A 144,179-nucleotide genomic window follows, 5' to 3' on the forward strand; every position below is an offset into this window, starting at 1 on the left:
GGGGAAGTAGCCCAGGGAGGTGTAGCTGTCACACAGCTGTTCCAGGAGGCACTCTAGACAGCTGCATTCCACAGGGCCCTGGGCTGGAACCTGGAGTAGAGGGCAGGCCTGGGTTCCCCCCAAATTCTCCCAACTCCTGGTCAGATGCAGGAGTCGTCGACCTGGACTGTGGGTTCAGAAAAATGGCCAAGCTGAGGGCTGCTGTGAAGTTCCAAGGCGAGCAAATCCGCCAATAAGCGCAACACCCACCAAGGTAGAACAGGAACTTTGTCCACCCCCCCCCCCCTGGCCTTTAGCACTATGGGATCTGCATCTAGCTAGGTCCTTAATACAGTCTGGCTGAATATTCAATTTGTCTGTCATTGGTGATCTTGCAGCATCACCAAAGCTTTTAGCGCCCACGTGATTGCTGACATCTATTCCTTGGTCAATACACTTTGTAATTCATTGGGTTTCCATCCTAATAATGTGCCCATAACAAGAAAGCTGCCAAAGCCATGACACTGCTGATGGAGGCGGCTGGGGGGTTTGTTATGAATATATCTACATTGCTGATCTAGTCCTGCTGCTTAACATGGAACAGCTGAAGAGGTACATTCCCATTGTGAGGGTATTTCTACAGAACCCAACGACTGGCAACAATCTGATCTGTTGCTCTTGAAGCTGGAATGGTTTGTCTCTGCCACTGAGGTGAAAATGACTGATGGAACTTTGGTGAAAAGGCTATCCCAGTAGCCCTCACATTGGCAGCAGATGTGAAATATACCTATATTTTTATATAAGGGAAGGAAAGATTTGGCATGTAAGAAACATCTACCATAACTTTTTTTATCATTCTTAACATAGCCTGGGGGAAGAGGGATGGGGTGGATGAAGTAGCCATTGCTCGCCACAGGGCTCAAATGGCTTATTAGTCATTAGACAGGCTGCTTTCTGGATAGCCTTGTTGTATGATCCTATCACAGACTCCCCATCCAGATACCATAGATAGGTCTCTAAACTGCATGAGTCCCCATCTCTCAAGAAGCCACTATAGCTGTGTATTATAATTAATCAGTTATATTGCAGTAGTGCCTAGAGACTTCTACCAGTGTGTTTGGCTTAAAAGCAGCAAGTCTGTTTTTCAGATTTCACACTAGAATTATTGTTCATCTTAGAAAATATTGCCAAGTGCGACAGATGTAGAGGGTCTTGTATGCCGACAAGAAATATCAATGGAAGGGGACAAAAAGTCTCAAAACATTGTACTTCATAGATATGTTTTTGACTCTTGCAAAGTGCCCTTACAGGAAATTTGTAGAATGGCCTATTCTAGTAGATAGGATGGACCAAAGCTAGTTAATAATAAACACACACTTTTTATTAGACAAGCATTATTATTTGCACAAACATTATATTAGCACCCAGAGGGTCCCATCAGAACTGAGACCTCCATTGTGTAAGGTGCTGTAGAAACACTTCATTAGAGACCTTGCTGCCCCAAGAGCTCACTGTTTAGTTTAAGAACCAGTGCAGCCTGTTGGTGTAAAACAATTGGAAGAAAAATGGGAGTGGGCAATGAGGGGACCAGTGGTAGAAAAGACCTGGATACATAGATTAGCCATGTGTACAGAGCTAGACAGCTTCAAATAAATTAATAAAAGAACTACGTATGCATATAATTTAGATCAGTGTCAGAACTCTCTACTATGTACTAATTGGTTACTGATCCTTCATGAGTCAATTGCTACCAGCAGCCAGATGTGTAATAGCTGGTTTTTGGAAAAGGTGAGAGCCCCCAGTATTAGTGGTATGGAAAAGTAAAGTGTGGAAAAAATGACAGACAGACTTATACCAGGATCAAGTACCTTTTATAATGTATGGTTTCCATTTTTGGAATTTGAACAAAATTAATACACAAATAATATGTCTAAATCTCGCAAACTCTTTCTGCAGAACATCTCTAAGATATGGCATTTCCTGTTTATTCATACAGCTAAAACTCTCCTTCAGACTCTCATCATCTCAGTTACTGCATCATCATGGGTGGTGGGTGAAAATTCCCCTGGGGGGAGGCAAGCTCCTTGTCGCGCCTCTTCCACCACATTCCCACCAACACTCCACCCCTGCTCCGCCCCAGGCCCCACCTCTGCCCACTGCTGACTTGCTGCTCACCTCTTCACCCCCGCCATGAGGTCCTCCCTCTGCTCATTTCCTCCCCTGCCCACCTGCTGCTTGCCCATTTGCTGTTCACCTCCTCACCCCTCTGCCCACCACAAGACCCCCTGTCACACCTGCTGTGCAGCTGGCTCGCCACTCACCTCCTCACCCTGCTGCAGCCCCACCCATGAGACCCGTCCCCCTTTTAACCTTAAAGCACTAATAACATTCCCCAAGGGAACTGAACAAGTATAGCTCAATAGCCAGATGGATTCTCTGTGTGGCAGGGAGTTGGGTGTATACTGTATCTAGAGAGACGAAAAGCCAGGCTACCTGCACCAACCTGAAGCCTAATCTCTCCTTTTGAAAAAGTGTTTGTCATTGACAGCCTGCATTCGGGCAGTAGTTTAATAACCTTTCTTACATAGAATTCCCTGCCAGACTCGTTTACTGAAGCTGGGTTTGAATAAAAATACTAGATCAAGAAATAAACTCACTGGCTATGTCAGCTCCTTCTTGAGCGAGCTTAGTAAAAAATACTTCTGCTTGGTACAGAAAATAACTGATGGGTCTCTTAGAAACTGTTTTTAACCCCATAACACATTTTCCTACAATATAAAAGCCAGCTGAATGTGGCCAAAGTCTTCCTGGGCATTGGCAAATGCCTGTTAAATGGCTTTATTACTACTTAAATGGCCCTTTAACTGTTTCAGTGATCTGTTACTAGGTCTCTGGTTTGGAAGGCTTTTTCACTTTGTAAAGTAACTCAGGAATCCCCTCCTCTCCTCACTCCCCCACCTGCCGCTCCCATCCTCACACACTGCGCTTCCTAAGCGGGAGGAAGGTGGAGTGAAGGAGAGGAAGAACACTCACCAGGCAGCAGCAGCAGCAGGCCGTGGGAGCCTCCGGGAAGGGTCAGAGCAGGGAGGGGACGAGGCAGGAGGGGGCGGGGCCCCATGGCCCAGGTGTCGGGCGGCAGAGATGGCTGTGGTAGGGGAGGCACCGCCTCCTCTTGCCTACTATACCCGCTGCCCGTGCGCATCATCCTTTTCTCTGGCCTTGACAAGTGCCGCCCTGCTCCAAGCCTAGATGGATTACCTCTGACCGATCTTTTTTTTAAAAATCTGAATACAGTATTTCCCAGGATGGCTCAATCAAGGTTTGGATGGTGTTTTGTAGATACATGGACCAGTACAATATAAATGCTAAATATAGCATGAAAAAATTTCACATTTTTATACATTTGGATTGTGTTGCTCAGACTGAAGCAATTCACTTTAAATTATAACTCTTATGTAAATTGCAGTAAATGTGGTTGAGTAACAGAATACATTAATAATGAACCATTTTATATCAGATTTACATTATACCTTGCTGCCAATTCCTTTCATCTAATTTACGATAACTGGTGATGCAATAGGGGGATTAAATAGAAGCGTCTTTGTTGCAGTTTTCACAGAACTACAAGTCACTTCCCTTCTCCACCCCACTGCGCCTAAAGGCTATTGAGTGAGATTTAAGGCTGGAAATCTTTTTCCCTGCTGAGCATGAAGATCAATAGAAACTGATTTCTTAGACTGAGAGGGAGGAAGCAAGCCTTGTGGATGATTCAGATGCTGCTTTACCATGAGTCTCACCGACCTTTACAAACATCCCCTTCGTCCTACCTAGCTGTCATTGGTAGAGTGAGGGGGCAGTTCCTTTATGACTTTTGGATTAGCTCATGTTTCAGAGGGTTTGGTCACTCAGCTCCTACCCAGTCATAGATAGCCTTTGTGTTAGCAAAGCCAATGTCTACACTACAGCATGGATCGACGCGCTGAGATCGATCCACCAGCGGTCGATTTAGCGGGTCTAGTGAAGACCCGCCAAATTGACAGCAGATTGCTCTCCAGTTGACCTCTGTACTCTACCCCCAATGAGAAGAGTAAGGTAAGTTGATGGGAGAGTTTCAACCCACCGCGGTAACTCGACCTAAGGTAGATCAACTCCAGCTACGTTATTCACATGGCTGGAGTTGCATAGTGTGGGTCGACTTACCATGGTAGTGTAGACATAGCCTAAGTTACACCTGAGCTTTGAAGACAAAACGCAGCCTTGGTGAGGATGGCCTGGCAGGGGGAGGGAGGGAGAAAGGGAGTCTGTATGTCTACCCCTACACTACACACCAGTGCTGGCAGTGTGTAGTGATTGTGGAGATACATGCGGCCATGAAAAGCAAGCTGCATCCACACTGTTGTGTGTACCTCCACATGTTGTCCGTGAAAGACTCCAGCAGTGGGGAAAGACTTCAGTAGCTCCCCACTGCTGGAACCTTTCATTGTGCAGAAGAAAGGCTTGAAGGGGGAGGAAGTGGGGAAACCAACTGCCAGACCCTTTCCCTGTGGAAGGGGAAGTCTCAGGCAGTGGGACAAAACACTGCTAAAAATAGCAGTGTAGAGAGGGAGGCACTGCTTGGGTGAGTGAAGAGACATGAAGGGTATCTACCCAGGTACATACCCACATCCTGCAGGTGTGCCTTTGCTTCCCTAAGCTGTGTCTTGCTGGCTATATTGCTATTTATTCCCATACTGGGGGCAGGGAGTAGTATGCTATATGCTGCCAGAAAAAGGATGAAGTGTAGACATAGTGTGTATTTCAAAAACAGCACATGTTTTCTCTAGAGATTGTATTTTTTTCTTTATATTGTTCTGGGAGGAGGCAACTGTTTACTCCTGGGGGAATTCTGCGCCATTGTGCAATGCAGAATTTCTTGTTTTCCCCCTGCAGAATTGAGGCTGCAGAGCTGCTGGCAGCCATTAGGGGTTGACAAGTAATTTGAAGTAAATTACCAAAATATTTGAAACTGGTGTGATAGTGTGTTATTTTAACAAATGAGATATGCAGAATTTTGCAGAATTGTAAACTATTGTGTGCAGAATTTTTAATTTTTTAGCATAGCATTCTCCCAGGAGTAGCAACTCCAGAGCACCCTTCTTTTGGTGTTGTGTAGTGCACATACATGTGTAATCCCCCTAGCACGGGTAATAAAGAGCAGTGTAGAAATTGAGGCCTGGCTTAGGCAAATACAGACACACCTAAAGGATGTGGGGATGTGCCTGGGTAGGTACCCTACATGGCTCTCTATTCACGCAAGCTGTGTCTCTCTGTCTACACTGCTATGTTTAAGCGTATAGTGTCCTGCTGCTCTCACTGCTGGAGCCCTTCCCTGCTATAGGGAAAGACAGTGGGAAATGTCTATGGTAGAGGGGAAAAGCTCTAGAGGGCGGTTGTGATGGGTTCCCCCCAGAGTGCCACCTGGAACTGGGGTACCTCTGAGCCCAATTGACCCACGGACTTGGGCTCCTTTTACACTGTAGTGCTGTGAAGGCCCTCAAGTCCCCTCCAGCACACATACAGTTAGGGACACACCCAGCTGCAGTTACATACAGACACTGAGATCAGCTCTGCATGGGAAGGCTTCAGGTAAGGAACTGCCCAGGTACTCAAGTGCACATCCCGCTCTGGGGTGTAAACCCAAAATTATACTGTCTTGAGCTGCACGGAGATCTGTACAACGTAAGCTCATGAAATTCGCCCCCTCTCTCAATGTGGAGAGAGAATATACAACAGCTTTTTGTCCCAAGTTATAACTTCCACACACTGGTTTGTGATAAAGCAAAAGCAAATTTGTTAACTACAAAAGATAGATTTTAAGTGATTATAAGGAACAGCAAACAGATCCAAACAGGTTACCTAGAAAATAAACAAAAACACAATCTAAGCTTAATATACTAAAGAGATTGGATATAAGTAGCAAATTATCATCCAAAATGATGATTTAAGATGGCTTCAGGCTCTTAAGGGGCAAGCTGCATTTGCCGCTTAAAAACCCCAAGTCTACCTTTCACAGGCTAGAAATCCCTCTACTCTGGGTCCAGCACTTCTCCCAGTACAGTCTTTGTTCCTCAGGTGTTTCCAAGAATCTCCTCTGGGCAGGGAGTCAGTGAAGAGCCACTATGATATCACTCTCCTGCCTTATATAGCTTTTGCATAGGGCAGGAACCCTTTGTCTCCAAGCTTGGAGCCCATGCCCCGTCAGTGGAAAAACACTAGTATTCCAAGATGGAGTCCAGTACCAGGTGATCTGGTCACATGCACCTGTAATGTCATAGCAGCCTTGACTCAGAAGCTGTTTAGTGTCCTTAGGAAGGCCTCCTAGTAGGAGATTAGCCTCTTCCAAGACCTATTGTTTTCTCTAATGGCCCTTCCCAGCCAGCCATCTAGACTGAGTGTATTCTGCCTAGTGGGTGCTCTCCATGAGTAAACATATTTGTAATACAGATACACAGTCAATATTCCTACAAAATGATAAATACATACAAATAGGATAATCAGGTTCAGTAAATCATAACCTTTTCAGTGATATCACACATGACCTATCTTATATAAAATACATCATAATTATCCCATAATCAATCATAATAATATTACTGTGAAGAATATGGGGTGTAATGTCACAGGGGTTTCCCTGCTGTCTCTCACCATCCAGAGCCTTTCCTCCCTACAGTGAACAGCTCTAGCACTAGAGAGCTGCTGAAGCTTCTTGTGATGGGTAGTGTAGATATAGAAATAAAGAATTGAAACTTTTTTTTTAATTCCAAGGCTCAAAGAAAAATGAATTCTAGAAATAATCCTCCTGCATATTTTCAACCACCAGAAAATCTCAAACACATAAAAAGGTCTCCAATGAAATGATTTACATGGCAAGAATGTATAAGTTGTAAACGTTTTAAGATGTGATATATAAAGATTTTATTTCCTGTGCTTAATGTTACATTAATTTGATTTGCTAAAGCATCAGAGGCCATTGGTTATTTAAAGACATTTGAATGTGGACTTGCAAATATTCAAAAATACAGGAGTCCACTTGACCGCTAGAGCCGGTAGAGAAGGAAGCATTGAGTGTGTCCTCTTCCACTGTTATCTATAATACTGGGAGTAAAAAAGAATGAAAAAGTCACCAGAGCACTGTTAGCCAAATACTCAGCAACCCTTATGATACTGAGGTAATGCTGTTAGCAATGTGTTCAGTTATTCCTAGCCTCTGTTTGCCAGAAGCTGGGAATAGGTGACAGGGGATGGATCACTTGATTACCTGTTCTGTTCATTCCCTCTGGGGCACCTGGCATCGGCCGCTGTCAGAAGACAGGACACTGGGCTTAATGGACCTTTGATCTGACCAGTATGGCCATTCTTATCCACATAATAATATAACAATTCCAGGGCAAGAGTAAGTTGCTAAAAGATAATGGCAACACACACCAAGATCCTGCATTCCTTTGTATGCAGAACTTCTCCTAAACAGGAGTTCTGAGTCTGCAAGTGACGGTAAGACACCAGCCTGAACAGCTGGAGCATTTCAGATAGAAGCAGCTACTCCATCACTGAAAACAAATTCTTCAGCACCACATCTGCCTCTGTAGAAAATGCCACTGATTGAATTGTCTGAGAAGGCACCACTCTGCAGTCTAACATGAAACGGACAGGAAGGATAGTCTTGGGGTTAAGGGATTGCCATGGCACTTAGAGTATATGGGTTCAATTCCTGGCACTTCCATAGATTTCCTTGGTAACCTTGAGCAAGTCATATAAGGCAGGATCCAAAGCCAATTGATGAAAGTGACTTGAGTGCACTTTGGATCAGGCCTTTAATCTCTCTCTGCCACAGTTCCTGCCAAATGGGTTAATACTAATTCCCTGTCACTAACGTTTGTGAAGCACAGACATGCTGTGGTGGGAGGCCAGATAAATGGATAAAACAGATTTATTGCTGTGGTTTTTCAAATAAAGTAACTGAGTTTGTTCTTTACTTTAGATTCGGCAAAGGGAAGTTTGATAGTTGGTGCCTATAAAGCACATGGCTTGGAAATATAACAAATGAGAACATAAAGTATGAAGTGTTCCATAGGATGACCCAGACACTAACTACTATTAGAAGTTGAAGGGAGCTTTGTAAATCCCTGAACAAACAACAACTTTTATAGCCCCTTTTTGTGCCAGAGCTTTACAATCACTAAGGGCATGTCTACACTTGCCATTTAAAGAGCAAAAAAAAAAAACCCCAAAAAACCTGGTTACTCACTTCTCGTAACTCTTGTTTTTTGAAATGTGTTGTTCATGTCCATTCCAATCAGGTGCGTGCTCACACATGTGCATGATGGCTGGAAGATTTTTCCCTTAGCATCTGTCAGGCCGGCCTGGGCACCCCCTGGAGTGGCGCCTTCATGGCGCTCAATATAGAGCCTGCCAACCCGCTACCCCTTCAGTTCCTTCTTGCTGGCTACTCCAACAGAGGGGTAGGAGGGTGGGTATTAGAATGGACATAAACAACACATCTCGAAGAACCACCGTTACAAGAAGTGAGTAATGTTTTTTTTTCTTTGAATACTTGTTCATGTCCATTCCAATCAGGTGACTCCCAAGCCAAGTTCAGGAGGTGGGATTGGAGCTGTCCACTGACTGGAGTACTTCTCTTCCAAAGATCACATCATCTCTGGCGTGCTGGGTAGTCACATAATGCATGGTGAAAGTGTGTATGGAGGACCACGTCACGGCTCTGCAAATTTCCTGGGTGGGAACCTGAGCCAGGAACGCTGTTGATGAAGCCCGCACCCTGGTAGAGTGCGCAGTGATGGGTGGTGTGGGAACATCTGCCAGGTCATAGCACTCACGGATACAGGACACGATCCATGATGAGATGCATTGGGACAAAACAGGCTGACCTTTCATCCTGTCCGCCACTGCCACGACTTTCTGAATGGTTTCTTTCTCTCGATGTAAAAGGCCAGCACCCTGCAGACATCCAGAGAGTGGAGTCTCTGCTCCCTGCTGCTGGAATGAGGTTTAGGGTAGAAAACCAGGAGGAAGATGTTCTGGTTGATGTGAAACTGCGAGATGACCTTTGGGAGGAAAGCAGGGTGAGGCCTGAGCTGAACCTTGTCCTTATAGAACACGGTGTAGGGAAAGTCTGATGTCAAGGCCCTGAGCTCAGACACCCTCCTGACTGAGGTTATTGCTACCAGGAACACGACCTTGTAAGAGAGGTAGAGCAGGGAGCATGTTGCTAAAGGCTCGAAAGGGGGCCCCAGGAGCCTTGAAAGGACCAAGCTGAGGTCCCAGGCAGGGACCGGCTGACGGACGTGAGGGTATAACCTGTCGAGCCCCTTCAGGAATTGGTGGACCACGGAGTTAGCAAATACCGAGTGGCCCTGCACGCCTGCATGGAAGGCCGAGATGGCCGCTAGGTGCACCCATAGAGAAGACAACGAGAGATCCTCCTGCTTCAGATGGAGGAGGTAGTCCAGAATGTGTGGCACTGACACCAGCGTTGGGGGCGAGTGGTGCTGCTCCGACCAGATTGAGAATCTCTTTCACTTGGCAAGGTACATGGCTCTCCTAGAGGGATTCCTACTGCCAGGGAGGACCTGTCAGACCTGGTCTGAACAGGAAAACTCGAATGGATTTAACCATGGAACTTCCACACCATAAGATGGAGCGACTGGAGGCTGGGGTGTTGGAGATGTCTGTGATCTTGTGTGAGAAGGTCTGGGGAGAGCAGCAAGGTAATCGGGGCTCCCACAGACATGTCTAGGAGGGAAGTATACCAGTGCTGATGGGGCCAGGCCGGAGCTATCAGTATGACCCATGCTTGATCTCTGCGGATCTTGAGCAGCACCTTGTGAATGAGCGATATGGGCGGAAAGGCATATAGGAGAGAACCTCCACAATGGAGGAGGAACGCATCCGCACTGGAGCTGTGATTCTGGAAGGAGCAGAACTGTTGGCACTTCCTGTTGCATCGCATGGCAAAGAGGTCTATCAGGGGAAACCCCCACCTCTGGAAGACTGAAATTGTGACATCCAGGCAAAGGGACCACTCGTGGCTGTGGAACAACCTGCTGAGGTGGTCCACCAGCTTGTTCTGAACCCTGGGGAGGTATGACAGCTGCAGGTGAATTGAATGTTCTACACAGAAATCCCACAGCATGAGGGCTTCTTGGCACAGGGGAGAGGAGCATGCACCCCCATTTGTTGAGATAGAACATTGCTGTCATATTGTCCGTCATGACTGATACACATTGTCCAATTAGGTAAGGACAGAATATTTGACATGCTATGCGCACCGCTTTCAGCTCTCGGGCACTGAGGTGGAGACCCAGATCTGCTTACGATAGAGGCCTTTAGTTCCGCGGTCTCCCAAATGAGCTCCCCAGCCCAAGTCCCACAGTTCCAAAAGTGACCACTCTGGCCAGCGCCTCTGCTGCTCTGACGCCAGGTAAATGGACGTCCGCCCTGCCCCCTGTAAAGCCCCGGGATGTTTGAAACGCCCTTTCCTGTTGCAAGTGCTCATCTGCCCGGGTGACCATGGCTGCTCCACGTAGCAAACGATCCCCTGCTTGGAGCAATACCGAGCTACTGGATCTGATCAGAGTCTGGGGAGAGGAGGCTGGGCAGTGCCAGCTGCATTCCAGCCACAGGAATTTCAATACCTACGAGCAGATTGCACGCAGCTTGCAGAAGAAGGGGCATAACAGGGACATCATGCAGTGCAGAGCGAAGGTGAAGGAGCTGAGGAACGCCTACCACAAGGTGAGGGAGGCAAACTCCCTCAATGGCTCCATGTCTAGTTGGCAGCCGGTATCAAGTGGAGTGCCCCAGGGGTCAGTCCTGGGGCCGGTTTTGTTCAATATCTTTATAAATAATCTGGAGGATGGTGTGGATTGCACTCTCAGCAAATTTGCAGATGATACTAAACTGGGAGGAGTGGTAGATACGCTGGAGGGCAGGGATAGGATACAGAGGGACCTAGACAAATTGGAGGATTGGGCCAAAAGAAATCTGATGAGGTTCAATAAGGATAAGTGCAGGGTCCTGCACTTAGGACGGAAGAACCCAATGCACAGCTACAGACTAGGGACCGAATGGCTAGGCAGCAGTTCTGCGGAAAAGGACCTAGGGGTGACAGTGGACGAGAAGCTGGATATATGAGTCAGCAGTGTGCCCTTGTTGCCAAGAAGGCCAATGGCATTTTGGGATGTATAAGTAGGGGCATAGCGAGCAGATCGAGGGACGTGATCGTCCCCCTCTATTCGACATTGGTGAGGCCTCATCTGGAGTACTGTGTCCAGTTTTGGGCCCCACACTACAAGAAGGATGTGGAAAAATTGGAAAGAGTCCAGCGAAGGGCAACAAAAATGATTAGGGGTCTGGAACACTACTTATGAGGAGAGGCTGAGGGAACTGGGATTGTTTAGTCTGCGGAAGAGAAGAATGAGGTGGGATTTGATAGCTGCTTTCAACTACCTGAGAGGTGGTTCCAGAGAGGATGGTTCTAGACTATTCTCAGTGGTGGAAGAGGACAGGACAAGGAGTAATGGTCTCAAGTTGCAGTGTGGGAGGTTTAGGTTGGATATTAGGAAAAACTTTTTCACTAGGAGGGTGGTGAAACACTGGAATGCGTTGCCTAGGGAGGTGGTGGAATCTCCTTCCTTAGAAGTTTTTAAGGTCAGGCTTGACAAAGCCCTGGCTGGGATGATTTAATTGGGGATGGGTCCTGCTTTTGAGCAGGGGGTTGGACTAGATGACCTCCTGAGGTCCCTTCCAACCCTGATATTCTATGATTCTATGAACTGTCAGTCTGGTGCTGCGCCCCAAAGCTGCCGTTTTTACAGTGAGTTGAATGCAATCCTAAGTGCTGACCCCACCTCCATTGCAAAGAGCCCAGTGGTACTTCTGCATGTCTGGAGGGAGTGAAAAGTGGCCCCAGCCAGCAGGAGGAGTGATAGATGAAGAGGAGGTGGCTGAGGAAGCTGTGGAGCCCGTTGCTGCGTGCGCTCAGGACCTCTTCTCCTCCCTGGAGGTGTCCAGCCAGTGTGAGCAGCCACTGGCTGCTGAGGCAGAGGCAGGAGAGCAGAGCTCTGATAAGTTGCTTTGCTCTGACAATGCATAAAGCAGGTTATGAGCAAAGAAGAGTACTAAGGTGGCTGTGTTTGTGTGCTGGGTGCCCTCCCTTCACGCTTGCCCTTTTCAGAATGGGTGTATGCAATAAACCCTCTAACCCTGCATTCCCTCACCATTGCTGGGTTCTTGTGCACCATGGGTGCTTGACTTCTGTCACCAAAACAGTGATTTCTTACCAGTGGTGTATTGCGAGGTACACAGTGATTCCTGTATGCATGTTTCACAGCAATGTGTTGCTTTTGTCTCCCCAGACATGACTGTGGAAGACCACCCCCCACTGTAGCAGACTGTCTGCGCCGCATCAGAAAGCAGCCAAGAAGCACTAAGGCAGACAAGTTTCATAAGGTGATTCTGCACTCCCAAGTGGAGACACATGATAAAAATAAATGGAGAGAAACCATGACACAGTGGAAAGAGGGAGAGAACAGAGACTGAAAAGAGAATAATGCTCTCCATAGGGAAGCCACGGAGAGGCTAATCAGCGTTCTGGCGCATCAGACAGATACATTGCATTCTCTCATTATACCGCAGAGTGACCTGATTCATGCCCACCCCCCATTGCAGCAAATGGGAAAGAATTCTGTATGCACTCCCCAAACTCCCACTGCACATTCTCATAGGCTTGCTTTAAATTTTTCCATTCCTCAACAATCCACACCCCCAGACAGCTTGTCCAGTGACAGCTGGAGTTATACACTGCTGTGAGGTATACGGGCACCCATTCTGTTCCCCACCATCACTCAGGATTGATATAAGTGCATGGGGTGTTTTCTCTGTTTTTAAAATAAAAGCACACTTTTTTCAAAAAGAAGCGAGCTTTATTTGCGTGTTCACATTTCTGTACACGTCATCACAGCTACAAGTCATCTAGCACTTCAACGTCACTGAGATCGCAGACAGAACCGCCAGGCAGCACAGCACGTGCTGTTGACACTTCCTTTCCCAAGCACAGCAGCAAAGTTTAATGATTTTCATTTTCAAAAACTTTCCCCTCAAGGCATCCCGGATCCTAACTGCCACATGTTGTGCCCTCTAATAGCCCAAGTATCTGGCTGCTGAAACTCAGCAGCCAGGCGTTCGGCCGCCAGACTCCACGTATGAGTACACCTTTCGCCCTTCCCCTCACAAACGTTACGTAAAGTACAGCACGCCGCAATAACCGTGGGAATATTTTCCTCACTCATTTCTAGTCTACAATACAAATATCTCCAGCGCGCTTTCAAACAGCCAAATTCACGTTCAACAGCCATTTTGCACCTATTCAGCCTGTTGTTGAAACATTCCTTACTGACATTTAGTTTCCTGTGTATGGCTTCATGAGCCATGGCATCAGTGGGTAAGCTGGGTCTCCCAGGATCACAATGGGCAATTCCACTTCCCCAACAGTGAGCCGTTGGTCTGGAAAGAAAGTCCCCACTTGCAGCTTTCTGAACAGGCCAGTGTTTTTAAAGATACGTGTGTCATACATCCTTTCTGGACCACCCAGCATTAATATCAGTGAAACACTCATGATGATCCACTAGTGCCTGAAAAACCATGGAGAAGTACCCCCTTACAATTTATGTACTCTGTGCCAAGGTGGGCCGGGGCAACAATAGGGATGTGCGTTCCATCTATCTCTCCACCACAGTTAGGGAAGCAAATTTCTGCAAAGCCATCCAAAATGTCACACACGTTTCCAAGAGTCACGGTCTTGTGCAGTAGGATGTGATTAATGGCCTTGCACACTTGAGTTACCATGGCACCAACGGTCTATCTTCCCATTCCAAGCCGCTTTGCAACCACGCGATAGCTGTCTGGAGTCGCCAGCTTCCACAGTGTGATTGCCACAAGCTTCTCGACAGTGAGTGCAGTTCTCAGTCTGGTGTCCTTGCGACACAGGTCTAAGAAAAGCTCAGTACACAGTTCCATGAAGTTGGCTCTCCGCATCCGAAAGTTTTGAAGCCACTGGTCGTCATCCCAGACATGCATAATGATACAATCCCACCACTCTGAGCTAGTTTCCCTAGCCCAAAAACACCGGGTCCACAGTGCTCAGCTCCTCAGCTAATGCCAAAAGCAATCGAATGTTACTTATTTCCATTTCAGGCAGCTCATCGGGCATCTCTGACTGCAGTTCTCTTTGCAAGTTTAAGAACAGCTGCACTGCCATGTGCGATGTGCAAGTGACAGCTATCAGAATAGCAGACAGCAGTGCAGGATCCATTCCTGATTGTAGATGTGGCAGGGAAAGAAGCCAGACAGCAGGGGGTTTTAAAAAATGTCGTGAAAGAAACAAGAAAGTAATAGGGCTGCTGGGACATGAACCAGTGCATCAAAGGGCACTGAGCAGGGACCCAGAATGCCTTTTGCTCAAACTTCCCCCTCCCCCCCCAAGACCTATCGAGAGCGCTGCACTGTGGGATAGCTGCCCTAGAGCACTGCTCTCATCGGTGATGCAAGTGCTGCTAAGGCAAACGCTCTCTGAAGCCTGAAGAATTAAGTGAGTACACAAACCAGCGCTTTACTTTCCCTGGTTCCCTATTACCGGTGAAACTTACAGTGCAAAAACTCTGCAAGTGTAGACATACCCTAAGTTATAGGTCTGAGTTATTTGTTACTTCCAGGCCATCAGAGCTGATGGAAATAATACTGTGTATCCATATTTAATCACAGGGAAATAAGGGGCATTCCTAATCTATTTATATGAGGGTTTTTCCTGGTGATCTAAGCACTAATGTCAACAAGCAAATAATCAAACGTTCTGTATCTACCATATTTCTTCTGCTTTGGCTTCCTGTACAATTGTGACATCAACACAGTTTTGAGAGAAGTGCATGAAAGCTTTGGGTATATTGCTTGAGTTTCAAATACAGTAGCAGTTTCATATGACCTTTTGTTCTATCTTGTGTTGGCAAGGGCATGGACTAGGTAGTCTGGTAGGTCTTTACCATCTCTAGCTTCTGGGATCCCATGCAGCTTCTCTTTTGTTCACTTACCATGTCATAGAGGTACCGTGCATTTCCTACTGCTGTACACACTGCTGCGGTCCAGCACTGGCAAGTAGGTTGCAACCACTATGCAGTAGCTGACTTCAGGTTTCAAACCTTCTATTTTAACAATTTTGTCTGTTCCTTCATACACCAGTATTTTGTTTTTCTACATATAGGGGGAAGGGGAAAATCACAATCAGTATGCTTCTGTAATAAGTATTTCTATGGCATGGCTTCGTTAAGGACAGCAGCACTGCACAGCCACGTTTAGGATGTGCGTGAGCCAACAACAGTATGTAAATAAAATAATTTATTAGCTTGTAGCATCCAAAAAGACCCTCCGCAAAGAGCTTATTTAGGAATGATAAAGGAGAGCTGAAACACACTAACAAAGGGATAGGATAAAGGTTGGTGACACAATAATAAAGTCATGAATTATTTTCTAAAACCTCTACATTCATTTAGCTATGCACAAGCAAATCTGGAGGGTTAATTCAATTGTAAACAGAGGCTGTGCTAGCCCAGTGAGGGCCCTAAGCAGAAATATTTTTTGCCCTCTCCCGCCTGCCCACATACTAATAAACTTGTTATATAGTCCACGTTAAATGAGAAAGTGAATAAGGGGTCCCCTTGAGCTGGTCGGGGCCCTAAGCAATTGCCCTTCTTATGTCTAGCACCAGCTCTATTAAAACAGGAGGGGTTTGCACAGGCTTACGTAATTAAATTTTTAGAAGTACAATGTGTATATGAACGTGCACTTACTTCATCTAGCATGTTGCTGATTAGAAACACTCGATAGGATAGATCATAATAGTTTGTCATTGGTATCTTGCTGCCTCTTCTCCTTGTATAAGGTGAATTTGGAGCCTGGAGCTTTAATTTTATGGATTTGTTTCTAGGAGTCACATTTACTGATGGAGGTCCTATTTTTGCTACAGTAATAAACAAAAATATGAAAATAATTATAACTGATTAATGCTTACCTCACAGTCCTGAATTGTAGGCAATTGGGGGAAAAATAGACCATCAATTAATTTAATTTGTAATGTTACTATCTTTGTATAGTGGCATCATGCTTGTAAAGCGGTACTTACAGCTGATGGGTTGCTTTTAAGGTTTTTTTTTAAAATAGTGCAAAGTTTTAATTTACAACCATGAGAAATATCAGCTCAAAAGATGAAAACTTGTGAAAGTTTGGTAAAATTCCATGTTGCTGTTCACAAGGTATATTTGTTGTAAGCAAAAGGGAATTTTCATGAGCTAGGACTTTCAGAATTATCTGTGTGTTTGGATTACTCAAAATGGCTACCTTAAAAACAACTGTCTTGCCATGGACATAGTCCTCAGTGAGGACAGGAGCTTTTGACATATTTGAAAAACATTTGGGTTTTTAAATAGCTACGGGTTAAATCTTGTGCCATTCCCAATGACATGGTAAGGCAGAATCAACCCAATGTTATTTCTTTTTTGGGAGGGTGGGTGGAGTCGGAGGGGGAAGGTGATGGAAGGAGGGTGCTGTAGCATCCCCTGGCTTGAAGTGGCTTCCATTATACACAGGGTTTACAGCTTGGTTCAATGGCTCTCAGCACCCCCACTCTAAAAGTTGTTTCACCACCCATGAAAGTGAAACAGGTGAACATGTTTCATCACCCAAGCTACTGTCATAAAATACTAGTCTCTGGGACAAAGCTTAGTCTCAGTCACAAGCAAATGATTAAGGAAAACCTCAGTCCCTTAAATTGTAATGAGGATTGTTCAGTCTGACTGTTAGGATATAGATATTCGGGCCTACCTGTAAAGGCCTATATGCTAAGAATTTAGGTGTATTATTATCACTTGGCTAGTTATAGAGATATAAAAGAAAGAATCAAAATCACTGGCTGCCGGTGTAAGGGCCTTCTCTTACTGTGATAGTCTGAGGCCCTGTTCTTAGGCCAAGGCCTTTGGCTAAGCAGCAGAGGCAGCCATTAGCTGGGAAGCGACCGGTCACATCCTCACATTCCAAACTAGTCACATTGAAAGAAGGTGCTATTGGGCTGTTAGGAATACAATCCTGTCCTGATAGTGCCTATCGCCTCCAGAGAAAGGGAAGTGCCTAGAAGATGTAAAAGGAAACTTAGTTTGATAGCATCCTGTCTGGCAAGAACTCACTTATCAATAGCTGGGATGTGAAATCCTCACTTCTGTATTCTTTTGTCATTATAGTTCCCACTTTGCTATTGTCTGTCTGGATAATCTCTGTCTGGTTCTGTGATTGTTTCTGTCTGCTGTATAATTAATTTTGCTGGGTGTAAACTAATTAAGGTGGTGGGATATAATTGGTTACATAATCATGTTACAATATGTTAGGATTGGTTAGTTAAATTTCAGGAAAATGATTGGTTAAGGTATAGCTAAGCAGAACTCAAGTTTTACTATATAGTCTGCAGTCAGTCAGGAAGAAAAGGGGGGAATGAGAACAGGGAATGGAGATAAGGAAATTGGAATCATGTTTAGCTAAGGGCAAGAATGGGAACAGGTACACAGGTTTAAGGCTCTGTGGTGTCAGAGCTGGGAAGGGGGACACTAAGGAAGGAAACTGGAATCATGCTTGCTGGAAGTTCACCCCAATAAACATTGAATTGTTTGAACCCTTGGACTTCGGGTATTGTTGCTCTCTGTTCATGCGAGAAGGACCAGGGAAGTAAGTGGGTGAAGGAATAAGCCCCCTAACACTGACTCTTACAGATCCATGAGATCAACTGTACCAAACAAAAGTGAGCTAGAAAAGCATGCTATCACCTTTTCTGTTGCTGCTTCTCTGTATATCATCACTAGGATATATACCGTCAAAAGAAAAAGTTACACATTTACCAACTTCTAAATACTGTAAAGCTGTAAACCTACTGTGCCAAAACAAAGGTTCATCTGCTATGAACTTCCCTTCAGACTTGTTCCCCTGGCCCCAGGTGGAAGGAAATGCATTAGCAAGAAAGTTAAGCATGCAATTAGGAAACAACACATAGAAGAGATTGCAGTGCAGTAAAGGATGATGATCCAGCTATACAACAAGCTTTACAAACTGTTCCTTCATTGAAAGATATACTGTGTTCTTGAAGGCACTGAACTTGCACTTGACAGGTGCTGGTGTAGACTACTGGCAGGATGTTCCAGTGTAGCCAATAACTTTTGACTTTCTGCTCCTTTTTTCCATACCTTAAGGAGGACACATTTCCCCCCTTACTCTCAGGTTTCTCGATCCTTTGTCCAGACGTGGCCGTGGTGTTGAATGCTAATGAGAGTGCTTGTTCCAGCTCCATGCCTTTTAGTTATCTTGGAGATACCCGTTTCTTAAGTTAAAGAGCATCAGCCTCTGGTTTCTCAGTTATGTATAGGCAACTAATTAATACTCGTGTGTACTCAAGCTAAGTGGAATTTTGTATAAAGTATTTGTTTTGTAATAGCAGTTTTTTGAGAATGGCGGATTCCTGAGACCTAGATGTCTGATTATTAATGCTCTGTTTCTGAATAAGGTTCTGACACCTGATGTCTGGATAACACATGCTTCGCCCTTGGACTTGTACATCTTTTTGCTGCTCCTCTGCCACACCCTGATTTAGCGAACATATCATCTGCCCACCACCTGGTGCAGATTGCATGGGTGTACTGTACAGCAATACTACACAGCTGTTTTACCCTGCACGGAGAGTCTTACTTGCTAAAGCAACTGAATTTTACTGACCTTCATAGCTCAGAGCCACCTAGGAATCTTTCCTCCCCCCTCCCAAGCAGTTCAACAGTTTCACTATTTCCTCGGCAGCATACTCTAAACAGAAGCATTGAATGTGAGTCGGCTCGGACTGGTGGTAGTTATATATAGTCCAGTCTCTAGGGAAGTGGGCATCTTCCACAAGCACAAAGTGTACCCACTGCCAGCTAGCTCACAGCTCAGTTTTGCTAAATTCACTCTTTCGGCAGAAAAAGGAACTTCCCCATCCTTCTCATGGAATTAACATACTCTGAGATCAATAAGCCAGCAACGTGGAGGAGAACAAATTTGACATAACGTGTTCTTTCTTACTATAGAAACCTTTACATGTTGCTGTAGAAGGCTAAAGACAACAAGCATTTAGCACTGTAGAGGGTATCTTCAGTGAGGCCTCTAATTTTGCACCAGCACTTTTGTGTTTGCTGTCAACTATGAGTACAGTACCAAGGCTGCAAACAATCGCAGTCACAAGCAATAGAGCTTAGACTTCCAGCAACCTATTTTGTGGGTACAAATGTGCATTCAGAACAAAAAAGATCATAGCGTGAAACAAAAGGTATACGCTAAGATTTAAGAATCACAATGTTAACTTGGTCTGCAATGTAATAATAATTTTTCTTTTGTTAAACTTTTAGTTATGAAGTGACTATTCAGAATTACAAGTTGTGGGGAAAAAACAGACATCCCTGGAAGAGGGAGCCCATATTTCTGGATACAGAACGGCTAAACACTTTCAGACTTACTTTCCCTCCACGGAGTAAATCTGCTACTGGTGATCCAATCTGAATGGACTCCAGCTGAAAGAGATTTCACTCTGCCATAATAAGGTTCTCCGATATCAGATGTCTCATGTGTTAGGTCACAAAAAACTTCATGAATACCCCAACATTCTTCTTTATTTTTCCACAGGCTTTGCCCATATCTGTGGAGGGGGAGGAAGGAGGAGAGGGAGAGAAGGTGTAGACTTTGGTAATTTTTGACCATTGGTTTAAAGTTGTGGAGGTTCTGACATTATAGTTCCATATCCAGTTGCTGAGCTGCACCCAAACACCAGATCCTCAGATCTGCCCATGGCAAATAGCTTTTTCATCCAAGTTGATTGCAGGAAAAGTTGATGTCATAGGTGCTTTCTGAAGCGTATTACTGCATTTTTCTAAAGGAGACATAAAACTGAAGTGCTGACCGCTTCTTGTTATTAAAAACCTATCGCACTTTTTTCCCCCTCTAGATAAAGGGTGCTAGCTGCAGCCTACTAGATATTTTTCCAAGTCAGCAAAATCTCAAATTGCCCATCTAAGGCTTCCTGCGGTTCCAATCAGCAAATGAAGTCTTGTTTCTCACTTCCTATTGCTGGGCACTGTGGCTTAAATTTTCAAAAGTGACTAGTGATCTAAGGTGCCTCCATGTGGGATGACCTACATGATATAGATTCATAGATATTTAGGTCAGAAGGGACCATTTTGATCATCTAGTCTGACCTCCTGCACAATGCAGGCCACAGAATTTCACCCAGAGGGAAGGAGCTCAGTATATCTAATAACCAACCCCTTTTAAGGTGTCTCAAAAATTGGACAACTAAAGACTGAGGCACGCAAGCGAACTAGTTGCTTTTGAAAATGTAGGCCAGTGAGATAGCACATTCCACCCCAGAGACAATGAGTGATGAAGATGCTCAGCACATTGCAGGGAGTGACTTGACATCACCCTTTGTTAGGTTCTAAAAAGTCATCTTTTGTGCTCTTTGTAGCAATTGACTAAATCACCTCTTTTGAGGTAACAGAGCACGGCAATTCCCCAAACATAGGAAGGAAGAGAAGAGTGAAGTTTTTCAGTGAAAAATGCAGACTCAGCAGCAGTGAACCCTTTTGCGAATTCTTGTCAATTTCATTGAATGGTTGTGGAGGGGGAAAACACCACATTCTTTGAAGTCAGAATGTTTCATTTGAACATTTTTGCATTCAAAAAGACTGTTTCAAAATTGCACACTACTTTACTAATAAATAATCATAAAACCATTTGAAAAGCTCAAAATTGAAACAAAACCACTTTGACCCAAAACGAATTTTTCTTTGACTTTTCAGTTTGCCCAATATTTTGCAAAGCATTTTCTTTGGGTCAACCCAGAACAATTTTGTTCTTGACTTTTTGGAACTGCCAGTGAACTGAAAAAAAATAAGTTCTTGCTCAGTTTCACTCTCAGCCCAGCTACCACAGGCATAAAGACAAGCAGGAGCTGGGAGTTCCTCACTGTACTTACACTTTGTACTGCACAAAGTAGATGATGTCACCTGTGGAAGCCCTCCCAGGATGCCAATGCAAAGTATTGTTGAAGTTTAATGAGTGAAATTCGACCTTTTGTGGTTTAATTAATTCGTGCAATTCTCGATTTCCTGAAACTAAAGTAATAAAGGATAGAAAGCATTTGTTTTAGACACATACAGAACTAAAGTAGATTAAATTGTAATTTGTGGTATTATTTTCTTTTACAGAATAGTGAATTTAGTGCCAGTAAGAGGGGCCACATTGACATCCTAGAAAATTGAAGCATTTTAAGTCAATTCACAGGCACAGCTACATCAGCAGTTTCTAGTTTCCCCAGTGCCATCCCACCCACGTCTCAACCATAAACTATAGGGATTATTATTGTTAATATTTATTATTTATGCAGTGCCCATATACATGCTAAGGAGTGAGAGGCTCTGTATGCCCATTGAAAATATTAACATCTTAATGGTCAGTCAAGGTTCCATTTGTTGTGCTGGTTTGTGAGGTCAACTCCTGTCCAGTAAAAAGCGATCTGAAATTTACTAGTTTATGCCACATAAGAAACTGAACATTTGTCAGATGGCAACAACAGGGTGGATTTGAGTTAAATCAAATTGATATTGATATTGACACGTTCTTCACAACTCAGAGATGGATGTAGGTTTCATTTTTAGAAGGTACACACTATACATTTTTAAACAGTGATTTATTTTGAAAAAACTTTACAGCTATATCAGAAAATGAATGCTTGTTTGGTTATTTCATTTACTAAAGGTAATCGAAGCAGATATTTATGAAGTCATTGGGAGGTGAATTATCTCCAATTCAACAGGTTAATCATTAATATTTGGAGGATTTTCTTGCCATGCTGTATTAGGAGAACATCACCAGACAGACATTTAAATTGATTTATTTAACTAAAACAAATAACATAATGCATCCGATGAAGTGAGCTGTAGCTCATGAAAGCTTATGCTCAAATAAATTGCTTAGTCTCTAAGGTGCCACAAGTACTCCTTTTCTTTTTGCGAATACAGACTAACATGGCTGCTACTCTGAAACCTGTCATTAAGTGTTCTGGATTTTTTTCTTCAACAACAAACATATAATATTTTAATAAAACAAGCATATGTCCCTCGCTTCTCACATTTATCTCTAGACTTCTTTTCCTTGTCCAAATCTATTCTGCCCCCAACAATCTTCTATTCATTGAACTTTTTGAAACTTTGCACTTTTAGAGAGAGGTAAGGGATTGGCTCTGTGTACACAAATTTGCAGAGGGACAATAGATTTGAGGTCTGTTAATTCTCATCTCTCTATATTATTTATTTTAAAACATTTTTGCTGTTAACAAGCATGTTACCTCTGGAGACACACATCCACATTTCTGAGAACTGCAAAACTAAGCATCTCTGATGGTATCTTCTAGACTGAGCACAGAGTCCCATTGGGTAGATAGAGAGATTAACCTAAATAATCTATACAAAAGCCTATGGAACCCCATAAGATTGGGTCCTTAATTCGTGAACTATTGAAACTCATTTACAAAACTTTTCTTAGACATTACATGAATATATTGTCTCATGCTATAGAATTAGAATTTATAATCCCTATTCCATGATGACAGGTTTCAGAGTAGCCGTGTTAGTCTGTATTCACAAAAAGAAAAGGAGGACTTGTGGCACCTTAGAGATGAACCAATTTATTTGAGCATAAGCTTTCATGAGCTACAGCTCACTTCATCGGATGCATTCAGTGGACATTGATGCATTCCATGATGAGATATCTTTGAGCTATAATGTATCTTAAGTAAAACTATCTTTAGATAGGTTTTTCCCTCAAAAAGCATTTTATCAAAAAAATTCGATTTAAATAAAAAAATTGATTTTTTTTATTAAAAAAATAATAATTGATGTTTATCCACCCTGGGCAACAATTTTCATGCTAATCTGAACCAGTTAACAAGCCTCAGAAGCATCCGATTTCCCTCTTTCAGTGATACAGCCAGACTACCTATTCTAGCATTCTAACAGAATGAACTAAAACACATTGAAGTGAGCTGTAGCTCACAAAAGCTTATGCTCAAATCAATTGGTTAGTCTCTAAGGTACCACAAGTACTCCTTTTCTTTTTACATTAGTTAAAGTGACTGATGATATAGCTATAAAATTATTTTTAATGGGAAACATTTGTCTTAGCTTCTAATTCAGAACCTTGAAAGACAATAAAACCAACCAACATTTGGAAATGACAAAACTTTATACATTTGTGAAAACACCTAGAGATCCTGACTGAGTCATTTGTCCAGATTCATTAAGAAAACCCAACATTGCCTCCACATCAAAAGAATTAGAAGAGTTTACTTACCAGTTACACCAGTCCAAAGCAAATGTATCAATAAGTACAGGGGGTAGCGTTTAATCAGCACAGTTAGAAGAGCAGCTGCATGGATGGAGAGCATCTCTGTAGCTCTTGGTCATATATAACCAAATGTATCACTACTTTAAAAAGGAAGTGTGTGTCGTTCATAAGTATCATTGTTCCATATTTAGTTCCCCTTTCGTTGGAGACCCACACGCCCATTAGCAAGGGTAGGTTTGGTCCCTGGGTGGGGGCAGGAGTTGACGAGACTCTGGGAGGTGGAGGAGCCAAGGTGACATGGCCCGAATTGGGTGTCCCTGCCGCAGGCTCCTTGGGCTTGGACGGGGAAGAGCGATCCCTCTCCGGACTCTTCTTTTTCTGGGGCACCAGGGACTGAGACCAGTGCCTCACAGAAGATAGTCTCTGGGTGGAGCCATGGCGGTGCTGTGACTTCTTGGGATCCTTCCTCAGCACTGGCTCGCGCACCGTCGGCACCAGAGAGGAGGTGCTGGGCGTGGGTTCTCCTGACCCTGGTTGGATTGGGGCTGGAGTGCTGCCTCCATTAAGAAGGCCCTTGAGCCTTTGGATCCTGGTCTTTTAAGATCCTAGGGTGGAACCCTTTGCAAATTCTGCACCTCTCCATCTGGTGGCTCTCCCTGAGATACCATGGACGGGAAGAGTGCGGGTCACTCTGAGGCATAAACTTTCCACAGTCCTCGCAGAGCTTGAACCCTGGGGACTGGGGCATACCCCAGTACTGGGGGAGTGTTGGTGGGGGGGAACCCCCGAAAGGAAACTTAAGAACTACTATTACTGCCACCACCTAACACACACTAGTAACTACGACAAACTATAAACACGAAGAGGGGACACTGCCCAAACCGCTTGCAAAGCAAGTGTTCCAGCTAGCCACCACCGGCAGTTAAAAGGAACGGAAGGGGTGGCAGGTCAGCAGGGCCCTATATTGGGAGCCATGAAGGCTCAACTTCATGGGGGCACCCAAGCCGACCCTATGGACACTGCTAAGGGAAAAATCTTCCGGCTGTTGTGGATGCGGTGCGCGCACACCTGATTGGAATGGACGTGAACCACTCATCTCAAAGAACAACAGTTACGAGGTGAGTAACCATTTTTTTGGGCCTTACATAAAAGTAACTTTTGATCTAACCAAGTCAATATCTTCATTGTTCCAAATTAAACAGACAGCCACTTGTTCTTGACTTGGCAGCTGTGTCACTTCTAGGCTTGGAATAAAGCTTTATAATAAGCAGGCCTGGATTTTTGGGCACTGTGCACTATGGAAATTGGGGCTCCCCACCTCCCATCAGCTAGACAGCAAGGTGACCCTGCCTCATACTAACCTCAGCATGCCCCTCCCACCTCACATATACCCCAACACAACTCTCCACCAGCCCTCATTTATCCTCATGCCCCCCGCCCCCTCCACCGCAGCAGCTCTGAAATACATGCCTCTCTCTGCAGCTCAACACCTTAGCATCACAAGCCACAGCCCCCAACACTCCCCACTCACCCCATAGCCCACCAATAACTCATCCCCAGCCTCTCATACACTGCCTCCAGGATCTTCCCGGCTACTTAGCAGTGCCTCCCAGGCTAGGGCAGCTCCCTGCTGATGATCCCTGCTACCCAGCTTCACTCACTCCACAGTCTCACGTCCCCACACTACTCAGGTTTGGCCCAGATGCCCTTCTGTTGTAATGGAGGGGCAGCCAACCCCAACTTCAGTGAGTGGCGTAGGGACCCAGCACCCAGGGGCGCAATGCTGCTCAGGTTTGGCCTGGCTGCCCCTCCATCATAACTAGGCTAAAATTAAAAAATCAAAAAACCTGGGTGCCTAAAGTTAGCATCTTAAGACCATATGTAGGCACCTAAATAAATGAGCTGATGGTCAGAAGTGCTGCGTATCTAGCAGCTCCCAAAAACACCACAATGTTTTATGTCCATTCTGAGGCCACCAAAAATGCCACACTTGTCTGTTTTTGGCTATCACTTGCTCAGCTGTGAAGAGGCTTTTGCTTCTTATTCTGCTTCGCTGTTCGCCCATCCAAAAATCAAAGAACACGACAAAACTGCTCTTCATAACGTACAGCACTTTGCTATTAAAGGTAATCTGGCTTGAAAGCCTTGGTTTTGGGTCCAGAATGCTTTTAGTTTCCAAGTCTATTTAACACATTCATTTTGAAATGTACTTTTGGAGAGATGTGAGTGAAAATACAATTGCTTTATGCCTTTAAATAGCAGAAAGGTGCAAAGCACCCAAAACTCCCACTAACGTCTATACAAACTGCAGGTGTAAGAACATTTAGGAGAAAAAAAAGCAGTTAAAAAAAAAAGCCATTATGACTTAAGTGCCATGCTTTACAGGAGCCTCGGAGTTCAGTCTCCGACATGCTTTACTGTGCTATCCAACTTGTTGTACCAACTGCTGTGTTTATGAACTTATTTAAATGCACTTAATACATTGTTGCCCCATCTTCTGACACCCTGGTGCCATTCAAACACCAGAATCACTCTGCAGAGAGGTAGTAGATATCGGGGCTTTGCAGTGGACTTCCCAGTGAAGGAGGAATCAGTGATACGGAGTCTGGGTATATTCTAAGCATAACATATTTTATTTATGGATCTACCCCGGTCCTGAAATGAGATGGTCAAACAACATGCAGCCAATCCTTTCTTCCCGGAATATTAGCCCAACCCCAATGTCCTGTTCCTAAGGCCCAAGCATGCCTCAGGAACAGACTCTAATCAGAGACCAAGCTCTGCAGCTTCTTGCACAAGTGCTCTCTCTCCTGAAGCTGCCTATACACAAAACTTTACAAAATTAAAAACAAGATAGCATGTCTTTCCAAGAGGCCCCATTTGCTCACTCTAACCTCCCTCTCCCTGTCAAAACTATTAACCAGTGTCACCTGGTGACGCCTCTCAAAGAGATATAACTAATGCACACATAGTACATAGGTGCAGAAACATTAGCCCGGATGCAGTCTGTTCCGCAAGGACAAAGTCCTGGTCCAACTGAAATCAACAGCAAAATACTCATGAACTTCAATGAGTGCACCATCTGGCTGCAAATAATGGTTTTAATGAAAACTAAATGAATTAAAGAGTGTCTTATGTGAAGTTGTGACCATACTTTAATACACTAGTAATCTGGAAAAAAGCCACTGGCAGCTGTTTCCACAAATGGGGCCCAATTCAGCTCCAGTGTAAGTGGGGACATGTTCTACTTCCTTAGTGAAATTGTACCAATATACATCAGGGCTGAATTTGCACTAAAGACTGTTAAAAATTGAGGTTTCTCTCTCTGACTAATTAGTCAATCAGCCCATGTGGTGGGCCAGGAATGATAGGAATATGAGGAATGAAATCCAGAAAGAAAAGAAGAAAAATCGGCAAGAGTAGAACATAATCCCAGATAGTACATGTGCCGCTGACTGGGAAATTGTTCTTATCTCTTGATTTCCCCGACACACCTCTCAAACAACGATGACCTTCAAGCAGTTCCCCTCCCTAGAAATAACTGGTATTTATTTTAATGTTTTATGAGCTCAGATTCAGGAATAAGGAACTTTTACATAGTCCAGTAACAAGACTGATGTCATCACTGAATTTTACAGCCGTGCTTCCTTCAACACAGAATGTGCTTGTAGACTTTGATCTGTATGAACAAAACTTACAGCATGATGTTTTCTACTTAGCTGTGGAGTGATCTGTTTTAAAACCCTGTGGCTTTTCAATGACCATTCTTATTCTTCAGTTCCTCCCACCAGTAGAAAATAATTCAAAACCAGTATTTCAGACCCCCTCAACCCACTCAACCCACTGCTGGTCTGGGGTTCTGGCTGCTGGCCTCTTGCCAGACGGGGTCCCAGCCACAGGCCCCGCTCAGCCTGCTGCCGGCCTAGGTGAACGGAACCCCAGACCAGCAGCGGGCTGAGCAGGCCAGCAGCATAAGATCAACATTTTAATTTAATTTTAAATGAAGCTTCTTAAACATTTTGAAAACCTTGTTTATTTTACAATACAACAATAGTTTAGTTATATAATACATAGACTTATAGAGAGAGAGACCTTCTAAAAAACATTACAATGTATTACCGGCACGTGAACCCTTAAATTAAAGCGAATAAATGAAGACTTGGCACACCACTTCTGAAAGGTTGCCGACCCCTGTACTAGAGAAAAGTTCCTATCCCAATGCACAGTTCATGGTGTTCGGATTAGTGCTATGGTTCAGGACAAGTTCTAGTTTACACTGAAATTTATTTGTAAAATGATTAGCAGATATTATGTTGACCTGTTTAAGTATTTCAGTTTATTGAAATATCTTATTAAAATGTGCATGTGAAGTATTTATATTCCACTACCACCCAGAGACTCCAATTTCCAGGGCTCGTGCCCCACTGTACTCACTGCTCTACAATAAGCTACATTCCCAAAAGATTACTATCTACCTATAACCTGTATGAAATGTAAGACCTATATGTTGCATGAAATGTACACCCATTTGTCAAAAAAGTAACAGGATGGTATTTAAGGAGTATGGCAATACTGTATATTTTAAACGAGAATTTATAAATAGGAGAACCAACCTTTTAAGAAAAAGGTAAGAACTGTGAAGTGTCACTGAAAGCTGGAAATATTAAAGTTCCCTGCAGGCTTTTACAGAAATTGTTTTAAAATATACTCATGTTAATTTAAAAGGAAGCATTTGTTGGGCTTAAGATCCTACTCCTCCCATTTTATTTCAAAGCACTTGACAAATTGGCTTAAGCAGCAGTAGTTTGATAAATGTGCAGGTACAGTAAAAAGACACCCTTATTTACTTAATATGAGTGCACACGTGGAGTACTGGGCCTTAGAAGTACTTTTATTTGAGGCTAAATATAGCCATCAATGCTGGCATTATAGCATAACCCCTTTGTAAGACTTGGATGGAAACCAGGTCACACTCACGTAAGCAGCTGATTGGAGTTCCCCTTATGCATTAAACCTTTGACACTACCAAAACAGACTTGCTGTAGAATGAAATCCATTTCCCAGTTGTAAGAGGAATTATTCAGTACAGGTGAAATTCACCTCTGCAGAGGATCCGTACCCACACTCTGCATTATTTAATTCCCCACTGCAGCCCTACTTTGAAACCTAAGACACACAAGCCTGAAATTGACCCATTGGGCATGGTTCAATTTAACTTTTGCTATGTACACAGATTTGAAGGAAGTGGTGGCAGGGCAGAACTGGAAATCAGATAACCTAGTTTACAGTGAACATTTCTCGCAACCAGCCCAGCTTTCCTGCAGAGGCCACACAAGTATGAGACCAGCTCCTTACCAAATAAATATTAAGATAAACAGTTTGATAGTATGTGGGTTATATGCCTTGGTACAGAACCTATGGAATGCTGTTGAGAGAAGCAGTGGTGTCATCAATTGTTCTGCTCAATACAGTGGAGAAAGTTTAACATTTAGTATGTGAATGAATCCACTTTGTTTTCTTATTTTTCAAGCAACAGGGACTTTTTGCTTCTATCATTCTTTTACCACGCCCCAGGGACCAAGGTAGGAGAGTACACTAGCTGTTTCAGGAAGAGATATTGCACAACAAGATTTATTGCAGGCAAGTTTCAAGGAAAGCAAGTAGTGAGCTGCTTTGTAGAGTGAGCAAATCCACAGCTTCTCAGTCAGCAGTGTGGGCCTTAACTTTTGACACAAAAAAACCTGGGATCAAGCTTGTAAATTACAGCTCTAACTCCCAAAGGCTATAGAGTATGGGTGCTTGAAAAAGGTGGGGAGATTGGAGCTGTGAAGGATGATATGTTAGAGGTTTATTATATATTAAATAAGTTATTTTCATTTAAAATAAGTATTTAGCATCATGTGAAACCTTGAATTATGCCAAAATACTATAAGTGGTGCTCTGTATGTTGAGACACATGGATACTGTCAAGCAACAAAAAAAATCTGAATTATTTCATGTGAGATACCAAATTTATTTCAGGACGGAATTAACTTCCTTCTGCTTTTTAAAAAGTGCCAGTGATATCATGCTGGAGAATAGAGACCTCCATTTAGGCCTGGATAGGTACAACACAAGGAGTGGCCACGCAAGCTTCCTGATACTGCTGCACCAAGGTACCTCAAAGCTAAGGGGAGGGGGGATTCCATGCCTATTCTGTACTTCACGCACAGACTACTATGAAGAATGGCAGGGGATGGGGGGGGGAAATGGATCATATTTTACCATCACTACAAACATGGCAGACCATCCATTGGGCATTTAACATAGGCCACTCGCACAACCATATGACAGTGACGACTCTTGATCAACTTAGCTATATTCAACAAGGGTTCCATATCCCTTAGCCACTAACAAGTTGTAAATTTGCTAAATCCCCCCTTCCCAATAAAATGGCCTTTTTGTCTCACTGTGCAGCCTGAAAGTCAGAAGTTTATTAATTTATAGTATTGTCAAACTGAATAATTGTTTAACTGCCCGAAATCTAGGAGTCATTTGGTTCAAACTAAGGATGGCTTTGTAGAAGGAAGAATACTATACCGCTGCCTGACAGAAGCAGAGACTTATTTGAAGGCCAGACTCTCCCTAGGTCAGGTAGGAGGTCAGTACATTTTCTTTTCTGGGACCTGTTTTCTCCCCAAAGTTTGTGGGGACAAGAATAAGGAACTGGCTTCATCAATGAACTCCATTCCCTTCCTCCTGAAAAGCCCCTAGCAGCACATTCACAGCTCCTGCATAGTGCTTGGTCTGCCCCCCCCCCCCGGTCTCATCCTCTTTGCTGCCACCCTCTCCCGTTTAAGTTATCTTCACAGCAGCACCTTCCTCCCCTCCCATTGGGAAGAGGCCTTCAGAAGCCCTCGGTCTTCTCCCACGTGTCCAAGCCTGGGTAGAGGGTTCTTCCTCGTTCTTCTTCTTGTGAGCACAGCTGATAGAAAGGAAGCTGGATGGATTCTTCCATCTGGCTCGCCCTGTGGCCCACATCTGGCATTGTGCCTGCTTTTCTGCTGTTGAGCGGAGCTTTTGTACCCTTTCATCAACTGTTAAAAGGCCACCCTATGGGAGTGCTGAGTCTGCTACACACAGCACTTTTGCGGTTGGGACTGGCTTTTTCTCTAGGCAGTCATGTAAGTGGGCAGTGTATATAACCTGGTACAATTCTGCAGTATCAGACCAGTTACAAACAAAACATTTCACAGAGCCTTGCAGCAAAACTTCCGCTCAGTAATGAGAGAGCAAACAAACATCTACTTGAAGATGAAGCACATATGAAAGAGCTTGCAAGCTAAGTAAATGCAGCTCTACTTAAATTGTAAGCTCCTGAGGACAGGGACCATCTTTTTGTTCTGCATTTGTACAATGACTAGCACAATGGGGTCCAGGTCCATGACTGGGCTTCTAGGTGCTTAATACAAATAATTAAGTCAACCACTATTTGCACACCTGCAAGTTAAATCACTGTAAGAGGTCCTTACAATTGTCCAGCGGAAAGGGGCAGGGGTTGTGACTTGGCTTAAAGTCCTTGTAGGCTGCAACTTGGGCTCAGTTGGAGTTTTTTATGTATGTACACTCCTCCCCCCCACCCCCCAATGCACAAACTGTATGCTTAGATCCTGGAACAACTCAGTATTACACATAGTATGCAGCTTGATTTTTAATCTTTATTTAAGCAGACTACTGTGCTAATCTGAACAGTATGAACCAGCAAAAACGTCTCCTCAGTCATCCTAAACTATTTCTAATTTAACTACCGTTACTCAATTTGCTTTACATTTTAATACAACTGTAAAATTGTTTAGTTTTGAGTTGGAGAATGGAAAGGGTAAATATTTAACTACAAACAGCTACAAGGAAGATCTGTGCTTGTACATACTATTTACTGAATTTAAGTTGCCCAACCTCTGAAACTCACATAAGCACCACTCTCCTGTAAGAATTCAAAACCTTAAGGCAATTGTATTACTCATCTTACTGGAAGTGTGTTCACAGATAGCTCATTCCATATTACCAGAAAAAGTGGCTTTGAAAGCAGAAGTTTTAAACTAGATGTGTTAATCATGAGTAGACTATATCTTCGTGGGAGGTGCAATTTAAGAGCTTTACATAACAGGTTTGGTTTTACACTAGATATTGGATGGCCCCAATATCAAAATTCTATTACCAGCTTCCAAGTTCTTCTGCCTAATAACCATCTAGAATTTGGAGTAGCAAAAAGGAAGAGCTTTGTGTAAGCTCAAAAGCTTGTCTTGTTCACCAACCTCACCCACCTTGTCTCGTTAAAAATACAGTAGAACCTCACAGTTACGAACTGACCAGTCAACCATACACCTCATTTGGAACTGGAAATACACAATCAGGTAGCAGCAGAGACCAAAACAAAAACAAACAACCCCCCCCCAAATACAATACAGTATGGTGTTAAAAGTAAACTAATAAAAAATAAAGGGAAAGAAGCGTTTTTCTTCTGTATAGTAAAATTTCGACGCTGCATTAAGTCACTGTTCAGTTGTAAACTTTTGAAAGAACAGCCATAATGTTTTGAGTTACGAACATTTCAGAGTTATGAACAACCTCCATTCCTGAGGTGTTCATAACTCTGAGGTTCTACTGTACAGTAATTCTCCAAGCCAATGCAAGTTCCATATTGCAATATACATGTCCCTAGGAAAAAGCATCTGTGCTTTAAACTGGTAGTTTATTATTTATGTAATTTAAATCTTCAAAACACTCGACTTTACTGACAACTTAAACTACTTTGTTTAAAGCTCATCCATAATAGGTAACTGGAACAGGTTGGCAGTTTCAAAGCAGCCCAGCATTCTTTGTACTGCAACAACTAATCCAGGGCTGGCCAACCTGAGCCAGAATTTACCAATGGACATTGCCAAAGAGCCACAGTAATATGTCAGCAGCTCCCCCTATGCTCCTACCCCCGACTCCCAGTGCCTCCCGGCCAGCCTTGCTGATCAGCGCCTCCCTCTCCCTCTGATCAGCTGTTTCGTGGCGTGCAGGAGGCTCTGGGGACGAGGGGGGAGGAGCGACGGCATGGCAGGCTCAGCAGAGGGAGCGGAAAAGGGTGGAGTGGGGGCAGGGCCTGTGACAGAGCCAGGGGATGAGTAGTGAGCACTCCTCTGCACATTGGAAAGTTGGCACCTGTAGCTTCAGCCCCGGAGTCGATACCTATACAAGGAGCCGCATATTAACTTCTGAAGAGCCACATGTGACTCCGGAGCCACAAGTTGGCCACCCCTTTACTAATCCATTCACTGCAATGGGGCTGCATAAGCATCTTCATAATTTTCAAGAGAGAGGAGTGGTTAAGGCACTAGCCTAGAACTTGGGAAACCTGGGTTCAGTTCCTTGCTCTGCCAGATTTCCATTGGTTTGCACTGTAGAAGCTTGCTTCCACAGAGATGGGCCAAAACCAGGATCTCAGACCTGACCCCTGTCATTTTTTGGGGGTGGTGGGAGGGAAGAGGACCAAGGGCAGGCTGGACCTATGAAGGGTGCATTTCAAATATGAATCTGCCTTTAGTCTTCACCTGTTTATTTAACCTAAAGGGTTGTTTCTGGAAGAAACCTTGTGAGAAGCTTTAAAATCCATCAGGAAAAAAGGTAGCAGTGTTACATAGTATCACCTGAAGAGGTTTGTCACAGGGTCTGCACAGGCTTCCACCTCCTCGTGCCTGTGCCCTGTGTTGGCTGGCCAAATAAAGAGTTCCAACACCTTCTTCGGTGCTTCACCCTTGTGTCTTTATTTACAGTGCTACCGTGTAGTCCCTTTTATCCCCCCCCCCCAACAGCTTTCCCCGGGTCTCCTAGCCCATGAGACTCCTTGCCTTTGGTGAGGAGACAGAGCTGTAAGCCTCCTACCCCATCCCAGAATAGCCCCTTTCTGACTGAGCTTTCTCCAGGGCTTTTATAGCCCTTCCCTTCCTCAGCCCAGCTGCCGCCACTTAGCTCAAGTCATTGCTGTGAGTTAGCCCTCATTAGGGCCTGCAGCTGGGCTCTCTGCTGGCTGCCTCAGCCCCTGCACCTAGCTTCCCTTAGCCAACATTTTGGCAGGGCATTCAAGGGGTTTTACCCCTGCCCTGCCACACATCTCCCCCCTACAAGAAGCTGCCAGGCTCCACCTGTCCCTGCCCCTCCTCGGCCAGACAAATTCGCCTCTCGGTGGGAGCTCCTGCACCCCCGCTGTGGGTTCTGGCGGACCCTCTCTGGGGTTACCAGCCCCCCTACCCCACACCCGTGGAAGGGACAGGCCTCCCCTCTATGCCCCTTGGCTCAACAGAGTCCTCATTCTTCCTCTACCCATGCCTGGTGGCCTAGGTACCCCACCTTGGGGCTCTGTTGCTTGGCCCCCAGGTCCTGGTCTTCCTCGGATCCCCGAGGGCTATAATCCTGGCACTCCTCCCCCAAGGGGTCCTTTGTTGCCGCATAACCAGCATTCTTTATGCTCTGGGCTTTGTTGTCTAGGAGATTTCTTGCTAGCCTCCCCCCTTGTTCCCCTGTCTCCGGGGGAGGGATTCTTTCACCTTTGGGGATTCGGGCTTCCCTTTACCCCTTCCCTTGGGTATTCTGTGGCCATCGTCTCAGGCTCCACACCCCGACTCTTGGCTTTGCCCGCCTTGAGGCCCCGGTCAGCACCCAATAGGACTGGGTCAGCTAAGTTCCGCATTACGCCCACCCAATGCAACCGGAAGCGCCCTTGGACCTCTATAGGCACCTGGGCCACCAGTTAGCTCCGGGTGTCCCCATGGATGCATCTCAGGTCTACCCTTGCCCCTGGGATCACCCAGTGTGGCTTCGCCAAACCCCTCCGCGCCAGTGAGCGGGAGAAGGAGGAATCTACTACCCCCTTCCGGGGCTTCCCCCCACAGCAGCACCGGTATAGTAGTCAGGGGGTAGTCTCCACTCCCTTCTGGCCCCCAGTCCACCCAAAAAAGTCAGCCAGCCCATATTCCATCTGTGGGCAGTCCTGCTTCTTATGGCCCGGGCATCCGCACTGCCAGCAGGTCAGTTCTCGGCTGCAGGTGGGCCCTGGGTCCAGCCCCCTCTTAGGCATAGCATCCAGCGGGCTTTTTCCCGGACCCATTCCCTTGCCGGGCTTTATTACCCGCTGGGGCCCCTCCACTTCCACATACTCCTCCATTAACTGGACTGCATCTGCCACATAGGCCGGCTGATGCCTTCGGACCCACACGCGTACTAGGTCTGGGAGTCCCCTGAGGAACTGTTCTAAGACCACCTGGTCCATGACCTCCTCGATTGTCAGGGCTGCGGGCCTCAACCACCGAGTGACCCAGTCCATCAGTCTTTGGGTGAATGCCCTGGGCCACAGGCCCTCCATCCAGCGGGCCACCTGGAACCGCTGGTGATCTCTCTCCCCCGAGAGTCCCACGCGGTCCAGTATAGTGGCCTTTACCACGTCGTAGTCCCTGGCCTGGGTGTCACCCAAAGCCATAAACACGGCCTAAGCTTCTTCTCCCAGGTACGGGGCTAACTGCAGGGCCCAGGTCTCCCGCTCCCAGCTGGCCGCCATAGCCGCCTGTTCAGAAGTCCCTATAAATGCATCGGAGTAATCTGCAGGGCCCATCTTGCAGACCCCCACCCTGGCATCCTGGTGCCATCCCCTGCTGGCAGACTCACCATTCTCTGGAGGATCTGCTGCTGGGCCGTCGACTGCTCCCAGATGAACTCCTGGAGTGCCCTCTGTTGGTCTGCCAGCCCCGTCATCAGGGCCTGCCGTTCCATCTGTTGGCAGCCATAAACAGCAATGGCTAGGGCTGTCCCAGACAAGCCCCTAATGTCACAGGGTCTGCACAGGCTTCCACGTCCTTGTGCCTGTGCCCTGTGTTGGCCAGCCAAATAAAGAGTCCCAACGCCTTCTTTGGTGCTTCACCCTTGTGTCTTTATTTACACTGCTACCGTGTAGTCCCTTTTATTCCCCCAAGAGCTATCCCCATTCAGACCCTTCCCAGGGTCTCCTGGCCTGTGAGGCTCCTTGCCTTTGGTGAGGAAACAAGAGCTGTAAGCCTCCTGCCCCCTTCTGACTGAGCTTTCTCCAGGGCTTTTATAGCCCTTTCCTTCTTCAGCCCAGCTGCTGCTACATAGCTCAAGTCATTGCTGTGAGCCAGCCCCCATTAGGGCCTGCAGCTGGGCTCTCTGCTGGCTGCCTGGGCCCCTGCACCTGGCTTCCCTACCAGAAAGCAGGGCTTAGCCAGCATTTTGGCAGGGCATTCAAGGGGTTTTACCCCTGCCATGACACAAGGTTAAAGAAAACCCAATAATCTTTAAACATACGTATTCTGCTTTTGAACTCAAACATTATTTATGATGGAGCTTTTACAAGGGAAGATTTATCCCCATGGCAAGGAAACAAGCCTTTGAACTGAAACATTAGTTTAATATTACTTTTTTAAAGTATTAAAACATATGGCATAGAGAGTACACTTATACAGTTTGCAGACAGTACCAAGCTGGAAGGGGTTGCAAGTGCTTTGGAGGATAGGATTAAAATTCAAAATGATCTGGACAAACTGGAGAAATGGTCAGAAGTAAACAGGATGAAATTCAATAAGGACAAAAGCAAAGTACTCCACTTAGGAAGGAACAATCAGTTGCACTTCTACAAAATGGGATATGACTGCCTAGGAAGGAGTACTGCAGAAAAGGATCTGGGGGTCATAGTGGATTACAAGCTAAATATGAGTCAACAGTGTAACACTCTTGCAAAAAAAACGCAAACATCATTCTGGGATGTATTAGCAGCAGTGTTGCAAGACAGACATAAGAAGTAATTCTTCCGCTCTACTCTGTGCTGATTAGGTCTCAACTGTAGTATTGTGTCCAGTTCTGGGCACCACATATCAAGAACGATGTGGACAAAATTGAGAAAGTCCAGAGAACAACAACAAAAATGACTGAAGGTCAAAAATTAAATGATTAAAGGCCTGAAGAGTGATGGGTCAGGAAGTGGGAGGAGGGGGCAGTGTATGGGGAGCTGCTCCCCCTGTCTGCCCAACCCCCGTGCTTCTGGATCCCCTTCCCACCTCTCCAAACCCAATGGTGCAGAGCTTCCTGCAGCTGGGAGAGGTTTCTGGAGGTTGATCTGACCCAGCCCCGGATACTCTGGACAGGGGAGGGGGAACTCTGTCTCTGCCCGTCTGCTCCTGTCCCTGCTCATCTGGGACTAATGTCCCTGGGCAGCCAGAACATCCCCAGATCCCCCTTCCCCAGCAGTGACTTACCTCTCACCTGGCTGCTCCCAATGCCCGAACAGACATGCCCGCGCTGCCAGGGAGATGACTTAGCGAGCACTGGTGAAGTTTCTCTTTGCTCCCCCACAGAAATCATTTTTCTGTGGGGAAGCAAAGAGAATCTGTGGGGGTTTCTGTGCATGTGCAGTGGGGGAGAATTCCCCCAAGCATAGTAGTTGCAGGGCCTGACTGCTAAGAACAGAAATGGCTATACAACCCATATTCATTTCATTCAAGACAAAGATTTTGTTCTGCAACAAGCTGAACATTTACAAACATGTTTCTTTTCCATCCAGTTGATAAGAAGACAGGCCCATGCAAAAGGAAAGTGCTAAGTAGTTTAGGAGAAAGTTAAAGTACAGATACTAAAACAATGGTTTGGAATGCAATTGGCATGGGATTTCTTATAAAGAATGAACAATCTTTGTTCTCTTACTTCTAAGGCCTGGTCTACACTACGAGTTTATGTCGGATTTGGCAGCGTTAAATCCGAATTAACCCTGCACCTGTCCACACAACGAAGCCATTTTTTTTATGTAAAGGGCTCTTAAAACCAATTTCTGTACTCCTTCCCAATGAGGGGATTAGCGCTGAAACTGACATCACCGTTTCGAATTAGGGTTAGTGTGGACGCAATTTGAAGGTATTGGCCTCCGGGAGCTATCCCACAGTGCACCATTGTCACCGCTCTGGACAGCACTCTGAACTCGGATGCACTGGCCAGGTGTACAGGAAAAGCCCTGGGAACTTTTGAATCTCATTTCCTGTTTGCCCAAGCGAGCTCATCAGCACAGGTGACCATACAGTCCCGGAATCGAAAAAGAGCTCCAGCATGGACCAAATGGGAGGTACTGGATCTGATCGCTGTATGGGGAGAGGAATCCGTGCTATCAGAACTACGTTTCAAAAGACGAAATGCCAAAACATTTCAAAAAATCTCAGAGGCCATGAGGGACAGAGGCTACATCGGGGACGCAACACAGTGCCGCGTGAAACTTAAGGAGCTCAGACAAGCGTACCAGAAAACCAAAGAATCAAACGAACGCTCCGGGACAGAGCCCCAGACATGCCGCTTCTACGCTGAGCTGCATGCAATTCTAGGGGGGACCGCCACCACTACCCAACCCCTGTCCGTGGACTCCGAGGATGGGATACTCTCCGCCTTTCTGAGGATTTTGCAGATGGGGAAGATGAGGAGGAGGAGAAAGCTTGGGAAGAGCACACAGCACACTGTTCTCCCCGACAGCCAGGATCTTTTTATCACCCTGACTGAAATACCCTCCCAACCCAACAAGGACAGAAAAGGGAACTCTGGTGAGTGTACCTTTTTAAATATAATACATGTTATAAAAGCAAGCGTTTTTTGATGATTAAGTAGCCCTGAGGATTTGGGATGCATTCGTGGCCAGTACTGCTACTGGAAAAGTCTGTTAATGTGTCTGGGGATGGAGCGGAAATCCTCCAGGGACATCTCCATGAAGCTCTCCTAGAGATATTCTAAAAGCCTTTGCAGAAGGTTTCTGGGGAGAGCAGCCTTATTCCGTCCTCCATGGTAGGACACTTTACCACACCATGCTAGTAGCAAGTAATCTGGTATCATTGCATGCCAAAGCCTAGCAGCGTATGGTCCCAGTGTTTGCTGGCATTCAAGCAACATCCATTCTTTCTCTCTCTGTGTTACCCTCAGGAGAGTGATATCGTTCATGGTAACCTGGTTGAAATAGGGGAATTTGATTAAGGGGACATTCAGAGGTGGCCGTTCCTACTGGGCTGTTTGCCTGTGGCTGAAAAGAAATCCTCCTCGCAGTTAGCCATGCAGTGGTGGTGGTGGGGCGGAGGGGCCATTGGCGCTGAGCTGTTCGTGTTTGGCTAGTAGGGATCTTCCCTAATACCAGCCAAGCGGTGGGGGGAGGGGAAGTGATCATCCCAGAGAATTGGATGGGGGAGGGGGTTGTTTGGTTTCTGCTGCTGCACGTTAACAGGAAAACTGAAGCAGTAAATGGCCAACTCAACGGGCTTTGCTTGGTATGGGAAAGGAGGGGGCTGCTGTTATGAAAGTTGCAGAAGCCGAAAGACTATGGCTTACCATGGCCGCCTGCAAGCTGAATTCTGTTGCCCGGCCCTGCGTGTGTGATCTCTGACACCAAAGCCGCGGGCACTCAATATAAGATGCAAAATGCGACCTTGTACCAAAATCACATGTGCTATGTAATGTGAACAGCGTTGCTTACCATAAAAGAGTATAGCCATTGTTCTGTAAAATGTATCTTTTAAAATACTTCACTCCCTTTTTTTCCTCCAGCAGCTGCAAATGTTTCAAGCCTCCCTCCTCCGTCCCAGAGACTATCTCAGATAAGGCGGTGGAAAAAACACACATGCGATGAAATGTTCGCTGAGCTCATGCAGTCGTCTGGCACTGACAAGAGCTGTGTGGAGAGACACAATAGCAGAGTACAGGACGGTGGCCGATGAATGTAAGGAGAGGTGGCGGCAGGAAGACCAGAGGAGGCATGAGGAAACGCTAGGGATGCTGCAGGATCAAACGGACATGCTCTGGCATCTGGTGGAGGTTCAGGAACGGCAGCAGGATCACAGACTGCTGCTGCAGCTCCTGCTTAACTGCCCTCCCTCCTCCCCAACTTCCATAGGCTCCTCATCTGGGCACCCAACCACTCCACCCCAGTGGACAGCCCAAGCAACAGAAAGCTGGCATTCAACAAGTTTTAAAGTGGCCTTTTCCTTCCATCCTACCCTCCTCCCACACCCCACCCAGGCTACCTTGTGAGTTATCTCCCTATTTTTATAAACAATTAATAAAGAATACGTTTTTTAAACTATAGTGACTTTATTTCCTTTGCAAGCAAGCTGTGATTGAAGGCGGGAGGCTTACAGGGAATTAGAGTCAACCAAGAGGGCGGGTTTTCATCAAGGAGAAACAAACAGAAGTGTCACACAGTACCCTGCCAGTCATGAAACTGGTTTTCAAAGCTTCTCTGATGTGCACCGCTTCCTGCTGTGCTCTTCTAACTGCCCTGGTGTCTGGCTGCACGTATTCAGCGGCCAGGCGATTTGCATCAACCTCCCACCCCGCCATAAACATCTCCCTCTTACTCTCACAGAGATTGTGGAGCACACAACAAGCAGCAATAACAATGGGAATATTAGTTTCACTGAAGTCTGAGCGAGTCAGTAAACTGCGCCAGTGACCCTTTAAACGTCCAAATGCACATTCTACCACCATTCTGCACTTGCTCAGCCTATAGTTGTACAGCTCCTGACTACTGTCCAGGGTGCTTGTGTATGGCTTCATGAGTCAGGGCATTAAGGGGTAGGCTGGGTCCCCAAGGATAACTATAGGCATTTCAACATCCCCAACAGTTATTTTCTGGTCTGCGAAGTAAATCCCTTCCTGTAGCCATTTAAACAGACCAGAGCTCCTGAAGACGCAAGCGTCATGAAACTTTCCCGGCCATCTCACATTGATGTTGGTGAAACGTCCCTTGTGATCCACCAGTGCTTGCAGCACTATTGAAAAGTACCCCTTGCGGTTTATGTACTGGAGGCCCTGGTGGTCCGGTCCCAAGATGTGTTCCGTCTATAGCCCCACCACAGTTAGGGAATTCCATTGCAGCAAAGCCATCTAGTATGACCTGCACATTTCCCAGAGTCACTACCTTTTATAGCAGCAGCTCAGTGATTGCATTGGCTATTTGCATCACAGCAGCCCCCACAGTAGATTTGCCCACTCCAAATTGATTCCCGACTGACCGGTAGCTGTCTGGCATTGCAAGCTTCCACAGGGCTATTGCCACTTGCTTGTGAACTGTGAGGGCTGCTCTCATCTTGGTATTCTTGTGCTTCAGGGCAGGGGAAAGCAAGTCACTAAGTTCCATGAAAGTGCCCTTACACATGCGAAAGTTTCTGAGCCACTGGGAATCATCCCAGACCTGCAACACTATGCGGTCCCACCACTCTCTGCTTGTTTCCTGGGCCCAGAATCAGCATTCCACGCCATGAGCCTGCCCCATTAACATCATGATCTCCAAATTGCAGGGGAATGCGGTTTTAGAGAAAAAAGTGTGTTCATGTCCTCATCACCGCACTGCTGTTGCCTCCTAGCCTGGTTTTTCAGGTGCTGGTTCTGCATATACTGGATGATAATGCGCGAGGTGTTTACAATGGTCATAACTGCTGTGGTGAGCTGAACGGGCTCCATGCTTGCTGTGCTATGGCGTCTGCTCCTGCTTGGGCAATCCGGGGAAAAGGGCGCAAAATGATTGTTTGCCGTAGCTCTGGCAGAGGGAGGGGCAACTGACAACATGGCTTACAGGGTTTTCTTACAGGGAATTAAAATCAACAAAGGGGGAGGCTTTGCGAGAAACAGAATGGCCCCCTCAAGGATAGAACTCAAAACCTCAAACACAGAACTCAAAACTGGGTTTAGCAGGCCGTTGATTTCACAGAGGGAGGGAGGAGAAAATGAATACAAAACAAATCTGGTCTATTTCTTGTTTTGAACCACTTCATCTATCTTTATACATCTTGCTGGCAGCAGACTGGGCAGTATGACCACTAGTCGTCATCATCTCCTGGGTGCTTGGCAGAATGCAGTATGCAGACGGTGCAGTATGACGGCTGGCCATCATCTTCTGCTGGCTGCAGATTAAAAGACAGTGCACTGCCGGTAGGACTGAATCGCCATGAGACAAAAACTTAAAAGGGAAATAAACTGGCTGAGTCACTCTCATGTTTGCCCAGGTGCCCCTGACCTCATCAAGGTTGGTTAAAAGAGCACCCTGGACTACGTTGACGACAGCTACCAGTCATACTGCACTGTCTGCTGCCAAAAGGCAATAAACTGTTGCTGTGTAGCAATGCAGTACCGCGTCTGCCAGCACCCAGGAGACATACGGTGACGGTTAGCTGAGCGGGCTCCATGCTTGCCGTGATATGGCATCTGCACAGGTAACTCAAGAAAAAAGGCGCAAAACGATTGTCTGCCCTTGCTTTCACGGAGGGAGGGAAGGAAGGGAGGCCTGACCATATGTACCCAGAATCACCCGCAACGATGTTTTAGCCCCATCTGGCACTGGGATTTCTACCCAGAATTCAAATGGGTGGCAGAGACTGCGGGAACTGTGGGATAGCTACCCACAGTGCAATGCTCCAGAAGTTGACAGTTGCCTTGGTACTGTGGACACACTCCGCCGACTCCATGCACTTAGAGCATTTGTGTGGGGACACACACAATTCACTATATAAAAACGCTTTCTACAAAACTGACTTCTATAAATTTGACCTAATTTCGTAGTGTAGACAAGGCCTAAGATACCTTTGGGGGTCAGAGAGGAATATGAAGCAGCCATTAATTACCTTATAGAGAGTAAAAATTTCCTGAACCAAAACTGAATGTGGAAACTCCAATTCATATGGCACCAAGAAGCTAATATCTTGCATGCCTGTAGAAGGTATTTACACTAGAGTCAGAGTTTAAGCACAGAAGGGACCACTAGATCTAGTCTGACCTTGTGTATACCACAAGCCAACACCAACACCCAGCACTCACACACTAAACTTAACTGAAATTAGCCCCAAGTGTTGCAGCCTACAAGAGGCTAGACTAAAATATAGACTAGACATTCAAATATAGAAGTGTTCTTACTCTGCTGATGGTAAAGGGAAAACATCAGCATGAACATTTTAAGGCTAGATTTCAAAACTTTAAGACTGTTATTGATACTATGGTGAAGGGTGACACAGAAGAACCTATAGATTCCTAACCAAACTGCTTTCTTACAACAAAAATGTTAAGGCTTACATTTAAATGTTAAAAGAAATTTCACCAGTGAGATTCTAAATGTAACTGAATGCTTCCAAAGTACGTGGCAGTTAGTGGTAGTACAGAATTGTGACAATACTATAGTTAGAATATCAACTAAATCTCATTTTTAGTTAAAACTCAAAAATGACTGTTCAGACTAAAATTTTTCATACTGAGTGCAGCCCAAAAGGGGAGGAGGAAAATGCAGTCTAAGCCAGTTTCTAATAGTTTATAAGTCTCTGCCACAACTGCCAAAGAGGCAATGAAACACCATTTCTCTGGCAAAGAGGTGGCAGAGTCCAAGTCAAGAAAGCTTTTCAGAATGTAAATCACTTAGGGTATGTCACATTTCAATAAGAGACCTGTAGCCCAGCCATGGCTGCCCCAGGTCAGATGCCTTGGGCTCACTAGGCTACACAATTGCAGTGTAATGTTGAGGTTTACTAAGGGTTTGTCTACACTGCGATCAAAAACTTGTGGCACCAATTCTCAGAGCCCAGGGTCCAGCCGGAGCCAGAATGTCTACACTGCAATTTTTAGCCCTGCAGCCTGAGCCCCACAAGCTTGAGTCTGCTGACATAAGCTCAGCCTTAGTGCCATGAGTTTTTTTAATTGCAGTGTAGACATGTTTGTAAACCCACATTACTTCCACACAACCCCAGAAGGCAGCAAGTCTTGTTGCCAAGGGATTATCTTATTTCCAAGAGAAATCAGAAATCAGAATGTCATCCACTGAAACTATAACCCCAAACACTCCCTTTTCAAGAATTTGGCCCATTCACATAAAGCAGGAGTTGGGAACCTACAGCCCGGATCCAGCCCGCTGCTTAATTTCATCCGGCCCGCGGCAAATCTCTGCACTGTGGGCCGGAAGCTAGGGTTGCCAGGCCGTTAAAAGTCTGGTCAGCTGCACACGGTCCCAGAAGCAGCTGGCATGTTGTGATAGATTTCTGTTACCAATCTGCCTGAAGCGCCAGGTGATCAATCAGGCTGAAGCCGCAGGATTGTTTGGGGAGGAGATGACGAAACACACCAAGCGTCTGAATTTTAAAGCTTTATTGATAAAATAATAAAGTAACAGTGGAGAGTGATGGGTGCTCCCCACATCACTCAGAGGAAGGAAGAAAGCGTTAGTGCCCCAAGTCCTAACCCGCTTTCATACTCACACACGCTCTACCCGAGGCTGGCCAAGCCTGGGTGTAACGTAAGAAGAAGAGGGGGAGGGATGGATGGGAGTTCTTGTCCCGTGCACGGGTTGTCCAGGGTCCGCTGCCAATCTCTGATATGCCTCAGCTCCTGGGAGGGTTTTAAGTCCTGCGGTCTCTTGGGGGCATCTCCTTCAGAGACCTTTGTTTCCCCTGCTCTGTGTACCAGCCCAAACCAGCCTTCTGTGTCTTCTTCGGTTTTCCCAAAACATCCTGGCTTTAGGGATGGTATATCAGTTGTTTTCCCCCTCGTCAGCCTTCAGTGTCTTGCTCCTTTTCGTGGCCCCTGCATTCGTTCAACAATTCTCCTTTCTCACAGCTGGTCGGGGGCGGGGTGTGTGTGTGGTGGACTTCCCCCGCTTGTGTCTTGGCAGGTAGCAGCGGGCCTTCGGCTAAAGTCAGCTTCTATCTTCGGGTTTAACTGGAACATCAAGTTAACCCGTTCCTTTCTTTTTTTCCCTCCCCCTTCCCGGCCTTTTGCAACCTGCAACGAAACCTTTTAGTCTGCATTCATACCTTTAACCCTTCCCTACATTGTTTTCATTACCTACAAAAGCATTAGCAGCATATAAGGCTAGCGTTTACTCAGCCCCCGCATATTGTGACAGTGTCCTGTGGCCCCTAGGCACAGGGGCAATCAGGGAAGTTCCATGTGAGGTCCCCGACCCCAGCGCCAGCTCCGCAGTTCCCATTGGCTGGGAACCACGCACCACATAGAGCCACCTAGCTGCACCTCTATCTAGGGGCCGGACATGCCAGCCGCTTTTGAGAGCAGTATGGAGCCAGAGTAGGCAGGGAGCTGGACTTACTCTCGCTGCGCTGCTGACCAAGAGCTGCCTAAGTTAAATGCCATCTGGCCAGAGCCTGCACCCCGAACCCCCTGCCCCAGGTTGGAACCCCCTCCCGCACCCTAACTCATTCCCAGACACCACACCCCCACCCCAACTTCCTGCCCCAGCCCTGAGCCCCTCCTGCACCCCACACACTTCATCCCTTCTTGTTGCCAAGAAGGCCAATGGCATTTTGGGATGTATACGTAAGGGCATTGCCAGCAGATCGAGAGACGTGATCGTTCCCCTCTATTCGACATTGGTGAGGCCTCATCTGGAGTACTGTGTCCAGTTTTGGGCACCACACTACAAGAAGGATGTGGAAAAATTGGAAAGAGTCCAACGGAGGGCAACAAAAATGATTAGGAGACTGGAACACATGACTTATGAGGAGAGGCTGAGGGAACTGGGATTGTTTAGTCTGCGGAAGAGAAGAATGAGGGGGGATTTGATAGCTGCTTTCAACTACCTGAAAGGGGGTTCCAAAGAGGATGAATCTAGACTGTTCTCAGTGGTAGCTGATGACAGAACAAGGAATAATGGTCTCAAGTTGCAGTGGGGGAGGTTTAGGTTGGATATTAGGAAAAACTTTTTCACTAGGAGGGTGGTGAAACACTGGAATGTGTTACCTAGGGAGGTGGTGGAATCTCCTTCCTTAGATATTTTTAAGGTCAGGCTTGACAAAGCCCTGGCTGGGATGATTTAGTTGGGGATTGGTCCTGCTTTGAACAGGGGGTTGGACTAGATGACCTCCTGAGGTCCCTTCCAACCCTGATATTCTATGATTCTATCCTCAGCCCCATCCCAGAACCCATACCCCCAGCCGGAGCCCTCACCCCCTCCCATATCCCAACCCCCTCCCCCAGCCCAGAGCCCCCTCCTGCACCCTGAACCCCTCATTTCTGGCCCCACCCCAGAGCCTCAGGGAAGCCCCAAGCCTCTGTGCCCCACCATGGGGCTGTGTGTAGCCCACTACCAATTTTTTTCTGTGGGTCAATTTAAGCACTTTGTCTTCAACTCCTGCCCATTTCTATCTGAAATTGTCAAGGAGATTGCTCCCCAACCTGTCAGTCTCAGACTTAACTAAGTGATCTAAACATTTATGAAATCCAGGCTTGAGGATAACAATTCATATTTAGGTATAACCAGAACCCCCTCCAAAATGTCATCTGGTACAAAATGCAGCAGTCCAAATGCTTAGCAACACAGACTGCCATTGTGCTTCACTGTGTTCCACTACATTCACTGGCTTCCTACTGAAGACAGTCCAATTCAAAATTTCTGTCCTGATAACCAAAGCCCTCCATAGCAGTAGCACAAGAAACTTGAGAATGCCTCTCCCTCTAAAACCAGCTCCCCTATCTTCTACTGCAACTTGAGGGATGCACCGAATAGAATTTTCTTGGGGCTAGACCTAGAATATGGAATTCACTCTTGCAAGAGCTGAAAGTGACCAGAAATCTCATTTCATTTAGAATTAAGAGCCAGATCCAAAAGCCAGGCATGCAAATGGAAATCTTTCCATTGATTTAACTGGTCTCTGGATTAGTCGTAATTGCAAAATTCACATCTGACTTAGCTTTTCCTCAGATTTTACACATACACACAAATGAACTAATCAGCTGTTTTTCCTGTAGGCTGAGAAGGGGAAAAAGAGCAAGATACAGATGCTATGGCAGTTGAGACCAGATAAATACAGTAACTCCTCACTTAATGTCCTCCCGCTTAACGTTGTTTCAAAGTTACATCGCTGCTTAATTAGGGAACATGCTCGTTTAAAGTTGTGCAATGCTCCCTTATAACGTTGTTGGCTGCCTGCTCTGTCCACTGCATGTAAGATTTTGTGGAAGAGCAGCGACTTTACAAGGTAGCAGTGCACAAGTTCCTTTTCTCCGCCTCCTCCCCATCTCTCCCAGCGCTTCTCCAGGCGCTTAGGACTTTCTGGGAGGGAGGGGGAAGAGCGGGGAAGCACCACGTCTCCACTCCTCCCTCTCAGAAAGTCCGAAGCCCACCAAACAACTGTTTGGTGGCGCTTAGGACTTTCTGGGGGTGGGGAAGGAGCAGGGATGCGGCGTGCTCTGGAGAGGAGGAGGAGGAGTGGGGGTGGAAAGAGGTGGGTCTGGAGTAGAGCGGGGATGGAAAGAGGCGGGCCTGGAGCATCCCCCGGCAAAGTCAGCGCCTGTTCTCCTCTGGGTAAGCTGCCACTGCTGCTGCGAAGATGCTTCCTAGCATCCTTGCCTGCAGCGAGCTGTGCCTGTGTGGGATAAGCCAGGGGCACTTCCCAACCACAGTACAGTACAGTATAGAATGCCTTTTGTCTACCCCCCTGCCCAAATTTCCTTGGAACCTAACCCCCCGCATTTACATTAAAATGTATGGGAAAATTGGATTGGTTTAACATCATTTCACTTAAAGTTGCATTTTTCAGGGACATAAGTACAACGTTAAGTGAGGAGTTACTGTACCCTTTTTCCCTTGGGGAGACTGGGCCAGGAGCTTGTTAATCCAGTGATTGCTGTGGAAATTAACTCTGGATTTCCTTGCTTGTGAGTGTTCATGTCAGTGAAAGATCTGTCTTTACATTTATTGTTCCTTGGTGAAGTTCACTAATGGTTCCCCATTAAAACATTCAGTTTGCGCCAAAGTGCAAATATTTTGGCAAGAATTAAGCATTTTCAAAACACACAAAATACCTCTACACAATGCACCCATTCAATAAAGATGAATGTTACTATGAATATAGTATATACCTGCAAAATTATGTATCTCCAGCCTTTTTCCTGTATTGTTTCCTAGCTTCATTTGGATCCATTTCAAAACACTTCTGGCAACACAGTAAGATCGTGTCTACAGGAGGAACTATATTTAGAGTGCAAGCATCTAGCCTTAGAGGCCTTTAAATAGTAATAAAGAATTGAAATATAAAATTCAAACTTTCTATCTTCAGTTTGATAGCTTCATGCTTCAGAGTTCCATCAAGGGATCTAATTAACTACATCAAATTACCAAAAAATATTCCATTGTCTCAAGAAGATGAAAAAATGCTATTAAATGGGCATTTTTAATTTGATAAGAAAACAGTTATTATTTCCACAAAGTTCAATGGAATTATTAGCAAACCACATATTTCTTTTAAGAATTAGGATAAAAATGCTTTAGAGGAAAAGTGCTAAACATTTTTAATAACTGCCTTAACCGTATTGCTTCTTCAAGAAATAGTGCAGATAAGAGTTCAAAAATAGTCTTTTTCAATGAGGGTCAGGTAGCATGCTAACATACAGATTTCTCAGAGCATAAGACATGATTGCACAATATGGTTTCTGTATACAAAACATGGATAAAGCTATAAGCACAAGAGATAGCTATTTCAATAAGTGCAAATGTAGAATGTGGGCATTCTGAAGGGGTGGCATACTGTCTTGCAATTAGTGCAGATGTACAAATTTATGACCCACCATGCAGAAGCACTTCTAGTTACAAAACAGGCTCCAATATAATCTGTTCTTGGCCATGGAGTTGGGAATTCCCATACTGATATGGTATATAGACGATTCTTCAATACACTTTATTTAGAAGATACTGCAGAATCTTTCCTTTGTATAAAGATAGTTCTTTAATAGCCTAAAGGAAAATCTCAAAGGCAAAACCACCAAGTAGCTTAACGTGAGACATAGAGCCACTTCCCCTTTTTCTGCACTATCGTCAGACACAACACTAGTTGCAGTTTCCATTTGAGTCCCCTTCAATTTTAAGAGTCTGCTCTAAGAAGTCACATTGATAATCCCATTAGGACTAAGATGTTCATAAACTTCTAAATCTCTATGTTGTGGACACCAAAAGGGACTCCCTGTAGTCTTCAATGATTCTCTTCATGACTCACGCACTTCATCAGTATGCCTATATGCAATCACGGACTCCTCTTCCCCAACATCTATCAGGAGATCCACTGGTACATGAGGTTTGTCATAACCAGAAAACTTGTTGCAGCTCTTTAGGACAAGGGACTCTTGCACCTCAGTGTCGGAAGGCTCTGGGTTTGAAGGAATACTATTTAACTCCGTTTGGCTACTATTAGAATGAAAATAATTCTCTTTCACTCTCGGGCTTTGTTCATCATCAGGGGTCATTTCAGCAATGCTTTCTTGGATAGCCATCTCTTCTGTTTTGTTTGATATCTCCTGGGAGCTGATAGTATCTGATTCTTCACTGCAGTCTTCAGAATTAGGGGTCTCTATTTCTTTAACTTGGTCTACTTGTTCTATCACGTTTATCTCGTCACTCACCAAAAACACTGGCTTGGATGATGATGAGGTTATGACTGAGATATATTTTGCTTCTGGTTTCGTTTCTAAAACGTTGCGCGAGTTCAAATTTCGTACCACAGTGACCTTAAAAGTAAAGAGGAGGTACTTTAGTTATACATAAATTACGTGTTCTGATGATAATCTAGTTTACTCTATAAATTAAAGTTTAGAGGCAAGACAAAATAATGCTTTAAAAGGGATACATGTGATAATTTAACTACATTTTCCTTTCAGGAAATCTGAATTCAAACAGGAGTTAAGTGGAAATCAGCAACTGACATCAGTGTATGGCTTTGATACCAACAGACCTGCTGGACTTTTTAGGTGAGATGTCACAAATTTCACAACCATCTAGCAGGGACCTAAAAGAAGTTTCATCACCCATTAGACTAGAAGAAGTAGTGGTATGTAAACGAGAAGGAAGGAGGAGGAAAAAGCAGGGAATATTCCTCTTACTCCTGTTATTTAAGCAATCTTACAAGCTTCAGCTACAAAGGAAGTCAAATCCAGAAACTAGCCATTTTTTTCACCAACTTCCAGTCCAGCTACTTCACTTGCAGAAAGCTGGGCTTTTTAGGTTATTTAGGCTTTGTCTACACCACCACTTTTGTCAGTAAAACTTTTATCGGTTGGGGTGTGAAAAAAACATCCCCCTGACCAACGTAAGCTTCACTGGCAAAAGTGCTGGTGTGGACAGCTATGCCTCTCCCGTTGATAACAACGCTCTTTGGGGTGGTTTAATTATGCCAACAGGAGAGCTCTCTTCTGCAGGCAAAGAGTGGCTACATGGTAGACCTCACAGTGGTACAGCTGTGCTGCTGTAAGGTCCGTAATGTAGACATAATCTCAGTCTTACAACAACATTAGAGCCCTAAAACATCCCTTTTATAATCTTTAGGTTTGTTAAAAGTGATATTTCTCCTTGAAAATTAATCCACAAGAAGAGCACCTGATATGCTTTGGCTGATTTTAACTTGCCTTAACTGATTTTAACTCTCTAAATATGTGTCACTTCTTTCTGTTACAATGGAGACAAGTATTCAAGGTCTAAAGCTGCTAAAGAACAGTCACAGAAAATATAGGGAGAGAGACCAGGGGTCAGGAGTATTCATGTACCTCAAAGTAGTTATGAACTGCTGTAGTTAATCCCTAACTTTTTGTACTGGGGTGGGGAAGAGAATCTTACATTGCTACTTCTAAGAGGACACAAAATAGTTAAAAGTCCAACATGTTAAAAGTATCCTGGTCCTGGAGTGAACACAAGGCTCAAGTCTCTACATTCTGAACCAAATCAGAATTAACTCCCTCTCAGGTACTAAGAAACTGGATGTTAAGATCTAGATATACACTAGATAGAAATAGGAATTGAGATCTGTGTAAACACAAAGCTCTTCCCTTCACTCTTAAAATAATGTTATGCTCTGAAATTCATTTAGTTCCTTGGAGCAGCTACAAATCCAACTCCAATATCTCTTATAATTGGAGAGTAAAGAGAGAGAATTCCACATTTAAGCCTGAATATGAACCACGGGAATTAAACTGAAATGAAATTCTGTAAAAGCTATTAGCAACAAGAGAACAAAACGTGCATCTGCGATAATGGGTAAAACATCTGCATGATGGCTATATTACAGCTTCCAACATTTTAGCACCAGCGTCGAAGATCTCTAAATTTTTTCTAACAGTAGACTATGCCTATGAGTGAGGAAGGGAGCCTTAATCTTGATGTTGTTCTTAACAGATGTTCAGAAGGGACCATTATCATCATCTAGTCTTGACTTCCTTTGAGTTTGCAGTGTTGTGTTATAATATAGCTCTTTATACTGCCTCTACATTACACAGTCATGTTAGCAATGGATACTATGGTGACAGAGGCTCTCTTTATAAATGCTGAGAGGTACTTGCAGCTAAGGCTTTTGTAACGGACAGTAGAATAAACTTCTCTGCAGTTAGTTTTTGAACAAAGCAAGCCCTGGTACACACATGGTATGTCTATACTGCAATCAGATACCGGTGGCTGGCCAGGTAACTTGGACTCGTGGGGCTTGGGGTGCAGACCGAGCTCTAGGACTCTCCCCCACTCACATGGTGCTAGAGCCCAGGCTCCTCCCTGAACTTGAATATCTACACCACAGTTAAACAGCCCCTTAACCCAGGTCACCTGGCATGGGCCAACCACAGGTGTCTAATTGCAGCGTAGACATACCCATAGACATACCTATTTCTCTTGCCATAAAACAAGGCGGTAATTAGAAGGGGAAAAAACCTCCCCTAAGCAGATGTTTCCTATCACCCGATAGATTTACTGAAGCTAGGTCTAAAGGTTCCTTATAAGATATGATTCTGACTTCAAAAGAATTTAGCAATTCAAGGAGTCCAGCTCCCATGACATACTTAAGCACCACTCCTCCCATCACAAATGCAGTTCCAGTAACATAAGAATAAGTGCAATTAAGATATAAGTTAATGTTTTAAGAATGGATACTAAGGGCTTGCCTACACTCGCAAGTTAGAGCTTATTAAAGCAGCCCCAGGCGCCCTAACTTCCAACCCGTCCACACCGGCAAGGCACTTAGAGCGCCTTGACTCTGCAGCTGAAGCGCTCCTGGTAATCCACCTCCACGAGAAGCATAACGCTTGTTGCACCTCGGCTGAAACGCCCCAGTGTCAGTGTGAATGAGGTGTTGCATTACTGCGCTTTGATCGGCCTCCGGAAAAGTCCCATAATCCCCTTAAGTCAAGTGGCCACTCTTGTCATTGTTTTGGAATCGGCTGTAGGAATGCGGATATGCCCTTTCAAAGCTCCGTTTGTTTCTGACAGCCGGCATGCTTATCTGCTCCGGGACAAAGCAAGCCATTAGTGTGGAATATTGCTTGCTGTAAGTGTGTGAGCGAGAGGCGGCAGCAGGGGGGGAGGTGTGAAGGTCTGCACTTACAAGACATCATGCTGACACACTCAGCACCCCAAAACCCCACTCTCACCCCCTCCACATACACACAACACACACTCTGTCACACTCCACTCCACCCCACTCCCACCCCCTCATTTGAAAAGCACACTGCAGTCAATTGCATGCTGGGATAGCTACCACAATGAACTGCTCTTTGTGGCATTGCAAGAGCTGCTAATGTGGCCACGCCAGTGCGCCTCCAGCTAAGTGTGTAAACACTCGGCAGCGTTTTCCCTGCTGCGGTCTCCGAAGGCGGGTTTAACTCCCAGCGCTCTTCAGCTGCAAGTGTAGCCATGCCCTGAGTACTTAAACCTGGTCTACTGGAGTAAACTCATTAGTAAGGAGAAAGTCTAGTATTAAAGGAAATACAAAGCATCTAGTTGGAGTAAAAAGCTTACTGGTGTATAAATTCAGAGCACATATAACATCATGGTGGAAGGATAAGACAAGTGCAAAGAATTTAATTTAAGAACCCATACAGATATTGTGACAAATAAAGGCTATTTAGTTAGTTAATATTGTGGCTATACAGTATGCAGTTTTGTTTACTGATGTTTGTTTTCTCCTACATGTTGCCCACTAGTTATTTCAATACAAATATCAGCTATAAGACTAAGCTTGTTAGATATTAAAATGTGCTACACAATAACAGACTGACACCAAATGTGCTACTGAACAGTACTGTAAACTTACCAAAGACTTGGGTAGTTCAATTTTTCTCTTCTTTAGTTGCTTGCAAAGACAATACACTGCAAAAATCAGTCCAACGCCAAAGACAACGGTAACACCAATAATAATACTTTTTAAGTCTAGAAATTTAAAGCAAAATATAGTGAGAGGTTTGGAAAACAGGACGTTGCTCTTTCACAAAAATCATAAAATAGAAATGGCACACGACCTTTAGCGCAACTAAATCCACAAATTAGGGTTTTCACAATTGAGTGTATATTTTGGAATTAAATGTATGATTTGGTCCAAGAGAATTCTTTAAAAAACAGCTTTAGGGTTTCTTTTTATTGATGTTTTCTTTAATTATGAAAAGGACAAGGAATGCATGAGCAAATTGTAGCTTTTTCTGCTCTTTAGAGAGATTCAATGTGGATAAATAACTTGATATTTTTAAAAAACAAAGTGCTCCAAAACACAAGAATTGTAGAACTACTGATTACAGACATAGGGGTAATAGTGGAGTTGGTCTCTTAAACAGAATTGGGCTCAGCTCTCCTGTGTGCCCAAGTTTGCTGTAAGGAGGAGGATGGGGCTGTCCCAGGAGTTATGAATGAGAGAATCCCAAAGGCAGGAGAATTCAAAACCCAGTGTTGAGAAAACACATAGTAAGGAAGATTAGCCATCCTCACTCATTTTTAAGTTGTGGGGGAGGGGGGAGACACTTGCTTTATATTTGTATCACAAGCTTATGGTTACCTTAAACCCAGGAAAGCCTACACATTTTAACTGGTTATAAATTTCCAACTGAATGTCACTTGTGCAATTCCAAAGTCTGTCTTCCAAAAACTAATTTAATGATCCATTTTTTATTCAATAAATTACACAACTGTCTGGCTGCAACTGAAACAAATTATGGTACAAACCAAGTAGAAAATGACAGCCATACAACTGCTGGACAACGTTAATACAATACCAGTTACAAGTCTTCAGAAATATGGATCAGATTTTTATAAATTATTTTACCTAGTGGCTGTTTTGAAGGAACATGAATGCAACTTTCATTTGATTTGGAAAATCCTCGATCTGAAACAATCGATGAACGTCCTCGAGCTGAAACACAGTAGGTGGAACCGGTAGAAAACACTGGAATGTATATGCTACATGTATGCTTCTTACATTCCTCTGCTTCAAGCTCTTGGGGCTGAAAGAAAAGTAAAGTTAGATTCAGACCCTTAATCACTTTGAACTTACAATATTGACTCAATATGTAAAGACAGTATTGTCACCTTAGAGTGTGATAACTTTTAAAGTGCTGAGTATCAGACCTGTGGCTCCTGCATCTTTGTGCACTGCAAAAGCTGTACATCTCAACTAACAGCTATTTGCAAGGCAACAGCTCTAACTTCTAGCATTATTAAGAACTCATATTAGACCACTGTGCCCATGAGTAAAATTTTCAAGAGCATCTAAATGACTTAGGCTCTTAAATCCCATTGATGTTCAAACATTTCCATTCTGAGGCTCTTTCAGTTGCTTATAACTGAGAAACTTTCCCGTCAGACTGAACTGGTTTCCACCTAAAGACAGTTTTTTTCTTTTTTTAAATGGAAGTTTGAGCATAAATGGCTTAACATTTTTTGAGAGCAAAGCTCTCATTTACTGTTAAAAAAAGTGTTGCAAGCTTTTTTGTATTGCTTTAGTGGCTTAGTTGATAGGGATATAAATTTTAAATCTTCCACAGAGGTGGTCCCTAGACTGGATATGTGCCTTTAAACCGTCTGGTGAAAATCTGCATTGATTTCAAAATCAAGGATGTAGATGTGTACACAGAGTACAGTAATTTTTAGATCACTTAAAAAACCCCAATCTCCCAATTTTGCATTGGCACCAATTTTTGGATCATACTAAAACATTTCCCCTGAGGGCCGCTGCTTCATTCAGCGTGCAGAGCAGACTGGGTGGTGTTCAGTGAATGAGGTAGCTCAACGCACTGAAGAAAATTTGAGTCTTGCCTCATATGGAGTCAAATTCTGTGTGTCATTATCATGCAGTAAATTCATACAAGTTAATGGAGATACTCTGAATCCACAGTGGTGACTGATTATTTGGACAGGATAAGTGAACGAGTTAGTGGACAAACACATTTATCTATGAAGATAAAAGCAAATACTGAACAGCTCCCTCCATTCAATATAAGGTTCTCAATCATCACAATGAGGGACATGAAAGAAAAACCTAAATGGATTAGGTGTCCAAAAGGCACCCTTAATAAAGCAGGGGTCCAACAGAAATAATGGCATGTGACCACATGATTAAAGATTACTGCAGTGGATACTCAAAGGACAGGGCTATGGTTAAGGTTCCACATTCAACATTTCAGGGATTCACTTTTGCATCATTAGTAGTTTTAAAATTGTTTAAAGAAATTTCTCTTGGCTGTGTGTGTAATTTAAGGTAATAAAAACCTTTTATTTATTAATATATGCCTTTTCTAAAACTATGTATCTTTGTAAAAAAGGCCAAAATACAATCTGAAACTTTCAATTTAAAACATACCAGTTCTCCACTGGACCAAAAAAACACCTTGTACGTGAAGTCCTTATATTTTCTAACAGCAGATGGAAGTTTCCGATATGGGTGGCGAATCTCAACCCTGATTTGGTCTCTCTCAATTGAGACATTTAGAGTAGGTGGTCCTATTTTTCCTGAAACAAAGGTTCACTATTAGGTTGAAGGATTTGATACAGAATTCAAAGACAAATGTAGGGCTAACAGATATGGCATTTATCATTCATTTTCAAGAGGAAAAAATTGTTTCCAAAGACATGCCAGAATATTGAGAGTGATTACACACCTCGATGGGAGGGATGCTGAGGAGTTGAGTCCTTGTTAAGGGAATATATGCTTTTGGATGGGCACAAATCTAGCATGAATGGGCAGTACCAGTGAGGACACTGGGCAGAAATGTCTCCCAGATGACTTATAAAACTTAACATAGAAAAATGTAAACATATGGATGAGGTTTTAAAAAAAGTGTCAAATGGTCTAAATGGGCAAAGGTTAAGGCACTGAACAAGAAAAAGGATATGGCAACTGGACAGATGCGATGCTTGTTTACAAGTGCTTACACATCGTTATTTTGGTTAAAGGGTGGCTCGCCCCCCACACCCCACAGTGTAGCTACATTAACTAGGAACAGATGTAAGCTAAACTGTAACAAGCCACTTTTAAACCAAACCAAATAAACAAAAATTCTTCACACAAGAGTTTTCACTGGTACAAAAATGACTGGGATGGGTAATTTGAATGTAGCCAGGGGCCACAAAATCCACAAACTCTTTTAAAAAAAATTAAAATGACCTGTCAAAGAGGCTTCAGGATATAGCAGAAGATAAAGCTGTTGTGGTCGAGGAAGAAGCAGTCCTTGCTGTCCTGGGGCAGCTCGCCTGGCTGCTGCTCTGAGAACATGTGCCAGAGCAGCAAATCCTCCACTGATACTGCCATGCTGGGCTATGTGAAATACATCTGCCTGCCCACATACAGCTCCATGATCTCCAGGAAGGCAGCAAGACTACTAAAACTGGAAACCTGCTGCCTCCACTAGGTGCCAGGGAACAACCTCCTCCAGGCAGTGGAAAGAGCCTCGCCCCTTTGGCCATCCTCTTGCTCCATGCTGGCAGAGCCTCTTGCCCCTTTCCTCACTCTGGACACTGGAAGAGCTGCCTCCTCAGGCTCAGATTTAGGTGGGCCTGGGTACTAACACAGCTGACCCTGGCCTTCCCATGGTTACGCCCCTGGTTAGCAGGCCAAATAAAAATGAATCAGAGGGCCAGATGTGGCCCAGGGCTGCCAGTTGCCCATCCCTGATTTTAATTAAACCAGTGTAACTTTCCACACATATAAGGACTTAAAATTCAGCTCTTTGACAGCAATTAGAAAAGCAAAACAAGTCATGTATACATGAGACTAAAGCACAAAATAAGGTACTATTGACTGATGAGATTTCACGCAAGTACATGCAGAATCTAAGACCACGACATTAAAACAAAGATTATTAAATATGAAAAACAATCTCAGGAATTATCAGGACAACAGGCTAGAAAGTTGCTCATAAAAAGGTAGCATCGATTTATGTAAGATTAGGCATTGGAAATGGATGTGATGAGACTACCCTAATCGGCAACAGCTTTAAGAACTCAAGACACCTAAGTTTAAGGCAAGGACTGGGCACTTAAAGGATTTAGGGAAAGGTTTATAGAAAAGTTTAAAATTTATATAAGCCAAGGGCCTTGCATGTGGCACCCTTTTTTTTTTTTTTTTTTGGTGTAAATCTAAATGAAATGCTATTGATTCTGAACACGCCCAAAACAGTTTTCAATTATAAAATATATATGCAGTACAGTCTTAGTTATCCAACTACAAAAAGTACATTAAATGTATCTGGATAATCCAAAAAGAGATTGTTATATGCATAAGGTCTGCAATGCATAACTTTCAACACAGGATATTATGCTCTGCAGTCATACGACAGGGGACTTCCGCTTCAAGGTAACAGTTTTGGTTGATCAGAAGATGGATAACTGAAGCCACATTGAATAGGGATCATTTCACCCAGCATTGTAATACAGCAACGTCTGGGATGTGTAAGAAGGCAGTACTTTCCAAGCACAACAGTGGTCTCCCTACCCCATATTGGGGCATTGGGACAGTAGCAAAATAAGGAAAGCATGCCGCTGAGTGCATCACCAGCACCACTTCTCTTTTTAAAATATTTGGAAAGGTGCTCAGACATTAGTGAGGGGACCATACAAGTAACTACCTATAAAGAGTGCTCCTAAGCAACTGTTATGCTCGTTTTTCATCCTAAACCCCAAGTTACTGCTATGATATTCCTAACCAAACGTACAATATTGCACCAGAAATATATTTATATTAATCTTTAAATTTAATAGAAGTACTATTAATTCATCTGAAGTGATCTCAAATCACTTTTCTAGATGTAAAGTTTATGTTTACATTTAAACTTACCATCCCGTCGCAGAACAAATTCTTTGGTCTCAACATACTCAGACTCTTCTAACTCAATGAAAGCTTTAACTTTTGCCCAGTAAGATTGACTCAGTTCTTCTATTTCATTAGAGAGATCACAATAATGTTTTGTTGTGTTCATGCAGGTGCTGACTGGCTTATATTTCCCTAGCCTGTAAAATAGATTAAAGAGTAATTAATGTAATTTTTACAGTCAATGTATTACACAATACAGGTGTTAGAATGGAGACAAATTCCGTCTTCATTTACACTCATACTGAATTTCATAGGGACTGCATGATTTCACTGTGTAGAAATAAAACTTTCCTGGAGATATGGCAAAATCAAAGGAATCACTACATGAATACCTTTTAAAGAAAATAAGGTTAAGATATAATGCAAGACAGACACTTACTCATAAGGTTTGATTTCCACAGTAAAGCGAGGGGTTGTAGGCATTCTCATGTAATCCCAGTGCAATACAGTATGGAAGTTCAAGGATTCTATTTCAACCTTTGTTGGCAGAGGCACTAAAAAAAGAAATCAAACAGAACAATCAGTACCTTGACGGAATAGCTTTGTGTGATGTACGAGAACAGCCATCAATATTCCTGAAGTATTCAGAAGACAATGCATTTACTGGAAGTTACTTCAGAAGTCATTAGAGATAAGACTCTGCTTGTTGCCTACACGAATAGGGCAGAGTCTGTCAGATTGATTTGCTGTTCTTCTTACAAGAAAAGGCAGTTAATCCTTTTTGTCCAAGATTGCACTGAATGCCTCAGAGTTTCTCTTTCTTCTCTCTCTTTTCCTATATTACATTCTCCCACCTCCAGTATATATTCTGTCTCTTCTTCCACTGCCTCCACTCAAGGGGCGGTCTCTCTCTCGCTCTCCTTACAGGATTTCATTAACCGGACACCACACACAAACTCTGCTGCCAATCATCCCACTCACACAGAGGGTTTGGAAATATCAAGCTCCTGAATCCCAAGAAGAATTAAGCCTAATAACTAAAGGCAAATATGAAAGATGAAGCCCCATCCCTCACTGGCTGGGGTAATGGCCCTGGGGATACACTATCTCTTATTCCTCCAGCTGCTGGGTAAGGGGATGATGCTGTTATGGGACCCACCTTCAAAGGCTGCCTGTGGGACGTGAAGAGGAGCATTTACTGTTTCTTTCTCTAATCATAGATGTCAGCTCCTGTGATGGTTGTCGAATCCCCACTATTCTACTCCTTTCAGCCTCTTGGCTGCTGCAAGGGGTTTGTGTCCTCACTATTCTATCTTCTGGTCTCCATTTTTGGGTCCCCAGTTAAGTGAATGGCTTCAGTTTCTAGCTCTGAGCTCGTAATTCCTAAAAGCAGTGAAACTAACACGATTCTTTTCAATGCTACTACTGTCTACAGGGTTCTGAACAGTAGCAGTGAAAAAACTGACAAGACTTTTGTTGTTAGTCTGCTATAGCTTTTAACAGCTTTGAGCAGCAGCAACACTGGAGTCCTAAGCAGACTAGGTCTTGTTTACACCCAGAAGTTACACCAATTTAACAGAGTTTTAAAATAATTCAGTACAACTGTTTGTACAAAGCCCAATATTAGCAAGTTTAAATTGACTTAACTTGCCCCTGTAAATATGCTAAGAAGTTATCAGTAGAAGACAGATTTAAAATTGATTTAAGTATCCACACAAAGTTGCACTGGTTTAACTACATCAGCATTTAAAACAAACAAAACCAAAAACAAACAAAAAAAAAACCCAAACACCAGACTATTAGTTAAAACAGTGCAAGGCCTGCTTAGACCAGGCATAAATGGGTTAAAAAAAAATAAATCCATAAAAATCACACCTTAATTTAAATAGCGCAACTTTCCTCACATAGACAAGCCTACAGAAAGGTTACACTGCATTGTTTTCCACAGAGTTCATGTTTGAGAGGTTACCTTTTTTAAAGGAAAAAAAACCCAAACCACAAAACTTAAATTTTGCATAAGCTGATGACACCTGTTTAGGAAAACTTCCTACTTGCCCAGGGAAATGGATTTTCAGGCTCTGTCCATGCTTAGACACTTAAACGATTACAAGATAGAGGATGTAAAGAGTTTCTCTTAGAAGTATCGCTGTTCACCTGAAACAGATAGCCAGAACATAAGCAAAGAAAGAAAGGCACTGACCTGTCCAAAAGCATATTGGCCCCAAGTGATCAAAAAATTATATGCTTTTTGATGTCCTCCTCCCTTACCTTTAAAGAGGGACACCAACTTGGGGGGGGGGGGGGGAATCACATCTATTTGAAGTGTTTATAGCCTCTGTTGGTTGAGAAGTAACATCTATCATTACTACAACTCAAAAACTGTTAAAGAGTGCCTCTCCTTCAGTTTGTTTACATTAAGCATGAAAATCTACCCAGCTTCAGCAGAGTTATAAGTCTTTGAAAAATGCTATTTGCACATACTCAGTGGAGCTTGTTAGAGGTTTACTTACTCCTAAAATCTCCAAAGTTTAATCTCCAACATAGTCCAGCCTATAGGGATCCCTACATCACAGCAAAAGCATTGGACATGCTCCCTGAATGGGGTGATAAATCCTAAATTAAGGGAGCCTTGCTTTTCACACATTTTATTATTAAAGGTATTAAAGGCAGAACTAGGACCAGAATGCGTGTCTCATAGCATTTCCACTTAGTCACACTGCTTTTCAGAATATGCAAACTATGTAGCTGGCTGTGCTGTCTATCATCACAAGCCTATATTCCCCCCCTCCCCCTGAGTTAAGAGTACAACCCAGGATTTCTCATTTCCAACGTATTTCTGCAGTCTGGCAAGTAGTCATGTAAGCTCTGACAAACTATGTGTACCATCACCCTCTAGTAGCTGGTTCATATAAGATGACAGCATACTACTGATACCACGTGTCGCTTTAGCTCAAGAGGTAGGTGTCTATGCTAGATACCTAGAAGGCCTGGAAAGCGTTCAGCAAGTGAATCAGGCTTGTGTAGTGAATGCAGCTGTCTGTAGGACATCTGATTCATCCACTGTAGAACTACAAGGTGTTGAGAGAGTGAGGAGGAGTTAGGGGACTGCAGAAAGAGAAAGGACTGCCTTCAAAGGCAACTGAATGCCACCCAGGAGAACTGGGTTCCATTCATATATCTGCTATAGACTGCATATGTGATGGTGGGTAAGTCACTTAAATGAAGATTTTCACATTGTATTCCTCATTTTCTGGGTACCCAACTTGAGACATGAGACCTTGTTTTCAGAGTTGCTGAGCACTCAACTACAAGTAAAGTCAATGGGAACTGCAGCTGCTAAGCACCTCTAGGAGCAAGATGTGGAGTTGGGAAGTCCTGGGCTTCAATTCTGGTTATACCATTGACTCACTCTGTGGCTTTGCACGAGTCATTATCTGTTTTAGTCTCCTTGTGTTTAAAAATGGGTATAATATTTACCCATCTATTTCACAGGGGTGTTGGCAGCAGTTGGTTAGTGTCTGTACATTGCTTTGAACATATACGATTATTAAAAATGCAGAATACTCTAAAAATGGATCCTTAGTTCTCAAGTTAGGTATCCAAACATGGAAGCAACCATAATTAGTGAACACTTCAAATTATAGCCTAGGTTCCTTATCTGTAAAATGAGGAGAACTCATTTATTTCTGGACTTTAGCAAAGCTTTTGATACGGTCTCCCACAGTATTCTTGCCAGCGAGTTAAAGAAGTATGGGCTGGATGAATGGACTATAGGTGGATAGAAAGCTGGCTAAACCATCAGGCTCAATGGGTAGTGATCAATGGTTCCATGTCTAGTTGGAAGCTGGTATCAAGCAGAGTGCTCCAAGGGTCAGTCCTGGGGCCAGGTTTGTTCAATATCTTCATTAACGATCTGGAGGATGGTGTGGATCACACCCTCAGAAGTTTGCAGATGACACTAAACTGGGAGGAGTGGTAGATATGCTGGAAAGTAGGAACAGGATACAGAGGGACCTAGACAAATTAGAGGATTGGGCCAAAAGAAATCTGATGAGGTTCAACAAGGACAAGTGCAGAGTGCTGCACTTAGGACGGAAGAATCCCATGCACCGCTACAGACTAGGGACCAAGTGGCTAGGCAACAGTTATGCAGAAAAGGACCTAGGGGTTACAGTGAACGAGAAGCTGGATATGAGTCAACAGTGTGCCCTTGTTGCCATGAAGGCTAACGGCATTTTGAGCTGTATAAGTAGGAGCATTGCCAGCAGACCAAGGGACGTGATCATTCCCCTCTATTCAGCATTGGTGAGGCTTCATCTGGAGTACTGTGTCCAGTTTTGGGCCCCACAATACAAGGATATGGAAAAATTGGAAAGAGTCCAGCGAAGGGCAACAAAAATGATTAGGGGGCTGGAGCACATGACTTATGAGGAGAGGCTGAGGGAACTGGGATTATTTAGTCTGCAGAAGAGAAGAATGAGGGGGGATTTGATAGCTGCTTTCAACTACCAGAAAGGAGGTTTCAAAGAGGATGGATTTCGACTGTTCTCAGTAGTACCAGATGACAGAACGAGGAGTAATGGTCTCAAGTTGAAGTGGGGGAGGTTTAGGTTGGATATTAGGAAAAACTTTTTCACTAGGAGGGTGGTGAAGCACTGGAATGGGTTACCTAGGGAGGTGGTGGAATCTCCTTCCTTAGAGGTTTTTAAGGTCAGGCTTGACAAAGCCCTGGTTGGGATGATTTAGTTGGGGATTGGTCCTGCTTTAAGCAGAGGGTTGGACTAGATGACCTCCTGAGGTCCCTTCCAACCCTGATATTCTATGATTCTTATCTTAGAAGAGTTGTGAAGATACTTTCATAAGACCTTCCTACTATTATCATTAATACCATAGAAAGCTAATTAATAATTAGGCATTGGAAATTAATAATTCTGTATCCAGCATAGCACTTGGATGCTTTTCAATAAATAGAGCATGAGGCCAAACCTTAAGCCTAAGAAGAACACTGGATAGTTTCCTCTAACTAACCACCACCCATCCTGTGCACTGATTAAGGCAAGGGTCACGTGGTAAAAAAACTGTTTGTGATCATGTAGTTAGAGATCATCATAATACATGTACACAAGGGCGCCAAATTAAGTTTGAATAGGAAATTTTACTTCTGGCATTTCCTACCTTTTAAATGTTTGAATTTGCAATCTTATTTTAATGTAGGTAATAGATCATAACTCAAACCTGACCTTTGCCAGATTATATTTTTGTTTACAGAACATAGCAGATAGACTTGAGGCTGTACATTAAGAGAGCCTAGACTTTGCTTTGTATTATACTAATAAGGGAAAGTAAAAAAACATTTCCCTCATCTTAAGAATGAGACCACAAAGATTTAATATGTGCAATATGCAAGGTTTGAAAGTGGTTTAGACATTCTCTAACACATGCAATGTGACATTTCAGTTATTGGAAAGAGCAGCAGATTCTCAACCACAAGAAAAAAAAGTGTCAAAGTATTTATCTATTCTAAAATGTCTAACACTAAATACAATACTTGGTGCAATAAGCCATGCAGAATATAAATGCACATTAACATACTATTACACAAATAAAACTACATACAAATATTAAGGTTGCAAAATCAAGCACTGAAAAGTTAGGCAATGCCAGAATTATGGCTGCCTGTGGAACCTTAATTCAGCCCCCTTGCACATGTATAGTCTTTAATTACATGATCATATACTATTTTTTCCACAACCCCCCTGCCTCACTAAGTGCACAGGAGGGATTGTGCTCACTTAATGAGCAACTATTCAATGTGTTGTTTTCTCCATATTCATCAATGTGTTCCCCCCCTTGTTCACATCCATTGTTTGAACTCTGTTCTGAACGCAGAATTTTTAGTTCCCTCATAGGCTTTCTATGGTGCTTGTCACTATGGTATCTGGTTGTTTCATAAACATTCATGAATTAATTTAGACACCCCTGTGAAATGAAGAGGTGTTATTCCTATTTTGCAGATAGGGAATTGAGACACGGAAAGATTAAGATCAAAAGTATCCATTAATTTTAGGCGTCCAAGTTAAGACACCTAGAAACAGATTTTCTGAATGCTTAGGATTATATAGCATTTTATATGTTCACAGCACTACTCAGATTAGCTACAACTGCAGCTACTGAATGCTCCGCACATTAGACCCCAGGGCCTAATGTCAGGCATCCAGAAAATGAGGTACACACAATTAATGACCGCCTGTGCAAAGTTTGGTTTAGGTGACTTGCCCAGCATCATACAAGAATTCTGAGGCAGGGATAGAATCCAATTCTTCAGGGTAGCATTCAATTGGCTTAACCATGAGCCCATCCTTTCTCTACCTGCAGTTCCCTACCTCATTAACTACACACCACCTTCCAACTTCTGAAACAAATGAAGAAGGGGTCCTACAGTCACTTTCACTAAAGAACACGTTCACTCCAGAGTGTGTCTATCTTGTGCATTGAACGAGGCAGGGATCTTGTGGGAAAAAATGAGTCTTCAATTATATCATCACATATTATTATATGCACAAGGGAGGGTGAATTAAGATTGTGCAAGTAATCTTAATTCTGGCATTTCCTAACATTGGAGTGCAGACTTTACATTGACACCTGCAAGGGAGACATCAGCATGGGTAGAACATATAGGTCCATTGTAGAGACTTCTGCCACTTGAACTAATGGAGTACCTAATAGCAGTACTAGGCTGTCCTCTTCTATGGGGACCAGCACTAGAAGGGAATGAGACACTTTACTATCTGTGAAACCTGCTATTTGCTGACAACTGCAGAGGAATAGTGAGACTCAGGGATCATGGATTCCATTCCAGGCTCTCAAGGAGAGTGTATTGTAGTGGGCATAGACCAGAGGTGGACAAACTTCGGCCCAGGGGCCACATCCGGTCCTTCAGACATTTTAATCTGGCTTCGAGCTCCCACCAGGGCGTGGAGTCCAGGGTTTGGCCCCCCTTCATTGCTCCAGCCGTGGAGTGGGGTGCGGGGCTTGCCCCCCTCTGTGCGTGCTGTGACTCCGCGCAGCTCCTGGAAGCAACAGCATGTCCCCCGTCTGGCTCCTATGCTTAAGGGCAGCAAGGGGCCTCTGCACGCTGCCCCCGCCCCAAGTGCGGCCCACGCAGCTCCCATTGGCCGGGAACTGTGGTCAATAGGAGCTGCAGGTACAATGCCTGCGGACGGGGCAGTGTATGAGCTGCCTGGCCACGTTGCCACGTAGGAGCCGGAGGGGGGACATGCCGCAGCTTCCGGGAACTGCTTGAGATAAGCGCCACCAGGAGCCTGCCTCCCCCCGCCATGCCCCAACCCCCTACCCCAGCCCAGATCCCCCTCCCGCCCTCCAAACCCCTTGGTCCCAGCCCAGAGAACCCTCCTGCACCCCAACCCCTCATCCCCATCCCCACTCCAGAGCCCACACCCCCAGCCTGGAGCTCTCACTCCCCCACACATCCCAACCCCCCTGCCACAGCCCAGAGCCCCCTCCCGCACCCTGAACTCCTCATTTCTGGCCCCACTCCACAGCCCACATCCCCAGCCGCAGCCCACACCCCAACCCCCAATTTCATGAGTATTCATGGCCCGCCATACAATTTCCATACCCAAATGTAGCTCTTGGGCCAAGAAGTTTGCCCATCCCGACAGACTCATCTGTGAATTTCCCTCAACTTTGACCCCTCCTGCCTCGTCCCCTCCAACTTGCATAGTCGTGCATCTTCCTCACCCCTAGTTCTTTATCCCAGTCCCATTTTCCTCACTTGACCCATCCCAGTCTATTCATTCAGCTCATTATCCCAGCCTGTCTCCTTGCCCAGCCAGGTCCAGTTCACCAGCTCAACTCCTCATTGATTCTGTCTCTCCTCCCATCTCCAGCCACCCCTCGCACCCACATTATCCATCTCATCTGAAGGTAACACTTCAAGATGATATTTGGGATCCCCCCAGCCCAACAAAGACTACAAAACCAAAGGGACTATAACAAAGGCCTTCTCAATTAGAACATATACAATCTTAACAGTAAGTTTCACCATGCATGCCAGCTATCATGATACTTAAAAAGTAGCAGTTTCCAAATGATCATTAGTCACACTCTTCAAGAATATTATTGCTACACATTACAGAGAACATATCATGGTCTTGAACTAGTACATTGGGGGTATATAAACACAAACAAAATACATAATTAAACATCTCTCCATTCTACAATATCCCATCCTGCTCTGCTGGTCTAGCCACAATTCTGGGACACCAATCAATATTGGTTACAGACACAGTGGTTACTCAAAACATAAGTCTCCAATTAATACCTTAAATCTAAATAAAATGCACACAAAGTACAACAACATTTGTGATGCAAAATCATATTTAACCGTGAGAAGTCAAGCATAAAGAAGTCAGGAAATTCAGCAGTAAACTGGGGCGTACGACATACCCCGTGTAAATATACATGATCCAATTTACCATGGAATTTCTTGACTTCTCAGAACTATTTTCTTAGCCTTAACGTTAACAATTCAAATGCTTACAAATAGGCACTTCCACAGCTCTAAAATCCTCTCTCATTCCTGTCCAATTCTCTCCTCCTTCCAGACTCCCATCTTTTACAATGTTAAGTACAAGTAAAACTAAAACTTATCTAACTGAAGGACAGGTGTCCGTACTACAGGGTGGATAAAAATCAATTTTTAATTTTTTAAAAATTTTTAATTTAAATAGGATTTTTTGATAAAATGCTTTTTGAGGGGAAAAAACCTATCTAAAGATAGCTACAATGTATTTTAATTAAAACTCAAAGATATCTCATTATGGAATAGGGATTATAAATTCTAATTCTATACTATGAGACAATATATTCATGTAATGTTTAAGAAAAGTTTTCTAAATGAGTTCCAATAGTTCACTGGTCCCCAACCTTTCTGTGGGAATAGCATATTCCTACTCCCAGAAGACTGTGGTGGGTGCCAGACCCTCTGCCGCCGAAATGCGGAAGCGACAAGAAGCGCTCCTGCTGAAATGCCGCTGAAAAATGGCAACGCTTTTCGATGGCATTTCGGCGGGCGGTTCTACGGTGTCCGCACTTGGCAGCGGCGTTTCAGTGGTGCGGTGTCCTGCGGGCGCACACAACTACCCCAGCAGGCACAACTGTGTCCGCGGGCACCGCTTTGGGGACCCCTGCAATAGTTCATGGATTAGGGACCCAATCTTCTGGGGTTCAAGGGGCTTCTGTATAGAAAGATTAATCTAAATAATCTATCTACCCAATGGGACTCAGTGATCAGTCTAGAAGATACCATCAGAGATGCTTAGTTTTGCAGTTCTCAAAAATGTGGAGGTGTGTCTCCAAAGATAACATACTTGTTAACAGCAAAAATGTTTTAAAATAAATAATATACAGAGGTGAGAAATAACAGACCTCAACCCTATTGTCCCTCTGCAAATTTGTGTACACAGAGTCAATCCTTACCTCTCTCTGAAAGTGCAAAGTTTCAGAAAGTTCAATGAATAGAAGATTGTTGGGGGCGGAATAGATCTGGACAAGGAAAAGAAGTCTGGAAATAAATGTGAGAAGGGAGGGACAGGCAACAGAAACAAAAGTGAAACTGTTCATATTCCAGAAGTCTTGAGGTCTTTCTGAGTGTAGCCTTCATTGATTTGAGATCTACCATACCATTCTTCCACTAGAAGGGAAAACCTATAATGGCAGCAGGCAGTAAGAGAGACCCAGTTTGGGAATATTTTAATGAAGTTCCTCTACCTATGGGTAAGACAGGCATGCATGCAAAATGCAAACAGTGCAACAAAGAAATGCAAGGGCTACTTGCCCGAATGAAACATCAGGAGAAGTGTTCCTTCTCAGGAGAAAGCTGCGTTGAAGACCATGAAAGGAACATGTCTGAACATGCAGGATCTTCAGGTTGGTAAACTTTTTTTTATTTCATACTTCTTTCTTAAGGACTGCCTGTCTTCCTTCTGGACTATACTTGAATTCTCATATTTAAGCAAAAAATATAGCTGTTACTCTATGGTACTATCGTTTTAGATGCAGTTGTGATAAAAAAAATAAATAGCTGAAATAGGCAGATCTTCCTTTTACAATTTCACCTTTAACGTAGTACTGAGTATCAGTGAATGCAATGAGTAATACTAAATGAGCAGTATGATAATAATAATTAAATAACTGCACTGACTTATTTTGTTTAGGAGAATCCATCCTCAACATACAGGATTCTGAAGACTATCCACCTTCAAGATCACCATCATTTTCTATAGTTTCAGTTATCTGCCAATGATAGTGTTTCAGTCACATCATGTATGTCACCATAGCCACAGTATATCACCTGTAGCAAAAAGAAAAAAAAAAAACTCCATCATCCAGAAACAACCACAGATAAATTTGTGATAAGAACCAGCAGATTACAAAAAAAGGTAATTGATGAAAAAATTGCCCGGTTTGCTTATGCAACAAACTCTCTTTTCCATATGATTGAGAACCCACATTTCATTAACATGGTTCAGTCATTAAAACCAGGATACAGTCCCCCCAACAGAGCAGATGTTGCAGGTAAATTGCTGGATAAAGTGTATGAAAGAGAAATTGAGCAGTGTGCAAGAGGTCTAGAGGGTGAAATTGTTAAGTCTGAGTCTTGATGGGTGGAGCAATGTAAAATAATCCTGTTGTATGTGCTTATGTGACAACAGAAGAAGGGAGTGTCTTCCTTACAGAAACAATTGATATATCCGAAATGCACACACAGCAGAATACTTACAAGAAGTAGCTATAAGTAAGAGCTATAACATACTGAAAAAAAATTCAAATGTCTAGTATGCAGCTTAGTCACAGACAATGCTGCAAATGTATCCAAGATGAGAAGAAATTATTTAGAAGAAACTGGAAAGTCCCAAGCTAACATACGGTTGAAGTGCTCATTTGATGCACCTCCTAGCCAAAGACTTCAGTGTTCCAGAAATAAAGGCTAATGTTGTTGAAATTGCAAAATACTTCTGTAACCACTTTGCAGCAGCTGCTCTGAAAAAGGTGGGAGGAACCAAGCTAACTCTTCCACAAGACGTGCAATAGAACTCAGTAATGGACTGTTTTAAGCACTGTGTCAAGAACTGGCTTAATTGGATGACAGTTTGTGAACAAAATCATAAAAAAATAGATGGCACTGTCACAGCCAAAGTTCTCAACACTGGGCTTAAGAGAAATGTTGAAGACATGCTGAGTACCCTGAAGCCTATTTCTGTAGCCTTGAACAAAATGCTGGGAAATAGCTGTTTTATTGCTGACGCTGTTGAAATTTGGAAGGAACTGAGTGAGATCTTAAAAAGAGAAATATGCAACAACACAGTTAAATTACAAGCATTAATAAAACAAATGGGACAAGCACTATCTCCAGCTCATTTTCTTGCAAATATTCTCAATACTTGGTACCAGTGTCAAACTTTAACTGCTGAAGAAGAGGAGTCGGCTATGACATGGACCTCCAGCAATCACCACTCCATAATGCCAACTATAATAAATTGCAGAGCTAAGGGTGAGCCATTCAAGAAATATATGTTTGCTGATGATGTTTTAAAGAAAGTCACACCAGTGAACTGGTGGAAGTCACTTAAGCACTTGGATTCAGAGGCGAAGTGATCATCTCACTTTTAACAGCAGTAGTTTCTTCTGCTTGTGTAGAAAGAATATTCTCTTCCTTTGGACTAATTCATTCCAAGTTGAGAAATAGTTTGAGACCTGAAAAAGCAGGAAAGCATGTTTTTTTTTTCCAGATTATGAACAAACAGGAAAATGAAGGTGAAGACGACTGAGTTAACTGCAGAAGCCAATATTTTAAGTTTCTCATATTGATCTGGCTGAGATAGTCAATTTAATTTTTTTTTAAAAAAATTCATTTAACTATTTTAGTTAAAAACAAAACAAAAACAAACCTGATTTTAAAGAACTTGAACGTTTTACTAAATTCAAAAATTCACATGCCTGTTTTGTTAAAATATTATGTGTTTGCTGTTGAAGAAAAAAATCTAGAATACATAACGTTGTTGTTTTAGTTAAATAAAACAATTTAAATGTCTGTCTGGTGATGGTCTCCTCCTAATACAGCATGGCAAGAAAATCCTCCAAATATTAATGATTAACTTGTTGAATTGCAGATAGTTCACCTCCCAATGACTTCATAAATATCTGCTTCAATTACCTTTGGTAAATGAAATAACCAAACAATCATTCATTTTCTGATATAGCTGTAAAACTAATCTGAAAAGGTTTCAAAATAAATCACTTAAAAAACGTATAATGTGTACCTTCTAAAAACGAAACCTACATCTATCTGTGAGTTGTGAAAAAATACGTATTACGGTCATAACAACCAACAAGAATGCACTTTTATGTAGCAATCCATGATTAAATAGAGTCTACCTGACTAGTGATTTAAATCAATTTGATTTAACTCAAATCCACCCTGCTGTACTAGTCTAATTAAGGCACATATGAATTAGGCCACAGAAGTTAACAGCAAGGCAGACCTACTCAGATTCCCTGAAAGTAGACAAAACAGCATTTGTCCCAATAAAAAAAGAAAAAATATGTGGCGTGACGAGCAGACAAATCTATTAAGTTTCCATGACTCCAGAGACAAGAAACAAAGGCTATTTAACTGTGTAGCAAGCAACCTAAATTCTGTAGCAAAATCCCTGGTTTATGTCACTGGAAATTCTGTGGCAGTTTCAAGTAATTAAAAAATGATAGGGAAGATATTTTAATACAAAAATGAATGCAATCAATACACTGTTCTGTATTGACATTAAAACTTTAGTACAGCATAAAATGAATTGGATCTAATGTATAACCTTCTGGAGACTTTTATATTGACAACATATAACTGCATTGTAAAAGTTGTCAGGAGGAAACTGGAGATTATGGCAGCTAGGTAGGGAACTTTTGGGACTAGGGAAAGTATGGGAGATAGTTTGGGACTTTGGCCTCAGGTAGGTGTTTAAGGGGTGAGGGAACAGGGAGGCGATGCATTTCTTCCCGCCCTATATTGGTGGGATTAGAGGCAATGAACTGGGGTCCTGAAGTTGGTTTAAAAGCCTGTCCCAGTGGAGTCAAAGGAAGTTTTGCCATTGTCTTTAATGGAGCCATGATTTCACCCTTCAGACTCCAACCTCAGCAACTGTTAAAAGTCACCTGTTCTTCAATCCAATAGTCATAACTACATCTAGTAAATGATGGATAAACTGGATATTTCTGCTTAGATTACTAGCAGTGAAGTAGTTAATTTTGGCATTCAGGTTCTCATGAAATTTCAGAGCTGATGCCCCAATGATATAGGTTGAAGTTATAAAACCTAGAAATGTACTTTTTTTTTTTAAATAGTAACTTAGAATCTGTTGATTATCTCTCATGCAAATTCTGTGGCAAGTTTACATGAGGCCCTGGTCTAATACCCAAAAGCTGTATCTGCAGAAGCCCAAGTATCAGTATAGTTTTGATAACACTTGAAGCAAACCCCAGATGAGGGCTCTGCATAGATCCTTTGCTAAGAAGTCTCCCTTTTAGCCCCAAATGCTGAGACTGAAAAAGTGGAACGAATGGGCAACCAATTGTCCTCTCTCTCCTAGCTGATATGACTGCATCTAGGAATGGTACCTTTTAAGATGAGAACAGTTTAAAAAAAGAGGCTAACATGGGACATGCAGACAGCTGCAGCGGCACAGGAGCCAGCAAACGGAGCTGTAAACAGGGAGTTTGAAACAGGAGTTTGTATTGCGGCGTTTGTTTGGGGTTTGTTTTTGCTGTGGGTGCTGGTGTTTTGGTGTGGTTTGTGTTTCCCAGATTAACAGGATTTAGGTGGGAAGGCTATGACAGATACAGAGGCAGCAGTGGGAGTGACCCATGTAGCGGAAGACACAATGAAGATGACTGGATGTGGAAGCTGCAGTATGTACATGATCCTGGAGGGGGGTACCTGGAAAGAGTTTCGTTTGCATGACGTGCCGTCTGATAGAGCTGATGGAAGAAAAGATCCGAGGATTGGAGATGGAAAGTCTGGTTGAGTTTAGAAGGGGGTTCGAGCGGATTATGGAGCAAACACATGAGGCGGCTGAAGGGAAAAGCTCAGACTTGCAGAAGGAAGCAGGACTGAAGAACTCTGAGGGGAGACTGCTGGGTGAAGAAAATGGACAGTGGAAGCATGTGACTAAGAGAACCAAGCAGAGAAAAAGATGGGCTAGTGAAGGAGAAATAGAGCTCAAGAACAGGTTTGCAGAGTTGGAAAATGAAGGAGGGACTCAGCAGGTGGTCACTGAAGGTGGAAGGGCAAGGAAGAAGAGAAGAGTGGCTAGTCCTATAGGAAACAGGGAAGAGTCAATGGACACTACACCAAATATGAACCCCAGGAGGATACAGGATGGGTTGAAGAGGACAACAAGGGAGAATAGGAACGGAAAGAACTTGCAGCCAGAGGGAACAGGGGATAGACCAGAGAATCGCATCGTCACCAGGAAAAGGCAAGTCTACGTGATGGGGGACTCCTTACTGATAAGGAGGGACAGGCCTGTAACCAGAGCTGATCCAGAGGATAGAAGGGTGTGCTGTCTTCCAGGTGCTAAGATATAGGATGTGGAGCTGAGGTTGAAGAGGATCTAAAGGGAGCAGGAAAGAATCCACTGATCATCCTTCATGTGGGAATAAACGATATTGGTAGATTCTCATTGGAACGTATCAAGGGAGACTATGCCAGGCTGGGGAAGACACTTAAGGAAATCAAGGCTCAAGTGATCTTCAGTGGGATTCTGCCTGTTCTGAGAGAAGGGCAACAAAGGTGTGACAAGATTATGACTATCAACAGATGGCTCAGGTAGTGGTGCTATAAGGAGGGCTTTGGGATGTATGGCCACTGAGAGGCATTCATGGACAGAGGACTGTTCTCTCGGGATGGACTTCATCTGAGTAGGGAAGGAAATAGACTTCTACGATGGAGGCTGGCACAACTGATTAAGAGAGCTTTAAACTAGGAATTTGGGGGAAATGTCCAGGTAATCTCCATGCCAGACTTTAGCACTGAGAGGGAAGAAAACAAAGTAAGAAAGGATACAGCCGTGGGTAGGAGAATGGACATAAGGAGGAAGGGCAGTGTGGATACCAGTCTAATAAGTCATACTGGCTGTAGAATGTCCATTCCTAATCGGGTAAAGAATGTGAGCGAGGCAAACAGCAAAAATTAAGATGTTTGTACACCAGTGTGAGAAGCCTAGGTAACAAAATGGAGGAACTAGAGCTACTGGTGCAGGAAGTGAAACCTGGTGTTACAGGGATAACAGAAACATGGTGGAATAGTAGTCATGACTGGACTACAGGTATTGAAGGGTAAGTGCTGTTTAGGAAAGACAGAAATAAAGGCAAAGGTGGTGGAGTAGCATTGTATCTCAATGATGAGGTAGAATGTAAAGAAATAAGAAGCGATGGAATGGATAAGACAGAGTCCGTCTGGGCAAAAATCATATTGGGGAAGAAAACTACTAGAGCCTCCCCTGTGACAGTGCTTGGGGTGTGCTATAGACCGCCGGGGTCTGATATGGATAGAGCCCTCTTTAATATTTTTAATGAAGTAAATACTAATGGAAACTGTGTGATCACGGGAGACTAACTTCCCAGATATAGACTGGAGGACAAGTGCTAGTAATAATAATAGGGCTCAGATTTTCCTAGATGTGATAGCTGATGGATTCCTTCACAAAGTAGTTGCTGAACTGACAAGAGGGGATGTCATTTTAGATTTGCTTTTGGTGAATAGTGAGGACCTCATAGAAGAAATGGTTGTAGGGGACAACCTTGATTCAAGTGATCATGAGCTAATTCAGTTCAAACTGAACAGAAGGATAAACAAAAATAAATCTGTGACTAGGGTTTTTGATTTCAAAAGGGCTGAGTTTCAAAAATTAAGGAAATTAGTTAGAAGTGGATTGGACTGAAGAACTTATGGATCTAAAGGCAGAGGAGGCCTGGGATTACTTCAAGTCAAAGCTGCAGAAGCTTTTGGAAGCCTGCATCCCTAGAAAGGGGAAAAAATTCATAGGCAGGAGTTGTAGACCAAGCTGGATGAGCAAGCATCTCAGAGAGGTGATTAAGAAAAAGCAGAAAGCACACAGGGAGTGGAAGATGGGAGGGATCAGCAAGGAAAGCTACCTTATTGAGGTCAGAACATGTAGGGATAAAGTGAGAGAGGCTAAAAGTCAAGTAGAGTTGGACCTTGCAAATTAAAACCAATAGTAAAAGGTTCTATAGCCATATAAATAAGAAGAAAACAAAGAAACTCGAACAGCTTAATGAGACTAAATCGGGGGGCCCAGATAATCTTCATCCACGAATATTAAAGGAATTGGCACACGAAATTGCACGCCCATTAGCAAGAATTTTTAATGAACCTGTAAACTCAGGGGTTGTACCGTATGACTGGAAAATTGCTAACATAGTTCCTATTTTTAAGAAAGGGAAAAAAAGTGATCCGGGTAATTACAGGCCTGTTAGTTTGACATCTGTAGTATACAAGGTCTTGGAAAAAATTTTGAAGGAGAAAGTCGTTAAGGACATTGAGGTCAATGGTAAATGGGAGAAAATACCTCATGGTTTTACAAAAGGCAGATCATGCCAAACCAACCTGATCTCCTTCTTTGAGAAAGTAACAGATTTTTTTAGACAAAGGAAACGTAGTGGATCTAATTTACCTAGATTTCAGTAAGGCGTTTGATACGGTGCCACCTGGGGAATTATTAGTTAAATTGGAAAAGATGGGGATCAATATGAAAATTGAAAGGTGGATAAGGAATTGGTTAAAGGGGAGACTACAGCGGCGAACTGTCAGGCTGGAGGGAGGTTACCAATGGAGTTCCTCAGGGATCGGTTTTGGGACCAATTTTATTTAATCTTTTTATTACTGACCTTGGCATAAAAAGTGGGAGTGTGCTAATAAAGTTTGCGGATGATACAAAGCTGGGAGGTATTGCCAATTTAGAGAAGGACCAGGATACCATACAGGAGGATCTGGATGACCTTGTAAACTGGAGTAATAGTAATAGGCTGAAATTTAATAGTGAGAAGTGTAAGGTCATGCATTTAGGGATTAATAACAAGAATTTTAGTTATAAGCTGGGGACACATCAATTAGAAGTAACAGAGGAGGAGAAGGACCTTGGAGTATTGGTTGACCACAGGATGACTATGAGCCACCAAATGTGATGTGGCCGTGAAAAAAACTAATGTGGTCTTGGGATGCATCAGGCGAGGTATTTCCAGTAGAGATAAGGAGGTCTTAGTACCGTTATACAAGGCACTGGTGAGACCTCACCTCGAATACTGTATGCAGTTCTGGTCTCCCATGTTTAAGAAGGATGAATTCAAACTGGAACAGGTACAGAGAAGGGCTACTAGGGATGATCCGAGGAATGGAAATCCTGTCTTATGAAAGGCAACTCAAGGAGCTTGGCTTGTTTAGCCTAAGCAAAAGAAGGCTGAGGGGAGATATGATTGCGCTCTATAAATATATTAGAAGGACAAATACCAGAGAGGGAGAGGAATTATTTAAGCTCAGTACCAATGTGGACACAAGAACAAATGGATATAAACTGGCCATCAGGAAGTTTAGACTTGAAATTAGACGAAGGTTTCTAACCATCAGAGGTGTGAAGTTCTGGAATAGCCTTCCAAGGGAAGCAGTGGGGGCAAAAGACCTATCTGGCTTCAAGATTAAACTTGATAAGTTTATGGAGGAGATGGTATGATGGGATAACATGATTTTAGCAATTAATTGATCTCTAACTATTCATGGTAAATAGGCCCAATGGCCTGTGATGGGATGTTAGATGGGGTGGGATCTGAGTTACTACAGAGAATTCTTTCCTGGGTATCTGGCTGGTGAATCTTGCCCACATGCTCAGGGTTCAGCTGATCGCCATATTTGGGGTCGGGGACGAATTTTCCTCCAGGGCAGATTGGAAGAAGCCCTGGGAGTTTTTCACCTTCCTCTGTAGCATGGGGCACAGGTCACTTGCTGGAGGATTCTCTGCACCTTGAAGTCTTTAAACCATGATTTGAGGACTTCAATAGCTCAGACATAGGTGAGAGGTTTATTGCAGGAGTGGATGGGTGAGATTCTGTGGCCTGCATTGTGCAGGAGGTCAGACTAGATGATCACGATGGTCCCTTCTGACCTTAATATCTATTAGTCTATGAGACATTCAAAACCAGACTGAAATATGGGCGAGGGCGGTCTTTGATGAATGAAGGAAAGGAGAAGCTAGGGGATCTGTCCCTTATCTCTAACACTGTTAAGAGAGAAAATGTTTTGAAGGATACGTCAAAAACATCCAAAGCTAGGAATTCAAGTTTTCTGTCCTAGACATCCTTAGAGGCAAAGCAACAGCTAAAATTGTCTGCCTGTAACAAGCCCCTATGATCTTTTTGGATGCCACCATAATTTTAAGAATTTTGTTCGAAGACAAAGTGGAATAAGACACCAGTAGCAAGAGGATGAAACTAACTTAGTTTAAACACAGTTCAGTTAAGTGTTCAAATCTACATAATGAATACTCAATTGTGTTTAAAAAACACTAAGTTAGCGTAGTCCCCGTGCTACTAGGTGTCTTGTTTCTTCAGCCTGTACATCTGATGGGTGAATGGAAGAGATTTGTTCTCTCTCATTCTTCTTATCCTATCAAAACAGGTAGAGCAGTGTTTTTCAACCTGTGGGTCGGGGCCCAAAATTGGGTCGCCAGAATGCTTCAAAGGGTTATGTGGCAGCTCCTGTGGCTACTGTCCAATAGGGCTCACCTCTCTGCTCTAGGCACTGCAACTTCTGGAGTCCCAATGCCACTCCAGTTTGGCCCAGCCATCATCATGACAGGAGTCTGGGTAGGCCAAATTTGAGTGAATGGCACGGCAACCCTATGAGCCAGGTCAGAACTCCACTCACAAATTTAATCCAGGCAAAGGGACGGGGCCAAAGCTGAGCCGTGCTGCAACCCCGGAGGTTCCAACGCCAGGAGCAGTAGCGTAGCTAGGCGTGGAGCGGGGCAGCAGCCGCTCCCCCACCGAGCAGAAGTGGCGCCTTTTAAATTCTTTGGCACCTTTTTAATTTTTACTCACCCGGCGGCGCTCCGGGTCTTCGGTGGTGGATCAGGCGGCGCTCCGGGTCTTCAGCAGAACTTTGGCATCGGGTCCTTCACTCACTCCGGTCTTCAACGGCACTGAAGGACACCCCCACACCACTGCAATGCTGCCAAAGACCGTAGCGAGTGAAGGACCCAACGCCGAAGTGCTGCTGAAGTCCCGGAGTACCACCTGACTCACTGCCGAAGACCCGGAGCGCCGCCGGGTGAGTACTAGTGGGTGGCGCCTTTTTTTATCTCTGCTCCCACTGTTTTCTCCAGCTGGCTATACCACTGGCCAGGAGAGCCAAGCCCAGCCTGTCCCACAGCACAGGAGCTGCAATTGTGGGGTCAGTGCTGGGCAGGACCCAACCCCCCCCCAGAGGACAGGATTCAACCAAACCCACCCCAAGGTGTCCACCCCCATACCCTTTACTGGGTCACGACAGGCCATAAACATTTACAAATGGGGTTGGGGTGCAGAAGGGGGTCAGTGGCACTGGCTCTGGGTGGGGGTTCAGGGGGCTGTCTCCAGGAGGGGGCTCATGGCTGGGGTGCAGGAGGGGTGCAGGCTCCCACTGGGCAGTGTTTACCTTGGGTGGCTCCCAGGCAATGGCGCAGTGGGGTTAAGGCAGGCTCCCTGCCTGCCTCAGCCCTGCGCATAGGCACCGACTCTGTGGGTGCTCCGGGGCTGGAGCATCCACAGGGAAAAATTAGTGGGTGCTCTGCACCCACCGGCAGCCAAGCTCCCCGCCCCGCCCATGGCCCAGCGCTGCTCCCAGAAGCTGCCAGCAAGGACTTCCTGTGGCCCCTGAGGGTGAGTGCCTCACATGGCTCCTTGCGCTGTCCCTCCCTGCAGGCACCGCCCCCACAGCTCCCACTGGCCACAGTTCCCCATTCCCGGCCAATGGGAACTACAGGGGCAGTGCCTGCAGGCAGGAGTGGCATGCAGAGACTCTCTTCCCCACCCCACACCGGGACGTGCCAGCTGCTTCTGGGAGCGATGCAGGGCCAGGGCAGGCTGAGCCGCCGGACTTTTAGCGGATGGAGATTGCGATCGACTGGCAGAGGCTCCGCGATCGACCAGCTGATTGTGATCTACAGGTAGGTGACCACTGTTGTACAAGTACTGTATTTGTCATACTGGCTAGTGATAGTCCTGGGGCTAGTAGTCAGGTACATTTTCAATCCCCATAAATATACATGTAAGATACAAACAGAATAAAAGCTATAGTATAAAAATTTTATCTGCATTCGTCTGTATGTCACATTAAACATGCCTTTTAAGAAGCTCAGAAGTTTGGAATGTTAGAAGCAGTTTAGGAAACAGATTAGCAGGCTGAGGGCAGGTGAAGTATGTGACAGTTAAATGCAATTGATTAAATGCTTCTATCACTTGGAATTATATAAATCCCATCTTGCCTTTCTGAACCAGCCTTGAAAAAGCTGCCATTTAGCATACATACGTACCCATTAAGATGTTATTAAATCATCTTAAATAATACGTTTAATTGAAGTATTAATATTGAGAAGACTGGAAGAACCTGTTTTTACACACACAAACATTTACAAGCAGAAAGGAACAAAATGAAAATAAGCAGGAATATTTCAGGGGTAAAACCTGGATGCCACTCTGAAACTATTTCAGAGTAACAGCCGTGTTAGTCTGTATTCGCAAAAAGAAAAGGAGTACTTGTGGCACCTTAGAGACTAACCAATTTATTTGAGCATGAGCTTTCGTGAGCTACAGCTCACTTCATCAGATACATACCGTATGTATCTGATGAAGTGAGCTGTAGCTCACGAAAGCTCATGCTCAAATAAATTGGTTAGTCTCTAAGGTGCCACAAGTACTCCTTTTCTTTCTGAAACTATTGTTTCATTACTGTCATTTGTTCTTTGGCTTTATTTACATAGTAGTAGATCATAGAATCATAGAATATCAGGGTTGGAAGGGACCTCAGGAGGTCATCTAGTCCAACCCCCTGCTCAAAGCAGGACCAATCCCCAATTAAATCATCCCAGCCAGGGCTTTGTCAAGCCTGACCTTAGAAACTTCTAAGGAAGGAGATTCTACCACCTCCCTAGGTAACACATTCCAGTGTTTCACCACCCTCCTAGTGAAAAAGTTTTTCCTAATATCCAACCTAAACCTCCCCCACTGCAACTTGAGACCATTGCTCCTTGTCCTGTCCTCTTCTACCACTGAGAATAGTCTAGAACCATCCTCTCTGGAACCACCTCTCAGGTAGTTGAAAGCAGCTATCAAATCCCCCCTCATTCTTCTCTTCTGCAGACTAAACAATCCCAGTTCCCTCAGCCTCTCCTCATAAGTCATGTGTTCCAGACCCCTAATCATTTTTATTGCCCTTCGCTGGACTCTCTCCAATTTATCCACATCCTTCTTGTAGTGTGGGGCCTAAAACTGGACACAGTACTTCAGATGAGGCCTCACCAATGTCGAATAGAGGGGAACAATCATGTCCCTCGATCTGCTCGCTATGCCCCTACTTATATATCCCAAAATGCCATTGGCCTTCTTGGCAACAAGGGCACACTGCTGACTCATATCCAGCTTCTCGTCCACTGTCACCCCTAGGTCCTTTTCCGCAGAACTGCTGCCTAGCCATTCGGTCCCTAGTCTGTAGCTGTGCATTGGGTTCTTCCGTCCTAAGTGCAGGACCCTGCATTTATCCTTATTGAACCTCATCAGATTTCTTTTGGCCCAATCCTCCAATTTGTCTAGGTCCCTCTGTATCCTATCCCTGCCCTCCAGGGATGTATAGGTTGCTCCAATGAAGTTTGTGTCTGAACTGCAACCATGTATGAAAGACTGGGGGGAGGAAGAAAGACAGCTCCCCGCACTGATTCTGTGGCTGCGTAAGCAGTGCATCTCTGTTTCAAAGAATTCTTTTCCATGTATGTTAAGGACAAATGAAAATTAGATTTGACTATGTGACATGTTCTCAAATACTACAGAACTTTATCCTTCAATCTTAAAAGTGTACAGAAAGATATTCCTATTCCAAATGGAGCTGGGTTTTATTGCTTACAGTGTACTTTATATACACAGAATACTGTACAGGTAAGGTTACTTTGCTCTGCTTTTGACCAATTTTTGAGTGGAAAGGATAATGAATGAAGTCAATGAAGTGTGTTCTTGGAGTACTCAGAAGTAACCTAGTATACCTTAATATTCCATATATATTCCAAATATAGTGCTTCCCCAACACATGCTGTAACCAATAGCAATGAGTCTAAATCAAACTTTCCAAATGATGCTGAAAATCCAATGGAATTTTAAATGTCACCTTTCCCTCTTTCAGCAAAACCATGAAAAAGTACACTTTTTCTACTCACTACCCTTTCTAAATCCAATGCAAATATTTAACTAAGTGCAGCTGAGAGTATTTAATTAATGCTCTCCAGATCTGAGTGATCAAGAGCTCAGCAAAATAAGTGTTGATGCACTGATCCAAAATGAGACATTTAAGAAAATTAGTGCAGGAACCTTAAAAAGGATGATTAACTTCTTTATTTTTAAAATATGGTTTAACTTTCATAGTAAACATCAGAAATAAAAGGAAATTAAGATAATGTAGTGCATGTCCTTTTATAGGATTATAGTGTATGCTCAAAAAGAAAAGGAGTACTTGTGGCACCTTAGAGACTAACAAATTTATTTGAGCGTAAGCTTTCATGAACTACAGCTCACTTCATTGGATGCATGAAATGTATGCTCAATATTTTCTAGAATTTCACCTTCTCAATTCAGCATTTTTATTGTATGTACGGCATAAGTCACATTAAGGGGATTCTAAATTGATTGACAACTGAGAAACACTAATTTGGCATTGAGGGCACACAAAAATAGTAACTAGATTACATTTTGGAATCATTTGTTTTGGAAGGCAATTCTAGTGGGTCACCTACTCCAGTCCAGCATCATAGCAAGTTTGATTTATATGTCCCTAAACTTCTTGCAACTGAAGCCCATTACAACTCATTCTGTGCTAACTGGAAATTAGTTTGGTTGTTGGCACTGATAACTTAGGTCTTTGATGTCATACCTATGCACAGCTGATATGTTATTGCAAAAATATATTGAGATCAGCAGAGTCAGTGTATGTTTTCAGACCACGCTTTGGGGAAGCGGAACCCAGAGAGCATGTGTGATCAACATCTACACAATCGACTATTAATAGTGTGTCAGGTAGGTGGGCAGAGTCTGGAAGAGTATCACTACCTTTCCCCCCTCCAAATATGCCACAATGTTTAGACCCTTTCATGGGAAGGATAATATACAAGGCCTGATCTAACTATTCTTTAATACTAGGTGCAACTGCAATGATTTAAACATAATTTAAGCAGTTAAAACTAGACAGGTTTCAAAACCACACATCTGAACCACACTTACATGAATCATTTTTAAAGAAAAGTGTTTTCTGATCTCTACTAGCACATAATAATTATTCTTAAAACCTGTTAAAATGTTAATTATACAATGTTCTCAAGTAGACAAGTCTCAACCAGGACATTTTTTTTTTTTGGCTTCTGGCAACACTCACAGTTAGGGCCGTCTGCAGGGGAATGTGAGGCCTGGGACAACCCCCCCTCCCCCCCCGGCCCTGGCCCCCCTTTCCCCCCAAGCCTCTGCCCTGCCTCTTTCTGGCTTCCGCCCCCTCCCCGAGCGATGCCAGGAGCCAGCGCGGCAGAGCGGGTCCAGGTTGCTCGCTGCTGCCGGCACCAGACCCCCGCTAACCTCCCAGGCCACCCTGGACCCCGCATCCTGAAGCGCGGGGCCTGGGGCGCTTGCCCTCGTCTGGCCTATGGACGGGACGGCTCTGCCCACAGTTGCTGCTGTTCCCGATCGTACTGCAGCCAGATATTGTTCCTAAAAAGGAAGCCATCTGGAGACAAGTTATTTTAAAAAAAATCCTAAAGCTTAGTGCTATGATGCTATCCAAGGCATTCTTTGTAGGCAGGAAATGTAAACAAAACCAAAACAATCACGTGGGAGATGAGGAATAGGGATAAAGAGGTTGGAACAAAAGCAGGAAATAAACATGCTATACCCTCCACATCCTCAAACTCAGACATACACACACACACACACACACCCCAACACACCTTCTGCGACCTAACAAACCCAACAGGGCCAAAACCTTGTCTTCATTACATCTGCAATACAGAGCCTCTCATCCTGTCCTAAAACCCACCATGACCACTCAGAGACCCCTCTCTTACCCCAGATTCCACCTCAACCTCAGCCCCCATCCCATCACTCCGCAACCCTATTGCCAAAAAATATCCCTCTCCGGCCCAACCACCTCCCCCAGCATAGCAGCCTTCCACTATTTCCTTGCTACTATTTCCCCTTTCACCCCAGCCCGCTCCTCATGTCAACAACCCTCCCTCACACCAGGGCACTGCGATTGTTTAAAGCCCCAGACTCCGGAGTCCAGGGATTACATGAGAATCCCATTACCCCTTTACAGAGCAAAGGGTGCATTTCTAGCTGCTTGTGGCTAGGGAAAAAGATTGAAATCAGAGCCCAGTGCCCTCTTCAGGCTCCGAATCCGGGGAGCAGGGGCAGAATTTTTTAAATACCATGGTCTCCTACCCATCTTACTGGGGGAAGGGGAGAAGAAAAGAGTCTGATGTGATATTTGAACTCTCAGGGCCGGCGAGTTACTGCCGCCCCTCCCCGCCCCGTCGGTACCTGTTTCCGGGAGCTCCCCGGAGCTGGCCCCGCTCCGGGGCAGCAGCATGGGGAGCAGGAAGAGAAGCGGGGCCGCCGGCCGCATCCTGGTTCGGGGCGCGCGGGCCGCACCGGCCGAAGGCGCGAGCGGGAGACGGGCTCGAGCGCAGCTCAGGCGCCAGCCTCCGAGTCGCGAGGAAGGGGGCGCCCGCCGCGCCCGGTTCTAGTCACGTGACTGGACGGGGGGCGGGGTGGGCGGCCGGACTGACTCTGCGCTGCCGGGCCCGTCTCCGCGCGCCGCGTTGTCGCAGTGCGGGGAGGGCTCTGCGCCGGCCCGGCCCGGCCCCCCAGCACACGCTGGAAAACAACACCCCGCCCTCCCGCCCGGTTAACCCTCAGCTGCCCGCAGCCCAGCGCGTGTCACGGGTGCTCTCCTTCGACGCAAACAGCCCGGCAGCCCCGGACGTGCAACATGCGTGCGTCTGTCTCACCCACCCAGCCACAGAACCAGAGCAGGGGAGGGTTGGCAGAGACCCCGGCTGCTGCTAACACGTCTCTGCGTGCCGGGGGGAGGGGGGGTGCAGCTTCAGGTGCTGCCCTCACCCTCAGCACCGTCTTCACAGCTCCCACTGGCCAGTTTCCGGGGCGGTGCTTGCAGGCATAGGCAGCGCACGGAGATCCGATGCGCCCCCCGGGACACACAAGAGACTTGCCAGCCACAGCTGCTTCCGGGAGTGGCATGGGGCCATGGCATGCAGGCAGCCTGCCTGAGCGCTGCTGCGCCGCCCGCTGGGAGCCACCTGTGATAAGCACCTCCCAGCCAGAGCCTGCACCTCACACCCCCTTCCCAACACCCTGCCCCAGCTCAGACCCCATTCCTGCACCCAAACTCCCTCCCAGACCCCACACCCCGCTCCTGCACCCCAATCCTCGGACTCAGCCTGGAGCTCCCTCCGGCACCAAACTCCCTCCCAGGCCCTGCACCCTTTCCATTAATATAGTAGAAATGTGTGGCCTGTGACGACTTACCAAAGTTTGTGGAGTGGCCACCCTTGCGAAAATTATTGCCCACCCCAATCTAGTCCAGCCCCCCTGCTCAACTCCAACTAAATCATCCCAGCCAGGGCTTTGTAACCTTTTCAGTTACCAGGTGTATAACCTCAGAGCTTTGTAACATTCCATCACATGATCAGGGAGCCTGTGAACAAGGGAGTGTGTGTGGCAGATAAGGCAGTGAGAACAAGGGAGTGTTTGCGGGACTGGGCAGAGAGGAACTTCAAGGCGAAAAGAACCCAAAGGGAGGAGCCAGTTGTGCCTGATGTAATCTGCCCTGAGAAGGCAATCACAGGGAGCTGTAAAGAAAAGAAGAACCTGGTATGCATGAAAAGAACGAGGTCTGGGAATGCTTCTCAGTAACAGACACAGAAGGAAAACTCAGTGTACGTGACAGGAGCCTCTCAATTCCAGTAAAAAAAAGAAGGCACACACACAAGCCCCCTGCTTCTTGACCTGCTCGCCAGCCCAGATCCGTGACTGCAGGCGGACACACCAGATCTACTATGCTTTGGCTTCTCGGCTTCCTCTGCTGTCTCCAGTAACTCTCTGCCTGCGTGAATTTGTGGGTGCATGAGGGTATGAATGTGTGACTGCATGAATAAGCTCCATCCCTTTTCTGTTTGATCCGATAGCAGCATTTAATAAAACCAATATAAGTGTAACCCTGGGTTGGTTTCTAGGGAAATTGAGATAACACTCAAACTTCATTGCACTGTGACCCCATTCTGATAACAAAAATTAGTACATGACCCCAGGAGGGGGGACTGAAGCCTGAGCCCGCCTGAGCCCTGCTGCCTTGGGTGGGGGGGCGGGGGGAGAGCTAAATCCAAAGGCCAAGGGCTTCAGCCCCAGGCAGGGGTCCTTCAACCTGAGCCCTGCCACTCAGGGCTGAAGCCCTCAAACTTTGGCTCCAGGCATTGGGGCTCGGGCTTTGGCTTTGACCCTGGGCCCCAGCAAGTGTAACACCAGTGCTGGTGACCCCATTAAAACAGGGTCCCGACCCACAGTTTGAGAACCATAATATAAGGGGTAAAATCCTGGCCCTATTGAAGTCAATGGACTTCAACAGGGCCAGAATTTCACCTGAAGTGTTCAGTAAAATGTTTCAGAGGTTGTCATATTGCATTTATATTCTCTCCTTACTCGTAATTGGCAAAGTGGAAATTAAAAATAGCAGTCATACAGTTTGGGGAGAATAAATATATATAATTTTACTTACAAGTCTAACAAATGTATGGGCTAAATGTTGTTGACATTTAAAGAAGTAAAAATGAATCAGGCTTTCAAAAAGAATTACTGGCATATGACAAAGGAACAACACTTTAAAAATAAGTATACAGGAGAAGTAAGACAATCAGTATAATCCAACACACTTATTTCTATAACTAGAATCCTGAATCTTATCACACTTCTTTCTCCAAGCCCTTGTATTCAACAGCTCTTGTAGTCTACCAGAGTGAGCCCGGAAAACAATGAACCAAATGTTCAATATATCAAATATTAGGCCTAACTGGTGAACAAACTAATGGATCCATCACTCCATTTTGGGGTCCTTAAGAAAGACTTTGGGGAGAAAAATTGGCTACTGAAGCAAGCTTCACTGCTATGGCTGTCACCCCCACTGTCTCCTAGAACTCCAGGCCTTTATCATCCTGGTCCTGAGAAATATTCCGATCATATTGGGGCCAGAGAGAAACACAGATAACATCACCACTTTTACCTGTTCTGGCTGAATCCCAAATACCACCTGAGATGAGAGTGTGTCAGACTTCCCTCCCCCCCCTTGTGTGTTCCTTTCCCATCTTATTTCTCCTCTTTCCTCACTCATTTTTCCTTCCCAGTCATCCTTTCATATCCCACTTCATATTCCCTCTCCCTTCCAGTTGACATGCCCCCCCCAGTCAAGCTCATGGCACTGCAGGAGTTTAAAAGACACAACACATTGTAATACAGGGATGTTTATCGAAATATTTAATACAGAAGAAAAGGCAATATAAAAAGTACTTTGCTTCACAGTTTGAGCAATGGCCTGAGCTTTCAGCTACCTCACTAATTCATGAGGTATATTTTAAAAAGTATAGTTATTTTAAGGCACTCCGCTAGTTTTAATAGACTGTCAGCACTGTTTTTTTTTTCAGAAGAATTACTGCAAAAAGTTATTATTTTGCAGTATATTTTGTGCATAGCTGCAGGTGATATAAAACAGAATTTAAAGCAAAAATAATACTCTATTTTGGCATAGAATATGCAGTGTCCTCTCAGGGCTGCTTATATAAGTAGCATTACCCTTCCAGTCCTGCAGCAGCTGGGGGGCAGGGAACATTCTGGTGAATAGCATATCTTGCTGTTCTGCCCGTTGCCTTTTTGAACAAGGCCCTTCTCTGCCTTTTGGTGGGTGACAAGTATCAGGGTAACGTTCTCCAACATAAGGACTGCATACAGAAGTGCACAATAACTAACCTATACTTTGCAGCTCCCACCTTCCAGCCCATGCAAACCGCTAACCCACCTGCCTATGCAGACCCCCCACATTACCAGCACACATAATTACTAACCTGACCACTGCTGCCCACCCATCCATCCAGTACACCACCATTCTGGGACTCGAACAGGCTTTCTATGCAAAGGAAAAGTAAGGTGGAAAGCATATTGCCATTTTCAAGCTCACCCCACTAATTACCAGATATCAGCACTCTGAGAGTCCAGAACTCATTTAATTCCTAAAGAAAGAGAAACAGGAAATAGAACAGAAAACTGCTGCAGCATAAACAAATAAAGCAAAGGAAAAAAAGACAAGAATCTCTGATATTCCATTCATATCACATTCACTCAGTCATATACCACACGCCACGTAAGAGTTGTGTCAACATCAGAAACTTCTTCAAGGTAAGGTAAAAAATACTCCTCTAACTTATTCAACCCCATGAAATCCTAGATCCTGTCACTAAATGACAGGTTTCAGAGTAGCAGCCGTGTTAGTCTGTATTTGCAAAAAGAAAAGGAGTACTTGTGGCACCTTAGAGACTAACGAATTTATCTGAGCATAAGCTTTCGTGAGCTACAGCTCACTTCATCGGATGCATTCAGTGGAAAATACAGTGGGGAGATTTATATACATAGAGAACATGAAACAATGGGTGTTACCATACACACTGTAACCAGAGTGATCACTTAAGGTGAGCTCTTACCAGCAGGAGAGCGGCGGGGGTGGGGGTTAGGGGGGAACTTTTGTAGTGATAATCAAGGTGGGCCATTTCCAGCAGTTGACAAGAACATCTGAGGAACAGTGTGTGTGTGTGTGGGGGGGAATAAACATAGGGAAATAGTTTTACTTTGTGTAATGACCTATCCACTCCCGTCTCCAAAATTGAGGGGAAAAAACATTTATCATTGTTGTCATGGAGACTGGAATTAGTACAAAAACTACTTGTTCTTTTTCTCAGTTCCCCCAGCTCCTACACATGATGTGCTGCAATCCCCACAGACCTGAATGTTATCAATCTTAGCATACCTGCTAAATCTCCAGGTCAAGAAAAGGAAGACAAGAGATGAAATATCTCAGGAACTTGTGAATGCAGCCAAAAATAGGGATAAGAAGACAGAGGATTGGAGGCAAGATCTCCTTGCAGAGAGGATCAAGGACAGAGAATTGATGAATGATAGCATTGAGAAAGACAGAGATATGCAGAAACAGCTTATGGAGTTGATACAGACGCAGACAGTCTTGCTGGAGAACATTTTGAGGCAAAGTTCCCACATAGCACCACAGCCCTAACCCAGCCATCCTTCAGCCCATGGAGAACAATGCACAGTGGGAGTAGCAGTAACCTTCTCCAAGTGCCAGCCACAGGCACTTCCTTCACCTTTCCAGAACCCAAGACAATAAGAAGAGTGAATACTGGAACCACAGCTTGACTCCTGCAGCCACAGTTGATGGTTTCTTTCCTCTCCATTCTACATGCCATGCTAAGGACAACATGCAGCAATGTTTGTGACCAGTACAGCACAAACATACACATGCCTAAAAGTTCTGAGTGTATATCATATCTGAACTATTGTGTTCCATAAAGTTTGCACTATTTTATGAAGCTCCCTGGAAGTGCGGGGACCACCAGAGCCTGGACCATGGCTATGCCTCCCTGCTCTGCCTCAAGGCCCGTTCCCACTTACCTGAGGCCCCCCAACCATACTCCTGCCTCTCTGTTCCCTCCCCCCAAGGGTCCCACCCACTGCTCATACCTGTCTGCCCCCTCCCCTGAGACTCCCCCACCCATTGCTTGTGTCTCTCCACCCCCAGTGGGCAAGAGGCCCTCAGGGGAGGGGCTGGAGAGGCCTGAACAGGAGTGCCTCTAGAGAAGATACAAAGTGGGGACAGGAACAGGTGGAGTGAGGGCAGGGCCTCTAGAGAAAAGGCAGAGCAGGGGCAAGAAGAGGAGCAGCACGGGCAGGGCCATGGTCGGAGAGGATGAGTGGGATCAAGGCCTCTGGCTGAAGCTCAGGTAGGGCCATAGCTCTAATGTAGTAGCACTCTAAAGGCAGCAGAGCAACACACCTCCAAATAGAGGGGGTACCATATCCTGTTTAGGAACGCTTAGCCTTCCCTGGCCTCTTATACCTGCTGCCAGTGCTGGCCTGGCTGTCTAAGTAGCCCCACCCTCTGCACCTGAGAAAGGGGTGGATCTTAATTAATTATAAAAAAGGGTAGCAGGCAGTTAAGGGGACCTGAGGTGGTCCTCTTAATAGATTGTTAGTGGTGTTACTGCTGAGATCATCCATGCTGAGAGGAACTGTTCTAGAAAGCCAAATAGATAAGAGGAGAGACTGTGTGAGAGCTCTTTCTTGTTGAGGTTGTTAGGTAAGAGCCAGGAAATCTTGAGGTTGTTTTTGAAGAGAGAGATTGACTTGGGGATACAATTACTGTGCTTCTTCAGACTTTGAGGTAAGAGTTTGTAAGGTCTTCTCTTGTTAAGAAGGCTCAACTAAAAGGAAAATGCCATACCTGAAAGTGGCTTGGTTGGATTCCCTGAGCTACACTGGGCAATTATAGCACTAGCAAGAGTGGCGTTTAAAACCATGTTAGTTGACTGTAGTTAAGGTGTAACTGCATTATTATTTATTTAGTATTATGTCTAGTGACATGGTCCTAGTGTTCCACAGAGAGCTCACTCAAAATGCAGTGTTGACAACTTGGGATTTTACCGTGAGTTTCACAATATTTGGTGATTTGCTTAAACCCAAGATTCACTTCCTGGATTCAAGTGATTGCAAGAATTTCAGGTTTTAATTAAAACAAACAACCAAAAAACTTTCTAGCCCTTGTGGCTACACAGAAAAGCTTTAAAAAGGACAACCTGAAAAGCTAAAACCCAGAAAACAAATAGCAAGAACCTAACATTCATTATTTTTTTTCAAAGTTTATGATTTCTGTCTAAGCTAACTCATGATTTTTGGATGTTTGAGTCTAGCAACACTGCTGGTGTGTACTCTTGAATATGGAGGTCTTCAGCCTGGATCAGTGGCACATGTTTTCCTATCTTAACATAACCTAGAGATTGAATTGCACTGCCTGTTTCCTACTTGATTCAGTTGTGTGTGCTTCAGAGTACCATTTGGAGAATTCCAAACCATGTCATATACTGCATTGTGTGCTACAGCATACACATTTGAATGAGAAAGGAAAATAAGCTGCATAGCTCAGGGACTTTAGATCCTAAATTATGTAGAGGTGGCAAGGGTCTGTGAGATGAAGTTGGTAGCTCTGTTGGTAGACTCATTAAAACCAGAATAATACCCTGGTTCCAATAGAGTCATTCCACTGAGCTGGGAAAATATTTCACCCAACTGTGTGCTAAATCACAAAAGAGGAAGGGTATAGAAGAGAGTGAAAAATGTTTAAGGCTATTCAGAACCAGCTCTAGGCACCAGCGAAGCAAGCACGTGCTTGGGGTGGCACATTTCCAGGGGTGGCATTCTGGCCCCCCCTTTTTTGGGGGGGTGTAGTTGCGCTCTCAGAGCTGCACCACTTAGATGGGGTGAGGGTGCCGTGCCCCCGGCCACTGCGGGAAGGGGAAGCCCCAGCCCTGGGATGCTGAGCTGCTAGGGCCCAGCCGCTACCTGGGGAGGAGAGGGCGAGTCCTGCCGGGGAGCTGGGGCTGCACCACCTCATCTGCGCACTGGCTGCTGCGCTGCCTTGTGCCATCCCTTATATCGGGGCTTCTCTGTGTGGCCGGGCGGGGGGAAAGCCCCTGCAGGCGCTGGGAGAAGGTGATGTCACTCCCTCCGCTTCCAGCGCCACCTGCGAGCCCCAGCCCCACCTGAGCTTGGGGCGGCAAATTTTTTGCTTGGGGTGGCAAAAAAACCCTAGAGCCGGCCCTGAGGCTATTGCTTAAAGGTATCTGTTCTGCAAGTCTGGTAAAACATAACTTGATTACTAATAAGATAAAAGGCTTTTTTTTAAAGTAACTTCCTGCTAAGAATATTTTCTTTGGAAGTATTTTTCTTTGCAGAGCAAATCATCATCAATAACCCTTCATCTGTTTTTGAGTTATAGTAAGGTGAAGAAAAATACATTTTCCCCTAAGTGAAAAATTCTGCCTACGCTATCTTTAAGTTAGGCTATTGATCAGTGTCTGACATTTGACACTTGGTACGAATATAGTTGTGTATTTACTTGATTGGGTAAAAACAAGAATTAACAAATGAGACCAATTTTATAGTGAGCACACACAACAGAAAACTTCCTAAATGTACAGACATGCACAGAGGGCCTAATCCAGGTTTCATTGACAAAGGGTGTCATTAACACTGGGCTTCGGTTGAGGCCCTTATACATGCATGAAGTTAAGAAAGTGCCCAGGTATACTATGTGGACTAACTGGCTCAAGGACCTGACACAACATGATTGAACAACTCCAACCTAGGAAAAACTTAGTCCTATGCCCAATTCTCTTTGGCTAGGTGCTAAAAGTAGCAGTATTGATATTGCAGCTCAGGCTCTCACGCCTAAGGGATTGGGGGTGGGCTTCAGAGCCCCAGCTGCAGTCCAAACTTCAACATCCACACAGCTATTTTTAGCATGCTAGCTTGAGCCCAGCAAGTGTGAATCTGTCTATCTGGGCTGGGAGGCTGCCTGCTCCCAGCTGCAGTGTAGACATAAGCATGAGATAAGCTTAGCATGCTAGTGCATGACTCTCACTCCCAATGAATGTGACTTGACATATCTGTGGGCTGGCTGGGCCCTCTCAGAGTAAATACACAACAAAACTCTTCCCCATGCCAACCCAGGCTGTAAGGGCCTAGAGGCCGTTTACTTTCCACCTCAGTCTGTGGCCAGTCAGAGGAGCCAACCTCCCTCCTGCGGCTCTCCCTTGGCTGAAAGTTCAGCCCTTTAGGGAACACCTGACCCCTTCTATGTCTGATAAGCGAACAGAGTTGGCTGGCCCCAGGCCCTTAAAGGGGTAGACTGCATACTCTTACACTGGACTTCTTGGTTACCCGTGCTGTTACACTCCTCCTCCCAGAACCGTCCACAGCCACAGGGCTGCAGGATCTGTGCACATATGTGCTCCAGCTCCCCTTCAAGCTCACAGACCATCAAGAGTAGGCAGCACCTCTCCTTCAGTGTTTGCTGATGCTCTTCTACCACTTGTTCCCAGGTATACTGATGTGTCCCCAAAATATTCCATTTCCCTTGAGACAACATCTGGGTTCCCACCATACACTGATCAGTCTCAGATCTGAACTTCTGTTCCTTAGCACTCATATCTGCGGGCGGAAGAGCCAATTCTGCTCCTGCAAGTATTTTGCAATACCAGTCTATAGGTTGCAAGGTTGGATTACAACCTCTACTCTGGTCTTGTCAGCCCTGCACTCAACCTACCTGGGTGTACTGGTCTTTGAGTCCAGTCCCTCTCCTTGGGCCAGAATGAAACCCTTCTTCCCTCCTCTCTAACTTCAAAGGGCACCCCTTTACTATGTGTCCCACCATCCCACATCCAAAGCAAACTTCAGAGTAGTCCTTCGTCCATGGTTAGCTGATACACCACTCATACTGTTTGTGGGATTAACTCGTAGGAGGGGATCCTAGTCTTTCCCCCTTGGCTAAAATAGTTTCCCATGTAGCTGCACTCAGTTAATGGGCATTATCTTGATGTGACCAGGTTTTTTGCATTGGTAACCTACTACCAGGACTTTCCGGCTATTCCCTAGGGGAAATTCCCCTAGGTTTGGGGACTGGTAGTTCTTCTGAAACACTCCATCTAGGGCTTCCCAGGATTCTGTCCCCTTGAGTCTTTCCCCCAATTTCCCCAGGTCAGGGCATCTTCTCCTCTTGCCTTTCCAAGTAGGACACTCTTGGTCTGGCATACTGTTCAATTCCCTTGACCTCCAAGTAGACCTCCATTCTCTCTTGCACCTCGTACACGGAAGATGGCTGAAAATGCCTTCCCCAGCTTTGGGCTCCCAGAGGCAGGATCTACAGTAATTGTTTCAGAGCCACCAGGCCCATGACTCAGTTACCCTGCAACAACTGGCCCAGCTTATACACACCGGAATGCTCTGAGTGGAAATGGCTCGACCCAGAATCAGTGACAATATGCCTCTAGAGTCCGTCCTATTTGGCTAAGTGGCAGCTTTTACTTCAGGATATGAGCCAGGCTGCTCATTGCTCAAGGCTTGGTGTGCTCCTGGGCCTCTTCCATCAGACATGGTGCCACACCAGGATCAGCTGGCAGCACTGGGCACTCAGGGCTTATCTACACTACGCAGCTTTTAGCGACAAGGCTATGTTGACACAGCCTTATCGCTAAAAGTCAGTGTGTGTGAATGCTCTTGATCGGTATTTATACTTCCAGCCCTGTGAGCGGCAGTAGCTTTTTGAGCAGGAGAGTGCTCCTGCCGCTAAAGCCGCATTCACACTGCCACTTGCGTCGGCAAAACTTTTGTCTTTCGTGGGGGGGCTTTAAGTACCCATGAAAGACACAAGTTTTGTTGACAACGTCGCAGTGTAGACAATCCCTCGGAAGTGTGGAGGAAAGCTCTAACTTCACCAACCCCGGCCAGGCCTTCCTGAACTATCCTCCCCAGGACCAGCAAGACTCCCTATAGCAAGTTACTTCAGGAACAGCTCCTGTTGCTGATGTTGGGCCTCCTGTCACTGCTGTTGCACAGCAAACCCCTTCTCCTGTTGCTGGCTTTGGCTCTCCAGTAGTTGCAAGAGGACAACCAGGATCTGCATCTGCTGTTCCTCTTATTGCTGCTGGGCCACTGCCACCAAGCATAGAATGTCCACCATCTCTTCCCCTAAAACAAACACCCATACCAGGGGAGGCATCTGACAAACCATGCCCACTATCCTTTCCATCTCTTCTGTAGCTGTTTTTGTTGTCTCTTTTGCTTCCTCAGTTTCCTCTGAGGGGCTGACCACCTGCCTGCAGTCTCTACCAGATGCAGGCTGGTTGACTCCCTCACCAGCCCAGGAAAAACTAGCACCACATCCATGTTTCTTTCAGGCCCTTCCCCGGGACATGGTTTATTAACTCCAACTTGCAAAGCAACACCAAACACTGACCAACAACCGCTGCAGAGGCCTTTCACCCTTTGGCAATGGCTCTCTAGCTGAGCTCTCTCAGCCCTTCATAGAAACATCTGAGCCCTTCTGATAATCAGACTGTGTTGACTGGCTTTATCCTCCCAGGCCCTTAAAGAGAGAGGTCACTCTGTTACGCTGGACTCCTTTGTTTCAGCTGAAATAAGAGGTGGTGGTTGTTCAGTTGCAGAAATGAGGAACTGATAGAAATGTCATGGGGAAAACTGTTCCCTTAATTTAATAACCCTTCCTTTGCTATATTTCTACAGTTTCATGAGAGGTTTTTCTTCTAGGCCTGGTCTAAACTTAGATGTTTTACCACCATAGCCCTATTGATAAGTGATGTGGCTTTTGTCTTTTGTTTTCACTGAGATGGCACTAGTGTAGCCAAGGCCTGGCATTGTGGATCCTAGACAGGCGCCAGGTAGCGCCAATATTAGAAAGAAAAACACCCTGGGGGGAAGTGAGGGGAGGAAGCTGCAATGCTATACAAGTAGAAGAAATAAAGTATGTAGGGTGAGATTTCTCAGCACCCTTAGTGGTTGCCTAATTCTGTCACCACTGAAACAAATTAGTTTTATTGTTCACTTCAGTAGCAACAAGATTAGGTCAGTGATGACCCTTTTGAAAAATCCTACCCACAAGCTGCTATCCTTCCCTCATCTAGCAAAAGGTATAGTTTTATTACAGTAGCACTGGAGGCCTCAGCCAAAATCAGGACTTCGTACATAGTGACATTCCATTCCCTGAAAAGCTTATCTAAATAAACAAGACACATTTGGGAAATAGGGAGTGGTGGTGTCCAGAGAGGGGAAAGAGCTTCAGGGATAATGGGAACTTACTCTAACAATTTTTTTTTTTTCTTCAGTGCTAGAAGAAATCAGGTCAGTGCTCCTTTACCATTGTCATATTGCTTCCTCCCATATTGCATTTTGGAGTAAGTACCACATGTTTCTAATTTGCTTTATGTAGTATGAGATTCCATGGTTGAACAGAGCCAGAGCAGGTAGCAAAGTATCAAGCCTGATGCACAAATCCTTCAGTTCTTCTGCTGTTCAGTGGTGTTTATAAAGGAAAGTGAGACAGGAGTTTTAAGTGCACTTTGTCAATTTTTCCAGTAGGCAGCAAGTAAGTAAGTTTCCTGTTTCCAAACTAAGCATTAAACTGCCAAAATTATTTGTCTAGACTTAGCAGTTCTTCAGTCTGTGAAGTCTCAAAGGCCTAAAAAGCATCAAGTCCAGTTTGGGGGATGGGGGGAACTTCTAATTAGATGTTCTGTTTTTAATTTCAATAGTGGTCTTGTATTGCAGAATAGCAGTGGCATGTACAATGTTGGCCTTAATGCATTTGCCACATTCCAGTTCACTACACTTCCATAAACAAGCCAGGGTTTCAGGGCTTTTTGGTAATTGAGGATTTTTTTATTATTATTTTTTTTTAACAAGTCTTTTTCAGTGTGACTAGTCCAATGAAAGACAGGATTCACATTACTTAAGTCAATAAAGGGAAAACTTTCAAGTATTTACTAATTTTGGTTGCCTCAGGTTTTGGGTCCCAGTCTGAAACTGAATTTCAGAGATGCTGAACCCTTGCAATGCCTAAAAAAAAATAGGCATTCAAACCAGCGGACACACTTCATCTTTGGCATGAGTGTCTTGCCTACAAGTTCACTGTCTGTTACAGTAAAATTTGTTTTAAATCCAGCCTCCCTTAGTAACCAAAACTTGTTCCTATTGGATAAGTCTTTCTACATAAATGGTTAGTGGTCTTCTTTCCAGTTCCTAATGAGCACCAAGTCTTTCAGAATTGGTATCCTCAATGGCATTCCCAAAAGAGAACCCAAAGGTGGAATAGGCATGGAAACAACTGAGATGCTCAACCCTAGATTCATGTCTCTTCTGGGACATGGAATCTGGAACCTGAAATCTTGTACTACTGCTATCTTGTTTTTGTGGGTTTAGAGACGAGTATCAATCAAGCACCTTTCACAAACATGCCAAACTTCAACAGACACAAATTGATAACTTATGAGATTGCCAAGTATAGATCCTATTTTCTCTCTTTTCAAAGTTCAGTGGTATAGTAGGGAGGATAGGAAGGAAGACTAAATGCTCCATTTTTCCTCTTTTAATGCAGCAAGGCTGAATAAAAAGTTGAGCTGAATGTCAGGGGAAACCTCCTGACCTAAAAATGACCAGAAATAAACTTCCTCTCATAAAGGGATCCCTCTTTGCCAGTGAAAACACATCTGGCCGCGGCAGGAGCTCCAAGCTGCAAATTTATCAGTGGTCATAGGTGAGGAAGCAGGACTCCTAGAACTGGACCTAATGTTTAGAGGTCTGTGCTTCATCTTCAGGAAGCATAGTACAACAGGTGCAGCCCAGGTGTCTTTATGCCAACCTTGTGCCCTCCAGATTCTGGGCTACTTGAGAGCCCAAAACAGCCTCTGGCTTCTCTGCCTTATGGCTTCTGCTGAGCTGAGTTGCAGTCCAAAACTCATGCAGCACCATGTGATGTAGCCTGCCCTCTATCCGGGGAGGTGGTGAGGGTTAGTGCCATCGCAGTGGAAATGTTGCAGATGCTGATGTATGTTTTTGCCCTCTTTCCCCTCCTTCCCCCCCCCCCCGATGTTTTCCAGCCCTCCAATATCTCATGGAGGTGGGAGAGGGACCCCGCATGTTTCAGTGATGCATGGGATTGGACTGGCCACCAGGGAGCAGGAAGGAACAACTCTCCTTTCCCTGTCTTTTTTTACTTAGCCAGTCATAGGGGTCATGCTGGCCAGGGCTAGTGTGTAGGCACCATGTAGGGTGACAGTGTATGCCCCCCAGCCAGCCCAGCTCAATACCACCTTCCAGCCACTGTGGGTCCTGGTGAAGACACCCAGACTGCAGGAGGGGCAGCACAGGGCATGGGGCACCATGGGATAACTGCTGGGATATCTCTTCCCTGCCTGGAGCCGTGTCCCCCAACCCCTGCTGAACTCAGTAATGTTCTTTGCCCCCTCAATCACACAACTTCCATGCTTCCCTGCCCCAGCCTGCTGTCAGCATGCCATCTATCCTAGGGCTGTGAAGGGGTAGCACAGGGCCTCTTATAGTGTCCTTATGTTGTGCTTTCACTAGGGGGTCAGTTATGGTACATTACCAGTCCTTATAAGCCATACACAGCAGTGCATAGGGGTCTGAACGGGGGACAATCTCTCTCATTATGTTTAAAAGCATGGACTTGATTCCCAAAAGATGGAACTTGTTGCAAAAGTCTGAGCAGAGTTGACAAAGTAGAAACTTTTTTCCCCCAAGAAGAAAATTATAGAAACAGAAATGATGGACAGGGAAATTTCTTGCTTAAGCTATGACAACAAGTTTGCTGCTGTTCTGAAAGCTAAGTGAGAAAGTCTGCCAAAATAGGGCCAGTGACTTTGAGAGTTGAGTCCAGGCTTTTATTATTTGAAGAATGGGCTTGTTGTAAAATTAGGTTTCAGAGTAGCAGCTGTGTTAGTCTGTATCTGCAAAAAGAAAAGGATTACTTGTGGCACTTTAGAGACTAAGGAATTTATTTGAGCATGAGCTTTCGTGAGTTACAGCTCATTCATCGGATGCAAGCAGTGGAAAATACAGTGGGGAGATTTATATACACAGAGAACATGAAACAATGGGTGTTACCATACACACTGTAACAAGGGTGATCAAGTAAGCTGAGCTATTACCAGCAGGAGAGCGGGGGTGGGGGGGTGGAGGGGAACCTTTTGTAGTGATAATCAAGGTGGGCCATTTCCAGCAGTTGACAAGAACGTCTGAGGAACAGGGGGAGGGGAGTTTTACTTTGTGTAATGACCCATCCACTCCCAGTCTTTATTCAAGCCTAAGTTAATTGTATCCAATTTGCAAATGAATTCCAATTCAGCAGTATCTTGTTGGAGTCTGTTCTATAAAGTTTTTTTTGTTGAAGAATTTTGTTGAAGGTTCCGCCCCCCCTCCTGCTGGTAATGGCTCACCTTACCTGATCACTCTCCTTACACTGTGTATGGTAACACCCATTGTTTCATGTTCTCTATGTATATAAATCTCCCCACTGTATTTTCCACTGAATGCATCCAATGAAATGAGCTGTAGCTCACGAAAGCTTATGCTCCAATAAATTCCTTAGTCTCTAAAGTGCCACAAGTACTCCTTTTCTTTTTGCGGATACAGACTAACACGGCTGCTACTCTGAAACTTGTCATTATGCAAGGCACTGAATTTAGCCGTATGGAGTGGCAATCTATCAACTTCATGAAAAAACTTGTACAGATACAGACAGACATCATCTTCCTTTCCAAATGCAAACAGATGGACATCATACCAAAAGGACTGAAGGTAAAAAATCCATTACAATCTACATATCACACAGAGTAGGCTGACAGCTTGTGCCACATGCTCTCAAAGAAACTGCGGAACCACCTGATCAACATCCTATACAGCAAACAGGGAAAGATTAAGTATGAGCTCTCAAAACTGGATACTCCCATAAAAAACAACCTTCCACACACACTTCCTCGTGGCTGGACTTTACAAAAACTAGACAAGCCATTTACAACACACACTTTGCTTCTCTACAACAGAAAAAGGAATCTAAACTACTACGTGTCACAAGGGGCCTCAATAGTGGTTTCCTTAACCCACCCAGCAATATTGTTAATCTATCCAACTATACTCTTAGCCCAGCAGAAGAATCTGCCCTATCTTGGGGCCTCTCCTTCTGCTCCTACACACCCACAAACATGATATAGTTCTGTGGTGACCTAGAGTCCTATTTTTGACATCTCCGACCCAAGGCATATTTCCAACATACTAACCCACAGAGACCTTCCTACCAACACTACAAAAAGAAGGATTCTGGGTGGACTCCTCCTGAAGGTCGAAACAGACAGGACTTCTACATAGAGTGCTTCCACCGACATGCACGGGCTGAAATGGTGGAAAAGCAGCATCACTTGCCCTATAACCTCAGCCGTGCAGAACACAATGCCATCCACAGCCTCAGAAACAACTCTGACATCATAATCAAAAAGGCTGACAAAGGAGGTGCTGTCATCATAAATAGGTCAGAATATGAACAAGAGGCTGCTAGGCAGCTCTCCAACACCACTTTCTACAAGCCATTCCCCTCTGATCCCACTGAGGGTTACCAAAAGAAACTACACCATTTGCTCAAGAAACTCCCTGAAAAAGCACAAGAACAAATTCGCACAGACACACCCCTAGAACCCCGACCAGGGGTATTCTATTTGCTACCCAAGATCCATAAACCTGGAAATCCTGGATGCCCCATCATCTCAGGCATTGGCACCCTGACAGCAGGATTGTCTGGCTATGTAGACTCCCTCCTTAGCTGGGAGTGCTGGTAGCGTAGGGTCTATCTTTGAGACACCACTGACTTCCTGAGGAAACTACAATCCATCGGTGACCTTCCTGAAAACACCATCCTAGCCACTAATGGATGTAGACGCCCTCTACACCAACATTCCACACACAGATGGACTACAAGCCATCAAGAACACTATCCCCGATTAATGTCATGGCAAACCTGGTGGCTGAACCTTGTCCTCACCCACAACTATTTCACATTTGGGGACAATGTATACCTTCAAATCAGCGGCACTACTATGGGTACCTGCATGGCCCCACAATATGCCAACATTTTTATGGCTGACTTTGAACAACGCTTCCTCAGCTCTCGTCCCCTAATGCCCCTAGTCATGCTACATTGATGACATCTTCATCATCTGGACCCATGGAAAAGAAGCCCTCGAGGAATTCCACCATGATTTCAACAATTTCCATCCTACCATCAACCTCAGCCTGGACCAGTCCACACAAGAGATCCACTTCCTGGACACTATGTGACCATCGCTTATCAGCACTGTAAACACCATCCTATACCAGAAACCTACTGACCACTATACTTACCTACATGCCTGCAGCCTTCATCCAGACCACACCACATGATCCATTGTCTACAGCTAAGCTCTACGATACAACTGCATTTGCTCCAACCCCTCAGACAGAGACAAACACCTGCAAGATCTCTATCAAGCATTCTTACAACTACAATACCTACCTGCTGACATGAAGAAACAGATTGACAGAGCCAGAAGTTACCTACTACAGGACAGGCCCAACAAAGAAAATAACAGAATGCCACTAGCCATCACCTTCAGCCCCCAACTAAAACCTCTCCAATGCATCATCAAGAATCTACAACCTATCCTGAAGGTTCCTACAACCTATCCTATCACTCTCTCAGATCTTGGGAGAAAATCCAGTCCTTGCTTACAGATAGCCCCCCAACCTGAAGCAAATACTCACCAGCAACCACACAACAAAACCACTAACTCAGGAACCTATCCTTGCAACAAAGCCCATTGCCAACTGTGTCCACATATCTATTCAGGAGACACCATCATAGGGCCTAATCACATCAGCCACATTATCAGAGGCTCGTTCACCTGCACATCTACCAATGTGATATATGCCATCATGTGCCAGCAATGCCCCTCTGCCATGTACATTGATCAAACTGGACAGTCTCTACGTAAAAGAATAAATGGACACAAATCAGACGTCAAGAATTATAACATTCAAAAACCAGTCGGAGAACACTTCAATCTCTTTGGTCACTCGATTACAGACCTAAAAGTGGCAATTCTTCAAAAAACAAACAAACAAAAAAACCCCACAAAAACAGACTCCAACCAGAGACTGCTGAATTGGAATTAATTTGCAAACTGGATACAATTAACTTAGTTTTACTTTGTGTAATGACACATCCACTCCCAGTCTTTATTCAAGTCTATTTCCCCATGTTTATTCCCCCACCCTCTCACTGTTCCTCACAGGTTCTTGTCAACTGCTGGAAATGACGCACCTTGATTATCACTACAAAAGGTGGTCCCCCCGCCCCACCCTCCAGCTCTCCTGCTGGTAATAGCTCAGCTTACCTGATCACTCTTGAAACAATGGGTGTTACCATACACACTGTAACATGTTCTCTGTGTATATAAAATCCCCCCACTGTATTTTCCACTGCTTGCATCCGATGAAGTGAGCTGTCGCTCATGAAAGCTTATGCTCCAATAAATTCCTTAGTCTCTAAGGTGCCACAAGTACTACTTTTTCTTGTTGTAAAAGGCACTTCTGGATATTGAACTTGCTCATTGCCATCCTGGTGTAAAACACTCTTGCCCTGTGTTTTAGATATAATCTTAAAAAGCTCCTGGGGTTAAATGAAAGATTGCAAGAACGGGGCTGGTACTGCGAGTCTGAGAGGTCAGTTGTAATATTCCAAGATGGTCATTAAATGTTCAGCACATACATGGTATGGAGAGTGTCTGAGAATTTGCGGAGGAGAAGAAACAGATATATTCTACAGGGATCTCCTTTTTTCTGTTATGACATGTATCACTAAGGGCATGATTTGCAAACCAAATCATGCCCTATCTATATATGTATGCAATCTGGGTGAAACAAATACTTGTTATACAGGGGAGGCGGGAAGAACTAACCTTGGAGACAATATTGTGCATATTTTTGGATACCAGTATCTGTTTTAATTTTTCTCTCTTTAATGGCTACTATGCTAACCTTTATATGCTAAGTTCTTTGAGACCGGTACTTACTTACTTTTTTACTATTTACATGTACATCAGAATGGACCTATGACCTCCGATAAGGTCTCTAGGCTCTATTGTAATACAGATGAACAGTAAATATACAAGTAAAGCAATGTTTGCATAATGTAAAGACTTTCCTGCAAACTATTTGAATGTGATGTGAAATACGTTTTGAAGTAGCATGCTAATAGGATGTTGCAGCAGTGTAAAACACCATTTACCAAAGCAAGAATTTTTGCTGATGTGGTCATTTGCATTTATAACCCATATCTTGTATGTGATCAGTGATATGTGCAGTTACACCTCAATACAGTTGTACAACAGTTTAAAGGGTGATGGACTCAGTCTCACCAGCGTAAATGGCTGGATAAGTGTTCTCATTCGTGAGAACAATGTAGCAGTTCCTCAAAACAAGGACTTAAACCCTCACAAAAATCCCAACTTCTTAGTCATGTTCTGACCGCAAATCTAGGTTTGTCTGAGATTGTGGCATGCATATAGTATCTTTCATTGTCTTGCTTGTCCTTGTTTGTATATGTTAGGATGGTCTTGAAATAGATAAGAATTATATTGGCAGGGTAACTTGGTGATTCTTCCTATCTGAACATTAACATCCACAGACCAAAATAAAACCTTGTAGTTTGACTTCTAGATTTGTCAATTTCCCTTCAAATTTACTTGCATATGCCTTATTGAAAGTCAAAAGCAAACTTTAGTACAGGAGCAGATGAGATCAATCGGCTTATAAATATCTGCATGGCGGATATTTGAGAAACCTAAAAGCACTGATTAGTCTCATATTCCAGGCATTCACTAGTCTTATTATCTAATCTAGGCATTTATAACCCTTCCAGCAGAATAGAAACTGAGTGCCCTTATGTGGCTAACATTATAGGCAAAAACATTTTCCAAAGCTATAAAACAAGCTTAAAAAATGGACTTGCTCTCCTGCAACACCATAACTCAAAGGACAGCACATTTGCAAGGAAGGTGCACAGTGTATCATTTAAACAATATCCCCACATATTTTCTTTTTGCTGCAAGTCCAGGACAGCTGATTGATTTTGATACAAAGTTGTATGTAGTTTTTTTGTGTAAACAAGGGAATATGTAAGAAAGGCCCTTAGTGGAGCTCATAGGTCAATGTGGAGGCTTCTGGGGAGGAAGTTCTTAACTTGCTTTAGTTAACCTGAGGTTAGCAGTGAAGACATGGCAATTGGGCTTTTAACTCAGGTTAGCAATTCATGTTCAACCCAGGATCTCTGATCAGCTTTAACCCTAGGTTTAAAAAGTGAGTTGTTGTGTCTTCTCTGCTTTTTTTTTTTACCTGCAGGTTAACTAATCCGAATTAAGTACACACCTCTTTTTTGGCAGTACAGACATACTAATTTACAGAGTTCCTAAGGTGAGAGGTATCAGGGGACTGTCTGGAGAGTATTGGAATACAGTGCCTGTGGTTATTACATTGCATGTGGACAGTTCATTGAATGTACTTGTGATATATTAAAAATTCTGATGTGGCATTAGATAAATTAGATATAGTATGAAATGAAGAATCACTCTTTTCTTTTTATAGTTGTGGCAACAAAGACCCTGCTGGGGTCAGGGGAAGTTTATCTCCTTTCCCCTATGGGGAATAGCTAAAGAATAGATGTTCAGAGAGGAGACTGCACCTGTTTTATAGCAATATTTATAATGCACCCATATTTTTCAGAAGTACTCACTCTCTTGTGTGCCTCAAGTTTTGGATTATCTTAACCTGAGATGCTTTGTGCCTTATTTTCATAGGCTCTGAGGACCTTCTGTGCCCATTGAACCCCAAAATGGAAGTGTGACCGCTTTCTCAGGGTGCCCAGGACTGAGTCATCCCGTTATGGCCCTGCTTCCAGCATGAGGGACTCTTTCTTGTAATAGCTGGGTGTCAGCTCGCTGACTCTGCCAGCCTTCAGCCACTCGAGCATTTTCCTCTGCTAGCCCCTACTTTGCCTTGCAGATTACCAATAGGTGCACCCCAGCCTCGGAGTCTCTCTGAAAGCATTCCCCTCCAATGTCCAGTCCCTGTTTTGGACCCTTGCAGTAATTACCAGATTCAATGCTCCCAAGGGATTAGTATGCACACACCAGTTTATTTAACTATCCGCTCCAGTATAATAATAATAGCACTGTAATCTATTTATAGTGAGAACAAGTACACGTTTATTAATGAAGACTAAGATCTTAAGAGATGGTGAGGAAGGGTAATAAGAACAATAGGTTACAAATACAAAAATATAACCTGCTTTTATTCACCTAAAACTTAACTTGAACAGGCTACAATCCCTTGTTTCAAAGAGTCTGTCACCTAAGCTTTTTCTGCAAGGCTTGCTGGCTTTCAGTGAAACCAGGATCCAAAAGGTTCACCAAGGTTTTCTTCAGTGAAATGAAATAAATGGACATTTTGTTATTCTCCTTTATATTTTCCAAAGTTCATTCTTTGTGCCCAGAGTCAGGATGACTCCCTAATGTTTAATTTCTGGTGCCTTTTGACTTCACATGTCTGTTCTTTATTAGCATGCAGTTCAAACTGGAGATGGGAGGCCCATTGTGAAACAATACAACGCTTCATTTACTTGATCGTTACCTAGATGGATGGACAAATGCTCCTGATCTGAGAGAACGTGTCTTAGCTGGTGACTCATACCTTGATACAGACTCTCGGGATGTATTTTTGCTATATAGACAACTTTGAAAATATTGTCAGTATATACATGTCACAATGATGTTAATGACCAAGGTGAAGCCAGCTTTCATCTGATACCTAACAAGACACTATTTATGGATGAAGAGTATGAAAGCTGTGTTGTTAAGTTTGTCAGGCCTGATAGGATTTGCTAACGCACAGTTATGAACCGTTTGCCAGTTTGCACCAATTGGCCTCTGTCACAGGAGGCATACACAATGAGTGAAAACTTCTGCAAATGCTGGTTTTTACCTTTATTTAAATCCTACTCCCAGTTTTGGAGTGGACAGGGTTCATGTCTCTCGTAAGCAATTGTTCTAGATATCCATTCCAGTTGAAATTGCTGTTCTCCAATTAAAAGGCTAGGCATACAGATTTCATAATGAGAGAGAAAATGATGACCTCAGTTTAAAATAGGTTTGCTATTATAGAGAAGTCAATGGTTGTATCTCACATAGACAATGATGTGTAGCACTTATTAATAGGGAGGATTTTATTAGATCTGTTTGTACTTAATGTGGGGTGTTTTGCAATAGATAAGTATTGAACTAAGTATTTTGTTACTTTATATTGGGAACATGGACTAGTCACTAAAGCATAGGACTAAGTGTCAGGAGTCATGAGACCTATGGCTTTGTCACCTCAAGCAAGTAATTTATGTTCTCAGTTCTCAGTTTCCCGATCTACTAATGAGTATAACAATGCTTACTTCCTTGTTCTTGGGTTAAATTTGTTGACTACCTCAAAGCACTTCACAGACAAAAGTTGTGGAAGAACAAGGTATAATATTAAAATGACTTATGCCTTGCTGGCTGTACATATCTGATTATTCATAGCAACTGCAAATGTAACTGTTACATATAGAAATCCAAATAAAATACAAGGCATAATCAAATGTTGATAGAAAAATATTTCATCAACATAGCTGCCAGATATACAGCCAAGTAGTGGATTCTCTATCACTTGATATCTTCAAATCAAGACTGGTTGCTTTTTTGGAAGATATCCATTAGACAAACAAAAGTTAATTTTGTTCAGTGTAGGGGTACCTGGTGAAATTGTATGCTCTGATATACAAGAGGTCAGGTTGCATGATCTAATGGTCCCTTTGGGCCTTTAATATCTATGAAATACTTCTGTGTAGAGCTACACATCAACAAGTTACAAGACAGAAGCCAATGCACAAAAGGGAAAAATACTTCAGATATTTTAAAATACATAATTGAATTGTACTAGAGAAGTATTCATTCTATTCATGCTAACCAAAACGATATAGCTATGTTTCACCACTAAAGCCATTTCCTCAGTCAAAAACAACATATTCTGCTCAAGATAATAATCTGTTTTATACAAAAGCTCCAAGCTGTGAACAGGAAACAAGTCACCAACACCATAATTAATACTAAGCAAGATAATAACAAAGCCATTGCATACACCCACTCACTATGTCACTTTGAAGGAATTACTTAGTAAAATAAAACATAAAACTTGAGTTCTTTATTTACCAAGAAAGAAATCCCTTAGAACCTGGCATTTTTAAATAGATCAAACAGTATGGCAACCAAAGAGTAAAATGCTTGGTTGGTTTTATGAAACCCAATACTTGATCAGTTTTTAATCAAGATGAATTGAAAAATATTGTTAAAGGGAAAATGCTAATTAAGTAGTCATAACTGAACATCATAAAGAAATTGATGGGAGGTCAGAAAGGAAAAATATATGTTGCAGATATTTAGGGGTGGGTTTTTTTTTTTCATGCCCTGCTGTTCCAATACAATCACATGGGAAGGGGAGAAGAAAGAGAAAATAACTCTGAAACAGAAACTTGGACAGATATACAACACCCATGGCCACCATCCTCTTTTGTTGAATTCTATGCTTTTGATTCTTTGTTGCTTTGCATCTACTGTGCTTATATGTATGTAAAGCAGGTGATAAATACTACCATTCTGATTTGGAAGCATTTTACACCCACCTTGCACTGGGATAAAATGACTACATTAATGAAGGAGAATCCTGTCCATCCTTTGGACATCTATTACCATCTTTCGCAATATATTAATCTCTTCTCAAAATAGATTTTTACCGAACTTTCCAGTGATGTAGAGAGAGGTCCTAACTGGAATCCCAGATCTAGACACCTCTGAACATTGTGAAACCCAGCTCCGGTTCCAATCTATCTGACTGAATGAGAGAGGCTAGGTGTCAGCCAGGGTCTGCATAGGGGAAACTTCCTACCAATCCCTCCTGCCCACCCCCCCACCAAAAAAACCCACAACATGTTCCATACATCTCCCACCCATACCCAACAACCCTCCAAGTTCGCACCCATGCTCCTTCTCAGCAATTTACTTCCCACTCCCTCAGCTCCTCCATTACCCCTGACTCCCCCCAGCCTTTGCACTGTTTCTTAAGGCTGTGGAAAATACAGAACTCGTAGTTTAAATGAATTATTAATACTAATATTAATTATCAAATACAGAACTGTATTAATAGTTCAGTCTCAGAATAAACCCAAGAAATTCTATTCCACAGGGTAACTTCTTCTGTAAACTATATGTGCCTGAAAATAGAGGCTTACAATGAAGTTGTCTTCCCAATAATACCTTAATGTATGTGCTGCTGTGGTCTTATGAAGCATTTATAATCTGGGGGAAAAATTGGTGGAGTGGTCAATAATGATGAGGTTGGGTTAATTATTCAGACTGATCTGGGTGACTCACTAAGATGCGTTCACTTGTACAACATATGTTAGAATACAGCCAAATGCAAGGAGATACATTTAGGATCAAAGAATGCAGGTTACACTTACAAGATGTACAGCTGGGGGAATTCTGCACCAAAAAATTAAAAATTCTGCCCAATATTTTAAAATTCTGCATATTTTATTTGTCAGAATAACACTATATAATCACACCAGTTTCAATTATTTTGGTAATTTATTTCAAAATACCTGCCAGCAAGTATGTTTGTAACAATACAGACCACAAAAATGATTCAGGAAATGTTTTTTGAAAAATAGATTCCTTATTAGGCATATTAATACAGTTCTGTAGTGTAGTTTAAATGAATTATTACTCAGAGCTCTGTATTTTCCACAGCCTTAAGAAACAGTGCAAAGGCTTGGGGGAATCAGGGGTAATGGAGGAGCTGGGGGAAGTAAATTGCTAGGAAGGAGCCTGAGTGTAAACTTGGAGGATTGTTGGGTATGGGTGGGAGATGTCTGGAACATGTTGTGGGTTTTTTGGTGGGGGGGTGGGCAGGAGGGATTGGTAGGAAGTTTCCCTATGCATTAGTGAGAGCAGAACACATTACTGGAATACTATGTCCAATTCTGGTGTCCACATTTCAAACAGGCTGTTGAAAAATTAGGAATGGGTTCAGAAATGAACTACAAGAATGATTTGAGATTGGGAAAACCTGCCTTATAATGAGAATTAAGAAGTTCAGTTTATTTAGTTTACCAAGAGAAGGCTAAGAGATACCTCATCATGGTCTAAGAGTACCTACACAAGAAAGATTTATGATAGTAAATGGTTCTTTGATCTAGCAGGAAAAGGCATAACAAGATCCAATAGCTAGAAGATGAAACTAGCAAATTCAGATTAGAAATAAGGCATACAGTTTAATTATGGTAGTTAACCATCAGAACAACCAACCTAGGAACATGCTGGATTTTCTATCACGTTATTAAAATGAAAACTGGCTATATTTCTAAAAGAGATGCTATACCTCAAAAGAAATTATAGGGTTGATGCAGAAATTACTGGGTGAGATTCTATGGCCTGTGGTTTTGCCCGAAGATAGACTAGATGACCACAATGGTCCTTTCCAGCCTTAAAATCTATGAATCTACAAATGGAGTCTCCAAAATAATCATGAAGAATACCCAGACTGATACTGCATATTGCTCAGACTGCACACTTTGTGCAAGAATGTTAAGTAATACGGGAAGGCAGTAACTATCACTTCCCCGAAAGAGTTTTGAAATCATTTCTGTAAATAAACTTAACCACAGAACTAAGAAAACGAAAGAACTTTAGGTTCTAAACAAGCTAATACTAGACTTCTCTCTTGAAAGCCACCAAGCAAAAACTCCAACTAAGGATTTTAAAAAAACCTCTTTCCTGCTTGCCTTCTGTGCACTGTTTTCATAAAGTGTAGTAGCTTTATTTCTTGCATCTAGAAATGGGAAGTTTAACTTGTGTTTAATGTAGTAGGCTTCATGTTTTGAAATTATTTAATTTGTAACTACCACTGAAGAGTTAAACAGTACTTTTACTATACGTATGCCAGTTCTCTTAACATACTATTCCTAATCCTAAAAGTACAAACTATTATGCTATTCAAATGCAAGATCAGGCATCGCTTTCTCATATTGTATTTCATATGGCTATAGTATGTAATCTTCAGATGACAGTTCAAATATCTAGAAAAATGAAATCTAATCCTGTGTTTTGCTGATGCTATTTTTGTTGCAATCTTAGTTCTTCTCAGTATTAATTTAGATGTGCTAAACTATTAGAACAGTTTCAGTTAGTAACTAGTGGCATTTAATACAGTATATGTAACTTAATGCAATAATGTGAGAATATCATAGTTTAAGCCTGTTTAATATTCAAAGGATTTTGAGTCAGGTTCACTGGTCTGTTAAATCAGCTTCTTAATGCTCCTTAAGCCAGTTTACTCACCTATATGAGGATTTTCCCTGTGTAAATAAACCAGACAAGCAGCTGCCAAATGAAAACATTCATAGAAGCAGTCCCTGAGCAAGAGTCAACAGGCACCATCCATGACCTCCAGAAACAACCAACTAGCCTCGAGGGAACACAGCTGATGTGAAGGAAGACCTATAAGATGCCACTAGGATTGAGTAACACCTGGGACCTTGTCCTACCTTGACAGTCCTCTCCTGGAGCCACAAGCCTCACTTCCAGATGAAGTCAAACATAATAGCTGCTCATTTGAGGTCCAAAATGTCTTCCAGCCCAGTGGTCCTGATCCAAAGCCCAGTGAAATCAATAGAAAGATTCCCATTTTCTACAGTGAACTTTGGAGTAAGTCCAAAGTGACCAACTACCAATCTGATCAGAGCAAAATGACACTTTTTTTCTTCCTGACACTAATTCCAGTTGCTTGGCTGTTTCATGTAAACCTTCCATTTTAAGCTGATCAAGGTAGCTCTCAAAATTCAAGAAAAAGGTGTTTGATTTCTCTGCTATTGGCCTTGTGTTTGTGTACTTTCCAAATCTCCCATAGGAGGAAGAGTCAAATGTGGTGATTCCAGTCTTTTGTCCCTCTGAATGGAAAAGGAGGATGGGCTTAAAACAGTTACTTGAGGGACTGAACAGACCTTTATGAAAATAAGACTGTGACAGTCACTTACAGTAATGTCTTCTGGTGTCTTCCTGGGGTGGGGCTCTCCTTTTCTGTACGGAGCTCTACTGAAATTTGATTTACCTTAATGTTCTTTTGACTTGAATTGGATTTCTCTGAGACTGCAAATATTTCGCCCAATAAAGGGAAATAGCTGTCAGCCATGGTGAAGGGACAGTTCATCTAAAATCCCTTCCTTCCCCCTGCATCTTTCACCCTTCCTTTTTGGGAGGGCAGGGGGACTGCCACCTTTCTCATTGCTGATAACCAGACCCCGGAGGCAGCTCCTCTTCCCCCAAGGCCCCATCCCCATTGCTTGCTCCTCTTCCCCCACATCTCCATTGCTCACTGGATTGTCTCAAGAAGCCCGTCTACAGGTAGGAGGTGGCTCTGGCTGAGCAGGGACTGGCATGGGTTAAATCTTCTTGCCTTGGGTCTTACCCTGTGCTCTGAGCAGTGAAATGGTTAACAGTATTTACATTTAAATGTAATCATCATTAGAATCTGTGTTAACATCCCTTGAATGAAGCTGACTCTTCCAGGCTATAGCTTCTCCCTTTCTGCAGGCTCAGGCAGATGCTTCTGCAATGAGTCACACTGGATTCAAACTTTGAAGATGAAGGACTTTATTATTCAAAACTGGGGAATCCCAGAAGGAAAGCTGGGACTCTAGAGAACTAGTAAGAGGTCTGTCCTCACCCTTCTGCTTCTGGCTTGTCCTTTATCACTCCACGCCCTCAGGAGGGATGCCCCCATATGTTACTCTATGGTACCTAAAAACCAATAGCAAAAATATGTCCTGTCTTCTACAGTCCTACATTTGCAACCATTCATTGTGCCAGGGCATAAAAACTAGACCGTAAAAGTGGCTGAGTCTGTTTCCTTTGTCCAAACTGAGTGAAATGCAAAAAGTAAGCAGTCAGTATTGAAGGGGAAAAGAAGATGTTTAAAATTATTTCAGTTCTAATCATCTATCTTGTTAATAGCACAGGCAAAGAAACTGGCTCTATAACATATTTTTAACCTGTTAGTGCCCTCTTAAAATCCACAGAGCAAGAGACAGTGAGAGAGTGTTTATTGTCCAGCAGTCATCTACACATGTAAGTACAGTTTGTCTGGTACAACATCTTGAATCATCTGGGTAACAACCAGGCTTTATTTGCTTTATATTCTGTGTAGCTTGGAGACAGCAGAAGGATATTTGAGATGGCTGACCAACTTCCGGCCAGTTGCAACCAAGTTGGCCACTGAAGGTATGTCTCCTCTGTAATAAAAAATCCGGTCTCTGGCCAATGTCAGCTGATTTGGGCTTGTAAGGCTCAGGCTGTGGGGCTATAATATTGCAGCATAGATGTTTGGCCTGTAGAATGAAGCCTGAGCTCTGGGACCCCACAAGGGGAGAGGGTGCGGTTTTCTCCACACAGCATGGCCTCGTACGTATGGGGTGTGCAAGGTCATGCTGTGCAGATGACGCCATATTTTAGAGCATATTGTTAATTGCCCCATCCACCCACGGAGGAGGCCTCATCCCATAGTTTTGAATGCTGGAAGAGAGAAATAAAAATAGTTGACATGAAGACTTTTTAAATTTCTTTTGTCTCAAACTTCAGAGAAACCAAACTGAAGCCAGGGATCCTCAGGGGTTATCTTCTGGGTCTGCCCTGAAAGATCTCAACAACTCTGTTAATTTTAGGATTAGGTGGTAACTCATTTCTGCACAGGCACCAACTTTCTTCTTTCCAGGTGGGTGTTCCGCTCCCTCCCCTGAGTGCACCCCAGCTTTCTCTACCTCTTCCTTTCCCTGCTCAGCCCGCTCCCCCACAGCACCTACCGCCAAGCAACTGATTGGCAGGTGGCTGCTGAGCACCCACTGAGTCGGTGCCTATTCATTTGTGTGTATGTTTTGCTTGCTCTAACCTGTAAATAACTCTCTCATTTCCTCCCCCCCCCCCCAAATTAATAAACCTTTAGATTGGTGTAAGAAACTAAGGTACCAATTGATCTGGGGTAAGTGACTGGTCACCTGGGACTGGAAGCAACCTGAATATTGTGTGAGTTTTGGAGTAAGTGATCATTTATTACTAAGGCTACATTTGCCATGGAAGTCAGAGAAACTTCCAGAGACCTCAGTAACATTCTTCTCTTCAGCCCCAGGGACTGTGGGACTCTGGAGCTGGCAGCCAGCAGGGCCCTGGCAGGGTTCCAGCAACAGGTGACGGGGCCCCTCTGCAAGGTTTCAGCAACAGGTGACAGACTCCTGAGGGGGCCCTCCGCAGGGTTCCAGTGATGTGTGACAGCCTTGGGTGGGAGGAGGGGGAGAGACACGCCTTGGGTGAGCGGCTGGGGATGTCCTATTTTCTCTTTGGGATATATGGTCACCCTGCAGCTTCCAGCTGCTCGCGGGTGGAGGGGGAACCCCACAGCTGCCAGCCACCACGGTGGCAGGGGAAACCATGGAGACGCAGCAGCAAAACTCAGACAGGTCACGGCTTCCATGAATTATTGCCTGTGACCTGTCTGTGACTTTTACTAAAAAATAACCATAACAAAATCTTGGCCTTATTTATCACTAAGTCCAATTTTTGTCTGGGTGGCAAGCTAGACTGGAGAGTCTAAGGGGACTGTCTGTGACTCCATGATAACACTGCAAGAGATTCAGGAGTTCGTATTTGTTACTGGCTTTGGTAAAATCGAATTAAGGAACATACCACCAGTTTGAGATGTGCACTATTTTTGACAGTCTGTCCTGAGGCAGGTACTCAGTCGTGAGCCACTCCAGACAGCGTAACAAGGAGGAATAAATGAGTTGGGTTTTTAGAGTTAGTCGTGACTGGTATTCCCTTGTATGCCACAGTATAAGAGGCCTGTGAGTATGTTCTGTAATGTGTACAGTATCAGACTATAGGAGATGCTGGAATAAAAAAAGGATTGTGGAGAGTAAATGAGATATTGCAACAACTTTTTACTTTGGGGGTAGTGTAGACTAGAAATTCCTTTTGGAAAATCCAGGCAATGAAAATAATCACACTTAGAGGCAGATTCACTGGGAATTCTGTCTGTAGAGAAGTCACTGAGCATTTTGGGCTTAGAGTTTAAGGCCCTTAGCTTGCAATCCTGCAACCACTTATGCACGTGTGTAACTTCAGTCATGTAGCCACTGAAGCCAATGGGGCTACTTTGTGATCAAAACTATGTATGTGCTTAGGTGTTTGCAGGATTGGATCCTAAACCTTCATGTTAATATATATAATCTGTACTTGTGGATTTAGGCCTTGATCTGGAATCATGCACATGAATAACTTTAGACATATGCATAGTCTTAAAGTCAATCTAAGCATGTGATTAAAGCTAAAAAATCTTGGCTACATGCTTAAACACAGGAATGGGGTCTTTTTCAATATTAGTGAAACTGTCTCGGAAGCTCAAGGTAGATTTAGGCATTGTAGTAATGCCACAAATCCACTTGGAGTCACTCGAACACAGCAACCGGCCCAACTATGACACTCCATCCAAACTATTTGTTGTGCAAGACTTGGAACTTTACGCCTGGGGTGAGAGGAGAAAACTGTAACCATTTCATATGAACTAAAACTTTGATATGTTCCTGCTACTTCAGCCAAGACTTTTTCTGTCATGGGACCACAAACACATTTGCTCTGGTGGTAATGAAGACTGTTGTGCAGTGTCAGGGCTGTTACACTTTTCTTTTTTTGGATTATGTTTGGATGGTCTCCATTACTAAAGTCTTCAGTATTATCTATTTAGAACAGACATTCAATTATTTTTTTTTACAATACTCACACAACTAGTTAAGAGAAGTCCCCAAATAGTGAAGATTCTAATAATTCTAGCGCAGTCCCCACCCTTTGTATTAATGTTAGGAGTTCCATTTGAGAATATATTTTGGTTTCACAGGAAGATATATCTAATAAATTGATCTCCTAGATCAAAGTTACCAGGGATTTCAGGAATAGGAGATTGTAGGCCATGGAGGGTGAGATAAAAGAGGTTTGATTGAACATTAGATGCTAATTAAAAAAATACTTAGAACCTGGTAGTGCAAACACTTACCCAGGCAAGCACTGTTAACCATTGACGTTAATAGGTCAGTTCATATGCTTAAACATAAACATGCATGTATTTTTGCAGGATGCGGTTCATGATAGAAATAGGTTGCAGAAGGAATATAAGCAGGAAGAAAAGTAACAATTCAATACTCAATTAAAATTCACAGAAAGAAGAGATTGAATATCATACATGCTGAAAATAGCTAATGGTATATTTTAAATTGGCGTTCCGCTCATCCCTCTCTTCCCTCCTTTGCCCCCCCAAGTTTAGGACTCTTCCGGTATGTGAGAAGAAGTGATAGGAGATACTAAATGAAACTTTCTTTATACAGCTAAAATATTTTCCATGCTAAATAATGTGGCAAATTTTTGCAAGTCTTATTTTTTAAACACCCACTTTTTAATGAACTCTTTTTTAAAAAGAATCCATCCATGCACTGGGTAGGGAGGGGAAAGACCAAATAAATCTTGGGTGAAGTAAACAGCACCAACACTATATTAAACTGTCACCTTTCTGTTTCTTAAAGGATAATACTAGTGGTTTCAATTTCAGTGTTTTATTATAGACATGAGTCTATTTCAATTTTGTACAGGGACCGAGTGTGGGTTTTGGAACCAATGTGAGGTTTTCCTCAACAAGAACTGCAGGGTCAGGTCCACAGTGCAATCTTCTGGTCCCCCTCACCCCCATTGCACTTCTATTTTATATTCTGTAAATCTGGAATATGAAATATGATGTGTACTGCATTACCATATTCCTTCCTTCCTAGCCACCAGCATCTTTTTGCCTAAGGTATTCTTATTTGAAGAGTAACAGGGTTGTTTCCAAACAGTGTTCTTCAAAGAAATGCCTATTTACATCCAAATTTGGGGTTTCAAACAATGTTAAACTGAGGCTGATGAGGAATTAGCTATGGTCTGTTTAAACATGAGCTGAAACATGACTCCAGAAATATTTCAACAATTACTTAATAATGTTTGCTAAATAATGATGCATATGCGTATTCTGTACCACGCAGTATGGACCCAATCCTACTTCTGTTGTCCCATTAATGATAATGGGAGTTTTGTTACTCCCTCCAATGGGAGCAGAATTGGGCTTAATATTTTTGAATACCAGTGTTTTGATGTATAAAGTTAGTTAATATAAATAGGAATATTATAATATAAATAGGAAACTGAGTCTTACTGCCTCTTCACTCCTTAGTCAAAATAATTCAGCCATGACCTTGTTGTAAAACACATTCACATATTTACTGCTAAACCCTTTCAACATTACAATTGCTTTGAAGACTAAAGGGATACCATTATTTCCTTATGTATTTAAAATTAATTTTCAATATATAAAATGAATGCTTTTCATTAAACTGACATCTTTTGAGCCTTACTGTTCGTGAAAATAGGCTGATAAAAGAGATGCTCATGATTTTATTTTGAACACTTGTATTCAGGTGCTACCACAACAATATAACACGTAATTTTATGTGGAGTCCTAAATGCACATGATCCAACGCACCTTGCAGTATTATATAGAGTGACATTGTGCAGATTTTCACAGCATTTCTTGAAGGATTATTTTAAAAAAGACTTTTAGCATGTCACTGTATAAGGGCTCCAGTCAGCTCCCTTTAGGAATTGGAAAATCTCCCATTGACTTCCACAGGAGTGTTATCAAGCCTTAAGATAGTAACTGACTATTAAAATCATACCAAATATTTTTTAATCTCTGACTTGACCTAAGAAAGGCTTTTCATCAAAAGTATAATTTGTCTTTTTCTAAATTGAATAATTTTAACTGATTAATTATAAAGAACAAATTTCATAACTTACCCTAATGGATACTGTAAGTGCTACAATTTACCTATTTTATTTCTTTATTTAGTCTATTCTAGCACGTAGCTTATAATTGCTGTAAAAGTAAATGTATTGCAATGTATAAATTTGTATACTATATGAAGGCCTGATGCAGCATTTGTCGCTCCCTAAAATTTCTGACTTCAAAAAGAGTCTGAGTTTTTAGTAATTTAAAGTCTCTGGAATATTCTCAAGAAATAAGTATACAAATAAACTAATATAGAAGATATCAATAAAAAATCTCCCATGAAAAGGAAAATAAAATCCCCCATGTAGCTGTGCTGCATGGTCAGGTACAGTAACTGTAATTTAAGAATAGTGTTTACCGTGTAAAAATTTTAAATTGTCTCTCTTAAACAATTAGTAACAGATAAATAACTCAAACAGCAAAGAACTTTCTTAAAATTCTTGTATTAGTCTTTACAGATTTCAATAGAAATGAGTATTTAATGCATAAAAAAGCAGTGTTTATGAATAAATGAATTGGTAATTGCTATGTGTGTGTATATAACAACTCATTTTCAAATAAGTCAATTTTATTGCTGATTATGAATTTCTCATTGAACAGAATTTTCAGGACAAGACATCAAAAATAGTATTAAAACCATCCTGAATGCCAATCAATGGTGTTATATTTGTTCTTATTTCTGGGGTGCCAATATTAAATCAGCTGTGACCATGAAAACTTATGCTTATTACGTTTAAATGGGCATTTGATGGGTTCCCCCTCCTGCAGACTTCCTACATGTTATCAAAAGTGACCTGAATACCTTATGTAATGATGCATGGCTAAAATTTTCAAAGTGAGTGACTAAATCTTAGCACGCAAGTACATATCTAGGTAGTTCTATCAGGAAAAATCTATGGTGGGTAATGAAATTACATGATGATAGTAGTAAGGCTGTCAAGTGATTTAAAAAAATTAATCACGTGATTAATCGCACTGTTAATAACAGAATACCATTTATTTAAATATTTTGGATGTTTTCTACGTTTTCAAATATATTAATTTCAATTACAACACAGAATGTAAAGTGTACAGTGCTCACTTTGTATTTTTGATTACAAATATTTGTGCTGTAAAAAACAAAAGAAATAGTATTTTTCAATTCACCTCATACAAGGACTGTAGTGCAATCTCTTTATCATGAAAGTTGAACGTACAAATGTAGAATTATGTACAAAAAAACTTTTTTATTTTTGAATGCAATGTAAAACGTCAGAGCCCACAAGTCCACTCAGTCCTACTTCTTGTTTAGCCAGTCACTCAAACAAGTTTATTTAAATTTATGGGAGATAATGCTGCCAGCTTCCTATTTACAAGGTCACCTGAAAGTAAGAACAGGCATTTGCATGGCACTTTTACAGCCAGCATTGCACGGTGTGTACATGCCAGATGCGCTTAAAATTCATATGTCCCTTCATGCTTCAACCACCCTTCCAGAGGACATGCATCCATGCTGATGACGGATGCTGTTCGATAACGATCCAAAGCAGTGCAGACCAACGCATATTCACTTTCATCATCATGAGTCAGATGCCACCTGCAAAAGGTTGATTTTCTTTTTTGGTGGTTCGGTAGCTTTGGCATCAGAGTGTTGGTCTTTTAAGACGTCTGAAAGCATGCTCCACACCTCGCCCCTCTCAGATTTTGGAAGACACTTCAGATTCTTAAACTTTGGGTTCAGTGCTGTACCTATATTTAGAAATCTCACATTGGTACCTTCTTTGCGTTTTGTCAAATCTGCAGTGAAAGTATTTTTCCAAACAACATGTGCTGGGTCATCCTCCAGAAATGCTATAACATGAAATACATGGCAGAATGTGGGTAAAACAGATCAGGAGACATACTATTCTCCCCCAAGGAGTTCAGTCAAAATTTAATCAATGCATTATTTTTTTAAAGAGCATCATAAGCTTGGAAGCATGTCCTCTGGAATAGTGGCCAAAGCATGAAGGGGCATACGACTCTTTAGCATATCTGGCACAGAAATACCTTGCAATGCTGGTTGCAAAAGAGCCATGTGAACGCCTGTTCCCAAGTTCAGGTGACCTTGTAAATAAGAAGCTGGCAGCATTGTCTCCTGTAAATATAAACAAAATTGTTTGTCTGAGTGACTGGCTAAACAAGAAGTAGGACTGATTTGACTTGTAGGCTCTGAAATTTTACATTGTTTTGTTTTTGCATGCAGTTATGTAACAAAAATCTAAATTTGTAAATTGCACTTTCACGATAGAGATTGCACTCCAGTACTTGTATGAGGTAAATAGAAAAATACTTTTTCTTTTATCATTTTTACCATGCAAATATTTGTAATAAAAAAATAAAACGAGCACTGTACAGTGTGTATTCTGTGTTGTAATTGAAATCAATATATTTGGAAATGTAGAAAAACATCCAAAAATATTTAATACATTTCAATTGGTATCCTATTGTTTAACAGTGTGCTTAAAACTGCGATGAATCACAATTAAATTTTTTAATCGTGATTAATTTTTGAGTTAATCATGTGAGTTAACTGTGATTAATCAACAGCCCTATATAGTAGCCATTGTAAGTGTGATCAGAATCAGTCCTTCTATTTCCTCATCTATAAAATTCATAATCTGTCTCACAGGGGTGTTATGGGAATTAACATATTAAGACTTGTGAAGTCTTTTGAAGAAGGTGGCCCTGCTCTGGGTCTGCACTTTACTCTTTATCCTGGGAGATGAGTGCAAAGCAGACAAAGCCAGCAGATCCAGCCTCAGGAAGTTTTCCCTTAGTAGGAAGTTGTGACAGGCAGGACTTACCAGTGGTAACACACAGCTGTTAGGTACTTGAGTCACAACTCTCTCCCATCTCTGACCTTTGCAGGTGGTCATTCCAGCACAGTGTCTGTCTCCTTTCTGGTAGAGGGTGACTTGGCCCCCTGGCGATGTCACTAGTTGAATCCATCTCCTGCTGAAGGGTTGAGTCCAATGTTCTCCACAAAAGAGAAGCTTCAGCCCACATCCAGGCCTCTGTGGGCTGCACACCCTTGCCTTAAGGCTTACAATATCTCCATTCCCCCGCTTAGCTCCAGTGGGCGTTTGTGCCCTTTCATGAGAGCAGGTGTGGTAGGGAAGCCCAGGCCCTCCTTTTTCACTGGGATCCATCCCAGGCTCCTACATGAGGCAGCAATATCACATACCCAAGGAGTGCCTTGGGACTGCCTCCCTGGGCTGCTTCCTACCACTCACCCTCCCAGCCCAGGGCATGGTCAAAAGCCTCACAAATGATCCACCAGAAAATGAGGTGAAGGGCTCCTTAGGGCTAGGGAAAGACTGCTCCCTCCTCTAAGGCCTGTGGTAACTGCCACTTGCAGACCTCTCTCCTGCAGCTAGGACTCCAGGACCACCCTTACTCAGGCACTCCCAAGTTAAGTCTTTCTGATCCTGCCTGCCCACCTTTGAGTGGCTCTTTTAAGCTCCTCCTGCTGGAGCAGGCTCTGCAGGTGCAGTGAGATGGAGCCATCTGGGACTAGAACTGTTCCCTAATCCCTTCTATTCTAGGGTGGAGATATACCTCACCACAGAAGGTTTTTTGGTGGCCTAGAGATACTGTAAGAGCTCTGACACCACCCACCATTCTGTCTGTCAGCAGAGTGAGTGTGGCCAGGGAGCAAGAGGCATGGCTGGGTCATGCTTCCTTGGGAGTTGTGGCTGGGCCTTAGCTGCTGGTACAGGTTAAAGCATGTGGCAGTCTGCTCTGATCTCTGCACCCCATGATCAGGGCGCTCCAGGACAACGTCACATCCCAAGCTGTGCTGAGCACTCCTCAGATGCATGCAACAGAGGATGTGGACTGAAGAGATCAATCTAAATACTAAATAGTGAAGATATTAGATGCACAGGCAATTGTTTCATGTTGTATAATATTTGAAATAAAAATGGTGGGTTTTTTTTGCTCCTAAACTGTTGTTGGTGTGCTCATTGGTATGCAAAAATTCCATAATGCTTCCTCATCTTAAACAGTTTTGAAAGGATTTACTCTGTTTTAACTGAGGCAATAAAATTAGAGCTTTTGGGGCTCATATAGATGCAAAATAAATCTCTGCTTTGCTAATGAAATGGTGGAAAGCTTTCTTGTTTTAGTACAATATTATCATTATGCTCATGTTGGACCAAAATCTCAAATCCACCTCAGTCTGATAATGGGACTGTGGTGATTCTCGAGAAATCTGAATATATTTCCTAGTTGCTTTAACTACTTGATCTGAGGATCTCATCCTTGGTGCTACTTGATCCTGTCAATAACACTACCTAAAGGTCTGACCTTGCTCCCAGTGAAGTCAATGGCAAAAACTCCCATTGAGTCCAATGGGGCAGGATCAAGCCCTAAATTGAGGGTTGTATCAGGTCCCTGAAGTCTGATCCAGTAATCATTGTAGTCAATTATTGTTTTTATACACACAGCGGTATCTACAATGCTTTCTTTAAACATGCATCTTTTGCTTGGACTACCCTAGTTTCAAATTTAGAAACAAACTGATAAGTTTGCATACATGCATTTCTTCAGGGACTATGGGTTTTTTTGAAAAAAAAAAAAAATGTCCCCTAGACCTGCTTACCCCCCCTCCCCCCAATGGGAAATGTGAGGAAAAAATCAGAATTTCTTCAAAAGTTTTTGGGTTTTCATCAAAACTGACAATTAGGTGGTTTTGGGAAATTGAAAACTGAAATTTCAGCTGATCCCCATAACATTTTTATTTTTTGGATGAACATTTTTGGTTGTTTTTTTTTTTTTGGTTGCCAAAAAACAAACATTTTTTATAAAATAAACAATAAATTTGGTAAGTTACAGGATATTTCCTGTGAAGATTGTGAATAAAAAAACTATTTCAATTAAATCTCTTTGATAGAAAGTTTTAATCAGCTTTAATTATGGTTGTTAAGAAATAAGGGAACTATTTTAACATTCCTTTCTAGTGTTAAACTGGAGCAACTGAACTAATAAAAGAATGAACTTCTAAACAGCCATATTAAGAGCACAGAATTATTTTCCTATTTCACATTTACATGTACCAATATTATCTGTGAATCTGAATAAGTACTCTGATAGGCCCCGCTTCAGGAAAGCACTTAAGCATACTTCAATGGAACTTCAATCTGATTTAGGTGTGTGCTTTACTTTAAGTAGGTTTCAGAGTAGCAGCCGTGTTTAGTCTGTATCCGCAAAAAGAACAGGAGTACTTTAAGTAGGTGTTTCAAAGCCCTGCCTGAATAGGGATGCTTTCCTGAATCAGATCCATAGTGTGCAGTTCTGAGAGAGGTGCTGAATACCTTCACATTCTATTTTCTTCAGAGGGATTAGAGGGTATTTGATACCTTTCAGGATCAGGCCCTCACCTTTAAAAAGGTTTTCATAGTGTCTGAATTGTCAAAAGACAACTGTTCAATTTTAAATTTTTCTTACTCCCGAAATCCGATTTTTCCCAGAATAAAACCTACACCAGCAATACGCACACACAAATCAGATGTCTGTGCTTTAACATCTTGACCACACATATGGGGCCTAATTCTGTTGTCATTAAGACGATGGCAAGATGCTTGTTGATTTACACAGGTGCAGGATCAAGCCATTTGACTTGCAAACTATCATAGTCACCTCTGGACTTACTATATGTAATTGCTGTCTGTTGCTGCAAGTGTTTATAGCTATATTAGTTCTCCAGCAAAGGTGGGTAAAGTTATATACCTAGTAGACCAATTTTAATAATTACACTGACAACTGGCATCTTTTGTCCCTTCTAACTCAGATCACTGGAACTGTTAAATGTATAGTGAAAACTTGTTTATATTTAAGAAAATATTAGTTTTGTTCCTTAATTTATTTATGCCACAATGTTCAAAAATATTAGAATTGGCAGCATTAAGCCTGATCAATCTGGTCATCCAGCTACATTTTAATATTACATATGTGTATATTTAAACATACTATATACCATGTACTGGTATTTACAGTGAAAACTGTAAATTTGATGTACTGTACTTCAAACTTCTAGTCTAATCTAATACATGTGACTGTACAATCCAGCTGCCACAGGATTTCTCTTGTTGCCAACTTGTGCAATTTTTTTTATCATGAGTCTCATATTTGATGCTTTTCTTAAATCCTCTGCTCCTGGATTATGTGAGAATCTCAGCATTCATTTTAAAATATAAGCTAAGTTTTTAGTCCTCATGGTCGAAGAGAAAAGCTTGAAAATGTGAACCTGAAAGTCTAAGATACCAAAAGACAAAAAGAACCCAAAAGTTATTCTTAAGACTCTCATGATTTTGAAGCCAATTTCATGATTTTTTTGAGCAGCCTGATCCATCGCTTTTTAATGCTTGGGGTCAACCATGCTGCTTTCGCTACTGACAGTGACCAAACTTCCAAATTGATCCTGGTTTCTGTTACATTTTGAAGTTGTGCATTCAGGTGCTTAACAAGTGAATAATTTCTACCTTTGCTTGGGTTCATTCTGAGAGCTTTAAGATCTGTCTAGTGCTACCTACACCTGCTAATTTCTTTTCATTAAGTAGCACAGTACGTGTGTCTAGTATTTTGCAGTTACAGGTGTCTTGTGAAAAGTTTACCATATAAGGACCTAATCCTGCAATGAGTTCTATCCCTGCAGATTCTGGTACCCTTATTGAGCCTCACAGAAAACAGGTAAATGGAGATACCAATGAGTAGAGACAGCAAAGAAGGGGAAGAACCGTGGGAGTGACACCCCCCCAACTTTTCCTGGGTTGTCTTTTTAGTGCAACACTCAAGCCACAGGACTCACAGACTGCTGAGATTTGTATTATTTATTATTGCTTGGCTTTTTTTAACCCTGTCCTGCTCAGACATGGGGATCGCCTGAGAGATTAGCAGCCAAACTAGCTAGTTTTAGACTCATCTTCATAATATCCTTTTTTTTTTATAAACGCTGATGCCAGAATTCTGCCATCGTGATCATACTCTAAAGGTCTCTGAATTGGGGTCTAATTATATAAACAGAAAGTGCACAGCTAGGTCATGCAAATGAATTGTAGTCCTATTAAACAAGGAAACTATGGACCTCGGTATCCTTCTGATAAATTGCAGTCAGGTACTGACAAGGGTCATGAGGGGAGGGATTCTCTCAGGATGCGATTATAAATATCTTGCACCTAACTATGACTTACAAATTACACTTCTAGGTAGGAGAAAAGAGAGGCTAACAGTTCTTCAATTAGAAATGAACATTCCATCTATGAGAAAAAACCCAGTCGTCCTGTGATAAGACTCACAAAGCTTGTTTTTTGGCAAATGTGATTTCATACATTTTTGTTGCACAGTCGGCTGAGCAGCATTCCTGCATTGTTGCCTCGGATGGGAGTTGTTCGGTATCATGTCACACACAACTGTGCACGGAATCCTCATGCTGAGCTGGGAACTGATCCCATGGTCAATCGATGACATTTTGAGGGGGCTGGGAGAAAGCAGGGGCAGCCGGCTTCATTCTCAGTCTCCTCTTTCTCCCTGGCTTTGGCTCCAGCCTGGGCTCCTTTGAGCCTTATTCATGAGCTGATCACTGGCAGAGAAGGTGGGGGGAGTGGTTTGCATTCTAACATTAAATTTAAAAGCTATAAATTACAGTCAACTATAAACACTGCTCCTTGCTAAATGTCAGTGCTCATAAAATCTTTATGTACAACGCCCCCCACCCCTTACTGGATTTTTCTCCCTGCAACCTAGATGCGACAATCGTATGACATCTTCTGGGTTCTGAAACCTAACAGCTAAAGGACTGACCTTCCTACTGCATTCTGTGTGCTATAAGGTCCCCATCCAAAGCTCACTGAAACTAATGGAAAGACTCTCACTGACTTTGGTAAATTTTGGATCAGGTCCTAAATTGAGAGGATTTTTTTTTTGCATGTTTATAACCAAGGGGGAGTGATGAGCAAAGTGTTTCAAAAGCAATTTACTATAGCTAGGAACTGGCAGCCTTCTAGCTCAAACTGAGTAATGAGAGCAGTGAGATTGGGGGAAAGAGAAAAGAGAAGGGTAAAAAATGTGATAACTTTTGCATCTGACAATCTGTGTTGTCCAAAAGAGACACAAACTTTTCTATAATGGACTTGCTGAATACTACTTATGTACGTTAGTTTTACATTCTTTTCATGTTACTATAATTAAGGCTGGTTTAGTCGTGGGTATTTTTAGTAAAAGTCATGAATAGGTCATGGGCAGTAAACAATAATTCACAACCCATGACTTGTACTATATTCCCCTGACTAAGTCTTTGGGGCAGGGGGACCCTGGGGGTGCTGTGTGTGCTCGGGGGAGGGGACGGGGGATGGGAAGGAGCTGGTAGGCTCCCTACCCACCTCCTTGCGGCTCCCCAGAAGCAGCGACTTGTCCCTCCCTCAGCTCCTAGCTCCGCGTGCTGCCCCTGCCCCAAGCGCTGCCCCCGCAGCTCCCATTGGCCAGGATCTGCGGCCAATGGGAGCTGTGGAGGCAGTGCCTGTGAGCGGAGGCAGCATACAGAGCTGAGGAGGGACATGTCGCTGCTTCTGGAGAGCCCTCCAAGATAAGCGCTGCCCAGAGCCCTCGCCCCTTCCTGTGCCCCAGCCCTGAGATCCCTCCCCCACACACCCAAACTCCTGCTGCAGCTGGTGGGGTGGTGGCCTGAGACTGCCCAAGCAGCACCTGGTGCGGCTGGCCCAGGGGCTGCCAGAGCTGCTCAGGTGGCCTCTAGGCCAGCTGCACCAGCTGCTGCAGAAATCAGAGAGGTACCAGAAAGTCACGGAATCTGTGACCCCCGTGAGAAACTTGCAACCTTACCTATAATAGCAATTTTATTCCTACCATTCCTATAATTCCTGCTATAGAGACATGAAAACTACTTACAGGATAAGTCAACTACTACTACTACTAGCCTAATTTTGTGGTGTCATAACTCTATCGAGGTCAGTGAAGTTATGCCAGCAGAGAAGTTGACCCAGTGGCTTCAGGGGGTAGCATGGATATAAATGATATCAAAACTTGGCCTAGAGAGCTTGTGCTGCTTATTTACAGTTTACTCTTTCCCTGGGTTTGTTGCATAATGAGGGGAATGAAATTCTGCTAGAGAAAATCAGTTGGTTTCAACAGTTTATTTATACACCCACACATACTGGATTTCTCCAAGTGTACAGAGTCCCTACACTTGTACATTCTTTGATATTTGTGGAGTTTGACTATCATACTTTGTTTCTGCAGCAAACAGAAAAGATAAATCTATCCCTGTTGTGGTAGACCAAGCCTCGCTCATGTATTGATCAAATGAAGACTTGGGAAGGGGGAATGTTTCAGGTAACTATGTCTTCAGCAGATTTCAAAATGAATGCATGCTGCAGTGATGTCATGCACCAAATGCATTCATTGCAAGAACTCAGGTTAAAAATAATACGCAGTTAAAAAACCCAACAAAAAATAATAATAAAACAAAAAACCTCACCCTGCCCAGTAACCTTAGTTATGAGTCTAAGACATCAAGGTTAAAAAATGTTTTTGTGAAAACAACAGTGAAACTCTTCTACAGCAGTGCACTCTACCTCTGAGGTGGGAAGGAAATTGTAACATACAATAATGAACCTTCCAAACAAGGGTTTGCATGCTATGCCTTCAAACAGGAATGCTCCTTCCTGCCTTCATAGAATGTAGAGGATCCATTGTTCCAAAGCTGTGGCATTGGGGTTCCTCTGCTTTGATGCGGGGAGCAGCCATTCTCAGCACTATGTTCCCCTGGCTAACTGGTAGATTCCTTAGTGAAAATCCACTCAGGAGTTTCTGCTGCTGGGACCAGAAGTAACCCCCTGCCCTTTTGTGCCTTCCAAGGTCCTACAAGAAGTTGTAGGGTGCAGGTACAGAGATATAACCAGTGGAGAAGTGGGAAAGAAGGTCACTAGGAGTGTGCTGTGTAGGTAGAAAGCCACAGAGATGCCTTCTGAATTCCCCACTGATCCCCCTTTCAAAGACCACTCCCCTAAATCCTCTGCACCCCTCAAGCTCCTCCCTTCTAATGAGAGAATCGGGTAGAAATTCCATATGTGTAAACTTGGTTTGTTTTCTGCTGTGATTTGTACCCTAGTGTAGAACCTTCCTCTGAGGGGAGCATGTTGCATGACAGTAATATTTGTAGGACAGTTTTATCTGCTAAGATTGGGGTAATTAAATCTCATGTTTCAGAGCTTGAGCTGATCCTGCAGGAGCCAGGAAGATAATAGCTGTCACTGTGCACAGTTGGTACTACGTTTTATAGAAGTGTTTGTTTGCCTTCCTTAGCCCAAATTGGTTATTACCACCAAAGCTGAGTGAACCTGGTGGGCTAGATCCCCAGATGTGCCAGGGCTGCACTCAGTGCACTGGGTGAGTTGGGGCTTAGGGAACTCTCCTGATTCTGAGGGCTGCCATGGGTTGAAATGGCCACCGGGCTAGCTTAGAGCAGCTTCAGGGATGCTGTAATTTGTACTGGCACATAATGGTTCCCAAGAAACATCTTTGCCAGCCAGTATGTCTAGAGTGCAGTATGCTCTGGCCTTGCTCCCTGGAATACCTCCCCACTGCCACCCTGCCTCAGATTGTTCCCTACAGCTATGATGGGATTGCATCAGGCTGTCTTTGCTACACTAGGGGAATCCTCAGCAGCTGTCATAAGGAGTCTTCAAGTCCCCTGTGCCCCTCTGGATTGGCACAAAGGGAACTTAAGAGTGGTCAAGGATCAGGCCTAAGGATTGAAGTTCAACTTTTGTTGGTTAGGGGTTGGATAATAAGCTTGGTCAACATGAATTCATTTTTAAAATACAAGCTACTATTCATTTCCTCCTCTGTATTCATCCCGATCTCTTGGCCACAAGTGAAGGCAAAAAAACTTGCTGAACCAATGGTCAGAGCTGGTATAGTGAACCTCTATGTTCCTGGGGTTAAGGGGTTGTGCTGATGGGCTCCAAAGGCATTCCAAGCTGTCCTTGTTAAATAGAAGGTAGGCCCTCTGTGACTGTGGTGGTGGTAACTTGGTTAAAGGGGAAAATATGGGGCTTCACCGAGCATTGAAAATAACACAGACTCTACTGTGGACAGAAAACAGCTCCTGAGCTGAACCTCTAGCTTCTGCTCAGTTATGAAAATGAAAATGAGTAAAACATGTCAGACATTTATTTGTATAAGTCTTCCTAGTTGACTCTGGACCCTGTGACCATTTCAAAATGTGATCACTCACTCGCTTGTCCTGGTACTGCAGCTCAGTTGTTTGTGACTTCACAGCAAAATCCTAGATGGGTTGTCCTTAGGCTCTGATTGCTCACACAAAGCAGACTGTGGAATAAAGAATGCAGCACTATATGCTTTAGAAAGAAAAAAAAAAAATATGGTTTAAGGGGAAGGATATACCATGCTTCAGTGGCTCCTGTGTTGCATGGGACAGAGTGGACAGCATTTGATTAAAATATTACTTGCTGAAATATGAAGCAATTCCTTGCCAGCCTTTTCCTGACTGTTAGCGGGAGAGAACAGGCCCTATAGATCTTCATGAGAAGCGCCACTCACTCGGCAGGGAGAGTGAAATGGGCTAAGCCCACAGTTCACATCTCCTTTGTCAATGGCATCCAGCCCCTGGCCTTGGGAACTGACTGGCGGCAGTTTGCAAATGTATGTGCTTGGCTGGGAGCCTGCAGTTCCCTTTGTCCCAGCTATGTAGGGGGCCTAATAGGGAAGCCGGAGCGTGTCATCCCCGACTGCCAGAGCTTCCAAGCAGTAACATGACGGGCAACTTCTCAGACAATATCCAACATGAACATTCAAGGCTGAGTCTATTCTTCTTCTAGACACTGGTACTGACTGATTCCACATGCTGTTTTCCAGAGCCTATTGCTGTAACAAGCTAGAGTCCTAAATATAGGCCTTACCCCTGTAGAAAAATCCTATAGGATTTAATAGAAGTTTAACAGAGTTCTGTAGAATTACTTTAAAATATTCTGTAGAATTTAACAGAAAATTGTAACCATTGTGTAGGGTATTTTTGATCCACCCCAAGCAAATCTATAGAGAATTTTATCCCTGCTATAGATTTCTACAGGGTGCTTCAAGAAACCACGAGGTAGGTTATTATTCTCCATTACATTCTATTGGATTTTTCCATAATTGGCAGAGCTCCAGCCAAGGAAGATGCCAAACATACTTTCAAACACTTATGTACTTCTCAAGAAACAGTCCTGGCACTAATAATTCAAAGGATCATTTTTACATATAATTAGAAAAGCAGCTTTACTTTCTCAAATATCTGAAGAGATGCTGTATAATTGGATATGCTGAAAAACTTTGCCCTCAGTGTCACATAACTGATCCAGAGGGATACTACAGGTGATCACCACAGAATACACTACAGGTGATTATCAATGTGGAAATATTTGCTCATTTCCTACTTCCAGATGTATCAATATTGTTTGTATTCAAGCTAGAAACACAGATTTAAAATTGTGCTGATGACTCAACAGCCAAAACTGTACACACAAATGAGCTTCCTGTGCTGGCATTTGTCAGTTGTGTGTGTGTGTGTAATATGTATAGTCAGACATGAAGGAACAAAAGTACAGGTTTGCAAATTCTACCCTAACTCTGTGCATACACAGCTCTCATTGCCTTTAATGAAAGTTGCATGGATGTATATCTGAGTGAGGGCAAAACTGAGCTATCAGAATACATCTTGTGCCAATGTGTTTCAAGTCAGAGTGGAAATGGCAGAGGAAGTGCAGTTGTGGGGAAGAATTTTGTGGAATTTCCTGAGAACTGTTCCATCAAGGTGTCTGAGATTATCCCTCCGGTAGAAATATGGTACAAGATCTCTGCAGATTCTCTGAGATTTACTAGTGGACAAGGTCATCTGTGTGGTGATCCCATGTTTCAGAGCCCCATGCTCTCCTTCCTGGCTGTTCAGCTTCAAGGTCTCCCCTTCTGCCACAGGTGGGTTCCACATCCTTAGAAAAGGGATCCTGGAAACATTCAGACAGCCTTAGGTGAATGGGTTCTCTTGGAAGCCCTTGTTTTCTCCCACCAGTTGGTTTCCACTTGGCAGCTTCATGTGGAAGTCTGCACGTTGGCGTCCAGAGTACAAGCCCCAGATATGTCCAATGCATCCTCTTAATTGTAGTGGAGATAAGCTACTGGTTGGTAATTTCTTGGATTTCTTCATTAGTGATAAAGACTCTCCTTCCAATGCCCAGAATCTTTCACAGGACTTATTTTCAAAGGCACTTAGTTTTCTGTCTAATGTTTTGGTAGATCTCCAGCGCTCACAGCCATACGTTAGCACTGAGATGATGTTGACTGAAAATTCTCAGGGCTAGTCTACACTGAGCTTTCCCACTGGTATAATTACTCCATCTCAATGAGAAGTGGAAACTATGTCAGCGGAAGAGCATTTCCCACTGAATTAGCGCTAGTGTGGACAACGCTTAGGCTGATGTAATTTGCGTTCCTTGGAGGTTGGATTTTTCACACCCCTGAGCAATGTAAGTAAGTTACATTGACTTAGGTGGTAGTGTAGACAAGCCCTCACTTGTGTTTTAATACTATATATTTTTACTTCCATATGTTGTTGAGTTAAGTGACTGCTGCGGATGCCTTTATTTTACCTGATGTCACTTTCTTCTTGAGCTCTCCATTGGCTAGTAAGGTGCTGACCAGGTAAATGAATGATTCTACTTCTTTGATGCTTTTGTCTTCTAATTTGATGTTCTGGGTTCCAGGAATGTTTATTTTGGCATACCAAATTTTGAGCCCTGCTTCATCTGCTGTTTTTGCCACAGTTTCTGTCTTTTGTTAGTAGCTTTTCAGGGGTGTTTTTCAATAGCACAATTCTATCAGCAAAGTCTAGGTCTTCTAGGCATTTGCCATCTGCCCAAGATATGTGTTATAATGTAAACCAGACATGTTCCAACTTCTTAGAGTATTAACAGTCTTTTTATTCAGGCAGTATGCATATAACTTGACAATAGCTCCACAGACTCACACTTTCTTCAGTTGCCAACAATGCATAACCCAACGCTGGAACAGCCGCACATTTCCTTGTTTAACTATCTGCCTACTGTCCCTCATGGCTGGTTTATTATACACATTATAATACTATGCCAGTGTTTGTGTTGCCACTGCACTTCTTCATTATCTAATCTGTGGAAATGCTAAGCAACAGCAGATACAGAATGCAGCCCTGTTTGATGCCAGGGTCCACATTGAGTGACTGTTGTTTAGCTGTTCACCTTCTGTTTATTCACCTGCTTTGTTGTTTTTAGTGGTCTTTCAGCTTCTTGATTACAGCATGTACTTCTGATCATCTGTATTGGACCAATGTATAGGAGAATGTATAGACAGGAGTAAAGTAAGGTACCTGAGAATATAGAATGTGGCTTGAAAATCTTAGAGCAGAAAGAAGACACACAGAGGGAGGTTCAGAAGAAAGTAAAAAGCTGACAATACTGGAGTTGTGGGATTCTTATGAGAAGACAGGAATCATGAGACAGAGCCTTGGGGAAGAAAGAAGAGAAAACGTTAAGGCTAGCATTGCTGAGAGAACCAACATTTATGTGAGCTGCCCAAGCAAGGATGCTGGGAGAGGATTAGAAATTTCCTTACAAAAGCAACAGAGCTATATGAATAATACTAGAATTGAGAGCTCAGAATGAGCTGTTACATTTGTCCCACCCCCAGTTTAGTTAAAAGTTAGTTATTTTCAGGGCTCAAAGTATAACACAGTGCTGTCAACAGCTTTTCTTTGTGGTCAAAGCTTTGTATTCTGAATCAGATTCAGACAGATTGCAACACTGCATAACAATGCTTAGCTCATGTCCTCTTACTGATATGTATAAGGTCAGGTCTTGGGGTAAGTGGACGTGATGCAACAAACCAAAACTGAGTTCCATTGCTTTAGGTTTCATCCAGTGCATCCTTTCATACCTGCTTTACATCCCAGCATGATCAGAGGGGCAATTACTGGGAAATATATTAAAGTGACTTTTAAGGTAAACAACTCTCAGTGAACTGTACTGAGAAATTGAAAGTGAATCTATTCACCTCAACTCTTCTTCATCTTTTCTCTTTTCACCCACAAAAGGCACCCTGGTTCCCCACCCAACTCACTTTCCAAAGAAATCTAGCCCACTTTCCTGTAACCCCATGCTCTTTCCCCCTGCTGATTACCCCTTACTCCCTGTCAGCCTTGGCCTTTGCCTCCCTTCTTCCCTGACACAACCACGTTTTCCCTCCAAACATGGGCTCTTAGCCAAGAGGGAAAGTGGGAAGCAGAACAAGGGAGGTGGATCAGGGAGGGAGGGAGCATATACCAGGAATCAGGGAGCTCTTCTCTCCTTGAGTATCTACAGCTACAACAAGAGGGGACTACGAGTCTGTGGGTCCCATCTTGAGAAGGATGGAGAATGGGAGAGTGCTACTTCTACAGCATTGTTCCCTGACCTCAGAGAAGTTCTTCTTTGAGGTTCAGGATCCAAACTGTGGACTGAGTGAGCAGCTACTCTTTGCAGAAAGCATCAAACCACCAGCTTCATAGAATCATAGAATATTAGGGTTGGAAGAGACCTCTGGAGGCCATCTAGTCTGATCCCCTGCTCAAAGCAGGACCAACACCCACTAAATCATCCCAGCCAGGGCTTTGTCAAGCTGGGCCTTAAAAACCTATAAGGATGGAGATTCCACCACCTCCCTAGGTAACCCATTCCAGTGCTTCACCACCCTCCAAGTGAAGTAGTGTTTCCTAATATCCAACCTAGACCTCCCCCACCGCAACTTGAGACCATTGCTCCTTGTTCTGTCATCTGCCACCACTGAGAACAGCCGAGCTCCATCTTCTTTGGAACCCCCCTTCAGGTAATTGAAGGCTACTATCAAATCCCCCCTGACTCCTATCTTTTGCAGACTAAATAACCCCAGTTCCCTCAGCCTCTTCTAGTAAGTCATGTGCCCCAGACTCCTAATCATCTTCATTGCCCTCTGCTGGACTCTCTCCAATTTGTCTACATCCCTTCTGTAGTGGGGGGACCAAAACTGGATGCAATACTCTAGGTGTAGCCTCACCAGTGCCGCGTAGAGGGGAATAATCACTTCCCTCAATCTGCTGGCTTTGTAGGTCTTCAGTACTTTCCTGCTCCCTGCTTTCCTTCTCTGTGATACTGAATGGCACAGCAATCAGTGGCATGACAACATGCATGGACATTCTATCTATGAAAAGCCTCAGAAAGATGGGGATACTTTCTGCCCATAATCTCTTAAAATAGCGATAGGGGAAATGACAGTTAAGATTAGCCGAACCAGCTACTGAATTTCACCATTGCTTCTTTGGAAAAAAACTGCAAACTCATGTCTGTCTGGAAATGCTGTCAAGTGCCTGGGAAAGACAGATGTTTTGTAGTACAAGAGCTACAGTTCTACTTCTTCCTGTCAGAACTGCAGCAGAGGTAACATCTGATTGACAAGTCTGGTGTGCAGGCACTAGCCCAGCTGAGAACAATTAACAACTGTTTCCTCAGTGAAAGTAAATATATTGACCTGTGTTGACAATACACTGAGTCTGTGCACTTTTGGAAGGGCGAGTGCGTCTCCCATGTTGCTGCTGCCTCATCAGAAATTATATGCAGAAACACAGCCCTCTGAAAGTTCATACACATTCTACGTACACTTTAAACTAATGGGCTGAACTATACATATACCTGTATGTATTTCTACCTTATTTTAGGTATTGATAGAGTATCCCTTACCATCATGTTTAAAGACAATAGTTTGGGTTTCACAGAAATCATTGTGTAATTGAGTAAATCCCAAGCGATGACTAAAAGTCTAGGGTAGGGTGGGGTGGGGTTAGGATTAATGACAGACTAAAAGCTGTTTGTCTGACAATAATTCCTTAAGACCCAGTGAATATTAAAAAATCATTCACTTGTTTAATTTTGACTTAAATGTGTTACTTTATTGAGATACATTCTTACCAAATTACTAGTTTATGTAATAGGTACACTATATAATGATAAACCACAATAAATATGAGTTTTAATAGGCATTTAGGCCCCACATCAGCAATGTACTTAAGTACTAACTTAACTTGATTGCAGAGCTGCGTATAGTTAGGCACATTTAAGTACCTTGCAGAACTGGGGTCATAGTATATAATTTACAGGAAATATCTGTTTTATCGTATCTTCAATGCACACTTGAGACACCTCATTTAAAGGTGTTAGTAACCACAATATTGAGCAAGCTGTGGTCAGACTGAAACAGAAGTTCTCAGCACTTAGATGCCTCTGAGCTGATCTTCCGAGTTGTCTTTTAATAGTCACTGTTCTCAACTGCAAGTGGAAGCCAGCAGAGGAAAATGGTGGGTTTAGAGTGAATGCTTGTTGCTTATCCCTCATCTCCATTAATAAGGAATGGTTATGACCACTGTGTCAGCTGTTTCTTTTATTATTTATAGGCCAGAGTGTGGAGCCCTTGCTCACAAGAGCAGTTACAGTGAGTGAGACCCCTCATGTGAATAAATACTCACCAACCTGAGTCAGGGTTCTACAAATGTAGGAGTAATACGGCTATAGCCACAAGAGTAATAATAATATCCCTAGAGCAGTTGCGTGGCCCGGGTCAGGGTTTGGCACCCACTGCCATGGAGCTGGGGGTCAGAACCCGGAGCTGGCCCCTGCTGCTGTGCCACCAGGGCTGGGAGTCAGCACCAGGGTTGGTGCTTGGGGTCTGCTCCTGCAGCTGCACAGCCAGGTCTAGGAGTCAGTGTCCTGGGCCAGCACCCACCAGCGCCTGCTGCTGCAGGACTGGAGGTCGGCTCCAGGGCCAGCAGCTGCCAGAGCCTGGGGTTGTGCCTGCTGCTGTGTGACTGTGGCTGGGTATCTGCACCTGGGGCTGGGGATCAGCGCCCATAGCCAGCACTTGCCAGAACCGAGGGTCGACATCCAGGAGCAGTGCTTGGGGTCAGCAGCCGGCCTGGGGGTCGGAGCATGTGGCTGGGGGGTTGGCTGCCACTGGGGTTTGGGCCTGGCGCTTGGGGTCCGTGCCTGCTGCCACGCAGCCAGAGCTAGGGGGCGGCATCCAGAACCAGCACCCGTTGGAGCCCAAGGCCGGCACCAGGGATCTGCACCCAGGGCCAGCAGCCTCTGGAGCTCAGGGTTGGCGCCTGGGGCTGGCACCTGGGGTCAGTGACTAGGACTGGGGGTCAAAGCACACTGACGGGGGTCAGCACCTGGGGCCAGCGGTCGTCGGTGGGATTGTGGGTCAGCACCCCATGGCCAGAGCCGAGTATCGGAGCCTGCTGCCGCGTGGCTAGGGGTTAGAGTCTGAAGCCCCGTGGCTGAAGCCCTAGTCTGCAGCCAGGCTCCCTAAGTCCCCGCCACCCAACCACCCCAGGGCTGAAGTCCCAGCCCCAGTAAGCCCCCCCATTCCCTCCCAGGTAGAGAACTCACTTTGCTCCTTCAGCGCTGTGCCCCACCTGTCTCTGGAGACATGCTTTGCTGCCTCCCCCTTCCCATCACCACCCAAGAAGCTGCCATGGCCACAGGGAAACCCACGGTGGTTGAATGCATCCACAGTGGCCGCATTTGAGAAACGGTGCCCTAGAGGACCAACAATGCATCAAAATGTCAAAGCTCTGAGGGAGCCTGCCTAAAATGGACATTATAGAGTCTGAGATGGATCTGGTAAGCTCAGCTTCAGAGTAGTCCCACATGCTTTCCTTCAGAGGACACTTTTCATATAAAAATTGGACCTGACAGTGGTATACTTAAGGGGTGACCGCCTGCACGTAATAATAGCTCTTATATAGCACTTTTCAGCAGTAGATCTGAAAGTTCTTTACAAAGGAATCATAGAATCATAGAATATCAGGGTTGGAAGGGACCTCAGGAGGTCATCTAGTTCAACCCCCTGTTCAAAGCAGGACCAATCCCCAATTAAATCATCCCAGCCAGGGCTTTGTCAAGCCTGACCTTAAAAACTTCTAAGGAAGGAGATTCTACCACCTCCCTAGGTAACACATTCCAGTGTTTCACCACCCTCCTAGTGAAAAAGTTTTTCCTAATATCCAACCTAAACCTCCCCCACTGCAACTTGAGACCATTGCTCCTTGTTCTGTCATCTTCTACCACTGAGAATAGTCTAGAACCATCCTCTTTGGAACCACCTTTCAGGTAGTTGAAAGCAGCTATCAAATCCCGCCTCATTCTTCTCTTCTGCAGACTAAACAATCCCAGTTCCCTCAGCCTCTCCTCATAAGTCATGTGTTCCAGACCCCTAATCATTTTTGTTGCCCTTCGCTGGACTCTTTCCAATTTATCCACATCCTTCTTGTAGTGTGGGGCCCAAAACTGGACACAGTACTCCAGATGAGGCCTCACCAATGTCAAATAGAGGGGGACGATCACGTCCCTCGATCTGCTGGCTATGCCCCTACTTATACATCCCAAAATGCCATTGGCGTTCTTGGCAACAAGGGCACACTGTTGACTCATATCCAGCTTCTCGTCCACTGTCACCCCTAGGTCCTTTTCCGCAGAACTGCTGCCTAGCCATTCGGTCCCTAGTCTGTAGCGGTGCATTGGATTCTTCCATCCTAAGTGCAGGACCCTGCACTTATCCTTGTTGAACCTCATCAGATTTCTTTTGGCCCAATCCTCCAATTTGTCTAGGTCCCTCTGTATCCTATCCCTGCCATCCAGCATATCTACCACTCCTCCCAGTTTAGTATCATCCGCAAATTTGCTGAGAGTGCAATCCACACCATCCTCCAGATCATTTATGAAGATATTGAACAAAACCGGCCCCAGGACCGACCCTTGGGGCACTCCACTTGATACCGGCTGCCAACTAGACATGGAGCCATTGATCACTACCCGTTGAGCCCGACAATCTAGCCAACTTTCTATCCACCTTATAGTGCATTCATCCAGCCCATACTTCTTTAACTTGCTGACAGGAATACTGTGGGAGACCGTGTCAAAAGCATTGCTAAAGTCAAGAAACAATACATCCACTGCTTTCCCTTCATCCACAGAACCAGTAATCTCATCACAGAAGGCGATTAGATTAGTCAGGCATGACCTTCCCTTGGTGAATCCATGCTGACTGTTCCTGATCACTTTCCGCTCGTGTAAGTGCTTCAGGATAGATTCCTTGAGGACCTGCTCCATGATTTTTCTGGGGACTGAGGTGAGGCTGACTGTCCTGTAGTTCCCAGGATCCTCCTTCTTCCCTTTTTTAAAGATTGGCACTACATTAGCCTTTTTCCAGTCATCCGGGACTTCCCCCGTTCGCCAGGAGTTTTCAAAGATAATGGCCAATGGCTCTGCAATCACAGCCGCCAATTCCTTTAGCACTCTTGGATGCAATGCATCCGGCCCCATGGACTTGTGCACGTCCAGCTTTTCTAAATAGTCCCTTACCACCTCTTTCTCCACAGAGGGCTGGCCACCTACTCCCCATGCTGAGTTGCCCAGCGCAGCAATCTGGGAGCTGACCTTGTTCGTGAAGACAGAGGCAAAGAAAGCATTGAGTACCTTAGCTTTTTCCACATCCTCTGTCACTGGGTTGCCTCCCTCATTCAGTAAGGGGCCCACACTTTCCTTGGCTTTCTTCTTGTTGCCAACATACCTGAAGAAACCCTTCTTGTTACTCTTACCATCTCTTGCTAGCTGCAGCTCCAGGTGTGATTTGGCCCTCCTGATTTCATTCCTACATGCCCGAGCAATATTTTTATACTCTTCCCTGGTCATTTGTCCAATCTTCCACTTCTTGTAAGCTTCTTTTTTATGTTTAAGATCCGCAAGGATTTCACCGTTAAGCCAAGCTGGTCGCCTGCCATATTTACTATTCTTTTGACACATCGGGATGGTTTGTCCCTGTAACCTCAATAGGGATTCCTTGAAATACAGCCAGCTCTCCTGGACTCCTTTCCCCCTCATGTTATTCCCCCAGGGGATCCTACCCATCAGTTCCCTGAGGGAGTCAAAGTCTGCTTTCCTGAAGTCCAGGGTCCGTATTCTGCTGCTTACCTTTCTTCCCTGTGTCAGGATCCTGAACTCGACCAACTCATGGTCACTGCCTCCCAGATTCCCATCCACTTTTGCTTCCCCTACTAATTCTTCCCGGTTTGTGAGCAGCAGGTCAAGAAAAGCTCCCCCCCTAGTTGGCTCCTCCATCACTTGCACCAGGAAATTGTCCCCTACATTTTCCAAAAACTTCCTGGATTGTCTACGCATCGCTGTATTGCTCTCCCAGCAGATATCAGGATGATTAAAGTCGCCCATGAGAACCAGGGCGTGCGATCTAGTAGCTTCTGCGAGTTGCTGGAAGAAAGCCTCATCCACCTCATCCCCCTGGTCCGGTGGTCTAGAGCAGACTCCCACCACTACATCACTCTTGTTGCTCACACTTCTAAACTTAATCCAGAGACACTCAGGTTTTTCTGCAGTTTCATACCGGAGCTCTGAGCAGTCATACTGCTCCCTTACATACAGTGCTACTCCCCCACCTTTTCTGCCCTGCCTGTCCTTCCTGAACAGTTTATAACCATCCATGACAGTACTCCAGTCATGTGAGTTATCCCACCAAGTCTCTGTTATTCCAGTCACGTCATAATTCCTTGACATCACCAGGACCTCCAGTTCTCCCTGCTTGTTTCCAAGGCTTTGTGCATTTGTATATAGGCACTTGAGATAACCTGCTGATCGCCCCTCATTCTCAGTAAGAGGTAGGAGCCCTCCCCTCACAGACATTCCTGCCTATGCTTCCTCCCGGTATCCTGCTTGCCCACTTACCTCAGGGCTTTGGTCTCCTTCCACTGGTGAACCTAGGTGAACCAAAGGAGGCCAGTATCATTATCTTCACTTTACAGATGGGGAAACTGAGGCACAGAGCTATTAAGTGCTTACTGGGTGCCCTTGGGCAAGTCAAGGGGCAGCATTGAAAATAGAATCTAGGTTTCCTGAGTCTCAGTCCAGTGCTCTCTTCCCATATGAGAAATCAAGAAATTTAATCCCTGGAGAATTCTGTGCAGGACTCATTATACAATAAAGAAAAAAATAATAATTTTACTGAACAAGGTAGCAGATTTAGAAGACCTTGGTGCAAAAATACTTCCCCGACCCTCCAGATCTACCCCTACCGCCACTCCCACAGCTGCCCCCACTCTTCAAAGCTGCCCCTTGAGCCCTCCCCCATGAACACCCTCTCACTGCCAGACCAGCACCTGCCATCCCCCTTGCTCCCAGGAGCTTTCCTCTCCTGTTCCCCAGCCAGTGTGGGGAAAACTGAAAGGGAAGGAAGCGTCTCTCATTAGAGAGACCAGATAGCAAGTGTGAAAAATTGGGACAGGAGGTGGGGTAATAGGCACTTATATAAGAAAAAGCCCCAAATATCAGGACTGTCCCTATAAAATCTGGTCACCCTATCTCTCATGTGGTTGGTGCAAGGAGGATTCCATAGATGGTGGTGGGGAGGCGCTGCTGCCACCTTCTGCCACTGCTCAGCACCTACTGGTGGACCTCGCTGGGCCATATCCCTTCCTATTGCTAGGCCATGCCCTCAGCCAGGTGCTTGGCCAATGGCGAGGCATGAAGGGGCAAGGACACCCATTCCTATCTCCAGCAGCCCCACAGGGATTTTTCTCTGGTAATGTGGGACAACTGTAAAAATGGGGGCCAGCTGCGGGATGCTATGCACAAGGCAGGAGACTTAAGAGGCATGGGTTGCTGTTGTGTTGTGTTGTGTGTGTGTCGTTTACATACAAATAACTTTGTTATTAAATACCAACTCTTGATGCCATTGCAAGTTAAACACTATATTAGCTATACAGTCCTAACAGCAATATATGACACTATATCCGGGTCTACACTTCCGAGCCTAACAGCGGAGCCTACGTTGGCATAGCTATGTCAGCATAGCTCCCTAGAGCAGACACAGCATCTGCCAGCAGAGGAGTATCTCAGCTAGGGTAGGAACACCACCTCCCCTTCCTGCTGACAGAGGCACTCTTCTGTTGGCATAGCTGCATGTGCACTGGGGTTTTTGGTGGCATAGCTGTGTTGCTAGATGGTGTTTTTTCACACCCCTGAGCACCACAGCTATGCCAGTATAAGTTTTAAGTGTAAAGCAAGCCTAAGAGCCTAATTCATTACATGCATAAGCAATTGTAATGCCGTGGAGCTCTGCCCACATTCACTAGCTGAGAATATGGCCCTGAGATGTCTGAAATATCTGCTGAGTGTGTTTTACTCATTAATTAGGCACTAAGGACCTTATTCAGCAATCTACTTAAGATATGCTGAACTTTAAGCATGTTTCAGCCCTGGTTAGCACATGCTTAAATGTTTTGCTGAATCAGGGCCTGAAGTTGGAAAGAATAATTCTTCAACTTGTGTTCACACTGCTGCTTAGTACATAGACATCTTCACTGTGTAAACTTTATTCAGAGGCACCTTCCTGTGAGCAGCACTCTAATGATAAATTGTAATAGCCCACATATCTTTTTATAGCTTATACCCTTGGATAGTGAGTTCTTCAGATGTCACAGATTAAGTAAAACTGGCACTGATCAGTATTTAAGATAGAGCTGATCGGAAAATATCAAGTAGTTTTTGTGGGAAATTTTGAAAGAAAAATATTTTTTCATTTTTCCCAAAATTTTCAGTATTTTTCAGTTTTTGTTTGAAGAACAAAAACAAAAGTTCAGAATTGGGAAAACATTTTCAGTCAAAAGTTTGTTTTTAAATATTTACATAAAGCCAGAAACTTTTACTGAAAATGTTTGGCTTTTGAATTGTTTTTTTCTATCAAAAACCTGGATGGTTTAATTGAAAATGAAATTTCTCAGTGAAAAATTGTTTTAACTGAAGAGCTAATTTTTGTTGAAATTACTTTTTGAGAAAATTTTTTCAATCAGCTCTGATATCAGAATACTCCAGTTTGTGCATGGGGTCCAGATCAGCACGGCGGGGGGGAGGGGGGGGAAGGTGTGCAAAGTGGGCTTAAACCCTCATCTGAGGGAAAGGAAAATACTTTAAATCACCTCTGAAGGACTGTTCCATAGATATGAATTACCGTAGAAGAGTTTTATTCTGAATGCACTCGCTCTCCCTCCCATCCTTCCCTTTATCCCCTTTAAAGTACACATTTTATATTGCCTACCTCATTTACAAAATTAAAATGAGCAAGGTCAACTAAAGTTTTCCTTCATGTGATTTTGATACATGACAACCCCCAAGAGAAATACATGGAAGCCTGTTTTAAAGAAGGACCAATGGGCCTGGGTTATTACAAACAGTGTTGTTGGTTTTTTTTAAAATTATGAATAGAGCTTTTTATGTCCATGTTCTAAGAGGAAAAAATTGTTGAAGCTTTAATTGTAAGTATTTACTGCTGTATGTTCAAACCATTGCACTTTTTTTTAGCTGCACAACTGCCATTACAAATCTCACTGCGAAGAAACTCAGACAACTAAAACCCTGTACAATTCCTTGAAAAAAGCACTAGTTAGAATCTATTCTAAAATGCCATTGTACTCTGATTTGCTAGGGAACTAAGTGACAGAAATATCTTTCAAGATGATGAGCAATAGAATAGAGTTAACAGTGCTAAAACCAGAGTGTGAGAGTTGGTGAAATATTGTGGAAGCCTTGTTTATATAAAAAAGAAACATTTTTAAATATAAATTCATGACTTTCTCAAAGTGCATATTAAACAAATAAGCATTCTAATGTATGTATAACAGGTCACAATTTAGCACTAACATAGAAATATATATGGATTGTATGCATCTATAAATCCAAAATCTTAATAGTTATAGCCACCTAACTTTCCCAACTAACTGTCCTGCCTGCCTAGTTATAATTCCTTTGGCAATTGTATTTGACATTATTCACACACTGCCTCAAACGCTGCAAAGTACTTTCTAGAGATATTTACAAAGTGTATAAAACACTGAAAGTGGTGTGGCATTATCAGTCACGTGGTTTGATCAAGGTCTTTGCCCCACGAGAAAGCAACTAGTTACTTTACTGTGCTAGAAGATTGGTAACTATTTATTTACGCATTTATTATCTGCTCTACTCTGAGGATAAAGAATGAGTTTGAACTACAAAAGCCGAGCCTGCAGGAAGCCCCATCAGTCTCTCCACACTTCTGCTGTCAACCCTATTATAGAGGAAACATTATTCAAACTGCAGGCTCCAAACTCCCAGGTAACTAGAGACAGCAGGAAGCTCTGTTTGATATCAAGTATATTCTTTATCAACCTTTTTGTTGTGATGGGAAGAAATGATCTAACGTTACTTTCATCTTGCTCTATCCTAACATCACCCAGTAGGTGAATTGCTTTATTGGTATGCCTTGGCCAGAAGTCTTTGATATACAGTGCCCTTTGCAGCCATAAATTGTCCATCTTTCAGACAAGGTTTTAAACTTTCCTCATCTAGTTATGCTACCCATAAATGATTAGATGCTCCTTTCAAAATAAGAGATAGGCGTTTATTGAAACACTTGGCCCTCACTTAGATACCATAAAATAACCATAATTTGACTTTTCTAATACCCAGGAAATTCGTGTGTATGGTAACTGGACTTACTACCTGAACATTTTGACTCTCTGATTTTCTCTCATCAGCATTCAGCAGCACTGCCCTATCACAAAAGCCAAAAATCTCTACCAGAACAGCCAGTGTAGCAGCGGCACTAAACAGAAAACAGAAACAATTTTTCTTATTTGTGCTGTGGTTTTCTAGTAACATATGCCTATAGTTAGTCAAGGGAAATGCAAAGAGATGTGTTTTCTGGAAAGTGCAGCAGCAGTATACTTGGGGTTATGCTTTACCACCACAATCACTCCTTACCCACTTCCTTGCACTCTCCAGCTCAGGGGTTCTCATAAGAAATTTTTTGATCGCCTTCGAGTGCGGCCACCAACTCTTGCTGGTGGCCGCCTTGACAATTTTTCCTAAAACTGTTAACTAACTTTAAGAAAAACAAATAAATATGCACATATACATGTCCAAATCATTGTAATTTATTTATGTAGGGTTTTTTTTTTTGCAGACTCAGTAATAAAAATAATGTACATTTGTCTCTATTCTTTACTGGATCTAAATAGAATAGAAACAAATAAGGTGCTTTGTATGTTCTTGTCCTTTTTGTTGTTGCTGTTTCTTTTGCTTTTTTGATTGCTTTTTTAAAGGCTTACTAGCTAGTAAGTCTGTTTCTGTGAAAAGCAATATTTATTTGTATGTTTGTTAATATCACTTTTCACAGCAGCAGACTTGCTAGCTATCTGTGAGGCAGTGAAAAGTGATATTAACAAACATACAAATATCACATTTTACAACAGAGTTACTCAGCCTTGGCAAGCCAGGGTACAAATTAAGCCCTGGATGGGGAAGAGGGTAGGGAGGCAGCTGGGGGCCAGGGATGATGGAGGGATAGATGGGAGGCCAGGGGAGGCAGCGGGTGCCTGAAGGAATGAATGAGGGGGATGAGAGGCCAGGGGAGGCAGCAGGGGTCAGGGGTGATGGGGGCAGGGTGAGCCTGGGGACTGGAGCCCTGCGGCCAGGGACTGGGGTTGAAGGATGCAGCCGTGGCCAGGAGCGATGGAAGGGTCGGGGGTGAGCCTGGGGCTGGCACCCGTCCCCGCATGACTGAGGTCTGGGGACAGAGCCCGAAGCCGTCAGTGGAGTAGGCCACCATACAGCTGAACCTCGGGGCCAGAGCTTGAAGTCCCGTGGTTGGAACCCATGGCCGGAGCCCTCTACTTCACAGCCGGAGCTGAGGGCCAGAAGAGGCAGTGGGTGCCAGGGATGATGGGGGGAGGTGAGCCCGGGGCTGGGGCCAGAGCCCAAAACTCTGGGCCTGGGGGATGGAACCCACCGCCACATGGCTGGAGCCTGCTGGCTGCCATCCCAGGTCTGAAGTCCGAGCCCCACTGGCCCCAGGAAGATGGGGAACTCACACCAGCTGCCTGCTCCTCGGGTGTTTGTGGCTCCCTGTTGGCTGCCCTGGGGGAGGGGCCACTGCTTTGCCCACCCCCTCCAATCACCACCCAGGAGTCTGTGGCTGCGCAAACAGCCTCTGGTGGCTGCATGCCGCCAGGGTCGCTGCATCTGAGAAATGCTGCTCTAGCTCCATGTCTTCTCTCCTCCACACCTAGCTCCTCCTCACTCTCTGCCGACATTACTCTCACTCCCCAACCCTATCTCCTCTTTCACGCTCCGCCACTAGTCCGCGCTCTCTTCCTTTTCTGTAATGAGGTGAGAAATTTTATAAAATCCAGATTTGTGCAACTACCATAATATTCAGTACTTCACATGCGGCATCTGCAAGTTCTTTTGTTATTACTCTGGCTATCTGCCCAACAACTCATGGCATTGAACTGTCTGTGCAGCGCAGAGGGAAGAAGGCAGAATGAACCTCTGATGTTGTGCAGGGCTAGGGCTGTTTTTCTCATCTCGTCAGCTACCAATGAAATGCTTTTATTGTTCACAAGGGTGGAACTAAGAAAGTCCTGAGTTCTGATTCTGCCTCTGTGTAGTGGGGCAGTCTGATAACGACCTGGCCACAGTCCTTTTCAGTCTCTCTGTTCTGGAGAGAGCTGTGCTGGGTCACATACAGTCAGTTAAAGCTGCTCCTGTACATCCCCTCTCCTTCCCTTAGGGTCCTGTCATGACAGAGGAGAGGGAGGACCAAAGTAAGGCACCCAGGCCTTCCTAGTGCACTGTATCCTAACCCAGGGGTCTAAAAGGGTATTGCAGTGTCCAGACCAAATGTTTGTCCACCCCAAGTTTACACTCCTTGCTGGATCTCTTTGTACTAGGCTGGACTTCATCTCTTTGGGGCATGGTTATAGGCTTAGTTGTAGCAGTTTAGTCCTCCTGGGGAGGGCAGCAGGGGGAACAGCCTGCTTTTCAGGAGCTCTTGTGGGTTCCCCCCTCCAAAGAGGATGTAACTCTGGCAGACCAGGTGCTAGCTCATGCCAAGGCCCCGAGGCCTCAACTGAACACTGACCAATACACAGCTGGAAGTCAGTCTGGCTCACCTGTATGTTAATATTGTTAAAACAGATGTTAAATTTATAAGACTGTGTTTAGACTTTATGAAATTCTTGTAAATTGCTGCATTTGTTAATCTTACTTATAACATCCGTATCCCATGTTATACATGTAATATTTAATTGTTTGCTCTGAAGCTGGAAAATCACCAGTCAAAGGAGAAGCATTCCCAAGTGTGAAATATTAGTTTGCCACAGGAGGTGTTATCTCCTGCCCAACGAAAGAAGGCTCATACATACCAGCCAAACCATTGTGGAACATCAGAGGACAAAAGATTTTATTGATTGCTGTCTCCACGACACATGAAGAGGAGACGTGCACATGAACTCATCCCATCATCTTGAAGTCTGGGGGAAGGGAATAAAAATTCCTGATGGGAAGAAACTGTGTCTTTATGCTACTTTGACTCTAAGAGGTAAGGATTACTAAGCATAAGCAAAAGATCCCCAGGGCTTGGCTGGGGTTAGCCCTCAAGGACATATAGAGCTTGCTTATTATAGAAGCTTTTACCACCTCTTAAAACAGGAGTAGGCAACCTTCGGCACACGGTCCATCAGGGTAATCTGCTGGCGGGCCATGAGACATTTTGTTTACGTTGACCGTTCGCAGGCAGGGCCTGCCGCAGCTCCCAGTGGCCGCGGTTCACCATTCCCAGCCAATGGAAGCTGTGGGGGCCCATGCCTGCAGGCGGTCAACGTAAACAAAATGTCTCATGGCCCACCAGCGGATTACCCAGATGGGCTGCGTGCCGAAGGTTGCTGACCCCGCTTTTAAAACCTAATACTGTAACTCATTTGTGTGCGTGTGTTTATCTGCTTTAACCTTGCAAATAACTCTCATTTATTTTTCTTAGTTAATAAATCTTTAGTTAAATTTATTATAGGATTGGCTACAAGTGTTGTCTTTGGTGTAATATCTAAAGTGCAGTTGACCTGAGATAAGTGACCTGGGATAACTCCTTTGGTTTTGGGAGTTACCTGAATATTGTTCTGATGTTTAGTGTAAGGGACCATCTATCACAAAGGTAAGCTTGCCTGGGTGACAAGGTAGATTGGAGTACCAAGGGCAATATCTGTGACTCCATGTTTAGGATGTTAGAATGCTAGAAGAGTTCACACTTGATACTTGGTTAGTGAAATCTAAGTATAGAACTCTCAGCCAGTTTGGGGTTTGTACCCTGCTTCCTAACAGTCTGCCCTGAGGTTGGCACTCATGCTCTCGAGCCAGCTTAATGGGGGAGGGAGGGAAGGGATCCAGATCACTGCTTCCAGAGTGGTTTTACCAGTGTCGTAGTCACTCTGCCCAC

At 43.8% G+C, this 144,179-nt stretch overlaps 2 protein-coding genes across 3 annotated transcripts; both read right to left on the reverse strand.

Annotated features, from left to right (window-relative positions):
- Window positions 1-14,984: 14,984 nt before the first annotated feature.
- IL22RA2 (interleukin 22 receptor subunit alpha 2) lies at window positions 14,985-23,587 on the reverse strand. Its single transcript, XM_077811768.1, has 5 exons — window positions 23,494-23,587; window positions 21,119-21,257; window positions 19,605-19,783; window positions 15,876-16,045; window positions 14,985-15,279 (listed from the first exon to the last, which is right to left on the reverse strand). The coding sequence occupies exons 1-5, from the start codon at window positions 23,585-23,587 to the stop codon at window positions 15,124-15,126; spliced, it is 738 nt and encodes a 245-aa protein (XP_077667894.1). The 3' UTR covers window positions 14,985-15,123.
- Window positions 23,588-47,680: 24,093 nt separating this feature from the next.
- IFNGR1 (interferon gamma receptor 1) lies at window positions 47,681-82,763 on the reverse strand. 2 transcript variants are annotated; one of them, XM_077813110.1, is made up of 8 exons: window positions 82,476-82,531; window positions 67,792-67,941; window positions 58,006-58,120; window positions 57,591-57,763; window positions 55,119-55,267; window positions 53,586-53,763; window positions 52,587-52,702; window positions 47,681-49,026 (listed from the first exon to the last, which is right to left on the reverse strand). In XM_077813110.1, coding segments are annotated over exons 2-8 (1,251 nt in total). In that variant the 5' UTR covers window positions 67,793-67,941; window positions 82,476-82,531; the 3' UTR covers window positions 47,681-48,507. The 2 variants fall into 2 exon arrangements, with proteins under 2 accessions (XP_077669236.1, XP_077669235.1); XM_077813109.1 differs by lacking the exon at window positions 67,792-67,941 and having other exon boundaries at window positions 82,476-82,763.
- Window positions 82,764-144,179: the final 61,416 nt, after the last annotated feature.

This window comes from Eretmochelys imbricata, chromosome 3 (assembly GCF_965152235.1).
Source record: "Eretmochelys imbricata isolate rEreImb1 chromosome 3, rEreImb1.hap1, whole genome shotgun sequence".
Taxonomy (NCBI): Eukaryota; Metazoa; Chordata; order Testudines; family Cheloniidae; genus Eretmochelys; species Eretmochelys imbricata.

Coding starts and splice junctions, on each gene's coding strand:
- IFNGR1 (XM_077813109.1), bottom strand. CDS start 82,560: ATGCGGCCGGCGGCCCCGCTTCTCTTCCTGCTCCCCATGCTGCTGCCC. Junction 57,764..58,005: donor GTGGAAATCAAACCTTATGA/GTAAGTGTCTGT, acceptor TCTATTTTACAG/GCTAGGGAAATATAAGCCAG. Junction 53,764..55,118: donor TTTGGTCCAGTGGAGAACTG/GTATGTTTTAAA, acceptor CTTTTCTTTCAG/CCCCAAGAGCTTGAAGCAGA.
- IL22RA2 (XM_077811768.1), bottom strand. CDS start 23,587: ATGCTCTCCATCCATGCAGCTGCTCTTCTAACTGTGCTGATTAAACGC. Junction 21,258..23,493: donor GCTTTGGACTGGTGTAACTG/GTAAGTAAACTC, acceptor TTATTACTTTAG/TTTCAGGAAATCGAGAATTG. Junction 16,046..19,604: donor ATTTACTCCGTGGAGGGAAA/GTAAGTCTGAAA, acceptor TTATTACTGTAG/CAAAAATAGGACCTCCATCA.